This window comes from Falco biarmicus, chromosome 4 (genome assembly GCF_023638135.1).
Source record: "Falco biarmicus isolate bFalBia1 chromosome 4, bFalBia1.pri, whole genome shotgun sequence".
Lineage (NCBI taxonomy): Eukaryota > Metazoa > Chordata > Aves > Falconiformes > Falconidae > Falco > Falco biarmicus.
The window spans coordinates 108,238,133-108,355,043 of NC_079291.1; the positions used below are offsets into that span (position 1 = coordinate 108,238,133).

General features: G+C 47.3%; 4 protein-coding genes and 1 long non-coding RNA gene across 22 annotated transcripts; 2 read left to right on the forward strand and 3 right to left on the reverse strand.

Moving 5' to 3' along the window:
- The first annotated feature begins 17,333 nt into the window (after nucleotides 1-17,333).
- On the forward strand, nucleotides 17,334-41,731 carry PTPDC1 (protein tyrosine phosphatase domain containing 1). Of its 13 annotated transcripts, XM_056337918.1 has the most exons (13): nucleotides 17,535-17,652; nucleotides 19,231-19,359; nucleotides 20,705-20,772; nucleotides 29,743-29,805; nucleotides 30,253-30,345; nucleotides 33,104-33,275; nucleotides 34,014-34,094; nucleotides 34,315-34,433; nucleotides 35,210-35,347; nucleotides 36,028-37,238; nucleotides 37,955-38,140; nucleotides 40,083-40,193; nucleotides 41,002-41,731. In XM_056337918.1, the coding sequence occupies exons 5-13, from the start codon at nucleotides 30,261-30,263 to the stop codon at nucleotides 41,116-41,118; spliced, it is 2,220 nt and encodes a 739-aa protein (XP_056193893.1). In that variant the 5' UTR covers nucleotides 17,535-17,652; nucleotides 19,231-19,359; nucleotides 20,705-20,772; nucleotides 29,743-29,805; nucleotides 30,253-30,260; the 3' UTR covers nucleotides 41,119-41,731. The 13 variants fall into 13 exon arrangements, with proteins under 13 accessions (XP_056193888.1, XP_056193893.1, XP_056193891.1 ...); XM_056337916.1 differs by lacking the exon at nucleotides 29,743-29,805; XM_056337922.1 differs by lacking the exon at nucleotides 19,231-19,359 and having other exon boundaries at nucleotides 17,541-17,652.
- Nucleotides 41,732-41,895: 164 nt separating this feature from the next.
- Nucleotides 41,896-71,291, reverse strand: LOC130148851 (uncharacterized). 5 transcript variants are annotated; one of them, XM_056337939.1, is made up of 5 exons: nucleotides 69,393-71,291; nucleotides 68,783-69,008; nucleotides 67,566-67,628; nucleotides 47,936-48,110; nucleotides 41,896-43,899 (listed from the first exon to the last, which is right to left on the reverse strand). In XM_056337939.1, the coding sequence occupies exons 2-5, from the start codon at nucleotides 68,871-68,873 to the stop codon at nucleotides 43,383-43,385; spliced, it is 846 nt and encodes a 281-aa protein (XP_056193914.1). In that variant the 5' UTR covers nucleotides 68,874-69,008; nucleotides 69,393-71,291; the 3' UTR covers nucleotides 41,896-43,382. The 5 variants fall into 5 exon arrangements, with proteins under 5 accessions (XP_056193914.1, XP_056193910.1, XP_056193912.1 ...); XM_056337935.1 differs by lacking the exons at nucleotides 67,566-67,628; nucleotides 68,783-69,008; nucleotides 69,393-71,291 and adding exons at nucleotides 55,411-55,473; nucleotides 55,926-55,997; nucleotides 56,382-57,639; XM_056337936.1 differs by lacking the exons at nucleotides 41,896-43,899; nucleotides 67,566-67,628; nucleotides 68,783-69,008; nucleotides 69,393-71,291 and adding exons at nucleotides 44,803-47,568; nucleotides 55,411-55,473; nucleotides 55,926-55,997; nucleotides 56,382-57,243.
- LOC130148850 (uncharacterized) lies at nucleotides 52,476-55,084 on the reverse strand. Its single transcript, XM_056337934.1, has 2 exons — nucleotides 54,804-55,084; nucleotides 52,476-54,437 (listed from the first exon to the last, which is right to left on the reverse strand). The coding sequence occupies exons 1-2, from the start codon at nucleotides 55,055-55,057 to the stop codon at nucleotides 53,765-53,767; spliced, it is 927 nt and encodes a 308-aa protein (XP_056193909.1). The 5' UTR covers nucleotides 55,058-55,084; the 3' UTR covers nucleotides 52,476-53,764.
- LOC130148854 (uncharacterized) lies at nucleotides 66,961-82,240 on the forward strand. Its single transcript, XR_008821674.1, has 2 exons — nucleotides 66,961-67,178; nucleotides 78,444-82,240. It is a non-coding gene; the product is annotated as an uncharacterized LOC130148854 (long non-coding RNA).
- LOC130148852 (uncharacterized) lies at nucleotides 75,716-88,224 on the reverse strand. 2 transcript variants are annotated; one of them, XM_056337941.1, is made up of 5 exons: nucleotides 87,719-88,224; nucleotides 79,542-79,613; nucleotides 79,027-79,089; nucleotides 78,420-78,594; nucleotides 75,716-78,053 (listed from the first exon to the last, which is right to left on the reverse strand). In XM_056337941.1, the coding sequence occupies exons 1-5, from the start codon at nucleotides 87,783-87,785 to the stop codon at nucleotides 77,660-77,662; spliced, it is 771 nt and encodes a 256-aa protein (XP_056193916.1). In that variant the 5' UTR covers nucleotides 87,786-88,224; the 3' UTR covers nucleotides 75,716-77,659. The 2 variants fall into 2 exon arrangements, with proteins under 2 accessions (XP_056193916.1, XP_056193917.1); XM_056337942.1 differs by having other exon boundaries at nucleotides 87,894-88,223.
- Between the last annotated feature and the right edge of the window lie 28,687 nt (nucleotides 88,225-116,911).

Below are 116,911 nucleotides of genomic sequence, written 5' to 3' on the forward strand. Positions count from 1 at the left end.
GCCCACCGAGGCGCTGCCCCCGCCCGCCCAACCCCGCACCCTCATGCCCCCCTGGAGTGCTCTGGGCAGCAGCGTCCCTGGGCACACCCGCCAGCGCCCCGGGGAGCCCTAACCGAGGTTAACGGGGCCACAAAAATAAGAGCAACAACCCTCCCAGTTTCCTCACGCGGCCTTTTGTCCGCCCATCTTTTGTCCATCTTCTACGGCGATCACAAGGTATTTTCATGCCAAGGTACGGATTTCCAACGGCCCAGGCAAAAGAGGCCTTTGGAGCCATCGTAAGAAATAACAAGGACAATAAGTATGAGTAAAATGAGAAGAATTTGGGCCAAACTCAAGGGGAAAGACAAATCCACATCGGATTGTTTAAACAACCTCACCTCCGAGACTAGCATACCATAAACAAACAGTACGCACAAAATAAATTACCAACTCCCGCCACACATTGGTAATTTTTTTCCCTTTAAAATAAAACAAGTCTCACGAGTAATTGTAAATATTTACACACACCCCATCCCCGTCTCTGAGCAGGTTAGGTTCAGTGCGGTACAGACCTGCTATCACTTCCCAGCATACGGAATTACCTTTAATAATTTCAGGTTTTATATGCTTTGTGCAGTCTCTGCCCCGAAGCTGGTTATGTGAGCAGCTGTAGCCAGGCAGGCACGGGCGGCCTGAGGATCACACAGCAGAACCCCATCCTGGGAGCAGGCCTACAGCCCCCAAGTTCATTATAAATTAATTAACGTTTACGGAAAATGCTCCTATTGTAGGATTTTGATGTTGCACTGTAAGAAACAAAGGATGAACTTCACCATCTGCCTGCACTCACAGTCAATACTTTAAAATCGTTGCAAAGCTATAGCTATAAGTACATCAGTCAATATTTTTTTAAACTGTGACTGTTACAGTGCCTGAAATTGTTTAATTTTCCGGGCTTTTACAAAGCACATAAACCCACCCCCTCATTTTGCATCAACCTGTCCAGCAGATACAGTCCCAAGCGATTCACATACCCATGTTCTTTTATGAACAGCACAATTACAGAGTGGAAGGTCTGCAAAATACGTGGGGCTTTAGGGAGGAACTGGGTGAACAAGCTGCAGGCCCCAAATTGTATATGCTCCCCACACACACACACACTAGAAGGGAACCACCTTTCTCTGTAAAAGTGGTCCTCATTTACTAAACGGGTTTGGGGTTTTTTGTTTGCACCAGGGACAGATTTTATGTAACTGTTAGAAACATTTCTAGAGTTACATACCTTTAAATATTTTTATACAAATGTATGTAGCTAGTTTCAGAAACTATCAATACATCTATCCCATTCAGAGGCTCATCTAATCTTCAATTCATGTAAAAGTGGAATGCATTTCTAAAGGCTTCTTTTGCTTGCTTTTACACTCCAGATACCTTGAGAGGTGTCTCTCTTTCGGCTGGGCAACTCAAAAAAGGATGACAGTTCAGCTAGCGAACATTTTGCTATGAAGAAGGAAACAAGTTCACCCAGTGATTTACAATTCCTCTCCGGGGTAGGAGTAATTTTGCTTCGCTGATTAATCACCGTTTTGACGGGAAAAAAAGTTTTGCTGACTTTTGCACACCACCGGCCCCTCCGTTAAGTTCTCGTAGTATTCTCCTAACTCGAACAACTGTAACGTGACAAATAATTAAAACTCTGCCTGCTGGATCCCTCAGGGAGGATCCCAACGGGGACCACATTGCTGCGTACGGGGGGCAGCACAGGACCCCCCCGCTGGCGAGCCCGGCTGGTGCGGTCCGAGACGGGGCGCTGCGGGCTGCGGCACTTAGGCAGCGCACAGCTCCTGCTGCCGACGCGGAACCTCCGCAGGGCTCCTCGCAAGCCCAGGGCACGGCTGAGAGCGGTCAAACGAAGGCTCGGCTTGCCCCGGAGCCGGAGGGTCCCGGCTGGCCCGGCTCGGCCCGCTGCACGCCGCGCTGCCCCCGGGAGCCGCGCACGCCGCCCTGCAGCCGCCTTCGGATTAATTAACAACTGGATTTTGCATCAAAGCTCTGCATGCATTTTAAACCCAAACATTTCTCTGTTTTTCCAACATTACTTTTTTAGAAGGTCTAATTAATTGCCCCCCCGCCCCGTGCCTTGCTGCCGAGGCGCAGCCCAGGGCCGTCGCAGGCAGCGGCAGCCGGCGGGGGGGACACTGTCCTCAGAGCCTGCCCCGGCCGGGGGGTACCCGGGCTGCAGGGCTCTGCTCGACGCCGGCCTCCCCCTCCCCAGCTGCAGGGAAGTGGGGGTGACCCTCATGCCATTGCGGGAACATCATCCCCGCAGCCCCTGCCCTTCCCACGGCTGCCGGCTGTCCGAGCAGGGGAATTAGTCACAGCGATCTCCGACTCGCTCACTTCTCATGGCACTTAATGTTCAGGAAATCCACAAAGTGGTACGAAGAGAGTGGAAAACGTGACATCACAGGCTAATTGGGAAGGAGCATTAGGGTTGAGGGAATAGCTCAGTCCTGAGTAATACGTTATGTTTAATGGCTGAGTAAAGCTTCATCAGCATTTAAACACGTATCCCTCTAAAAATGATTTTCTGCAAACACCTGGCCTCATCAGGCAGTTTGACTATTTAATCATCTTTGAAAGTCACGTTTAGAGGATGCAATTAGGTTTGAGCGAGCGCTGCAGGGAACTGCGCCCCAGACCCTTTTATTTCCCTGCCGTACGAGGTACATCACCCGTCCTCCCTGCTACACACGCTCCAGCAGCTCACACAAACTAGGTGTCCCCCATTTCTTCCAGAGCTTTACAAGCAACCACGAGGAAACCATCCCTAAAACTAGCCCGAAAAATCAGAAGCTCCCCTACAAGTGCGATCTCCCTCCCTACCACACGCAGTGGGGACAACACACACCTGAGTGTCACACTCCTCCTCCGTCATGTGCAACCACGCAACTATCCATCCAACTGTAACACTTTTCCCTGGCATCCTTTTATTTTGCAGAACACCAAAAGAGCACAAACAGTAAGACACAGTGTGAAAGTCTCTCTCTCTCCCCCCCCCCCCCATAGGATTTTAAAATCTTAATTATTTATTAGTGTTATTTCCCCCCTAGTTCATAGACAAGGGATTCAACGCTTGGAAAAACAACCCAGTAACTAGAGACAAATGTGATTAGATTTCCAGCTGGGCAGTATTTCTTGTGACAGCCTCTCCTCTGTGAACTGATTTCGAGTTATGACGAGATCTGTAGGTTCAGAGGGTCCTTTACCAGCAGTGCCAAAAGCGCAGTGGCTGCAGCCTCTAAACACAGCGTCCCAGCTAACAGACGAGTACAATTATACTTTTCCTTGTTGACAGCACATATAACCATTTTTCTGCACCCAGAACTACTATAAAAAAGCGGTGTGATGGTGTGCACAGGCCTTGGGCTCCAGTCAGCTGTCAGCGTAAATCCCCTGGTCCAGGGTTTCACATCAGAACTGATCTTGCACAGCACAGCTACAACCAGAGTTGTATGGATGTGGAGCTGTGCATGGGAAACTGCAGGTAACACATGTATTTTCCAAATGACAGGAGATATATAAAAGGGTAGGTTAAATGTGGGTGCATTAGTTCAGTAAATAATTACACTCAATCTGAAACAGCACCTATGGCTGCACTACATTTCTAGATGCAAAACGAGTTTCAGACAAAAACCAATGAATTGTCCTTACCACTCTTGTATTAGTTGAAATTCAAGCAAGCCTTGCATCTGTTGCAAAATTAAGGATGCCCTTCATGATATTACGTTAGCCCCTGTGCTGTAAACACTTCAGTGTATGCTTAGGTTATTTGCTGTGTGAACAGTCGGCTGACTGAAAAAGGACTGTTTATAGTTCATAAAATTAAGTTAATGACTACATCTGTGCAGAGCTGGGGCCTTCAGTATTTGAAAGAGAAGTGAAGAAACAGAATAAAATCCCTACATTCTTTGGTTTTACAGTTAGCTTCCAGTCAATTTTGTTTCCTACTTCTCGAGTACTACATCAGATCTGGATGGTTTGAGGGTTTATAGATCAGCAGGGAGATGTTTAATTCATTTAACACAACAATGCCTAATTGAAACATTTCATTTAAAAAATAACAAGACGTTTTATACATATTAAAATCATACTAAAGCTGACTTCCCAGTCTTTCAGAAGCGCCACGACAGCTAGTTAAAACCTCCTAAGTTAAGAGAGCCAGTCACCTAAAATAGCTTTCATTAAATGCCAAACAATATAAACCAATAAAGTGATGAAGGGATCCTTTCTGTTAATTTATTTCTTAAACACATTTTTGATTTGTATGTGCATCTTATTTTTAAAATACAGGGACAAAACCATTACAGTGCCCCTCCACTAGGGATCAGGAACAGAATCTCTTCTCATTCCTATAGAAATTAATGGCCCTGGCACAGGAGAAGAATGGTCTGCAGCCTGGGCTCACCAAAAAGAAAATCACACCAATCAAAAGTTCTTAGGAAAAATGTTATAAAAATGAACAACCAGGTGTCTGAAATCTCTCCTAAATGGCTTCTATTTTTAGAAGCATCTTGGCAATGCAGACTGCTGCAGATATTCCACCTGAGAGGCCAAATGACCTGGTGTGGCTGAAGCCTGTCACGACGGAACCACCAGCTCCTACGGACTAAGGCAAATCAGGCAACTGCTACCTGCTCTGAGGAGTGTTAATAACAGAAGGTAATTAATGATACATGGGTTCCCAGGCATCAGACACTCAGAAACTGAGTATGACTTAGCACTGCAGGCTAGATTTTTTTCTTTAAATAAAATTGTGCCATGCGGATTAGGAATTCTGTATGCTGCTTATGTTCTTAACAGTCTTTACCTGTTTTAATCTCCATAGCTTGGCTGAGATTCAACAGATCCTTAAAAACCTTTTGTAGGAGTCTTAGTCATAAATCAGTAGGTGAGGTTAAAATGTTTAGCAGAAGTACTTGTGCTCAGTGTGAAGGACGTAGGTGACTAGGCAGGGGCTTGCTCTCCTCACCTTCATTGGAGTGGGGAGCCCTGGCCCATGAAAAAATTCAGATGCCTTATGCTGATGTGCTAAATTTCAGCAACCTGAAAACAAGGTTTGGTCCTGAACCAGCTGATGTTGGTGGCAGCTGTGTCCCCCGTTCAATGGGATTGAGATCTGGGAATTGGGAATCCAATTCTCGTGAGATGGCAGGAAGCCAGCAGCACCAGTTCACAGGAGTATGCATGTGGGCTCATGGTGTGGGTTTTATGCCACTTCCTACTGCAGGGAGCTCCCTAACTTTCAGGGGTACAAGTGTCCCAGCCAAAACCCCCCCGATGCTGTAAGCCAATCTGCGCAAAGATCCTGCGCATCCTCTGCACAACTTCTTAGGCCAGGGCTTTGTTTAGTGTATCCTACTCCGAAACCAACTCAGGTCACAGAGGTCTACACGTGAAATCAAGGCAAGGGGGGCCTCAGACAGGTGGAGGTTACATCCTCACCCCCCCAGCTCTGCCCGCTCCAGCTGAGATCCAGCACCCTGCAGCCACCCCCCCGGCTCACACTGCTGGCTGTCTTTGGACACTAACAAATGCACTACACTGTGATAATTCTATGGAAAATCTGTCCCATGGATTCACTTAGGTTACGATGGAAGAGAGAAAGGGTAAATTCTTCTATGGTTGTCAGCTTCTTCCTCCTGTATTCCACTTCAGCTGGAATAAGCATGGTTTTTCTTACTACCATTCATGGGCAAATTCAATTTAGAATGAAACAGGGAATTGGGAAGGTCATATTTTAAGGAAAGACTTGAAAAGACACAGTATTAATAGAGGTTAGTCTGTATACAGAAAATTACCCTTGAAGGCGTGAGATTTTGGTAGATTAATTCCTTCACCATTCATTCAAAGGGAACTGTCTGTATGATGAAATTAATTGCTCTCAGGGTATACCCTGGGCCCATACACAGGCTTTACTATCATCCTGAAAGTTATAACGAACTTACAACATTGCAGGAACAGATTTCCCCTCCTTTCTAGGGGATGATTAATGAGATTTACAGGGCTTTCTAGAATTAGCCTTAAGACCAATGTTCTTATAACATTAAAGAAAGTGTGATGGCTTCTGATTTCCAGTCTAACCCTACCGGCCTTTCTCAGGCAAAACTTGGACCGTGCTTTAGGTCTTTTATTCTCCTTGCACAAGTGGACTGGGATTCTCAGAAGGGCTTCAGGCCCCTGATGCTGCAGCAGGTATTTTGAATTGTGTCTATGTGGGAAAACCTTGCTTCCGCTGAAGTCACCAGAAAGACATTTGCTATCCACTTCAGGCAAAACAAGAACCGTTTTTTACATTGCCTGCACCGCAATTCTTCCATCTGATACAGCAAATTTCTATTTACTATGTCCAGAATTAATTTTTAAACCCATATATGGCCATGGCTGCTCAAGAAGTTTAAACAATTTTGTTTTCCATTCAAGTATTATGACACTTGCAAATGTTTGGACTCTGATAGGAAATTCCGCGACCCACCGATGGTTATCGGCCTGAGCTACGGCCGGATCGATTTCACCCGGCTCCGCCCCCTCCTGGCTTCATCGCTCTTCCCCGCGGACGGGCCGCGGCCTCTCCCGGCGGGGCGCGACCACCGCGGCACAGCGGCTACCCCCCCGCTCCCGCTGGACGGCCGCGCGGCCCCGTTAACACCCAGGGGACAGTACAGGGGACAGGGGCGGCGGCGGGTAGCACCGGGCAGCGCCGGCACCGGGAAGCACCGGGCAGCACCGGGCGGCACCGGGCTGCACCGGCACCGGGCGGCACCGGGCAGCACCAGGCGGCACAGGCACCGGGCGGCACCGGCACCGGGCTGCACCAGGCGGCACTGGGCAGCACCGGGCAGCACAGGCACCGGACGGCACCGGGCAGCACAGTGCGGCGCCGGCACCAGGGGGCATCGGGCAGCACCGGGCAGCACCGGCACCGGGCGGCACAGGCACCGGGCCGCATCGGGCAGCACCGTGCGGCACCGTCGCATCCCGGGCCGCGGGCGCCCTCTGCCGGCAGCGGCCCCGGCGGCCCCGCCCGGCTCCCCGCCTCGCTGCCGACGGGGACGATCCCGCGGCTCGAAGAGGCTCCGAGAGCGACGTGCTGAAGGCTCGTCCCCGGCGGGTAGGGGGCTCCCCGCGCCCACCGCAGCCTCGGCCCGCGGCCACGGAACCGGCGAGCGCGGAGAGCGGCGGAGGTGGCTGGGCACCCGCGTCGTTTTTTCGTGTTAAACACAAGCTGAGAGCAATTACCCAGCTCGCAATTAAAACGTCCACAAAAGGAAACTGTAGACTTGAGAGAATATTAGTACACAGGACATGAGGAAGGGAAAGGCCCAGCCTTTAATTACTGCATCTTAGCCTGTGTAACGGGGAGATGCACAGAAGAGCAAACTTACAAGCCACTGCATGTTGCCCGTAAGGCGGGCACAGAAATGCCAGCAGGAGATGGCTGGGCCCCAAAGCCACACAGCAGGGCAGTGGTAGGTGAGGACTGACCTTTCTGCCTCCCTTTCTACAGCTGTTTTTTTACAGCTTTAGTACGCTTCTGCTGGAAAGCCACATCAGCCTAAAGCCTCCCCACTGCCTGGCGCCTGTACTTGCACAACAGCACTGAACACCAAAGTCAACAGGAAAAAAAGTGCAAACGCTTTACTGTTAAAGGCAGATTCAGTAGTACAACACTATTAATGCAAATCTTTCCACTAGCCTTAATAAGAGAATTAAGACCTCAGCTTGCTGAAAAAAATCAGCTGCAGATCACGTTTACTCCCTTCACAACCCAAATCAACTTCCAGCAAAATACATGTATTTTAAAATTTTATTAAGTGGTTAATATCACAAGATTTTGGTTCACAAAGGGGAAGTTCTACTTAACATATTGCAACAAATGGCAACATGAGCACACAAAAGTTGAGATTTTAGCAATAACAGTAAATAATAAGAATCATTGTTTTCAAGCACGTCTGGTATGTAACTGGCAATACTGGTACATCTGCACATCCAGCAGCTCAGACACTGGCTCCTGCAGATCATCAACCGCCTTTGCAAAGCAGCGTGTCAGTACCCACCCCCCCGCTCAGCCATGAACCCCTCGCTTGGCTTTACACACCTGGGTGTACTCTGGGGCTGAGAGCTGGGCTTTCAGCTGTGCAGAAAACAGCGTGCCGAGGAGTACAGGGGAGCATCTCCTGAAACCCACGCCAGACCCTGCTTCTGCTCCCTCCTTCTTAAATGAGAAGCACACACCACTTCACTTCTGTGAAGCTCCAGATAGCATTACCACAGCACTCCCTTTCCAGTTCCACCCCTACCCCCCATCAACCATGACAAGTAGTTTTGGTCTTCCTAATGCCTACCAAAATCTTCTGCCTCAGAAGGCTCTGAGATCTCTGTACAAAAGGCATTCCAGGGAGATCGCGTTTTTAACAGAGACAGCAGTTTTCAAAATCTTGTTATTTTGAAGCTCCTTACATGAACCTCTTTCCCCCTAAAAATATTTTTATATTTATATATTCTGACATTTTATTTGATTACAAGGGAGGAAAGTGGTCGGTCACTTCTGGGATTGCGCCCAATGACTTCAAAAGCTCTCCCACCTGATCCCGTGACTGAGCATCCCGTTCCAGCACATACTTAGAGCTGCAGATAAACGACAGAGACCTAGGACAATCCTAAGCCTTTCAGTCATTTCTCATTTGCCCCTCTGCCTGCGGAAGAGCACCTGCTCAGCTGCGACAGAGAAGTTTACTTTTCAACACCTTGCAGCGACAGACCGTTGCGCCAATGACAACTGCACCATACTCAGAGCTGCTTCACATGGAGCTTCTAAGCACAAACCAAACATGAGAGCAACAAAGAGCTACGTGCTGTAGAACAGAATCACCCAATGGCACTTTTCAGATCTTTCAAACTATGTCCAAAGTCTTCTTTCGGTATGTTTGCTGCTGCTGCTCTGCTAAGGGATCACACCAGTAACTCATGAGTGGAAACTCAGGATTAGCTTTTCTCTCTGGAGGACTTCTTGAATGACTGGCTTTTGAGTCTTAAATGATAGCAATCCTCTAACAAGTTATGGAAGAGCCTTTGAGTTTGACATTTTTATAAACACCAACCTTTTTATCCTCAATGTTTGTTGTTTAAGGAAATCCCTTCTAGTTCTTACGTATGTATAACATATAAAACAATTGAATTAATACCATATGAGGGTAGAGGAGCAAAAAATCATGTCTATAGCCAAAATAGTTCAGAAAAACTGTACAGCTGAGGTTTAAGATTGCCTGTGGTGACTTTATATTTTGTTTAGACATTAGTGTTAATACTTCATACAGATTATGTGCAGTACAGATTACAACAGTATGTGCTGTGAGTTGTATAATTTATGAACTATTAAACTTAATTCTTATGTTTCGGGTTTGTGAGTTATAACTAAACAGAATCTAAAACTACCCACAAGTGAAGATTTTTTCCCCTTTTTTTACTGGATTAAACTGTTTTATGGGGCAGGGGGAAGACAGACCCAAAGCCAAATACTTGCACACTCACTCTCAGCAAGCTGAGAGCTCAAGCTTTATAAATTCAAATATCTTTTCTGTTCCACACATGTATAAACTATATTGGTGGAGTTCCATAACAGGGATCATCTGGCTGGTTTTGTGCTGTAGTGAGAGGAAGACCTTGGCAACTGAGGCAGGGAGTGGGGAAACACTTCTGCTTCTTCTGAACTACAGAGATGCCAGAGGAAAGGCTAAAGGTTGTATGACACCGAGTAATGTCAGTCCATAAAATCCACAGGTGGCCCAGCAGTGTTGACTACAAGTCTGAACTGCCCTCAAAAATCGAGTTGCAGCTTCTTGACTGTTTTTTTTATTACCTAGCTCAATTAGGCACCAATATACTTGTGACAGCACGGAGCTCAGGGCAGGCCTAGGCATAACACCCCACTCCCCTCGCAGATTTGCAGCCCACGCTGTTACAGGTAAGTACAGCTACTGCTACTTATCTGAGCAGCGAGTTCAAAGCCCCTTTGCTGGGGCAGCATGTGAGCGAACACTAGCAGAGGCAGCGGAGAACAATACAAGGAAATAGCTGTGCAAGTAATTAGGGAAGGGAAGAAGGGATCTATTAACAAAATTAACCTACTGACACTGGTTTTGCTTGGTTTCCTATGTAGTCAATGGAGATTCTCATTTGCAACCCATAACTCAGATAAACCGTCCCCCTATAACCCAAGTACTGTCTTTTGTGAATACTGGGCTACCTCTCCCCCTTAGTGGCGACAGCCTTTTGTGATAAGCAGTTCCTAGTCAGAGATGCTATGGTACAATTAGGTTTAGAAACAAACTTTTACTTGCAGGCAGCTGCAAACTTTTACTTGCAGGTAAGTATTTACCAAGTGAAAAGGTCTTGTGAGTCCCTCCTCTCAGTTCTCATGTAAATACTACCCGATACTAGACTGCCCCAGACAAAGTTTTGCGGGGAAGCACCTGCAACTATTATAATTTACGGCCAGTATAACCAGAACCTTTTTGTCAGTCACTGCTTTGCAACAAAGAGGGTCAGGAACAGATGGCCAAGGGTCCCCAGTGACGATGTTCAAGTGATACTGGAAAGCTGCATTGTTCTACTTGGGCTCTCAGGAACGAGTGACATTTCTTACTCCGGTGTCTGGAGTTCACACAGCAGCGTTTAAACCAACAGCTTTGTGGGGGAGGAAGGGGAAAACCCAAATAAAGAGTAAACCTGGAAATCCTGAAGAGCTAATAGAAGGTGGAAGCAGTCTCACCTTCTCACTCTCCAGGTACGCTGGCAGTGGTGGTGAACACCCTCCTCCTCCAGCTGCAGGCAGCTGCTGAGGTAGCCAGCCACTACCTTCCTTGCTTATAGCTCACTCATCTATCATCAGGGCTCAGAAAAAAACCCCAAATCTTGGCCAGATTTGTTTCTTATTCCTCCTGGATACTCAGCATCTGGGGCTCTATCCAGCAGCCGAATTGCCATAAGAACTTTTGTAAGTTACATGTTTCAATAAATTCTATTTTACTTTACATGTTTTATTGTTTACAAGGTTTACTTGGGAGATGAAACAAAAGTTAATGACATCAACTGATATGTGAAGAAAATGGATTGATTTGCTGTCCCTTCTGGATGGGCTTCCTTTGCTTGGCAGTACGCATAACACATCTTAAAGTAAGGAGACAGGATACGTTAGGAAGGCACATTTGAGCCATCAGACTGACACTTCTTTATTACAGTGTATTTATTTTTTATCATGTGCTTTGACAGAAGTCTCAAAGTGTTACGCTCCTTCTGTAGGGTCAAAGTCTTGTGACCTTCCATGATTTTAGAGAGAAGGAACATAATTTTAGAGGGCATGTTTATTATTTCTGTAAACAGTCTGTTTTCCATGCCAAGAGAACAGTTTTTCTGTATGTACTTAGATGACAGCTCAACTTTACTGGCTCACTTTCCTGACCAAGTCTTGCCTGCCAAATGTTTTTGATCATAGTCTGGCAAACAAAACAATATTAATAGTAGAGCTGAGCAAATAATCTCCAGAAAACTGCTGATTTTTTTAAACCCCTTTTTATTGCTTCCATAATATCCCTGAATCAAATGCATTTTCCTTGAGTTCAATTACATTTTTTGAAGCAATCTGTATTTTATTAAAAACAGAGTGACTCTGTGGAATCAGAAAAGCCACTTGCAAAACAGTTGTGACAAAGCAGGTCCATCACATTCTGTTGCTTCCATCCCTGAAGAACCAAGAGTCCATGCCATTCTAGCATGGATGCACATGCTTGTCAGTTTAAACTCTGGAGAGACAGCTTCCAAACCTGTTTTTACTGGCACAAATATTCATGGATGGTAGACAAGACCACAGCCAAAACAAATTTGTTCTAAAATCTGAATCGACCACTTTTGCAATATATACTCATTTCTAATAAATACACTGAAGGAACTTTCCCTTCAAATGGTGAAGATTTATTGCAAATACAACCTTCTGAATGTCCTGCATTCATGCATTATCTGATGCTCCACTAGTGAGGTTGCTGTACAACGTATGCTGCAAGTCTTTTTTCTCTGATAGTCCATAAAAACCCTTGCAGCACCCTGCAGATGCTGGGAGCTTCAAACAAACTGCCCACCTTACCTAGAGGTTTTCCATGGTTGTTTTGAGTGGCACAGAGCTCATAAAATCCCTCCACATTGTCCCACTATTACGTCAAGAAAGGCAGAATTATGGTATGTACATCTGACTTATTTGTAGAACAGCCTTCTGGAAACTAGCATAGCTGAATGCAAGACAAGCTTTAAGATATGATGACAGTACTGATGGCACTGAGCTAGAGCATGTCGTATTTTACTCCTGTTCCTGCAGAGTGAACACTGTCAGAGGGATGAAGACTCTGGCTCACTACCCCCTCCACAAACATTCAATTTCCTCTTCTAGGGATGGGTTTATTCAGGGGCTTGGATGTGATTTAATCAAATTCCTAACTAAACATATCATGCAAATTATCAGGCAGCTGTAGCTGGAAAAACCTTGCTTCCTAGAAAATTTGCAATGCAGCTTTCTAGCAATATTTCCATACCTACCGAGAGCTGCCCCCTTCCCTCAGGACACCTAGCTGCAGGCATACCAATAAATTCCTAGGAATACCTGCAACTCTCTTTGACAAAGTCTAACTCATCTGGAGGTCTCTTTGGGGTTTGTTCAGTGCCTTAATGGTCAGAAACCACAAGATTTCACTTCTGCAGCTGTCTTCCTTATGTACGTTTTTCGCCTTCTTTCTACAGCAATCTTGTAGCAGGTTGTTCTGTTTTGGCAAGTAAAAGATTCACACTGCCTGACTCTACTCCTTGGTCATGCCAGATGTTTTGTTAAAAAGTAATTTGTACTTCCTTGTCCTTGTTCATTCTTTCCCAACCAAAAAACCAAAACCCCAATAATCAAACTCACTGCTTCAATCTCTCCTCTTTCAACATCTCCTTCAGGAAGCAGCTATTCCATTCCGCCAACATGTTCTCATCTGATGGAAAGAGAACTATTATTTAGTTAATAATTGTTTCTAATCTGAGATACGGGTAATACCCATTCTGGCAGCATATTAGCTGTTTTAATGCACACAGTGGGCCTTAGAAGCCATTGCATTTAAGAAACTGATCAACTTTTGTACAGAGGATTCTGAATTTTTACTGAGCATCACAGGTGATCTGGCATTTATTACCTATAGGGCAGAAACACCAGTCCAACCTAAGGCAGAAGTCACTGAAAATCCCCTTCAACTGGAAATTTGTAGGGAAAAAAAAAAAAGAAAAAAGAAAAAAGAAAAAGCTATAGACTGATAAGCTTTAACCATTTAAAAAATAATCACTAGAATTGCAAGCAGGATAAACTACTTCTCACTTAAGATATTTCTTACTCATGTTCAAGACAGACTGCTAAGAGTATATGGTTTAAATTAGCCCCCTGCAAACTTACAGCTCCTATGTTATCCTATTAAAATTTACTTTCCTCCATTGTGGCTCATATTAACTTGCAGTTATAGAGTTGCATGTAAATTCAATGATTACAGGGTTTATAAAACGAGAAATATGTAAGCATTTGCTTTAGAAAGTGCAAAATGGTTACATACAGATGAATGATGAAAGCAGATTACTGATATAAATGCAGTAGCTTATACCTTCACCTACTGCAATGCGATTTAACATCTTTCTGGAAGGAGAACACACACCACATGCAGAAGGGACAAGAGATCTCCAAATTCCTGTATTCCCTGATCTGGGAAGGAATTCACCATAATCAAAGCTGTACACTTTGGCTATCAAATTTCTCAGAAATTATTTTGAAGTACAGTCACTCAAAGCCCAAGACATTCAAACTTTTCCCCGTTAGTTAACCTGTGCTGTTGTAAAATGGGGGGTAATTATTAGCTCCCTGCTGAGGCATAGTTATTATTAAAAAACATTCCTTTCATGAATAATGTAGGTAAGGTAAACTACAGAAACTTTGACCCTTTTGTGACAACAAACTTACTTTGAACAACTTCTCACTTGACTTAGGCTATCAGACATATAAAGGCCAAAGCATAGTTTTAAAGTCTTGCAGCTAACAAGTGTGAAGCACTTAAAAACCGAAAAGATGAGCAGAAGGAAATTCAATGGAAAGTCCCATAAAAAAAGGCAATTAAAAAAAAAAGGCAGTGAGAATAAGAAACCTCTACAGAATAGGGAGAAGACCGATAACATGGCAGAGAAACACATCTTTTTAGAAGAAATAGGAACCAAATCCACATGAAACCAAATAGAAGGACATTAAATGGTCATGACAGGAAGCAGAACTGTATCCGCTGCACTTGTCCTGCTTTGTAACTAAACCCAGCTTGCAGTGACAGGTTTCCATCCTCACACTGCTGTATGCCAGAGGACAGGAGGGATGAGCTGGTGCCACCAGCACACTGCCCAGGCAAAATGTCTTGGAAAACCTGTGGCAGTAGGCAACATTTGTCTTTTCCAGGAAAAGGTGAGGTGAATGAGTTCCAGCAAAATACTCAGTATCTAGAAGACCCACCAGCTCCAGTGAATCTGCACACAAACTTACTTGTACTTAGGATCCACTCTTCAAACTCACAACAACGGCATTACCACATTCCACTGAGGACTTTTCTAACCCCAGAAGCAGCCACTCCAGCTATTTTCTCTTGCTGCTGGCATTGTTTCATTACATTTGCTGATTATAGCTTGCAGTCTTTTGCTCCCTTCCCATCACGCTGACGTTCACTGCAAACAAGACAGATATTGTACAATGCCTGATGTGCCTATATAAACAGTGCAAATGAAAGGGTCGTAGTGAAAACCTAAATCATCTTTGTAAAGGCTGTGTTTACCCTGGAAAAGAACACTGCTATGCCCAGTGAGCAAGTGGAGTGTCAGGAAACAAAGAAGAATAATGCATTTAAATCCAGTGCTTGTGCAAGAGAGGTACGGGCCACAAACAATTTGGATACAGAAACAAAGGTAAAAGGTAAACGTTCCAAATTCTTTACAATACCTTACTTCATGCATTATCGCCACACAGTTATTCTTCAGCTAGCTCCTAGCTTTGAATCGGAAAGCGCTCAGAACACCTTGCTGAAAAGCACACTTCATGTTGGCCTAACATCACGGTGCAATATACTACTATGCTGAATAGGTGGGATTTCCAAGGAGCTACTGAGATGAAGCACAGGAGCTTGGGAGACGAAATCCATTTTGACCCCACAGCAATCCAAGGAATATAAAAAGAGAGCAGAAACTTAAAAAAAAAAAAAGTTTTACAAAGTTGGAAAAAGAACAGCTGCATCGTGTTAATTTGCCACAAGGTGGCATGTGCTGATGTAAAATAAGTTCCAGTCAGGTAAGATTTGTGAGACGTGAACAGCAAAGCTCAAAATCTAGGTAGGCAGGCCCAGCTTCACTGGAATTACACTGTTTCCATCAGGTTTGAACTCAGCCCCGTGGTATTACAGAATCTCATTGTGTTCCTAGGATTATCATTGAACTTGAATTCACAGTTCTTCCTAGAAAATAAAAAAAAGCTTCCCTTTCCCCATTTCACCCCTTATATTCTATTGACTTGCCCTGATGAATCAAAAATAACCTTTTCCTGGCCGTATCTGGGAGCCTGTATCTCATGTTCAATCTTAGTAAGCTCTCCACCGGTTCTGGTTCATTCTCTGAAACAAAAACCTCCTAACCAAAATAGGACATTTCTGAGCATTCCTGCAACACAGATTTTTCTACACCACAGTCCTGAGGGAGCCCTTCATGGTTCAGCCTGCTAAGAGGCACGGTGACAGAAGCAGACTTACCCCCTCCACGCCGCTGCACCACAAGCTGGACCATGGACATGGTGTGGTGAACACCTCATCTTTTTCCTTACTTCAGACAGAAAGGAGCAAAGCCAGCATTTATTTTCAAAAAGTGTGGTATGCTTCTGTGGTTGTATCTTTACAATAAAACAAAGAAAACCTTATGCTTTCTTCTACAGATTTTATGAACTTTATAAACTCTTTCTGAAGCACACGGGAAGTTTGTTTATTCATGTAATTATATGATAAACACAAAATTTGGGAACAGATATTACATGGCGTGCTCACAGCCATGCTCAGCATTCCAGCCCTGAGCCAGCAAAACCCTAAACACATGAGAATTCTAATTGATGGCAAAGGCACAAATCACACTCAGCAGGACTGAACACTAAACGTGTGCCCTGTAGTTAATTTTAAAAATGAAGCTTGCAAGCTTTAGCAACAGTTTCTGCCAGGTAGACGCAGGAAGGGAAACTGCATTTGAGTCTTTTAGAGGGAGACAGAGGCAAGAGTCACAGAGCCATGTTTTTGCTTGTTTAGAACTCACAGTTATTGTAGGAAATGTGGTATGCTAATGCTACAAAACCAACCAAGACATGTTTAAGACACTTCAGCACTAATACGACTGAAATGTTTTAAGAAGCAAGCCCTGCATCTCCTATGCTGACAGCTCCTTCAGCTTAGTAGAAAGAAAAGGAGCAACAGACTCTCTTCAGCATTTCCACCGAGTTCCCACATGTGCTTTACCTTTAAAAACTTAGATACATAAACACTGCTAATGTTTATGTAATTTATGAAACGTACTACAGACACTAATTCTATGAGCTAATGTAGTAGTGTGGCTAATGAAACAGACACATAACACTGTCAAAAATCTCCAAATATTTTGAAAACCACAGCTAAACTTCAAAAGTGTGTTACAAGGACACTCACTCCAAAACCATCCTCATTAGCCAGCAGGCAGATGTTTCAGCCTAGCACACTAATGCACCACAAAGGTTTACAGCTCTTACTATTCCTTTAATCAGCAACTGTGTATTCAACTGTAGTATTTAAATAAACCATTATAAACGTATTCTACTCCGTGTCCAAGACCCAAGTAACTTTTTATGCCTGTTAGAAATGCTAAAAACCCCTTCGACCACGCCTCTCAAAACCCTCACCGATGTCCGTTGGGCATCGCTTCGCCGCTGAGCAGCACGATGAGGCACCACCACGGAGCTGCCGGCCGCGGCCCACCGGGGCACAGCGCGACGGCTGCACGCACCGTCCACCTCAAAGCCACGGCCTTTTGAGACATTTCCATCAAAATTCACCAAAATTAACCGCTAAGAGGAATCACCCACGACGACGTTAAAAACATTTCACCGCGTCAACAAATATATTTGCGCACTTCTGGCCGTGCGGCAGCGGCAGGAGGCCCGCGGCCTGGCCCCCGCCCGGGCGGCGCTGCGCGGGAGGCGGCACGGGCCCCTGGCCCAGGCCCACTTCGGACACCGGCTTTGGCAGCGCGGGCAGCCCGAGGCGCTCACCGGGCGGCACCGCCTCCCCTCGGCCAGAGGACGCGCTCGTCGCTCGCCACTCGCCCCCCAGCGCCTCTGGAGCCGCGCCGAGGAAGCACAGAGCGACCCGCAGCTGCGAGCCCCCGGCGGAGGAAACCCCGGCCCAGCCGCCGCCCGGCCCACTCCCTCACGGTGGCGCATGCGCCCACGGCCGGCGCTCTTTTGCCCAGCCGGGCGGCGGAGTGGCGGCCTGACGCAGCGGGAGGCAGGTGGGTCCGGCGCTCTTCCCGCGCCCCTGCCCGCACTGGCGGCCGTCCTCTGCCAGCGTGGCGCCCCGCCCCGCTCAGCCCCTCTCCCCCAGCCCGTGAGGGTCGCCCCGCTCTTGCCGTTCCCCTGGAGCCCGCCTCGGTCGCTATGGCAGCGCGGCACGCCCGGGGGCGGCCTGGGACCACTCTGAGGGGCCGCCGCCATTTTAAGTCCTGGCGCCCCCTGTCCCGGGGAGCCCCGGCTGCTCGGGCGCTCCCTCGGCCGCTGCCCGCCCTTCGGCTCAGGTAAGCGACTGCAGCGTGCTCGGCACGGACAAAGAAGGACCTGAAACGCCCTTCCGTAGCTACTGCCTTTAAGTTCTCTGGCGATGCCACGTTCCCTAGTGATCTGAGCAGAGGCCCTCCGTTAGGAATTGAACACCCCCTCTCTGCGGGAGCTGCCCTGCTCCCTCCGGCCTGGCTGCAAGGCAGTTCGGCTCTTCCTGCCGGCGTTCCCGAGGTGATACCCCGGGATTTAACTTTCGCCAAGGCGTACATCTTGGTTTCCCTCTTCACAACAGTATTTCCATGTTTTGTAGCAGTTGTGCCCTACCTCTAATCATCACTTAATCGCCTTTGAAAAACACCGCTCAGTCAGTCCCCTTTGGAGTTGAAAAAGCACTTGTGCATATGGCATATTCTTCAATCCAGACACTGGATAATAATTTTTAGATGTAGCTGTTTCTGCTTTTGCCAACAGAGTGTAAGTACGCTCATCAGTAGATTAACAAGAAAAGATTACCAGCTATATTAGTAATATATACTTAATTTTTTCCCCTCTGCACCCGCTCCCTTGCTTTTCTTTCAGAAAGAGACATGTTTTCAGGAGGCCTGCACCTCCATTAGTGGAACTTGAGCACTACATCTGTGGAGTAATTAATCCCAAAAGAATATGTACAAAATAAATCAGAGTATTTGCAATTATGTATTACTTCAAAGCATTTTTCCATCTCTTGTTTTCATCGGTAGTTTCATACGTGGAGCCGCATGTGTAAGACAAGAAAGATGAAATATGTTAGGGAGACAGTCTTCAGGGCCAGATGCTGTAAGAATATCACCTTGGAGATATAATTAGCAATGTAATCCTCTCTCATTGTGTGATTGCTTGGGTGGCAGCATAAACTGATCTGAATAGTGTTTTTTCCATGCGTTTGAGTAAATATTTGACTTCATTGTAAATCCAATTATACCACTATAAGTATTTTTTTGGTAATAGTTACGTTACAAATGAGAGAAGTAAAGAGTAGAAATTGTGAAATCTGACATGGATGAAGTTAGTTGCTGGGAAGGAATGTGCTACAAATAATATTTAAAAAATGGACTGCAAGTGTCAGATAAGGTACAAGTTTGCTTATATCTTTCAGTCCCAGAGAGCAAATTTATTCCCGGTTTCTGGCAATATAGTCCCACTTTTCTGAATGGAGAGTATAGTCTGCTGGTTTATTTTAATTTTTCTTCCTGCTAGTATATGATTTAGAATTAAAGACATACCTGTTTAAAGAGTTCAACTAGGCAAGCTGAGTTTCTCATTTACTTCACCAGGTGACTCAGAAGTCCCTGGCTAGGTATTTTTCTGCATGCTGCAGCGACTGCTCAGCTAGTGGCCACCCAGAGCTGGATGGCTGTTACAGACTGCTGGCCTCAAAGTGCTCAACCAGGTCACCTGTACAGGTAATTGATGTCTGTAACATGTAAAACAAGTACATTTCAAAATGAACTTGGTCCTTTCCTGTTATTGTCCTGTACAGTTAAAACCACCTGCCTAGTTTGAAGCAGTTCGTTGCAGGTCTTTTCCCTCCAGCTGAGGAAGGGTCCTGCCCGTAGCAAATCCTGAGCACCTTCTTGCTGCAGCCAGCCACCTGAGGCACCATGCTGGAGGACCGGCATCAACAGTGACACTGACTCCCCACTCCTTTCTTAGATACATTTCCCAGGCATAGATTTTCTGTTTCTTTGTGAAACAAGGTTCAGATTCCAGAATTGCTTAAGCAAGTATACAACAAAACCCAAGTTATTTCTAATCTTGTATTCTGTGGTTATTTTTTCAAGAAAATACAGAAATTTGTAAACATTTCTACTCCTGATCTTGGGTAGCTTGTTATTGTTGAAAATAAGAAAAACATATAAAACCATACTAATTTCCTCAGTTTTCTCTCCACTCTGGAGTTTTTCCTGGCCTTAATCCTATAATGGATACACAAGGGGTATACAGCCACTTGTAACTCTTGATCTCTGGTCACTTCCATTAAATTCCTTTGACCTCTTTGGTTCTTCACTCAGTTTCCTGAGTTACAGAGCCTGACCATTTTGTTCCTTAGCAAAAAGCACAAGATAAATGCCTAGAAGGATTCGGTACCTTGGAGGTACTTAATTTTCCTAACATTTCCTCATTTCCTTCACCTATCCTGCCATTTTTGAACAGTTAATCTACTGTGCATGAACTTGATGAGTGTTCTGCATACTCACAGCAGGTCCGATGTTTCATAGAAATTATGTGTGCATTAAACAGTGCTTTTGCAAACTAGCTTAATATATGGTAGCTCTTCAGAAGTTCTGAAATTTACAGAAGAAAGATTTCTTCCTAATTTCTGTTTTCCAACAACTTGACATTTGCCAGTGATTTCAAAGACAGCTACCAACCCAGAGCAGACCATTACTGGATGAGGGCTTTACAGCTATGTGGGTACCACTCTGCCATGTATGTAGAAAATGAGCTATTTCACAAAGCAGAGCTAGGCGGGATTGCTGTAGCTCTCCTTTCCTTTTTATATATATATATAGTTTAAGCTGTGATTTTTGTTTCGTTTTAAAGCCTGTGGCTAAAAAGAGTTTCTAGACTTTTCTTAGGCTTGTTGTCACCTTTTGCATTGCAGGTCCATTGAATGACCTGTGAGTAATACTTGATAAAATTCTTCAGTTTTAGAACTATTTTTTGATTTTAAATCTTTGTATAACTATGCTGTCTTGACCTAATATTTCACTACGTTTCCGTTTTATCTTTTATTGGCAATTTTAGGTAATGGAACAAACATGAAAAGAGAGACTGTCGGAAGTACAGATGATGAAAGAGGACAGGGATCACAGGTGGGCTGCTGCTCTGGAGTCTCATTAAGAGGCCAAACACACATATATTTATCTCACAGCTTCAACAGTGCCAGTGTAGTTGACATCTACCAAAGAGAAGTTTTGACCTGCTTTTATGATTGATTTGCATACATTTATCTCACAGCTTCAACACTGCCAGTGTAGTTGACGTCTACCAAAGACGTTTGACCTGCTTTTATGATTGATTTGCCATGGTACTGCATTATGCTTAAGGGGCAGTAAAATACATATCTATAAAATCTAAAAGCAAAACTTAGAAAAAGACTTTAATAACATTTCATGCAATTTTAGAGTTACACAAAACTAAAGCATTCACTCCAGTGTTTCAATACAAGCTGAAAGGAAAGCAACATTAATTGATTTTTATTATGCGTAATATGAGAGGAGCAAAAGCAAAAGGTGAAGCTAGAAACATCCATTGCCAGCTAGGAATCTAAATACATAGTTTGTACTATAGTAAATTTAACCTTCAAGTAAATTAGGTTTTAGTAAACTTTTAAGTTTTAGGATAATTTGATGTTTTGATTTGCTCTATGTACCAGTGAAAACAGTGCAGTCTAAGCAGAAGTCAAACATTTTAATTGCATCCGGCTCCTTACAAGACAATTTAGACAGTTTTCTACCAGTCTAATCTGATAAATTAGTATCTAAGGTCACAGAACAGGTGGATTTGCTAAGTCCAATGTAAAGCAGCCATGAGGCAGCCCATGCAGTGCAAGAGAAATAAGCTGCTAGAAATCCAGTGATCCTGTTCTTACCTAAAAAGCTTGTTAGTATCTTCAGATGGCAGTCATAGTTCAATAGAATTTTCCAGAGGATTTGGGATTCTTCATTTTGTTTAAATAGGAAAATGCCAAGTCTAGAGAGATAAAGATGATTAGTCACAAGCATCCCACCTACTCTGTGTATTCTTTCATTGGAAATGGCAAATTATTTCAACCTAATGTTTAACTCCCCCTAAAAGCCATCTTCATTTACCATAAAGCCTTGTCTTGACAAAGATATGACATAGCCTATTTGAACAAATGTGTTTGGCACCAATTATTGGCACTAGCTAAACTTCACAGATTACTAGGAAATACTAGTTCTTCAGCTGAATAAGCTGCCATTAATATGGAAGAGTACAAATGTAGGAACACATATAAAGCGCAACCCAGCAAACATGTAACACAAGTTGATATGACAAAGCAGTGGGCTGTTGCACTGAGAATCCAAAGTATTCAAGAATTATTTTCCCCTCTGGAATCAAATAGGTAAATTGTGTTACTATATTATCCATATGAAAATGAACACAAAGAACGTCAGTGACAGCTTCTCAAATGTGAGCATTTAGAACTTCCCCAAAAGATTATGCTTATATTAAAAAATTAATTAATATTTCTTAATGATCCAAAGTTGCTCTTTAGTCAACTAAAAAAAAGCTGAATTTCTCCATTTCCTCTTACAAAATGTTTTACTAGGTGCTCCATTTGTTTTAACATATATTTTGTGTGCTGACACTTGTAGAATCTGTGTGTCCCTTTACTTGTAATTCTTAGATTCTGAATTCTAGAGCCACTTATATAATGACTATGAACAACACGTGATGAAACCAAGAAACCGTGCTGCTGTTGGGGAGTATTACTTGTGCAGGGATCTTCAGACATGGAATCTTGTCAGTGCTTGATCTAACTTGGGAGTCAGCCCTGCCTTGAGCAGGACATTGGACTACATGACCTCCAGTTCTTTCTGTGCTACATTTTCCATAATGCTAGTACGGGTTCCTACTGTCTTTTAATTCCCAGGAATTAAAGCAGTGATGTGCTTTGCTTACAGCTTGGGTCCACTCTCACAAATACCTAAGCGAATGCGTAATTCTGTGTGCTTGCCGCCTGGTGCTGAGCAGGGCTGCTGGAGGCAGTGGGGCTGTTCATCAGTTCTTCTCACACGGGATTTGCGAGGATCAGTGTTTTGGAGGTTTTGAGCCCTCCAGTTCCACTGATAGGCTGGGGAAGCCGTGGGTGCTTGGAATTGAAACTTCTACCAGCACAGAAAGAAAGATGTGCAACTTAGGATTTTAGGCTCTGCAGTCTGTTCAGGTTTTTTAAGTACCTGAGGTCCCTTACTGTGTTTTCCAAAACTGTGTACAAATCTTTTGAAGCCCGCCCTATTTTTATTTAAGGGTGGGGTTTTTTTTGCAAAATGTCCATACATTTATATAAAATTATGTTTGCTGTTGTCTCAAATGACTGGATGCAGTTTAGTTCATGCATGTGACTTCCCCTCCCCCCCCCCCCCCCCCCCCGCAAGATTAGTAAGAAAATAGATGTGTAATTGTAAGGACTACTTTGTTAATTGGTCTCTGTTCTCGGTAAATCAATTTTTCTATAGGAAAGTAGTTGGATTCTTCTTCTTTCTATTTTTATTAGCAGTATACAGCAAAAACCTGACTACAAAATTTATTTCTGAAAATTAAGAGGACTAAATTGTTTAGTTATATGCTCCATCTGTATTGGCTAAAATTAAGGCAGGTGGTTAACTGAGGTGATGTTTTTGGAATTAATAAGGTTGGCATCAGTCTTGAGTTATCTCAGAAGCTTGCAGGTGTATTTTGTTTCTAACTAATTGGGAGGCATTTTTAATGATGAGCACTGAGTATCACTTAACACTGGGGATTTTTTAATAAGACAGGCAGGGAAGTGATGGAAATAAATGAAAGCCTTTATTTTGTCAGCTAATACTTAGTGGCTGAAATTGATTTAGTAAGAAAGAATAAGATATCCTATTTTATGTAGCTTGTTTTATTGCTTTATATGTACAGTATTTAGTTAAATCACTAAAGTCTTTGGTTTTTAGTAGATTACATCCTTTACGTTCAGATGAAATTATTTTTGTTACAGTTTTGAGATACTACTTTTGATGCAGTTAATTTATACTCTATAAATACTTTCAATAATATGCTATGCTTTATTGGGTGAGGAAAAAAATGTTTTGTTCCAGGTCTAACCAAGGTAACAATGAAACATCTGTCTCTTCTTTTCATGGTGTTTCAAAATTAATGTTATGGGTTTAACTTTGATTAATGTAACCTCACAAAATTATCTCTGTAGCTATCTACATGCTTAGTTGTCTGATGCATATAGGCACACATACATATATTTATTTACTTGTGATTGACAATAGGAAAATAAGGTGAACAGAAAAAAAGAGATGGGTGGTTCAGTTATTAAAATACCAGGTTGGTGTGGCCTATTTGCCTCAGTCCCTTTAAAATCTAGGTAGACACAGAAAGCAGTTTATGGGATGATTATCTGCATGGTCCGTAAGGCACTCCTCATACAGTCTTAAAAGAAAAGATAGTTACCGGCTCCTCCCAGATTACTGTCGTGAATCCAATTAACTACAGGAAATACTGTGGTAACATCATTCAGCTTCTGTTCTGTAAAATGTGAATTACCTACAGTGTATTTCTTGTGGTTGATAGCTGCAACAATGAAGGGATCAGCAATCACTTATTCTTTCTGCAGGGTAACAGGTAAGGTGTTAAATTGAAATTATTGAAACTTGATTAAAACTCATGTAAATTTATTATTTTCATTAGATGAGATTTAAAAATAATTCCTTTAACTTGCAGAGTTCATTTTTAAACTTTCCCACTTCTGAATGCTGTTAAAATGCATTACTGACAATATTTCATTCTTCTGTATGTAGTCAGTCTTACAAGTCTGATAGCCTCTTTGTAAACACGATACTCACAATCAAGAGTATCTGAGTCACCAGTTTCATTTGTAGAACAGTTAATATATTAATTTTATACCACCTCCTTTATAATTCTCATTAGTAATTACTAGCTGCCAGTCTGTTCAAGGTAGTATAAAATAACTTCTGTAAACTATTGGGTTAACAGTACCACAGAAAGCTGATGTGACTTAAATAACATGAACCAAGTCAGTTGGTAGACCTGTCCCTCAGTTTGGCTTGCAGTTTTGTGCCATTTATGTGAAAAAAACTATGAATAGCAAATACTGAATCACCAGACCAACACCTACATAATCTTCTAATGAATTATATTCTTTTGTTCCTTTTTTATGTGAAAGCAGTTACAGTCCTTTGTAAATGTCAGTCTTAATGATTAAATTACATTCACCTTTTACTGAAACAGATGGGGAATATTTTTTTCCCAAAAGAGGAAAAACCTCATACAGAAATAACAAATCAGTTCTGTTTGTGGTCCTGGTGAAACCACTGGAGTCTTAAAACAGTTGTAGTATTATTCTGCTGTGTAAATTAGATATAACTAAACTATATGGAAATTTGTTTGAATTATTACTTGTCTTCTGTCTGTTCTCTGTGTGTTTTATTTTCTTTTTTCCGTTTCTTGATGTTTGCTTATAGGTAGTAAGCATTTCAAATTTCAAGTAAGCCTAGGGAGTTGAGGTTTGTGCCTAATGAAATATGTGCGCTTGATGCTAAAACTGCCTTGAAGACTTCTGTTAATTGTAGTGTAGGTATTTGTGAAATGTCTACTCTCAACAAGTTTTTTTTTCCCGATACATATATTAGAAAAATCACCTTTGCCTTTTGTTTCATTATTCATAACAATCAAGCTTAACAAAAACCTGTTACCTACAATTTTTACAAAACTTCAGAAATAAATGGTTTGTTTTTCCTGGCAATGTTAAAATTGGATAGTCTGTTGGAATTTAAAAGACAGTTTCATTTGCTAGTGCTTCCTGTAGAAGTGACTATGCCTCAGCAAATTTATATTTTTCTGTTAAAAATTTTCATTATCTGCCAATCTTAAAACATCAGATATAAAACCTGAATTTAGAGACCAAGTTATAATTTCATAGCTCTTAACTTCTTGATTAAATATCAACAGTCTTCCCTAAACTATCATGTTTTTGCTTAGTCTGAGTTATCTTTAGTTCTCTGTCTAAAACATCTTAATTAGTGCATTTTGCAGCACTTTGCATTTTGGCAATGAAACTTTATCCCATATGATCTTATATTTAGACAAATACCTTGTTGACTTCTGTGGGACTGCTCACAAAAGCAAAGCTTCTCAGGAAGATAAGTATCTGTAGAATCAGGTCAAATTTTAGAGAAATTTTAGAGGTGTTACCTGAGTGCTTAGGTACTCAGCTAACATGGCCCCTGCCTGCATCTGTAGTTAACTGTGTTCCTTTAAAAATGTGGCTGCTGGGTTGTTACTACATGTGACTGCAACAAGGAGAGAACAGATTCTCTTTAGAAGACAAGAAAATAGTAAAAATAACCTCAAAATGTTATGTGACAGGCATCGGCATTTGCCTGTATTGTAGGAATACATTTGAGGTTTAATACTGATTTTATTATACACTGATTTTTTTTTAAAATGGAAAGCTTATCCAAGATTTTTTCATGTTAATACATAAAAGAAATCTTCTTAAAATGTGTGGTCTGCTGTTGTATTCTTGTTTACCAAATCCACACAAATATGGAGAGATGGCACCTCACTATTAGTAGGCAGTTACACAGAAAAGCAGTGGGGAGTTTTACAATGGGATTACTGTTTGTGCCGGCAGCTGAACTGCCCCAGCTGGAATCATTCCGGTCTGGAACACAAACTCTTCTCTCTGTTTTGAAAATGTGTTCTGAATTAAAAGATAGTAATTGCATCTATTAAATAACCATCTTAGTTGCTAAGGCAAGGTGATACCAGCATCTTCTTGTCTCATCACTTTTCAGCTATATAATTGTTTTCTGGCTGCTAAAACATTAGGCATTACTCCTTTCTCTCATTTCATTCTGGAGCAAAAATTCAGCCCAATGACTGGAAGCCACTGATTTTCACATCCTGAAATGCTAAAAGAAAAGGAATCTTCTTTATTAAAAGGCAGAGCGACACCTAAGCCAGTTGCTAATTTGCTACCTGCATTGCTTGTTTGCTGAGTTTGTACTGCAGCCCGTTGGGTGAACCAGTGATGTATGGTTCCTTTATGCTCTTCCTCTGTGAGTCTGCCCACCAGTTAAGTTGCAGAACCTGCTTGGTTGTGGATCCCTGATCTCCCAGTTGTCCTGCTCGCTGCATGGCACTTTACTACTCAACCTGTGCTTTTATTCCAGAGGAAATGCATGTGGGCAAGAGGCAGCTTTACTCCTTAAAAGAATGTGGAAGGACAGGGCGATTTTGCCTATGATAGCACAGCGTGCTTATACTATTGACTCTGCAAGAAACTTACCTCTCTGCATGTATGAAGCAGTGAGTAGGACTTGATAGCTGTCATGTTACCAAATGCAACAAGAGACTCAACAGTGCAACCAACAGGCCACGACTAATGTTATGTCATTTCTGTTAGGAATTGGTAAGCTCAAAAGCAGACACATACACCGACCCCCCCACCCCCCTCAAAAATACACAGATGTCAAAACAAATACAAAATCCGCATCTGGAGGGTACCTCCTGAAGTATCCCCTTTAATACTTGACATCTAGTGGTGTATCATGATTTCAAGAGATCCTTGTTTCCATAGGTGGTGTGGTACTGCTATTTACTTCAGTCAGCCAACAACACAGACGTTATTTTTGCTATGTTTCGGTTTCATTAGCGGTGTTGTTTATGCATGCTTAATGACATTGCTTCCTGTTATCAAACATAAAGACATGGAACATCACCTGAGAGACTGTTCCATTTCTTTGATCGGGAAACAGGGATTAAAAGACCAACTTCTTTGCTGTCATGGCAATAGAAATGCATGTCAGAGATAACTGAGCAGATTATCTCTGATATCAGATTAAGGTGGTATCTGATTGACATAAGACACGTGACTTAATTCCCTCAGGCAGCTAATGAGGACCATGACCTGGAATAACGCTCCAGGCTTGTTTTTTATCTCCAGCATCTATTAGGTGTTCATGTGATGAACAAAATGCTGAAGAGGACCTTTTAAAAACTAAGAATTATCCGATACGTAGAAGAATCAGGAGAGAGTTGTTTCTTTTATCCAAGTACTATTTTTACTTTTCATACATTCTTGCACAAATAAAAAGTGTAACACCCTTGTCTAGTAACATCAACACTGAAATAGTGCTTCCTGTCCCAAATGACATTTTACATCTGTTCAAGGGAGTGCAATATATCTCTGTAATTTGTCACAATCTTACTTAACTTTTTTTCATAAATAAATATAAAGGAATTGCGCACATTGATCACACTGTGCAATTTAAAACATCTGTCAAGAAGTGAATTTAACAAACTGAAAGACATGCAGACAAAATATTTAAGTCAGTTGGAACTGCTTGTTTATACAAAACTTGAAATATGGATTTGGTATATCTGCTGATATAAAATTGGGGGAGGTCTAATTTGTTACACAGGAAATAAACACATTATTTACCTCTGCCATTTAGAACAGTCTTGCTAGTATTTTGTAATTTTATAGGTATATCGTCTTCTGCATTAATATACATCTCTTCCTGTTTCAGTTAAGAGTCCTTGTCAGCCTGAATTCTGGTTTGTTGTTTGTTTGGTTTTTTTTTAAAAGGAACACAGTTTTAGATGATAGAAATATCTCTGATATTTAATCTCATTTTTGCTAATACTTGAGTACAAGGAAATAGGAAAACTAAACAGTCATACTGGTGTGATTCTGATGCCTGTATGATGAGACATGTCTGTTTCAAATGTTTTTATGTTATCTGGACAAGCTATTAGAATTTTTAGAGACAACTGTCTGAGAAATAGGTATCAACAATTTTTGTTAATTCAACCCTATTAACTCTAAAAAGAATTTCTGGGGATGAAATAATTTGTTTAGCTACAAAATTTTCTTTGATCATGAAAGCCATCCCTTACTGATTTCAAAGTCCACTGGAAAATAATAGAGGTTTTGGAACGTCTCCAAATAGAATGCAATTATGTGCAAATATTACTGCCTATTTATTAAAGGATTTACTTTTAAAAGTGCAGAGTCACGTGGTCAAGTAGCTGAGTAGAAAATGCTCCAGATACTCTTTAGTCTTTGTTAAGATTCATGTTAATTCGTACTCTTAATAATGCAAGTACATTAGAAATGCATTTCTGAGCATCACTGAAGTTTCAGAAGGCCTTTTGGTTTTCACAGACAAATGTAATTCTCATCTTATTGTGACAACTGATACAGCAGTATTAAAGGGTTATTAATGTGTACGTGTATTCTGTTCCCACCTCTAAGCATCTTGGAAAGGACAGAGCTGCACTAGCTGATGTTGTGGAATAAAGTCCATTAACATTGTTGGAATAATAATTTATTCAAGTACATGGTAGGTAATGTAATATCTAAATTAAATTATATTTGAATACATTTAAATATTTACTTTAAAAACAATTATGCAGCGTTACAGATAAAAGATGGACAATGAACAGCAAGCAGTTAACACCACAATTCCAACACAACACAGGACTGTTATACCACCTGATCCACACAATGGTTTTGGTTTTTTTCTTTGGTTTTTTTTTGTTTGTTTTGTTTTGTTTGTTTGTTTTTTAAGCAAATCTGTCTTTTAAAGCATTATTTATACTGCTGAATCCTATTACTGGTTTTGCAGAATTTGAGACTTAAGGTTTGTGCATTTAGTAAAGTTTCTATGTGCTTAGTTTGGTAAAGTTTCAGATGTACTTAGTTTGGTAGTAAAAAAAATGCTCTTCTGTTATACTTGCAACTATTTTCCTATGGAGAGCAGAGAAACAGAACAGTTATACTGGGTAAGAATTTCTACTCAAGATGCATGTAAGCAATTTATTTGAACATCACATTGACTGATTAATAGATTCACATTTACAGCTTTCCTTTAGCTTTCTTTTTGTCAGATAGGTTTTCAGAGCAGGACTTATCTTGTGTTAGAAATTATATTGAAGCATGAGAAAAAACTTTCTGCTTAGACAGACTTGTGTTCAGTTTTCTTGTTAGAAGTGAATTGTCATATATGTGACTTCAAACTTGGCAACAGACTAAAAGCAAGAGCAGAGGGAAGAAAGCAGAGAAGGCCTGTAGCTTGTGGACAATCTGTTTGGCAAGTATCAACTAAAATTGTAAATGGTGTGACCTGGAAATTGTGTTGCTATTTATGATATTACTAGCTTTAATGGAACTGTCTCTTGCAAGATTTCAGTTCAAAAACTGGTTGTATGTTTACTTTTAAGAATTTGAGAAAATCAAGATGGCATTACATTAAATGCTTTTAATTGGGTGATTCCTGTTCATATAAAAAACGCCGTTATAAAGTGCATATTCAGCCAAACTCCAGAGCTTGAAAGACTCAATCAGCTAAACTTTTAATTGGTAGAACACAGTGAAGCTGCTGAATTTAAATGCACACTAGAAGGAAAGTACAGTCCATATCTGACTGGCCAAACCTTAAGTCTTGCACAACTTGATAATCGAGCATCAGGTACTCAGCTTTATTTGCATTTTTGAGCTTGTTGTAGATTTTCAGTGAACATATTTGCTGTTCCAACAGGTACTGCAATGGCTGCAGGAGCTTTGCTGCAAAATGAATTACCGTATTCTTCATTGCTAGAGAGCAGTCTACATCTTGCAAATATGAGTTCAGGTAATAATTTTTCTCTGATACACCATTCATATAAAGTGCTCAGAGAAATTCTGGGGAAAAAAAAAAAAGAAAAAAAAGAAAAATTCCATAGAAAATTAAAAACCCCAGAAATCTTATCCCCCATTTATAAACATGTCTATAACAAAACCAAACTGCATTACTTTGTCATCACCATGATGTGTTAATATGTTGAGCTTTTTGGTAACTTGCATACTGTCAGATCTCTTAATTGAAGAAACTGTGATTTTTGTTTTCAGAAACTGCCTAGCTCTTTGAAAATACAAACATGCCTTCAAATGACTTATTTAAACTCTTATAGGATGTTAATTCTTTCTTACTGTTTTGGGTGAATACTTGCAAATCCTGCTTGATTCAGTAGGAAAATAATGATGTACAGCATTTTATTTGGCTCATTTCTGGATCCACTGTCATTTGATATATACTCAAAAAAAGCTTCTGGGAAGAGAAAGAGAAACAAGAATTAACTATAAGAAAGCAATAGAATTAATTAGAAAATATTTTTCATGTTTCTTGGATATAGGTAGCACTCAATCTCCCTTCATCTCCCTTCTCTTCCAGCCAGCCTCCAAGATAAAAGCATGTATAGTCTTTTCCTCACCTCTTGTTATCTTTATTGCTGAATTAGAATAGTCAGGGTTTTGAGAAAACAGCTAACAGTCAGCTTTAACATTTTCTTTTTCTCATAAAACATCACTACTGATGTTTCAGGCCTGGTATCTACAGCAAACCCTACCATGTCTCTCTTTAAGAGCTGGGGTGCAGTACTCAAAAGTCAGCCACTCAATTTCTGTTCAGTCTTTAGGAGAAATGGTGGATTTTAACCTGATGAATTTTTATTAAAGAGAGCTTTCTCTTATGCAAATTACTGTCTAACAGTTACTGGTTTTGTAATGCAAAAAACCCCACAGACTGAAGATAGTATATATCTTTAGGAAAATGCAATGGGATTAATTTAATTATTGAACAAAGTTATGGTGGGTTTTCTTGATTTCCCCAGTCTTTCTCTCTGACTTGCACAGTCTAATGCAAGTCTAATGCACAGACAATGGGATGACAAAGTATTTTTAGCGTTGCCATAGTCTGTTCTCCACATAGTTGCATGAGAATTTTGTGCTTTTTAGAGTGTTGCAATCTTTTTGGCCAGCTCATTCTCCTTAGCACACTGGAAGCAAAGTGGGAGGCAATTTGCCACCTAATGTCTACCTTCAAAAGCCTAAAGCACTCAACTGATACATCTTCGCCTCCCTATAATCTGCTTTATCTCAGTCTGTAGGGCTAACAGCTTTGCTTAATAAAAAAGCTGTGCCCTGAAAAAAAATAAGCCTTTTGTTTTGAATAACAAATTGTGTTTTGTTAGAAGATACGAATGGTCCACAGTGAACAGTCTACAATTCATCATGTACTGAACCATTTCAGGAGGAACACACTAATCCCAATCATTACAGAGCTAATGATGCATTTTGGAGCAGCTAAGTGGAGGAGTAGAGGTGGTTGTGGAATGTTAAACCAAGAGGTGGGGGAGTATAATGTATTTACTTACAGATTTCTCAGGAATCAGAGCCTCCAGCTACATTTTGATTGTTCTTTTGAATTTAGTATTTTGTGTCTTAGCGAGTTCTGAATGCATGGTATTTACAACTATCTAAATACTCACATTGTTTATGGAAAATTTTTTGGTTGTTCCCAGTCTCCTTTCAAAATTATCTACTTGAAATGCAACTATTTTCATCAAGCAGTGGAACACTCTGTCCCAAACTATTCCTATAGAATGGAGCAGCCCCAAGGATAGCTGGCAGCAGTGCCTTTATTGTTAGTTACTATGGAGACAGCTCAGCCCATGCTGACTAACTGCTGGAGTACATAGAGGATGCACAGCTCTTTGCAACTTCAGTGCTGAGGAACTTGGATTTCCTATCAGTGCATCCTCAGCAGCCTGCCTAGACAGTAGCTGGGGCTGGTCAGTCATGCAGGGTTCACCCCGAAGACGTTCGGCAGTGAGTATATTTAGCAACTTCTTCCAGGGTCGGAGACATTCTTCCTCCGATCCTCTTCTTCGCATAATCCAGAGACGCCGGAGCTCGGTTGTAGAGGTACTCTCGTCATCAACTCACCGGGTTATGGTGGCGATATCGTCTCTGAGCCCTGAGGAGCTGGATGCAACTTTTCCTGAAAAAAAAAGTAAAGTACTTTCATTAAGGCTGTTGGCAGTTCTGGTATTTTTTTGGTATTAAATTAATATACTTTTGTTCTGTTAACTGTATTTTGTATATGTGCATAAAATACTGGGGTTTGAATTTTTTTCCTGTATTTCATATTTTGTTCATTGATTCCTTGTTCAGGGATTAATATGTGTTTTTCACTGTTACAGCTCAGAAAGAACAGATAAAATAGAAGCATATATGCACACATACATACACAAGTATATGGCTAAGTATTTTCAGTTTCAGGTGGAAGAGGACTGTGATGTGTTTTTCTGTTGCAAAGGATATCACATACTTCTAATATCATCAGAAAAAACAAAGATAACTGTGAGAACAAACAAATTCTGCAGTAACACAAGCAGTTTTTTCCCCTCAGAATCCTTACTTCAAGTCTGTGTTGAAAAATGAGCCTTAAATATATATTCCATATATTTATGCTGTTTGTAACTTCATCAACTTAAGATTGAACTGATACTTTTAAGGTGGAGATGAATTTTTAATCTTCCTTACTAAATCTGTTTTTGCCTGTGTTCTAGGAAGTTCGAGGCGTCCAACAGCAAAATACACTAAAGTAGGGGAGCACCTTCGCCATGTCATTCCTGGTCACATGCAGTGCTCAATGGCATGTGGTGGACGTGCTTGCAAGTATGAAAATCCAGCTCGATGGAGTGACCAGGAGCAAGCTATTAAAGGGCTTTACTCTTCCTGGTAATAAGCAGCATTTACTCTCACTAAATGTAACTGCATTGATTGTATTTATTAAAAGAGAGAATTCAAAGGAAAGTTCAAAATCCAGTTTTTAAAATCAGCTATTGCTAAGTTAAGTATAAAACATAATGATAGCTTGATTCAGAATTACAGCTTAACGTAGCCCGTAGTGACCATTGTACATAGCCCAGTAAAGATGATGAAAGTTTTCTACCTGTCAAGAATTATACAAAACCTAGCCTGGGTTATGAACAGTTCTTGCTAAGGTTTACAATGCAAATTAATTAAAACGTATTCATAATAGAATTTAAATGTAAAAATATTTACTGAACGTGAAATAACATGTGTGTTCAAAAGCATACTCATATGCGGTAATAGTTGCATGAAATGTGTCTTTACAGTCTTGCTGATTTTCTTGTAACAGCAGATGTTCTTCAGAAGCATACAAAACTTAAAGCGCCAAACAAAGATCTGAGTCCAGATTATATTCAGAGGGAATTTTTTAATGTCCATTGGCCTGGCATTTAAACAGTTCTAGTAATGGTCTTTGATATATTTTATCTGTATCAACAAGATTTATCACTGTATGATGGTAGAATTTCTTGAAAAAATAATTTCTAGTTAATCAGCAAGGTATTTCTGTCTGTCTTCAATGTAACATAGTATTCTTATTTTGGTAGATTCATACTCAAGAAGTTATTAATAACAACATTATTATCTACTTTACTAATTTCTCAGGATAACAGATAACATACTGGCAATGGCTCGACCCTCAACAGAATTGATTGACAAGTACAACATTATTGAACAGTTTGAAAGGTAACAAATTTAGTTATTATTTATTGTAGATGTTACTAGTGTAATTCCTGATCCATTTTCTCTTTCAACATAGATTTGGCTTGTTGATAAAGATCCTTTCATTTTAACGATATACAGGTAAAGATTTATTCTCCACTAAGAATAAATGTATTTCAGAAAATAAGGGATAATGAGATTTTGGCTGCGTATAATACTTTGACTCATCTATTCCTTCCTTAAGATGTGGCATAAAAACCATAATTAACCTTCAGCGTCCTGGGGAGCATGCAAGCTGTGGGAGTCCACTGGAACAAGAAAGCGGCTTCACCTACATTCCTGAAGCTTTTATGGAGGCTGGAAGTAAGTTCATTCCTGCTGCTGTTCCTCATTAATTACTGATTTTGGCACTTACAGATATTTTTACTTGAATTCTTGTGTGTTAAAAGCAGCTATGTAAGAAATGTTACACAAAATGGGATCTAAACATGAAACTTGGCAAATACAATCAAGAGTAAGTACACATTATTGAAGATCGTATATATGTAGAGTGAGATGGAGGGTTTATGTTCACATCTTTAGAATAAAGAAAGGACAACAGCTAGTTAAATTTTTCTTTTTCTTCTGAGTTCGCAAATACATGAGCATTAATGGTGTTTCAAATCCTGGTACAATTCATGTTTTCTTATCTAGACTGTAAAAGGTTATTTCATTTGAGGGCATTGTTATTGGCAGTATTTTTGTGTTTTTTGTATTATGGTGAGATGAGAAAAAGCATCTCTCTGTAAGAAAAAGCTTTTGACTGAAGAAGTGCTTTTATTTCTAAAAAGAAAAAATTACCCCACCTATATATAGCTCAGTAATTTTGGTATGAATCAGTCAGTTCTGTTACACCTTTTACATTCAAGTTGAACTTCAGTTTGACATATCTTTGCTAGCTTCATGAATTTATCAAATTTCAATAGCAAGCATACATTGAAATGGGAAAACAATCTCTTGCAAACAATATGTAGTCAGATTCTAAGATCCATTATGCAGTTTTAGTACTATCATTTATTATTAGTCATCTCTCTTCTGCATTTATTACTGGAAATTTCACATTTGATACAGCAAAAAATAACTCTTTCTTTTTATTTTAGTTTATTTTTATAATTTTGGATGGAAGGATTATGGAGTGGCATCTCTCACTACTGTACTTGATATGGTAAAAGTCATGGCTTTCGCCTTGCAGGAAGGGAGGGTAGCTGTTCATTGTCACGCAGGACTTGGTCGGACAGGTATGTGCTCTACTGCAAGATCAACGGTTTTTTTTCTAAAAATGCAAAACAGTGTCTGGTTATAAATTATTAATGATTTTTTTAGATTCTATATCATTGCAAGATGTACATCTGTAAAATGGTTAAAAATGCTGAAGAAATTTGTGAAAATTATCTGAATGGCTAGAGATGATCAGTTTTAGTATATGAGAACCAAACCTGTAAGATTAGAAAATGTTCGTGTCTGTATAATAATTCCCCGTTACATTGAAATGGAACAGTTTCTTTCTGATGGGGAAAAATTCACCTAGTACACTTTCATTGTCCAGTATTTATGACATGTTTACAAACCTGCCATTCATTTTAGATCAGGTAGGATTTGGTGGAGCAGCTAAAATGTCATTTACTTCTTTTAAGACCTTTTTGCCTATGTCCTTCCTGTGGAAGCCACCATCCTGTGTTCACAAATGGTGGAACTCCTAGAGATGCTGTGGTGAGAAACTAGCTCTCACTGAAACTATAGTGAGAATGGGTTTACTATCTTATGGTCCAACAAATGCAACTATACTTAGGTAACAGCATCACATAATAGAGGGCATAAAGCTGTATCTTTACCTATATTGATTTTTATCCTGTAGTTCCACTGAGTATTTGTTTTGGTCTGATAGTTCTTCAGCTAATGCTTGTCTTATATTTTCCAGGTGTTCTGATAGCTTGTTACTTAGTTTTTGCAACAAGAATGAGTGCTGATCAAGCAATTCTTTTTGTCAGAGCAAAAAGGCCTAATTCTATTCAGACTAGAGGGCAGTTGTTATGCATCAGAGAATTCACTCAGTTTTTGGTTCCTCTGAGAAACGTGTTTGCGTGCTGTGAGCCCAAGGCACACACAGTGACGCTGTCCCAGTACCTGACCCGTCAGAGACATCTGCTTCATGGTTACGAGAGTAGGCATCTCAAACATGTGCCAAAACTTATTCATCTTGTTTGCAAATTGTTGTTAGACCTGGCTGAAAACAGACAAGTGGTAGAGGCAGAATTGTTAGATATACCGGATCTCTCAGCTGAAATTGAAAAGACTGTTTCTCAGTTGGTATCCACACAGCTAGATAGAGAACTTGCAAGGCAGGACAGTGATATGTCAGACTCCTCCCACACCCACTCATCCACTTTCGAGACCCAGGATTCTCTTTTCTCCCTGGGACATGAATGTGATCCTCTTTGGAAAAGAAGGAATGTTGAATGCCTTCAGCCTCTAACTCATCTAAAAAGGCGTCTAAGCTATAGTGAGTCAGATTTAAGGAGAACTGAGTTTCTTTTAGAGCAAGGAGAAACTGCATGGACAGTACCTGCTCAGATACTACAGTGCAACCAACCCAAGCGGAACAGCGGTGAGGAATGTTCTGCCACAAGTGAACAAAAGCCACAGCTGGATTTAAATAAAGAGGCATTAGTGCGTAATACATGCATGTTCTGGAGTCAAGGTAAATTTAATTTGGATGGACAAAAAGATGGATCCTCCCTTTATCACAGAAGGAACTGTACGAAAGAAGTACAACGCAGTAGAACCTTTTCTTCAGGTCTAGCATCTCTCCACAATACCAGGGAACCCGGAACACCAAGGCATAATTTTACCAATGAGATTGGTCATAGAAAAGACCACAAGACTAATATGTATAGCAGAAGAGTCTATGTCTCTGAGGACTCTTCTTCTTCTTCTTCTTCTTCTAAAGTGAACTTTTCCCTTGGATATGAAAGCCAAGGTAGCAAAGATGTGTCAGAGGCAATTCCACACATTGTTCTGCAGTCAGAATTAAGTTTGGAAGCCCGAAGAGTTTTGGCAGCAAAAGCACTTGCAGATATAAATGAATTTCTGGGAGAGGAGGAAGTGAAGCAGAAGGTAGAAATGTGGCAGGTAATTTTAGACTTAATTCAATGTTGTGGGCTCTGCATATTTCACCTAGGTTAATTCCTAGGATGTCAAAAATCCCACCATATGCTTTGAAATGGCATATTGGGACACCAGTTTATACTGTGGCTCAGTAAATGACGGTACTTGTAAGTTATAGACCAGTTCTTTCAAAAGCAAGCAAAACACACCTACAAATTTGGTCTCTAGCAGGAGGTTGGAATGTTATTTTTGGCTGTGTTCATCATTTTACTGATGAAAATTGTTGCAGTTATCTGTGGTTGTAACTTGGCTGCTGGTAGCATAAAAGTACTACAGATTTTAAGGCAGCCCTGTGTTTTTAATCAGTGCTTTCTCAGAACTAATTAGAGGATTCTGTGCTTAAAAGAATTTAATAGAAAATTTAACTGCTTATCCTTAAAACTCAAGTCCTTCTTGCTTTGAAGTTGGAACCCAAAGCTATATGTATTCTATTAGACAATTGAGAGGTTCTGAGCTGCACTGTTTATGTCATTGTTCTGTTTTAAAGAATCACTTATATTGTTGCTGATTAATGTTGATGTTTTGAAAAACACTAGAATGTTCTTTTTTTTTTTTTTTTGTAACTCCTAAGTCTTCTTTTTTTATTGGAATGTAAGCAGCCAAGTGCTACAATCAAAGAGAATGTTGGCAAAAGTAAATAGATGATGCGTTTTCAGTTTTGCTTTGCTTTGTTTTTTAAGAAAGAACTGAATTCTCGAGATGGAGCTTGGGATAAAATCTGTACCGAGAGAGATCCTTTTATCCTCTGTAGCTTGATGTGGTCCTGGATAGAGCAGCTGAAAGAACCTATTATATCCAAAGATGATATTGACATGCTGGCAAAAAATTGCACAGAATCACAGGATGCACTTTACTTACTGAGAAAGGTAGGTATTCTATATATCATTTCATTCTTTTAACTGCCAAGTACATTTTGCTGATGTGTATTACAACTATTAATTTACGGCCTTTAGGCAAGGGAATTGCACTTTTAAAAGGCAACTTCAATGTCTTTAAAAATCAGAATGAGGATTACTTTGGTATTGATTGTATTATTTCAATTGTAATCAATACTTGATAACAAATATTTTAAGAAACATACCAGATACTGTCTTTGAACACCATTCAGTAGAAGCTCAGTTTCAGTGTATTTCCCTGCAAATTCTGCAGTTTGAGATCCAGAGGCAAAGATGAGAAGTGTTTTCTCTGTGACTCGATGTATGGCTTTTGTTAACATCACACCTGGCAGCTGTGCTTAATGGTTGTCATATTTGCTGTGCAAACATGTTAATCTATCAGCTTTGGAAGAGCTGGGGCAAGGAATAGGAAGAATTTGCCAATTCAAGCAATCAGAAGCCAGGCCAAATTCTACATAAGTCAGAACTGTGGTCATCTGTATTCTGAAATCCTGATGAAAAACAGGTGTTTCTGATCCAAACTGTTTAACTGTGCTTTCCCCAAAGGGCTAGATGATAGGTAATATCATATATAATAGTAATAATAAAAAAATCTCCATTCTTGATCTCTTTAATTACACAAATTAATTTCATAATGCTTTGGGAATTCTTTGTTTCCAAAGTATTTATGAAGATAATAGGGCCTCTTTTATCAGCCTCCAGATACCCAAGAATACGGCTACTAATCAGTAGGTGGTCAGAACTTCGTGTGCAGTCACCATCTTCATGACATGACATTCAGAATTCCTGAGTTCATATAAAACCATCATGTTTCTTCCTGAAGCATTCTTCCACTCTATTAAAGTTTTAACTTTCTGTTTGTATTAAATTAAAAAATAACTGCTTGACACCTGTTATAAATAAATGGAAAAGGAATAATTCATGGGTTTAAAAAAATTAAAAAATACTAATTTTATCTTTATCCTATATTACTTCAGAATAACAGAATAGTTGAGTTGGCAGGGACCTCTGGGTATCTTCTAGTCCAACAGCCCTGCTCAAAACAAGTCAACTAGAGCAGGTTGCTTGTGTGACACATGCTCCAGTCCCTTAATCATCTTTGTGGCCCCTCGCTGAACTTGTTCTAGTATGTTATATGTCCCTTTTGTACCAAGAAGCACAGAACTGGACCCAGCACTCCAGACGTGTCACCTCCATTGACCTGCTGGCAGCTGTCTAATGCATCCCAGGATGCTCTTGAGCTGCCTTTACTGCAAGGGCCCATTGCTGGCTCACATTCAACTTTGTATGCACAGGGACACCCAGGTTCTTTCCTGTTAATCTGCTCTCCAGCCAATCAGCCCCTTATACATACTGGTGCATATTCAGCTGCACTTCCCAGAAATCCCTCAAGTTTTAATTTAAGTTTCACTCTTAAGAGACCTGCCTGTGTGGAGATCTGTCTCCCTTGGAAAAGGGCTAGGGACTAGCAGCCACAAAGACACTTACTCCCCTTTATGCATCCTTGCTAGCTACCCAGGTGTCTTGCTGATGGTGAAAGAGACTTGGTAGACAGAGAGATGCAACTTATCCTATGTTAGCTGCAGAAGAGCCCTAAACATGCATAGCATTTTGGGCTGAAAAGACCAAATCTCGCTTTTTTTCTATGCCAATTCACATGAATGCTACTGTTTATATAGGGGACCTTGAAAAATAAGTCTCCAGATACATGCCTGACCTCCTAGAGTTTCTCCCATCATGACTGAAATAATTATGTAAAGGCTCTTTAGGCTTGTGAAATTCCCTCCCCAACTCCTACACCTGAAGGTTTCAGTATGGGAAGGCACGGTCTGCTATTGAAACAAAACCTGAAAGTTAAATGTTTTTCATGGAATTATTTCTTCTAATAGCTGCTGTTCCTTTTACCCACCAGGAACAGTGTCAGACTATCCTTTGTATTTTCCACTGTGTGGTGAACTTGCAAATGCTACCAGCTGATGTGGAGGAGGCCTTACTTGCTCGTGCTATTAAAGCTTTCACTAAGGCAAGCAACCATTTGTCCATGACATTGTGTTTATTTGCTTTAAATCATGAAGGGTGAATCAACAGAGCAGGCCACTGTGCGAAAAATTACAGTAATTCCTTCACACTTAGTGTACTCATGCTTGTCCATTTCAGAGTTAAATTTTATAATAATCAGCCTTCATGAAGGGTTGAAAATATTCTCAACATAATTAAGTGCTGTATCTACAGCCTTAATCCTTTAGTCTCATTTTCCTGTTTCTGGATCACTGCCAATTCATGAACTTCTTCAAATTAGAGAAAAGATAATTTTTAAGTGGGAATAACTAGTCACTGAGAGTAGCTTACTAAAGGCTTTGGTAGTTTCTGTACTATTTGGAATCTTTCCATCAGATTAAATAATTTTCTGAAGTTACGTTACAATTCAGTTGTGTTTCGGGCCCTTAATATAGGATGTATATAACTAACTTCTGCTTTTGGAATAATTTAGTAACAGTGACAGGTTAAACTTGCTATTGCTCAGCTTGGAGCTGCTTACTTCTTAGATTCAGCAGGTGAAATTTTGTGAACCGAACATTCATCCTACTGCTTCCTAATCCCTTGTAAATCTACAGACATGTCACCTGTTAAAACACTCATGGCATTTGTCTTTCTACTAGTTTGTTTTAAAGTCTAGTCAGCATAAAATTGAAAATGATCAGCATTAAGTACTCAATCATGAAACATGTATTTTCTTTGATAAATCTTAAAAGTTTGAAAAAATGGTTATCTACTTTGCATTTTGCTATATGACATCTGTTAACTGAACTTAAATTTCTCCCTTTTATTAGACAAACTTGGATTCTGAAAATGGACCATATGTTTACAATACCTTGAAAAAAGTATTTAAACAGACACTGGAAGAAAAAAGAAAAAGGCTTAAGGAAGGAACAGAGAATCACTCTTGATTTCTGCACAGCTATGCTGAAGAATTAGATGGGCCTACCAAATCGTTTTGCATTTTCCAGCTACTGTATTTTGTGCTATCTGGCATGATTTACCTAACTTGAGGTAATAGTAGTTATTAACAAAGCATTTTATTTTTTTAGAAGAAGTTTTAGTGACAATTGTTTTATCTACACAGTTCTAAGGAACAGCTCCTGTGTGACCGTACTGTAGCATTTGGATTCAGGTACTGTGCTTTTATATTGTGAACTGTTCTCTTGTTTTCGAATGTCTTCATTGGTTTATAAACCCTTGTCATTGGCAAGCAATGTTATTTTCAAGTTATGTGATTGCCATAAGTTCAGTGCCATGGTACACAAAGGTTTAATGGATTGAGTTAATATTTATGTATTATGTATGTTTACATTAATGTTATGTGATTGTACTGAACTTATTAAATTCCTTTTCCTTTTAGAAAGTTTAAAATAAGACTAAGAGTAATAATTAACAGATCTTGAGGTCTACTATTGACAGCAGATAATTTTTTCCTTTAGATGTCCTAAATAATTGTCACCAGTGTGTTTTTGAAGGGTGTGGCAGTAAAGAAATACATTAAATATATTCATCATGAAGTTATCAAGGCCTTAATTTAGATTTTTGTGGCTAAGAAATCTTTGAAGTGTTTTTAACAGAAAATTGATTGTGGCATTTTAAGTGCTTTGAGTAAGAGTATAGATCTTATTTTAACTTACCAAAACTTAATAAGGATCTAAATCTGTCTGTACTTAATGTTCAGCAAAACCATGCATAAATAAGTGTAACAGTAATACTAAAAATAATTAATTAATATCTTATTATTTTTATCTAATAAGACAGAAACAACTGAGATATCATCATGACTGCAGTTTTTGATTATAGACTTAGGATACAGGCTGGAATGCCAGTTTGCAGGATTAACAGTCTATCCAGTTTGATATATTTAAATAGTTAAGAATCTGTCCTTCTCCAAAATATTTTTATTCAGTACTGTAAATGACTAATATTTAGAATTAAAAACAGACCAGTTTAGAATATGTATAAATTATACATGCTTCAGCTGTACAGATGATTATATATCAATTTCAGATCCAAACAAGTACTTTGGCAGAATTATCCTAAAGTAAACATACTTGAAAGTAAAATTTTGTGTATGAATCACATACACGAACACCGCTTTGCGAAGAGGCAAGGCAACATAACAAGCAGTTTAACATTAGCCAGCATATCTTAGCAGTCAGACCTGGCAATACTAAGATGTACTTGCAGGTGTCTTAGTTTCCCAAGAAATTATTTCAGTTTACTACAGTTAACAGCTCCAAACAGCTTGCACCAATTCCTGGTATTATACACTTCAGGTGTAGAAACCAGCTCAGTATTTCTAAAATGAGTATAATCAACAAGGACTTTCAAATAATATTGGACTCAGGTAGAAAAACCTTTCTGAAGTTAATGTCATGTGTTAGCAACTGAAAAATAACCTATGTGCAGTCCATATAACTGGACATTGTAAAACTGTGTGCTTTTTTATTTAGTACATTTTTTGGTTCACTGACAAATGCAGTTGTAGTTATGGCTGAACTGGCTACCATGTCTAATTGAACCCATCATGGGAAAAAACAAAAATAGCCCATCTAAATGAATAATCAGACCTACCTTAGCAGCAGCCTGTTAATTTGTGATCTGGCTGATATTAATGCCTAAATAGCAAATACTCCTTTTCCCTACCAATTCCTTGTGCAGTAAACCTGACTCAAAGCTTGGTGTAACACATTTCTCTTTATACTCGTTGTGAGTGCTGCCTTGTCATGCTGACACTATCACCGATGCCTGCTGCAGCAAAATGGCCCTCATATCTGCCTGCTGATGCCTGTGGGTGAAGCCCAGGATGGCATGTAGGAGCAAGGCAAGCGTGTGTTTATTACCCTGCGTACTCTCCCGTGCTCTCCAAATTTAATGAGTAGCGGAGGGGCCTGGTGACCTCTTGGCTGGCTCCTTGCAGCTCTCCAAACACTCTTTCTTTCCAGGCTGTGTGCAGGATTCCTCAAGGAACGGGTGAACCAACATAGGGCTCCTGGGGGTTTTCTTACTGGGAGAGCTCTCATGTGAACAGGTGAAGCCCTTGCTAAAGCACTGGAGGGAAAAACCATCATTCATGCTTCTCGGAGAGAAGCGTTAAAACCCCTCTCCCTGTCATCACTTTTAGACCTTGTTGGCAAGAGTAACTGCCTTCTAAGCCAGAGCCTCAGAACTAACCCCTGCAGGGTGGTGGGAGAGATGGCCTTGGAAGCATGGTGGTCTTGGGGGTCTCAGAGGGCTTGGGAGCGGCAGGGGGCTCGAGGGTCTGGAAGGGCTTGGAGGGTGCAAGGGTCACTGCAGCTGGTGGATGCTGTCCTGGTTCCACTGCTGCAGGGGGGTTGGTAATGGGCACAGAGGGTGCTGGAGCTGCTGCAGTTGGTCCTGGGGCTGTCAGATGCTGGAGTGTTTCTGCTGCTGTAGTGTGGCCAGGGATGGGCTCAGAGGGGTGCAGGGGTGGTTGCTGTTCAGTCACGGCCTGGATAGTGCTGGTCTGGTTCCTCTGCTGCAAGGTGACCGGGGATGGGTGCCAGGGCCATGAAGAAGGTGGGTGCACACTTTTTCCAGTTGGCAGTGGTGTCTGCTCGCGTTGGGTCCAGCTCGCAGGAGTGCTGGGGCTGCAGCTTTGGCTGTTTGGGCACAAGCAGGAGCCACCGGTTTCCTGCTGGACTCTAGAAGCTCCAGCGACGGGCCTGTGGAGAGAGGAGGCCGCTGAGGCGCTCAGCTGCAGAGGGGGCGCACGGACTGTCCCCCACAGCACGGCCCAGAGCTGGCAAGGCTCCCCAGCACGGGCAGAGCCGCTGGCACGCCTTGGCCGACGTGGACACCCGCACCTCATGGCAGCCCCGAGCAGGGGGACTCCTCAGGGCAGGTTCGGTGGCCACCAGCCAGCGCTACTGGGCGCCTCCCTGGCTGGGGCAATCTCTTGGCCCCGCTCTTTCTCGTCCTGCCCTTGCTTTGCCAATGCCTGTCGCTGCTGGGGGCCACTTTTTTCTAACACTGGCTCCTCTCAGAGCAGGCTCCCGAGAAGGTGGCCCAGGAAGTAAGAGGCCAATTAAAGAATCTGACAGCAGCAGAAATCTCAGCAGAGAGTTTTGGGCAACCACCAGCTCACCATTTCACAGCAGCCTGACGACAAATGCTTCGTGGCCCTGAGCAGCCATCGAAGGAAGCAGTGTGGGGGGAATCAACAACTCACTCTTCTTTCTTCATCTACTGCCAGATGGCGACACAGCCCAATACTATTGCAACTGGCACGGAAAGCATGGTTGCTGCTGTGCCTATCATACAGTGCCTCTGTGCATCTTGGGGACAGAGAAGACTTGCGGTGCTTGGGGGATCATCAGTCCTTGTGGTTCTCTCGCTGTTCACGTCTGCAGGAGCAATTTGGAACGTTAGCCCGTCCTGCGCACTGCTGGTAAGTGTACATCACGTTTGATCTGGCTCGGTGTTTCCCCCAGTACTGGTTCCTGGAGGCATGCTCCCACCCTTTGGGGCAGGGTGTCCCACCCAACCAAACTCAGAAGGCCAGAAGGGGAGCACAGCAGGGAGCACAGCTGCTTGACCGGTTGCTCCTTCGAGGGACACAGACAAAAACCGTCCCTGCAGCAGGCAGTGCCACCCCAGCTCTCCCTCCCCGTGAGACAGTTCCCACACCCCAGGGGACAGACTCAGGCCTCCTCAAGTGGCACTGAAGCCTTGCCCTCCCCCTAGTGCCTTTTCTCCAGCACAGGCACCGCCTGCAGCACCTCCCAGGTTTCAGGATGTGTCTCCCACTTGGGGACCCCAGCAAGACTGCTCCGTACCTGAGCCCGGTTCATAAGCCCGATTTATCTTGCTCTGGTGGTCTTCTCCAGGCTTTGACAGCACTGCTAAAAGCAGAGGGGGAAGGTTAAGCCTCAGTGTGCCTCATGCACAGAGGACACAGGGGGCGGGGAAGAAGAAGGCTGCACCAGGGTCAGCGCAACCCCCGCTATCAGTACAGCCTGGGGGAGGAAGGCACTGAGAGCCGCCCTGCCAGGAAGGGCTTGGGGGTACTGGAGGATGAACAGCTGGGCATGAACCAGCAATGTGCGCTCGCAGGCCAGAAAGCCAACCGTGTCCTGGGCTGCATCAAAAGAAGCCACCAAAAAGATCGAAGGGATGGAACTCCTCTGCTCTGAAAAAAGGCTGAGCGAGGTGGGGTTGTTCAGCCTGGCGAAGAGAAGGCTCTGGGGAGACCTGATTCTGGTCTTTCAATACTTAATGGGCGCTTATCAGAGAGACTGTAGAGAAATGAAATGGTTTAATTAATATTGATAATATACAGCTCTGGGCTGGCTTCAGGGGTGGTGGGTTGGCTGATGTAGCTAAGGTGCAAGTGTGGCTGGTTTCTGTTAAGTGGTTAAATAGCTCTAAGGGGAATAGCCAGTGAAGAGAGATTGGGAAAGGGAGGAGAGAGACCTGGAGAAGGCAGCAGAGGGACTGTCCTGAAGAGTATGTAGAAACAGCATGAACAGTAGATGGACCATTGAGACCTCGTGGAGGATCGGTGGCTGTGCCGGGGCAAGGCGTGCTAACTACTTATTGAACTTAACTTGGTATATGATGGTAGAAGACCTTGTTGCAGGTGGCTACTTTTGAGAGTACTACGACAAGAGATGGGGGCAGATTTTAGTACTGGGAGGCCTAGGGACAAGGGGCAATATTTTGAAGCTAGAAGAGGGCAGATTAAAACTAGACACAAGGACAGCAGGGTTTTTTATTATGCTGAGGGTGGTGAAACACTGTAACAGGCCCATCACCGACGGACAGGGAAACTACAGACCAACAGGACGCTGCTGGATCCATGGTGGTGACTATCTCTTGCGACTCTGTCCCGACTGCTTGCTAGGTTTCCTCCTCTTCTAGCCTTCCTTCCCTTTACTATCGCTATTTGCTTGTCAACACTTTGATCCTATAAACTTCCTTGATTGGCAGCATTTGACCTCATTTGCTTCTTTATCTCGCTCTGGGCATAACATCAAAACTCCCCGGCTCGGGCTGTCCTGGACTGGAAGACACAGTAACTGCATCACAGCGACCTCTGCGCTAATGTTGATGCTTCCAGCTCTGCAGCTGGTGGAGCAGGAGCAATGGCAGGACAATGTTCAAAACACTGTGGTCAGGCGGTCCATGTAAACGGCAGTCCCCGCCTGGTGAAAGGAGACCTCTCCCTATCTGTCCCCGACACGGGGAGCCAACACCACCTATCCTTCCCAGCTACTGTCACCACTCCTGGCAGGGCTTCTTCGTTGACACAAGGGACTCTACCACTCGGACCGGGAGCAGCCGCAGGGCGCTGTTCAGCGGCGGTGCTCAGGGCTCTGTCATCTACCGCTAGTCACCACTTGCCATGAGGCTTCTCTGCAGGCGACGCAGGAGAACTGTATTGAGAAGGAGACCTGACCACGCTTCCCGCTCTCCCAGCTCTTTAATCACTTCAGGAGCAGCCCGGATGGCATCAGAGGGTGCCTTGCGTTGTAGGAGAAAGGGGCAGGACCTGCCCCTCAGGCTAATGACCTGTTTGCAGCAGGCTGGCAGTCAGGGATGAGCTGTGGAGCAGAGCGCGTAGTGCCGCCATTGGGGCTTTCCCCACGCGCCCGTGCCCAGCTCCTGCCTGCCGACACAGTGGGCATCCACGGCTGCGCCCAGGCGTGGAGCCCAGCCGGTGCTGGTGCCTCGCTTGGTTTGCTGTTGGTACCCCCTGGACACTTGTGTGACAGCCCTGTGTCACACTGTCTTTGGCGGGCAGCGGCTGAGCCCCGAAGCTGTCGGTTGGGGCTCTACTCAGTGCACCCCAGCTCCTACCCTGGTGTGGCTGCCTTCAGCCCCTGCTGTGCGGCTGGAGCAGCGGTCTCGGAGGGCTTGGGGGCCTGTGTGGTTGGTGCTGGGGCCGTTGGACACTGTCCTAGTCTTGCTGCTGCAGGGTGGACGGTAATCTGCTCGGGGGGTGTGAGGGCGACTGCGGTTGGTCCTGGGACTCGAGGCTGCTGGACTGTCTCCTGCGCTCCAGGGCAACTGGGTGAGGGCTTGGTGGGCGTGGGGGCCGTTGCGTTTTGGTCGGGTGCTGGAGAGTCCTGGGCTGTTTCCTCTGCTGCCTGGGGGCCAGAAATGGGCTTGGGAGGCGCAGGGGGTGATGCTCGTCTGTCATGGGCTGAACAGCGCTGCTCTGTCTGCTCTGCTGTAGGCTGGCCGGGGATGGGCTCAGATGGCATGGGGGCCGTGGGGAGGCCTGGTTCTCTGCTCTTCCAGATGGGAGAGGCTCCTGTTGTGTCCAGCTGTCCGGGCGTGAGGGGCAGCTGCCGTTTTCCAGCTGGTCAGCTGAAGCTCCAGCGACGGGCCTGTGGAGAGAGGAGGCCGCTGAGGCGCTCAGCTGCAGAGGGGGCGCACGGACTGTCCCCCACAGCACGGCCCAGAGCTGGCAAGGCTCCCCAGCACGGGCAGAGCCGCTGGCACGCCTTGGCCGACGTGGACACCCGCACCTCATGGCAGCCCCGAGCAGGGGGACTCCTCAGGGCAGGTTCGGTGGCCACCAGCCAGCGCTACTGGGCGCCTCCCTGGCTGGGGCAATCTCTTGGCCCCGCTCTTTCTCGTCCTGCCCTTGCTTTTGGGCAGCCACCAGGCTGCCACTCCGCGGCAGCCTGACTAGAAATGCTTCGTGGCTCTGAGCAGCCATCAGAGGAAGAGGAGGGAGGGAAATGTACTCACGCTTTCTTCTTCCTTCGCCACCAGACCACGACATAGCCCAACACAATTGCAACTTGCAGAGAAAGAACAGCCGCTACTGCACCTATAGTGTACAACTTTCCAGGATCTCTGGGACTGGAAACAGTTGGGGGGCTCGGGGGATTGTAAAGCTCTGTGGTTCTCTCGATGACATCATCTGCAGGAGCAATCAGGAACGTTAGCCCGTCCTGCGCACCACTGGTAAGCGTGCAGCACGATTGATCCGGCCAGGACATTCTCTCTTTCCCCCCAGTACTGGTGCCTGGAGGCACGTTCCCACCCTTTGGGGCAGGGTGTCCCACCCAACCAAACCCAGAAGGCCAGAAGGGGAGCACAGGGGGGGCGCAGCTGCTTGAGCCTTTGAGTGACACGGACAGAAACCGTCCCTGCAGCAGGCAGTGCCACCCCAGCTCTCCCTCCCCGTGAGACAGTTCCCACACCCCAGGGGACAGACTCAGGCCTCCTCAAGTGGCACTGAAGCCTTGCCCTCCCCCTAGTGCCTTTTCTCCAGCACAGGCACCGCCTGCAGCACCTCCCAGGTTTCAGGATGTGTCTCCCACTTGGGGACCCCAGCAAGACTGCTCCGTACCTGAGTCTGGTTCATAAAATTGATATATCTTTCCATCGTGGTCTTCTCCAGGCTTTGACGGCACTGCCAAAAAGCAGAGGGGGAAGGTTAAGCCTCAGCGAGTCTCAGGCACAGAGGACACAGGAGGACGGGGAGGTTCCCCCTAAGCCTCTGCCTAGTCTGGGAGTCAGGGCATCGCTGTGGACCTCGGCTCAGGGAGGGATCCCGCTCTGTGCTGCTCCTGTGCCTCTCGGCAGTCACAGCAAGCTCGGGGATGCAGCTAGAGCGGGAGGGACATTTGGCACATTTCCCATATCTGCGGAACATGGTCCCGATGCCTCGAACCCAAAACACTTTCAGCTTTGGCTGCTGCTGTGACTTGCCAGAGTGGGCACTGGGGGAAGAGCCTGCGCCTGGTTCCGACTCCACGCAACAGCCATGCCTGACCTGCTGGGGGACCAGGAAATTGCAGGCCATCTTTTGGTTTGCGTTGCACTTTTGGCGACGTGTAAAGCGATGCAAAATGCCTTCCTTCAAAGAGGACGGGAAGAAGCTGCAGCCAGTCCGGCCAGGGAAACAGCCCTTTCGAGAAGGGCTCCTCCGCCCTTCCCTGTAAGCACCAGCAACGGTCACGGTTGCCCCATCCCAGCTATCGGTCGGCAGACGGGAGATGCAGCACAGCCCAAGAAGCCTGCCGAACCAGCATCCCCACCGACCTCCAGCATCAGGAAAGGGCAGCCGGCGTCGCCTGGCACCTCGCTCCTGCCTGGAACTGGGCCAGTGGGCAAGCAGTGCTGCCCGTGAGCTGAACACAAGTTCAGCGCTCGCCAGGCCCTCAAATCTGCCTGCCAGCAGACGCCTGCACAAACCAGCTCCGAGCTGTAACGGCAAAACTGGGGCAGCAGCCGCCCCTGGCCCTCCGCTTGAAGCACAACTGGCAGCAGAGGCTCTGCACCATCTCTGTGGCTCAGCTGCCAAATTTCACAGCGAAGGCAGAGTGAAATGTGCCCGTGTCCTCTCTCCTGTTCCTCCAACATTTGCCTTAAGAACTCAGATGACTCGCAGGGGCCAGCAGACAGCTTTGCAAGGCAAAGCTCCACAGGGCGCATCTCTGAGCCCGGCCCATTCCCTCTCTGCTCTCCTCCATGTCTGCGCATGGGCCACGGACGGAGCAACTTGCTCTTCAGGCGGAAAGAAGCCTAGAGGGTAGATGCAGCTTCCTCCCACTGATTTACCCGTGGGATGGCTCTCAGGCTCGAGGTCAGGAACAGGCCACGAATTCGGGATGGTGTAACCCTTGGGAGGCTCTGCAAGAGAATTGCACATGAGTAAGTTCTTGCCACATTGACAGTTTCTTCTTTCAAGGCAAGAGACATTAAGAGCTTACTTCCAGGATGCCCCAAGTCCTCAAAACCATGTTCCCGCCAGGCAGCTGGATAATTGTGGAGAGTCATCTCACCTAGAAGCAAGCACAGAGGGGAAATGTTTCCATTGCCTGTTGGGATCCACTTGTGCCTTAGTGAACCGCAGGCACTGGAAGGGGCTCAGGTAGCAGCGTGGGAGCCAGACCCAGGGGAGATTGCCAGCGCTGCAGAGGGGCCTGGTGACCTCTTGGCCGGCACCTGGCAGCTCTCCAACACGCTCTTCAAGCCATGCCATGAACAAGACCCCTTGCGGAGCACATGGGCCAACATAGGGCCCCTGGGGGCATTCTTACCCGCACAGCTCTCACACACACACAGGGGAAGCCCTCACCAAAGCGCTCGAGGGAAAAGCCACATCCATGCTTCTCGGGGAGAGGAGCCCGCTGGCCCGTGAAAGGTCGCAAATGTGCCGAGTGCTTACCTGCTTCCTGCTCTTGGCCAGGTGCAGCCCAGGCAGCCCTGGCACGTAGGGCCTCCAGGAGGAGGAGGAGGAGGAGGCAGTGCTGAATGAGGGCCATGGCTCCCTTCAGCCACATGATCCTGTGCTGCTGTCACCGCTGCTGCTGCATGTGGTGCAGTTGCGGCTGGGGGCTGAGGCGTGGGTACTTATAGCTGGTGCATCGCCGTGGAGCTCTGTGACCTCACAGCCCCACTGTCACCTCGCAGCCCCACTGTGACCTCAGGGCCGGCCCAGGCCGCATAGCAACGGTGCTCAGGGGGAGAGCCGCTGGAGCACAGCCGGGGCAGCTGCCCTCCCAGGCTGGGGAGCACGCCCCGTCGGGCAGCTCCGTCCAAGGGCTGTCACACAGGTCGATTGCACCCTCAGCAAGTTTGCAGATGACACCAAGCTGAGTGGTGCAGCTATGCACCTGAGCAATGGGCTGCTGTCCAGAGGGACCTGGACAGGCTGGAGAAGCGGCCCATGTGAACCTCATGAGGTTCAAGAAGGCCAGGTGCAAGGTCCTGCACCAGGCTCAGGGCAATGCCCAGTATCAATACAGGCTGGGGGAGGCAGGGACTGAGAGCCGCCCTGCCAGGAAGGGCTTGGGGGTACTGGTGGATGAACAGCTGGGCATGAACCAGCAATGTGCGCTCGCAGGCCAGAAAGCCAACCGTGTCCTGGGCTGCATCAAAAGAAGCCACCAAAAAGATCGAAGGGATGGAACTCCTCTGCTCTGAAAAAAGGCTGAGAGAGGTGGGGTTGTTCAGCCTGGCGAAGAGAAGGCTCTGGGGAGACCTGATTCTGGTCTTCCAATACTTAATGTGCGCTTATCAGAGAGACGGGGACAGAGATCTGAGCAGGGCCAGCAGCCCTAGGGAGAAGGGGCAATGGTTTGAGGCTAGAAGAGGGAAAATTGAGACTAGACACAAGGACAGCAGGTGTTTTTTTATGGTGAGGGTGGCGAAACACTGTAACAGGTTGCCCAGAGAGGTGGTGGATGCCCCATCCCTGGAAACATTCAGGCTCAGCTGAGCAAAGTGATCCCGTTAAAGATGGCCCTGCTCATTGCAGGGGGATTGGACTCAGTGACCTGTAAAGGTCCCTTCCAACCCCAGAGATTCCATGATCCCGTCTTTCACTCTGCCTTAGCCGTGAGACTCAGCAGCCAGAGGCTTTAGATGCACGTCTGGGGATGTTGTAGCCTGCACAGCAGGAAGGGATGGATCTGAGCCGCGCTGCAGCGACGCTGGCTTTCACACCGTTCCTCATGATGTGGGAGATTATATTGTGAGCTGACTGTCTCAAAGCTTGTTGACGTTCCTGCTGAGCTTGGTGACAGGCTACCTGGCAATTTAACCGAACTCGGCAGTTGCAAACGACACAAGAAGCAACAGCCACCCGAAACCAGACATCAGCTGGGGTCAAGGAACAGCCACGTTGTTCTGGGGGACATGTCCAGACGCAAACGACCACCTCAACCTGCCAAGACATGCGCAGTCCATGGCAAAGGACCACGCAGCCGTGATGTGTGCCCCTCAAAACCAGCGTACCGAGACAGGGAGCACGTGTGGAAGTGCCGTTCGTGCCATTGCCTGGGGAAAGAGGCTCCCCAAATACCCTATAAAAGACTGTGCAATCAAACAGTAATGGGCACCATCAAGAGACCATGCCGTGGTTTAACACTGGTTGGAAACAAGTGCCACACTGCCGCTTGCTCACTCCCCCTCACCAAGAGGGATGGGGAGAAGAATCAGGAATGTAAAACTCAGGGGTTGAGATAAGAACAATTTAATAGGTAAAGCAAAAGCTCTGCACGCAAACAAAACAAAGCAAGGAATTCATTCACTACGTCCCATGGGCAGGCAGGTGTTTGACCATTCCCAGGAAATCAGGGCTCCATCACGCATAACAGTTACTTGGGAAGACAAACACCATAATGCCAAATGTCCCCTCCTTCCTTCTTCTTTCCCCAGTTTATATACTCAGCATGATGTCGTATGGTATGGAATACCTCTTTGGCCAGCTTGGGTCAGTTGTCCTGGCTGTGTCCCCTCAGCCCTCTCACTGGCAGGGCCCAAGAAACCAAAAAGTCCTTGACTTAGTATAAACATCACGCAGCAACAACTAAAAACATCAGTGTGCTATCAACATTGTTCTCACATCAGAGCCAAACCACCGCGGTGTACTAACTACTAAGAAGAAAATTAAGTCTATCCCAGCTGAAACCATCACCGACGGACAGGGAAACTACAGACCAACAGGACACTGCTGGATCCATGGTGGTGACTATCTCTTGTGACTCTGTCCCGACTGCTTGCTAGGTTTCCTCCTCTTCTAGCCTTCCTTCCCTTTACTATCGCTATTTGCTTGTCAACACTTTGATCCTATAAACTTCCTTGATTGGCAGCATTTGACCTCATTTGCTTCTTTATCTCGCTCTGGGCATAACATCAAAACTCCCCGGCTCGGGCTGTCCTGGACTGGAAGACACAGTAACTGCATCACAGCGACCTCTGCGCTAATGTGGATGCTTCCAGCTCTGCAGCTGGTGGAGCAGGAGCAATGGCAGGACAATGTTCAAAACACTGTGGTCAGGCGGTCCATGTAAACGGCAGTCCCCGCCTGGTGAAAGGAGACCTCTCCCTATCTGTCCCCGACACGGGGAGCCAACACCACCTATCCTTCCCAGCTACTGTCACCACTCCTGGCAGGGCTTCTTCGTTGACACAAGGGACTCTACCACTCGGACCGGGAGCAGCCGCAGGGCGCTGTTCAGCGGCGGTGCTCAGGGCTCTGTCATCTACCGCTAGTCACCACTTGCCATGAGGCTTCTCTGCAGGCGACGCAGGAGAACTGTATTGAGAAGGAAACCTGACCACGCTTCCCGCTCTCCCAGCTCTTTAATCACTTCAGGAGCAGCCCGGATGGCATCAGAGGGTGCCTTGCGTTGTAGGAGAAAGGGGCAGGACCTGCCCCTCAGGCTAATGACCTGTTTGCAGCAGGCTGGCAGTCAGGGATGAGCTGTGGAGCAGAGCGCGTAGTGCCGCCATTGGGGCTTTCCCCACGCGCCCGTGCCCAGCTCCTGCCTGCCGACACAGTGGGCATCCACGGCTGCGCCCAGGCGTGGAGCCCAGCCGGTGCTGGTGCCTCGCTTGGTTTGCTGTTGGTACCCCCTGGACACTTGTGTGACAGCCCTGTGTCACACTGTCTTTGGCGGGCAGCGGCTGAGCCCCGAAGCTGTCGGTTGGGGCTCTACTCAGTGCACCCCAGCTCCTACCCTGGTGTGGCTGCCTTCAGCCCCTGCTGTGCGGCTGGAGCAGCGGTCTCGGAGGGCTTGGGGGCCTGTGTGGTTGGTGCTGGGGCCGTTGGACACTGTCCTAGTCTTGCTGCTGCAGGGTGGACGGTAATCTGCTCGGGGGGTGTGAGGGCGACTGCGGTTGGTCCTGGGACTCGAGGCTGCTGGACTGTCTCCTGCGCTCCAGGGCAACTGGGTGAGGGCTTGGTGGGCGTCGGGGCCGTTGCTTTTTGGTCGGGTGCTGGAGAGTCCTGGGCTGTTTCCTCTGCTGCCTGGGGGCCAGAAATGGGCTTGGGAGGCGCAGGGGGCGATGCTCGTCTGTCATGGGCTGAACAGCGCTGCTCTGTCTGCTCTGCTGCAAGCTGGCCGGGGATGGGCTCAGATGGCATGGGGGCCGTGGGGAGGCCTGGTTCTCTGCTCTTCCAGATGGGAGAGGCTCCTGTTGTGTCCAGCTGTCCGGGCGTGAGGGGCAGCTGCTCTGGCTGTCCGGGCACGAGGGGCAGCTGCTCTGGCTGTCTGGGCGTGAGGGGCAGCTGCTCTGGCTGTCCAGGTACGAGGGCCAGCTGATCGGGCTGTCGGGGCACGAGGGGCAGCTGCACTGGCTGTCCGAGCACCATGGGCAGCTGCACTGGCTGTCCGGGCGTGAGGGGCAGCTGCACTGGCTGTCCGGGCGCGAGGGGCAGCTGCACTGGCTGTCCGGGCGCGAGGGGCAGCTGCCTTTTTCCAGCTGGTCAGCTGAAGCTCCAGCGACGGGCCTGTGGAGAGAGGAGGCCGCTGAGGCGCTCAGCTGCAGAGGGGGCGCACAGACTGTCCCCCACAGCACGGCCCAGAGCTGGCAAGGCTCCCCAGCACGGGCAGAGCCGCTGGCACGCCTTGGCCGACGTGGACACCCGCACCTCATGGCAGCCCCGAGCAGGGGGACTCCTCAGGGCAGGTTCGGTGGCCACCAGCCAGCGCTACTGGGCGCCTCCCTGGCTGGGGCAATCTCTTGCCCCGCTCTTTCTCGTCCTGCCCTTGCTTTTGGGCAGCCAGCGGGCTGCCACTCCGCGGCAGCCTGACTAGAAATGCTTCGTGGCTCTGAGCAGCCATCAGAGGAAGAGGAGGGAGGGAAATGTACTCACGCTTTCTTCTTCCTTCGCCACCAGACCACGACACAGCCCAACAAAATGGCAACTTGCAGAGAAAGAACAGCCGCTACTGCACCTATAGTGTACAACTTTCCAGGGTCTCTGGGACCGGAAACAGCTGAGGGGCTCAGGGGATTGTAAAGCTCTGTGGTTCTCTCGATGACATCATCTGCAGGAGCAATCAGGAACGTTAGCCCGTCCTGCGCACCACTGGTAAGCGTGCAGCACGATTGATCCGGCCAGGACATTCTCTCTTTCCCCCCCGTACTGGTGCCTGGAGGCACGTTCCCACCCTTTGGGGCAGGGTGTCCCACCCAACCAAACCCAGAAGGCCAGAAGGGGAGCATAGGGGGGGCGCAGCTGCTTGAGCCTTTGAGTGACACGGACAGAAACCGTCCCTGCAGCAGGCAGTGCCACCCCAGCTCTCCCTCCCCGTGAGACAGTTCCCACACCCCAGGGGACAGACTCAGGCCTCCTCAAGTGGCCCTGAAGCCTTGCCCTCCCCCTAGTGCCTTTTCTCCAGCACAGGCACCGCCTGCAGCACCTCCCAGGTTTCAGGATGTGTCTCCCACTTGGGGACCCCAGCAAGACTGCTCCGTACCTGAGCCCAGTTCATAAGCCCGATCTATCTTGCTGTGGTGGTCTTCTCCAGGCTTTGACGGCACTGCCAAAAAGCAGAGGGGGAAGGTTAAGCCTCAGCGAGTCTCAGGCACAGAGGACACAGGAGGACGGGGAGGTTCCCCCTAAGCCTCTGCCTAGTCTGGGAGTCAGGGCATCGCTGTGGACCTCGGCTCAGGGAGGGATCCCGCTCTGTGCTGCTCCTGTGCCTCTCGGCAGTCACAGCAAGCTCGGGGATGCAGCTAGAGCGGGAGGGACATTTGGCACATTTCCCATATCTGCGGAACATGGTCCCGATGCCTCGAACCCAAAACACTTTCAGCTTTGGCTGCTGCTGTGACTTGCCAGAGTGGGCACTGGGGGAAGAGTCTGCGCCTGGTTCCTACTCCAAGCAACAGCCACGCCTGACCTGCTGGGGGACCAGGAAATTGCAGGCCATAAGCTCTTGCCACATTGGCACTGTTTCTTCTTTCAAGGCAAGAGACATTAAGAGCTTACTTCCAGGATGCCCCAAGTCCTCAAAACCATGTTCCCGCCAGGCAGCTGGATAATTGTGGAGAGTCATCTCACCTAGAAGCAAGCACAGAGGGGAAATGTTGCCATTGCCTGTTGGGATCCGCTTGTGCCTTAGTGAACCGCAGGCACTGGAAGGGGCTCAGGTAGCAGCGTGGGAGCCAGACCCCGGGGAGATTGCCAGCGCTGCAGAGGGGCCTGGTGACCTCTTGGCCGGCACCTGGCAGCTCTCCAACACGCTCGTTAAGCCATGCCATGAACAAGACCCCTTGCGGAGCACATGGGCCAACATAGGGCCCCTGGGGGCATTCTTACCCGCACAGCTCTCACACACACAGGGGAAGCCCTCACCAAAGCGCTCGAGGGAAAAGCCACATCCACGCTTCTCGGGGAGAGGAGCCCGCTGGCCCGTGAAAGGTCGCAAATGTGCCGAGTGCTTACCTGCTTCCTGCTCTTGCCAAGGTGCAGCCCAGGCAGCCCTGGCACGTAGGGCCTCCAGGAGGAGGAGGAGGAGGAGGCAGTGCTGAATGAGGGCCATGGCTCCCTTCAGCCACATGATCCTGTGCTGCTGTCACCGCTGCTGCTGCATGTGGTGCAGTTGCGGCTGGGGGCTGAGGCGTGGGTACTTATAGCTGGTGCATCGCCGTGGAGCTCCGTGACCTCACAGCCCCACTGTCACCTCGCAGCCCCACTGTGACCTCAGGGCCGGCCCAGGCCGCATAGCAACGGTGCTCAGGGGGAGAGCCACTGGAGCACAGCCGGGGCAGCTGCCCTCCCAGGCTGGGGAGCACGCCCCGTCGGGCAGCTCCGTCCAAGGGCTGTCACACAGGTCGATTGCACCCTCAGCAAGTTTGCAGATGACACCAAGCTGAGTGGTGCAGCTATGCACCTGAGCAATGGGCTGCTGTCCAGAGGGACCTGGACAGGCTGGAGAAGCGGCCCATGTGAACCTCATGAGGTTCAAGAAGGCCAGGTGCAAGGTCCTGCACCAGGCTCAGGGCAATGCCCAGTATCAATACAGGCTGGGGGAGGCAGGGACTGAGAGCCGCCCTGCCAGGAAGGGCTTGGGGGTACTGGTGGATGAACAGCTGGGCATGAACCAGCAATGTGTGCTCGCAGGCCAGAAAGCCAACCGTGTCCTGGGCTGCATCAAAAGAAGCCACCAAAAAGATCGAAGGGATGGAACTCCTCTGCTCTGAAAAAAGGCTGAGAGAGGTGGGGTTGTTCAGCCTGGCGAAGAGAAGGCTCTGGGGAGACCTGATTCTGGTCTTCCAGTACTTAATGGGCGCTTATCAGAGGGACGGGGACAGAGATCTGAGCAGGGCCAGCAGCCCTAGGGAGAAGGGGCAATGGTTTGAGGCTAGAAGAGGGAAAACTGAGACTAGACACAAGGACAGCAGGTGTTTTTTTATGGTGAGGGTGGCGAAACACTGTAACAGGTTGCCCAGAGAGGTGGTGGATGCCCCATCCCTGGAAACATTCAGGCTCAGCTGAGCAAAGTGATCCCGTTAAAGATGGCCCTGCTCATTGCAGGGGGATTGGACTCAGTGACCTGTAAAGGTCCCTTCCAACCCCAGAGATTCCATGATCCCGTCTTTCACTCTGCCTTAGCCGTGAGACTCAGCAGCCAGAGGCTTTAGATGCACGTCTGGGGATGTTGTAGCCTGCACAGCAGGAAGGGATGGATCTGAGCCGCGCTGCAGCGTCGCTGGCTTTCACACCGTTCCTCATGATGTGGGAGACTATATTGTGAGCTGACTGTCTCAAAGCTTGTTGACGTTCCTGCTGAGCTTGGTGACAGGCTACCTGGCAATTTAACCGAACTCGGCAGTTGCAAACGACACAAGAAGCAACAGCCACCCGAAACCAGACATCAGCTGGGGTCAAGGAACAGCCACGTTGTTCTGGGGGACATGTCCAGACGCAAACGACCACCTCAACCTGCCAAGACATGCGCAGTCCATGGCAAAGGACCACGCAGCCGTAATGTGTGCCCCTCAAAACCAGCGTACCGAGACAGGGAGCACGTGTGGAAGTGCCGTTCGTGCCATTGCCTGGGGAAAGAGGCTCCCCAAATACCCTATAAAAGACTGTGCAATCAAACAGTAATGGGCACCATCAAGAGACCATGCCGTGGTTTAACACTGGTTGGAACAAGTGCCACACCGCCGCTTGCTCACTCCCCCTCACCAAGAGGGATGGGGAGAAGAATCAGAAAGGAATGTAAAACTCAGGGGTTGAGATAAGAACAATTTAATAGGTAAAGCAAAAGCTCTGCACGCAAACAAAACAAAGCAAGGAATTCATTCACTACTTCCCATGGGCAGGCAGGTGTTTGACCATTCCCAGGAAATCAGGGCTCCATCACGCATAACAGTTACTTGGGAAGACAAACACCATAATGCCAAATGTCCCCTCCTTCCTTCTTCTTTCCCCAGTTTATATACTCAGCATGATGTCGTATGGTATGGAATACCTCTTTGGCCAGCTTGGGTCAGTTGTCCTGGCTGTGTCCCCTCAGCCCTCTCACTGGCAGGGCCCAAGAAACCAAAAAGTCCTTGACTTAGTATAAACATCACGCAGCAACAACTAAAAACATCAGTGTGCTATCAACATTGTTCTCACATCAGAGCCAAACCACCGCGGTGTACTAACTACTAAGAAGAAAATTAAGTCTATCCCAGCTGAAACCATCACCGACGGACAGGGAAACTACAGACCAACAGGACGCTGCTGGATCCATGGTGGTGACTATCTCTTGCGACTCTGTCCCGACTGCTTGCTAGGTTTCCTCCTCTTCTAGCCTTCCTTCCCTTTACTATCGCTATTTGCTTGTCAACACTTTGATCCTATAAACTTCCTTGATTGGCAGCATTTGACCTCATTTGCTTCTTTATCTCGCTCTGGGCATAACATCAAAACTCCCCGGCTCGGGCTGTCCTGGACTGGAAGACACAGTAACTGCATCACAGCGACCTCTGCGCTAATGTGGATGCTTCCAGCTCTGCAGCTGGTGGAGCAGGAGCAATGGCAGGACAATGTTCAAAACACTGTGGTCAGGCGGTCCATGTAAACGGCAGTCCCCGCCTGGTGAAAGGAGACCTCTCCCTATCTGTCCCCGACACGGGGAGCCAACACCACCTATCCTTCCCAGCTACTGTCACCACTCCTGGCAGGGCTTCTTCGTTGACACAAGGGACTCTACCACTCGGACCGGGAGCAGCCGCAGGGCGCTGTTCAGCGGCGGTGCTCAGGGCTCTGTCATCTACCGCTAGTCACCACTTGCCATGAGGCTTCTCTGCAGGCGACGCAGGAGAACTGTATTGAGAAGGAGACCTGACCACGCTTCCCGCTCTCCCAGCTCTTTAATCACTTCAGGAGCAGCCCGGATGGCATCAGAGGGTGCCTTGCGTTGTAGGAGAAAGGGGCAGGACCTGCCCCTCAGGCTAATGACCTGTTTGCAGCAGGCTGGCAGTCAGGGATGAGCTGTGGAGCAGAGCGCGTAGTGCCGCCATTGGGGCTTTCCCCACGCGCCCGTGCCCAGCTCCTGCCTGCCGACACAGTGGGCATCCACGGCTGCGCCCAGGCGTGGAGCCCAGCTGGTGCTGGTGCCTCGCTTGGTTTGCTGTTGGTACCCCCTGGACACTTGTGTGACAGCCCTGTGTCACACTGTCTTTGGCGGGCAGCGGCTGAGCCCCGAAGCTGTCGGTTGGGGCTCTACTCAGTGCACCCCAGCTCCTACCCTGGTGTGGCTGCCTTCAGCCCCTGCTGTGCGGCTGGAGCAGCGGTCTCGGAGGGCTTGGGGGCCTGTGTGGTTGGTGCTGGGGCCGTTGGACACTGTCCTAGTCTTGCTGCTGCAGGGTGGACGGTAATCTGCTCGGGGGGTGTGAGGGCGACTGCGGTTGGTCCTGGGGCTGGAGGCTGCTGGACTGTCTCCTGCGCTCCAGGGCAACTGGGTGAGCGCTTGGTGGGCGTCGGGGCCGTTGCTTTTTGGTCGGGTGCTGGAGAGTCCTGGGCTGTTTCCTCTGCTGCCTGGGGGCCAGAAATGGGCTTGGGAGGCGCAAGGGGAAGTGCTCATCCGTCATGGGCTGAACAGCGCTGCTCTGTCTGCTCTGCTGCAGGCTGGCCGGGGATGGGCTCAGATGGCATGGGGGCCGTGGGGAGGCCTGGTTCTCTGCTCTTCCAGATGGGAGAGGCTCCTGTTGTGTCCAGCTGTCCGGGCAGGAGGAGGAGCTACTCTGGCTGTCTGGGCGCGAGGGGCAGCTGCACTGGCTGCCCGGGCGTGAGGGGCAGCTGGTCTGTCTGTCCGGGCATGAGGGGCCGCTGCACTGGCTGTCCGGGCGAGAGGGGCAGCTGCACTGGCTGTCTGGGCGCGAGGGGCAGCTGCACTGGCTGCCCGGGCGCGAGGGGCAGCTGCACTGGCTGTCCGGGTGCGAAGGGCAGCTGCACTGGCTGTCCGGGCGTGAGGGGCAGCTGCACTGGCTGTCCGGGCGCGAGGGGCAGCTGCCTTTTTCCAGCTGGTCAGCTGAAGCTCCAGCGACGGGCCTGTGGAGAGAGGAGGCCGCTGAGGCGCTCAGCTGCAGAGGGGGCGCACGGACTGTCCCCCACAGCACGGCCCAGAGCTGGCAAGGCTCCCCAGCACGGGCAGAGCCGCTGGCACGCCTTGGCCGACGTGGACACCCGCACCTCATGGCAGCCCCGAGCAGGGGGACTCCTCAGGGCAGGTTCGGTGGCCACCAGCCAGCGCTACTGGGCGCCTCCCTGGCTGGGGCAATCTCTTGCCCCGCTCTTTCTCGTCCTGCCCTTGCTTTTGGGCAGCCAGCGGGCTGCCACTCCGCGGCAGCCTGACTAGAAATGCTTCGTGGCTCTGAGCAGCCATCAGAGGAAGAGGAGGGAGGGAAATGTACTCACGCTTTCTTCTTCCTTCGCCACCAGACCACGACACAGCCCAACAAAATGGCAACTTGCAGAGAAAGAACAGCCGCTACTGCACCTATAGTGTACAACTTTCCAGGGTCTCTGGGACCGGAAACAGCTGAGGGGCTCAGGGGATTGTAAAGCTCTGTGGTTCTCTCGATGACATCATCTGCAGGAGCAATCAGGAACGTTAGCCCGTCCTGCGCACCACTGGTAAGCGTGCAGCACGATTGATCCGGCCAGGACATTCTCTCTTTCCCCCCCGTACTGGTGCCTGGAGGCACGTTCCCACCCTTTGGGGCAGGGTGTCCCACCCAACCAAACCCAGAAGGCCAGAAGGGGAGCATAGGGGGGGCGCAGCTGCTTGAGCCTTTGAGTGACACGGACAGAAACCGTCCCTGCAGCAGGCAGTGCCACCCCAGCTCTCCCTCCCCGTGAGACAGTTCCCACACCCCAGGGGACAGACTCAGGCCTCCTCAAGTGGCCCTGAAGCCTTGCCCTCCCCCTAGTGCCTTTTCTCCAGCACAGGCACCGCCTGCAGCACCTCCCAGGTTTCAGGATGTGTCTCCCACTTGGGGACCCCAGCAAGACTGCTCCGTACCTGAGCCCAGTTCATAAGCCCGATCTATCTTGCTGTGGTGGTCTTCTCCAGGCTTTGACGGCACTGCCAAAAAGCAGAGGGGGAAGGTTAAGCCTCAGCGTGTCTCAGGCACAGAGGACACAGGAGGACAGGGAGGTTCCCCCTAAGCCTCTGCCTAGTCTGGGAGTCAGGGCATCGCTGTGGACCTCGGCTCAGGGAGGGATCCCGCTCTGTGCTGCTCCTGTGCCTCTCGGCAGTCACAGCAAGCTCGGGGATGCAGCTAGAGCGGGAGGGACATTTGGCACATTTCCCATATCTGCGGAACATGGTCCCGATGCCTCGAACCCAAAACACTTTCAGCTTTGGCTGCTGCTGTGACTTGCCAGAGTGGGCACTGGGGGAAGAGTCTGCGCCTGGTTCCTACTCCAAGCAACAGCCACGCCTGACCTGCTGGGGGACCAGGAAATTGCAGGCCATAAGCTCTTGCCACATTGGCACTGTTTCTTCTTTCAAGGCAAGAGACATTAAGAGCTTACTTCCAGGATGCCCCAAGTCCTCAAAACCATGTTCCCGCCAGGCAGCTGGATAATTGTGGAGAGTCATCTCACCTAGAAGCAAGCACAGAGGGGAAATGTTGCCATTGCCTGTTGGGATCCGCTTGTGCCTTAGTGAACCGCAGGCACTGGAAGGGGCTCAGGTAGCAGCGTGGGAGCCAGACCCCGGGGAGATTGCCAGCGCTGCAGAGGGGCCTGGTGACCTCTTGGCCGGCACCTGGCAGCTCTCCAACACGCTCGTTAAGCCATGCCATGAACAAGACCCCTTGCGGAGCACATGGGCCAACATAGGGCCCCTGGGGGCATTCTTACCCGCACAGCTCTCACACACACAGGGGAAGCCCTCACCAAAGCGCTCGAGGGAAAAGCCACATCCACGCTTCTCGGGGAGAGGAGCCCGCTGGCCCGTGAAAGGTCGCAAATGTGCCGAGTGCTTACCTGCTTCCTGCTCTTGCCAAGGTGCAGCCCAGGCAGCCCTGGCATGTAGGGCCTCCAGGAGGAGGAGGAGGAGGAGGCAGTGCTGAATGAGGGCCATGGCTCCCTTCAGCCACATGATCCTGTGCTGCTGTCACCGCTGCTGCTGCATGTGGTGCAGTTGCGGCTGGGGGCTGAGGTGTGGGTACTTATAGCTGGTGCATCGCCGTGGAGCTCCGTGACCTCACAGCCCCACTGTCACCTCGCAGCCCCACTGTGACCTCAGGGCCGGCCCAGGCCGCATAGCAACGGTGCTCAGGGGGAGAGCCACTGGAGCACAGCCGGGGCAGCTGCCCTCCCAGGCTGGGGAGCACGCCCCGTCGGGCAGCTCCGTCCAAGGGCTGTCACACAGGTCGATTGCACCCTCAGCAAGTTTGCAGATGACACCAAGCTGAGTGGTGCAGCTATGCACCTGAGCAATGGGCTGCTGTCCAGAGGGACCTGGACAGGCTGGAGAAGCGGCCCATGTGAACCTCATGAGGTTCAAGAAGGCCAGGTGCAAGGTCCTGCACCAGGCTCAGGGCAATGCCCAGTATCAATACAGGCTGGGGGAGGCAGGGACTGAGAGCCGCCCTGCCAGGAAGGGCTTGGGGGTACTGGTGGATGAACAGCTGGGCATGAACCAGCAATGTGTGCTCGCAGGCCAGAAAGCCAACCGTGTCCTGGGCTGCATCAAAAGAAGCCACCAAAAAGATCGAAGGGATGGAACTCCTCTGCTCTGAAAAAAGGCTGAGAGAGGTGGGGTTGTTCAGCCTGGCGAAGAGAAGGCTCTGGGGAGACCTGATTCTGGTCTTCCAGTACTTAATGGGCGCTTATCAGAGGGACGGGGACAGAGATCTGAGCAGGGCCAGCAGCCCTAGGGAGAAGGGGCAATGGTTTGAGGCTAGAAGAGGGAAAACTGAGACTAGACACAAGGACAGCAGGTGTTTTTTTATGGTGAGGGTGGCGAAACACTGTAACAGGTTGCCCAGAGAGGTGGTGGATGCCCCATCCCTGGAAACATTCAGGCTCAGCTGAGCAAAGTGATCCCGTTAAAGATGGCCCTGCTCATTGCAGGGGGATTGGACTCAGTGACCTGTAAAGGTCCCTTCCAACCCCAGAGATTCCATGATCCCGTCTTTCACTCTGCCTTAGCCGTGAGACTCAGCAGCCAGAGGCTTTAGATGCACGTCTGGGGATGTTGTAGCCTGCACAGCAGGAAGGGATGGATCTGAGCCGCGCTGCAGCGACGCTGGCTTTCACACCGTTCCTCATGATGTGGGAGACTATATTGTGAGCTGACTGTCTCAAAGCTTGTTGACGTTCCTGCTGAGCTTGGTGACAGGCTACCTGGCAATTTAACCGAACTCGGCAGTTGCAAACGACACAAGAAGCAACAGCCACCCGAAACCAGACATCAGCTGGGGTCAAGGAACAGCCACGTTGTTCTGGGGGACATGTCCAGACGCAAACGACCACCTCAACCTGCCAAGACATGCGCAGTCCATGGCAAAGGACCACGCAGCCGTAATGTGTGCCCCTCAAAACCAGCGTACCGAGACAGGGAGCACGTGTGGAAGTGCCGTTCGTGCCATTGCCTGGGGAAAGAGGCTCCCCAAATACCCTATAAAAGACTGTGCAATCAAACAGTAATGGGCACCATCAAGAGACCATGCCGTGGTTTAACACTGGTTGGAACAAGTGCCACACCGCCGCTTGCTCACTCCCCCTCACCAAGAGGGATGGGGAGAAGAATCAGAAAGGAATGTAAAACTCAGGGGTTGAGATAAGAACAATTTAATAGGTAAAGCAAAAGCTCTGCACGCAAACAAAACAAAGCAAGGAATTCATTCACTACTTCCCATGGGCAGGCAGGTGTTTGACCATTCCCAGGAAATCAGGGCTCCATCACGCATAACAGTTACTTGGGAAGACAAACACCATAATGCCAAATGTCCCCTCCTTCCTTCTTCTTTCCCCAGTTTATATACTCAGCATGATGTCGTATGGTATGGAATACCTCTTTGGCCAGCTTGGGTCAGTTGTCCTGGCTGTGTCCCCTCAGCCCTCTCACTGGCAGGGCCCAAGAAACCAAAAAGTCCTTGACTTAGTATAAACATCACGCAGCAACAACTAAAAACATCAGTGTGCTATCAACATTGTTCTCACATCAGAGCCAAACCACCGCGGTGTACTAACTACTAAGAAGAAAATTAAGTCTATCCCAGCTGAAACCATCACCGACGGACAGGGAAACTACAGACCAACAGGACGCTGCTGGATCCATGGTGGTGACTATCTCTTGCGACTCTGTCCCGACTGCTTGCTAGGTTTCCTCCTCTTCTAGCCTTCCTTCCCTTTACTATCGCTATTTGCTTGTCAACACTTTGATCCTATAAACTTCCTTGATTGGCAGCATTTGACCTCATTTGCTTCTTTATCTCGCTCTGGGCATAACATCAAAACTCCCCGGCTCGGGCTGTCCTGGACTGGAAGACACAGTAACTGCATCACAGCGACCTCTGCGCTAATGTGGATGCTTCCAGCTCTGCAGCTGGTGGAGCAGGAGCAATGGCAGGACAATGTTCAAAACACTGTGGTCAGGCGGTCCATGTAAACGGCAGTCCCCGCCTGGTGAAAGGAGACCTCTCCCTATCTGTCCCCGACACGGGGAGCCAACACCACCTATCCTTCCCAGCTACTGTCACCACTCCTGGCAGGGCTTCTTCGTTGACACAAGGGACTCTACCACTCGGACCGGGAGCAGCCGCAGGGCGCTGTTCAGCGGCGGTGCTCAGGGCTCTGTCATCTACCGCTAGTCACCACTTGCCATGAGGCTTCTCTGCAGGCGACGCAGGAGAACTGTATTGAGAAGGAGACCTGACCACGCTTCCCGCTCTCCCAGCTCTTTAATCACTTCAGGAGCAGCCCGGATGGCATCAGAGGGTGCCTTGCGTTGTAGGAGAAAGGGGCAGGACCTGCCCCTCAGGCTAATGACCTGTTTGCAGCAGGCTGGCAGTCAGGGATGAGCTGTGGAGCAGAGCGCGTAGTGCCGCCATTGGGGCTTTCCCCACGCGCCCGTGCCCAGCTCCTGCCTGCCGACACAGTGGGCATCCACGGCTGCGCCCAGGCGTGGAGCCCAGCCGGTGCTGGTGCCTCGCTTGGTTTGCTGTTGGTACCCCCTGGACACTTGTGTGACAGCCCTGTGTCACACTGTCTTTGGCGGGCAGCGGCTGAGCCCCGAAGCTGTCGGTTGGGGCTCTACTCAGTGCACCCCAGCTCCTACCCTGGTGTGGCTGCCTTCAGCCCCTGCTGTGCGGCTGGAGCAGCGGTCTCGGAGGGCTTGGGGGCCTGTGTGGTTGGTGCTGGGGCCGTTGGACACTGTCCTAGTCTTGCTGCTGCAGGGTGGACGGTAATCTGCTCGGGGGGTGTGAGGGCGACTGCGGTTGGTCCTGGGGCTGGAGGCTGCTGGACTGTCTCCTGCGCTCCAGGGCAACTGGGTGAGCGCTTGGTGGGCGTCGGGGCCGTTGCTTTTTGGTCGGGTGCTGGAGAGTCCTGGGCTGTTTCCTCTGCTGCCTGGGGGCCAGAAATGGGCTTGGGAGGCGCAAGGGGAAGTGCTCATCCGTCATGGGCTGAACAGCGCTGCTCTGTCTGCTCTGCTGCAGGCTGGCCGGGGATGGGCTCAGATGGCATGGGGGCCGTGGGGAGGCCTGGTTCTCTGCTCTTCCAGATGGGAGAGGCTCCTGTTGTGTCCAGCTGTCCGGGCAGGAGGAGGAGCTACTCTGGCTGTCTGGGCGCGAGGGGCAGCTGCACTGGCTGCCCGGGCGTGAGGGGCAGCTGGTCTGTCTGTCCGGGCATGAGGGGCCGCTGCACTGGCTGTCCGGGCGAGAGGGGCAGCTGCACTGGCTGTCTGGGCGCGAGGGGCAGCTGCACTGGCTGCCCGGGCGCGAGGGGCAGCTGCACTGGCTGTCCGGGTGCGAAGGGCAGCTGCACTGGCTGTCCGGGCGCGAGGGGCAGCTGCACTGGCTGTCTGGGCGTGAGGGGCAGCTGCACTGGCTGTCCGGGCGTGAGGGGCAGCTGCACTGGCTGTCCGGGCGTGAGGGGCAGCTGCCGTTTTCCAGCTGGTCAGCTGAAGCTCCAGCGACGGGCCTGTGGAGAGAGGAGGCCGCTGAGGCGCTCAGCTGCAGAGGGGGCACACGGACTGTCCCCCACAGCACGGCCCAGAGCTGGCAAGGCTCCCCAGCACGGGCAGAGCCGCTGGCACGCCTTGGCCGACGTGGACACCCGCACCTCATGGCAGCCCCGAGCAGGGGGACTCCTCAGGGCAGGTTCGGTGGCCACCAGCCAGCGCTACTGGGCGCCTCCCTGGCTGGGGCAATCTCTTGCCCCGCTCTTTCTCGTCCTGCCCTTGCTTTTGGGCAGCCACCAGGCTGCCACTCCGCGGCAGCCTGACTAGAAATGCTTCGTGGCTCTGAGCAGCCGTCAGAGGAAGAGGAGGGAGGGAAATGTACTCACGCTTTCTTCTTCCTTCGCCACCAGACCACGACACAGCCCAACACAATGGCAACTTGCAGAGAAAGAACAGCCGCTACTGCACCTATAGTGTACAACTTTCCAGGGTCTCTGGGACCGGAAACAGCTGAGGGGCTCGGGGGATTGTAAAGCTCTGTGGTTCTCTTGATGACATCATCTGCAGGAGCAATCAGGAACGTTAGCCCGTCCTGCGCACCACTGGTAAGCGTGCAGCACGATTGATCCGGCCAGGACATTCTCTCTTTCCCCCCCGTACTGGTGCCTGGAGGCACGTTCCCACCCTTTGGGGCAGGGTGTCCCACCCAACCAAACCCAGAAGGCCAGAAGGGGAGCACAGGGGGGGCGCAGCTGCTTGAGCCTTTGAGTGACACGGACAGAAACCGTCCCTGCAGCAGGCAGTGCCACCCCATTCTCCCTCCCCGTGAGACAGTTCCCACACCCCAGGGGACAGACTCAGGCCTCCTCAAGTGGCACTGAAGCCTTGCCCTCCCCCTAGTGCCTTTTCTCCAGCACAGGCACCGCCTGCAGCACCTCCCAGGTTTCAGGATGTGTCTCCCACTTGGGGACCCCAGCAAGACTGCTCCGTACCTGAGCCCGGTTCATAAGCCCGATTTATCTTGCTCTGGTGGTCTTCTCCAGGCTTTGACGGCACTGCCAAAAAGCAGAGGGGGAAGGTTAAGCCTCAGCGAGTCTCAGGCACAGAGGACACAGGAGGACGGGGAGGTTCCCCCTAAGCCTCTGCCTAGTCTGGGAGTCAGGGCATCGCTGTGGACCTCGGCTCAGGGAGGGATCCCGCTCTGTGCTGCTCCTGTGCCTCTCGGCAGTCACAGCAAGCTCGGGGATGCAGCTAGAGCGGGAGGGACATTTGGCACATTTCCCATATCTGCGGAACATGGTCCCGATGCCTCGAACCCAAAACACTTTCAGCTTTGGCTGCTGCTGTGACTTGCCAGAGTGGGCACTGGGGGAAGAGTCTGCGCCTGGTTCCTACTCCACGCAACAGCCACGCCTGACCTGCTGGGGGACCAGGAAATTGCAGGCCATCTTTTGGTTTGCGTTGCACTTTTGGCGACATGTAAAGCGATGCAAAATGCCTTCCTTCAAAGAGGACGGGAAGAAGCTGCAGCCAGTCCGGCCAGGGAAACAGCCCTTTCGAGAAGGGCTCCTCCGCCCTTCCCTGTAAGCACCAGCAACGGTCACGGTTGCCCCATCCCAGCTATCGGTCGGCAGACGGGAGATGCAGCACAGCCCAAGAAGCCTGCCGAACCAGCATCCCCACCGACCTCCAGCATCAGGAAAGGGCAGCCGGCGTCGCCTGGCACCTCGCTCCTGCCTGGAACTGGGCCAGTGGGCAAGCAGTGCTGCCCGTGAGCTGAACACAAGTTCAGCGCTCGCCAGGCCCTCAAATCTGCCTGCCAGCAGACGCCTGCACAAACCAGCTCCGAGCCGTAACGGCAAAACTGGGGCAGCAGCCGCCCCTGGCCCTCCGCTTGAAGCACAACTGGCAGCAGAGGCTCTGCACCATCTCTGTGGCTCAGCTGCCAAATTTCACAGCGAAGGCAGAGTGAAATGTGCCCACTGTGTCCTCTCTCCTGTTCCTCCAACATTTGCCTTAAGAACTCAGATGACTCGCAGGGGCCAGCAGACAGCTTTGCAAGGCAAAGCTCCACAGGGCGCATCTCTGAGCCCGGCCCGTTCCCTCTCTGCTCTCCTCCATGTCTGCGCATGGGCCACGGACGGAGCAACTTGCTCTTCAGGCGGAAAGAAGCCTAGAGGGTAGATGCAGCTTCCTCCCACTGATTTACCCGTGGGATGGCTCTCAGGCTCGAGGTCAGGAACAGGCCACGAATTCGGGATGGTGTAACCCTTGGGAGGCTCTGCAAGAGAATTGCACATGAGTAAGCTCTTGCCACATTGACACTGTTTCTTCTTTCAAGGCAAGAGACATTAAGAGCTTACTTCCAGGATGCCCCAAGTCCTCAAAACCATGTTCCCGCCAGGCAGCTGGATAATTGTGGAGAGTCATCTCACCTAGAAGCAAGCACAGAGGGGAAATGTTGCCATTGCCTGTTGGGATCCGCTTGTGCCTTAGTGAACCGCAGGCACTGGAAGGGGCTCAGGTAGCAGCGTGGGAGCCAGACCCCGGGGAGATTGCCAGCGCTGCAGAGGGGCCTGGTGACCTCTTGGCCGGCACCTGGCAGCTCTCCAACACGCTCTTCAAGCCATGCCATGAACAAGACCCCTTGCGGAGCACATGGGCCAACATAGGGCCCCTGGGGGCATTCTTACCCGCACAGCTCTCACACACACAGGGGAAGCCCTCACCAAAGCGCTCGAGGGAAAAGCCACATCCACGCTTCTCGGGCAGAGGAGCCCACTGGCCCGTGAAAGGTCACAAATGTGCCGAGTGCTTACCTGCTTCCTGCTCTTGCCAAGGTGCAGCCCAGGCAGCCCTGGCACGTAGGGCCTCCAGGAGGAGGAGGAGGAGGAGGCAGTGCTGAATGAGGGCCATGGCTCCCTTCAGCCACATGATCCTGTGCTGCTGTCACCGCTGCTGCTGCATGTGGTGCAGTTGCGGCTGGGGGCTGAGGCGTGGGTACTTATAGCTGGTGCATCGCCGTGGAGCTCCGTGACCTCACAGCCCCACTGTCACCTCGCAGCCCCACTGTGACCTCAGGGCCGGCCCAGGCTGCATGGCAACGGTGCTCAGGGGGAGAGCCGCTGGAGCACAGCCGGGGCAGCTGCCCTCCCAGGCTGGGGAGCACGCCCTGTCGGGCAGCTCCGTCCAAGGGCTGTCACACAGGTCGATTGCACCCTCAGCAAGTTTGCAGATGACACCAAGCTGAGTGGTGCAGCTGATGCGCCTGAGCGATGGGCTGCTGTCCAGAGGGACCTGGACAGGCTGGAGAAGCGGCCCATGTGAACCTCATGAGGCTCAAGAAGGCCAGGTGCAAGGTCCTGCACCAGGGTCAGGGCAACGCCCGGTACCACTGAGAGCCGCCCTGCCAGGAAGGGCTTGGGGGTACTGGTGGATGAACAGCTGGGCATGAACCAGCAATGTGCGCTCGCAGGCCAGAAAGCCAACCGTGTCCTGGGCTGCATCAAAAGAAGCCACCAAAAAGATCGAAGGGATGGAACTCCTCTGCTCTGAAAAAAGGCTGAGAGAGGTGGGGTTGTTCAGCCTGGCGAAGAGAAGGCTCTGGGGAGACCCGATTCTGGTCTTCCAGTACTTAATGGGCGCTTATCAGAGGGACGGGGACAGAGATCTGAGCAGGGCCTGCAGCCCTAGGGAGAAGGGGCAATGGTTTGAGGCTAGAAGAGGGAAAATTGAGACTAGACACAAGGACAGCAGGTGTTTTTTTATGGTGAGGGTGGCGAAACACTGTAACAGGTTGCCCAGAGAGGTGATGGATGCCCCATCCTGTGGATAACTGGCTAGCTGGAAAAGTTCACACAGACGTAGTCCAGCTGGCTGGACAAAAATGCACATCGCTCTCAGCTTAGCTGAAGTAAAGCAAAAATACGCTGTCCTTGGCTGTTCTTGTTACACAGTAACAGGAAGATTGCGGTGGGAAAAGAATGTTGCAGGTGGGAACAGAAAACTACAGAAGCGAAACTAGGGGTGGGCTTGGTATTTAGGCAACTAACCAATAATGAGCTTAACTTTTGTAATATGTATGAACTAATTATAACAAGGCATAAAAGGTGACTGTAAGGCACAATAAATGAAGTCTGCTGATCACTCATATTGAGTGACTGTGTCTTCCCTCCGTCGTGAGAAATGGCGCCCGAACAGGGACCCTAGAGAGGGCTGAACCTGCGAGCCACGGTTCGACGGAGATTCGGGTACCGGTCCTGAAAGCAGCGCAGGAGGTGGAAGGGCACAGTTCCCGCGCCCGGGAGCACCTACAGAGGGTCCCGCCGGCCACGCGTCGCCGAAGTCTCGCAAAGGCTGCAACAGCGCTGACCACGGCATGGAGAGACAAGCAACGTATGATTTGCTCAAATACTTTTTAGAAAAGCGGAGCATTCGGGTCATAGATTGTAAAAAGGAATTACCAGGGTTATTAGCGTATGGGGTAGCGAAGGGTCATTTTGGGAATCCGGATATGGTTTTCGAGCATGCAGAGTGGCGTAATTATGGGGACACGCTGTTTGCCGAAGTAATAGCCAACAATGAAACAGCCAAAAAACTGATGAAACCGTGGCAAGCTGTCACTAATGCCCTTTTGTAACATCGAGCCGAACAGAGAGCGGCTGTTGCTGCCTCTGAGCGACTGGGAGTTGCAAGCGGGACTGCAGTAGCCGCACGGCAGGGGGAATCGGCTTCCCCCCCCTGATTGCCTGTTGCCTCCCTCGGTGCGTACGCTGACGGTTCAGCAGGGGACTGTGGGAAGGTGGGACCAGTCGCCCTTCCCATCACCGCCCTCTTTGAATCCCTCAGCCCCTCCGTCGGGGAATGATGACATAAGCAGGGACATAGACCATAAAAACCCAGTAGAGAGTAGGGAATGTACGAATCCTTTTGCAGAATGTCTTCAGGTTGCCCAAAATAGGCAAAAGGTCTGGAAGCAGATAGCAGAAAGCGCTATGCTTGAGGGTGAACGTGATTTTGCTGCAGGAATCGTGCATGAGGCTTTCCCGGTCACGTATTCACAGCCAGATGCGCAGGGGAATATCACGGTTTCTCTCACTAACTTAGATTGGAAATTATTAACTCAGCTACGGGCTACGGTGAGTGAGTCAGGTTTGAAAGGGGAACCCACCAGGCAAATGTTAGATTATATTTGGGGAACTAATATCTTACTCCCGAGTGACATACGCAGTATAATGAAGTTAATCTTGAGCCAACATCAGCAGCTGCTGTTTAACGCTCATTGGCAGGCTGCTTGTCAGGAATCGGTAGCAGTGGTTAGACAGCCAGGGGACCCGCTGCATGGGGTTACTCTACAGGAGCTGATGGGTTTAGGACCCTATTTTAGAACCGAAGCGCAGGCACTGATGGGACCGGATAAGGCAAAGGAAGCGATGAGGCTAGCTAGACTAGCGCTTGACCGTATAAAGGAGCCCGGGGGAATCCCTTCCTATATGGGAATCAAGCAGGGAAGAGAGGAGCCATTTGGGTTATTTATTGATCGGGTAGCAAACGCCATACAGGCAGCTGGGGTGCAAGACTATCTCAAAGGCTCCATTTTAAAGCAGTGTGCCATACAGAACTGTAACCCAGCCACACGTAACATCCTAGCTACGCTACCAGGGACATGGACCATAGAAGAAGCTTTGGAAAGAATGGCACAAGTGCCAGTCGGGCCCCAGGCTATGTTAGTCGAGGCAATAAAAGAACTAGGGAGTGCTTTAAAAGAGCAGGCGCAGGCTACCCAAAGTCAGGTCTTGGCAGCCCTTGCTCCTTTGCAAGCCTTTGCTGGGCGATCAAATGCCCGCAGCCCATCTCATCTACAGTGCTTCCATTGTGGTGTCACCGGACACGTGAGATGGGACTGCAATGTCAACTCCGTATGGTGTCGAAACTGCCGCTCGGACACTCACAACGAAGCTGCTTGTCGTCGATCGGGAAACGGGCGACCCAGCAGGAAGAGCCGCCCCGTGCTGACACAAAAAGCGGCTGCTTGCCCAGCAGCACAAAATCCTTTCCTCTCCGACCCGCAACCAGCGGAAGCCTCGGCTTGGACCTGGCAACAACAGTAGATTGTACCCTATTGGACTCAAAGCCTACAAAACTTGCTACTGGCATACAAGGCCCAGTTTGTATAGGCGGACAAGCTGTTGGAGCATTACTCATCGGGCGTTCATCAGCCACCATGTTGGGACTCAATGTTTTGGTGGGACTGATTGATAAGGACTTTCACGGAGAAATTCATATTATGGCTCAGACGCTGTTTCCCCCACTCTTTATACCTAAAGGGACCAAGATAGCCCAGCTGATTCCACTACCGCATCTTGCAGGCACCCTCCAACCACTGCAAGAACAACCTCGAGGACAAGGTAACTTTGGGTCTGCGGGACAAACGGCTTTATTGACTATTGGCTTGCGTCAACGACCACGGCGATTGGTCACAGTGCAGTATGGAGACCAGACACTCTCGATTACTGCGCTGTTGGATACTGGCGCTGATGTCTCTATAATCAGTGCACACAAATGGCCGGCGCATTGGCCAACCTGTACGACCAATGCCACAGTTGCAGGAGTAGGAGGATTGACCCTCGCTCGCAAATCCCCCCTTCTACGATGGACTATAGCTGACAAAGTTATAAATTGTTGTGTCTCGATTATTCCACTGCCTGAGGGAATGCTTTGGTAGGCCGTGATATCTTGGCCCAAATGGGGATGGTCCTCACTTCAGACCTCCCTTTCTAGGAGCGGCCATCGCTTGGACTTTCCCGATCCCACTCCGATGGAAGACAGAGGCACCAGTGTGGATAGAGCAGTGGCCGTTAAAAAGGGAAAGTCTAGAACAGGCGCATGAACTGGTTAAAGAGCAGTATCAACAAGGTCATTTGCGTCTGTCAACGAGCCCGAGAAGCCCATTCGATCTTCCATCAAAATGCGAAGGGATTGGCACGAGCCTACAAACTCTCTATGGAAGAGGCTCGGGCCATTGTGAAGGCTTGCCCTATATGTAGTCACCATAACTCAGGCTTAGGGCTCGGTTGCGGGGTCAACCTGCGAGGACTAAAGTCTAATGATGTTTGGCAGATGGATGTTACTCATGTTCCTGCATTTGGTCGATTGAAATATGTGCATGTTACTATAGACACCTATAGCAAAATGTTATGGGCCACACCACAGCCCGGGGAAGAGGTCCGGGACGTGCGCCAGCATTTAACTAGTTGCTTTGCTGTTTTAGGGGTGCCTATTACTATTAAAACTGATAACGGTCCTGCATATGGTAGCGGATTACTTAAACGCTTTATGCAAATGTGGAATATTAAACATGTTACTGCAATCCCTCATTCTCCAACTGGACAAGCAATCGTAGAGCGGGCTAATGGGATGCTAAAACATTATATAGAAAAGTTCAAAGAGATTCAGGATGTAAGAGAAAGGGTAGAGAAGGCTCTTTTTGTGCTTAATCATTTGTGTGTATTTGGGGACAGTAATGAGCCGCCTATAATAAGGCACCACGCTGGCTCAGAACCCCCCAGGCCACCACACATGAAAGTACTGTATAAGGATGCAAAAACAGGACAATGGGTAGGTCCTGTGGAGGTGATTTATGTGGGGCGTGGTTATGTCTGTATTTCTACCAATTCAGGCACTATTTGGGTTCCCAGCCGTTGGGTAAAACCTGCTGTAGAGCACGCTGGAGGAGCTCGACGCGAGAACGCTGCTTCACCTGCACCTTGCGATAGACCCTGTTCTGGAACCTATTCGACATCTGTTCTGATCCCACGTACAGGGGACCACACGTGAAAAACTTGAACTTTTGACAGCAAAGATACAATCTCATTGCAAACGGGATTATTATTTTTGATCATTATTGTAATAGTTTTAATAGTGTTTAGCTGTGTATTTTCCTGTGTTAAAACGCTGTTATTGAAAATAGTCAACCAAGCCTATGTCGCCCAAAAAAAAAACGGGGGAATTGTGGATAACTGGCTAGCTGAAAAAGTTCACATAGACATAGTCCAGCTGGCTTGGACAAAAATGCACATCGCTCTCAGCTTAGCTGAAGTAAAGCAAAAATACACTATCCCTGGCTATTCATGTTACACAATAACAGGAAGACTGCGGCGGGAAAAGCATGTTGCAGGTGGGAACAGAAAACTACAGAAGAGAAACTAGGGGCTGGCTTCGTATTTAGGCAACTAACCAATAATGAGCTTAACTTTTGTAATATGTATGAGCTAATTATAACAAGGCATAAAAGGTGACTGTAAGGCACAATAAATGAAGTCTGCTGATCACTCATATTGAGTGACTGTGTCTTCACTCCGTCGCGACACCATCCCTGGAAACATTCAGGCTCAGCTGAGCAAAGTGATCCCGTTAAAGATGGCTCTGCTCATTGCAGGGGGATTGGACTCAGTGACCTGTAAAGGTCCCTTCCAACCCCAGAGATTCCATGATCCCGTCTTTCACTCTGCCTTAGCCGTGAGACTCAGCAGCCAGAGGCTTTAGATGCACGTCTGGGGATGTTGTAGCCTGCACAGCAGGAAGGGATGGATCTGAGCCGCGCTGCAGCGACGCTGGCTTTCACACCGTTCCTCATGATGTGGGAGACTATATTGTGAGCTGACTGTCTCAAAGCTTGTTGACGTTCCTGCTGAGCTTGGTGACAGGCTACCTGGCAATTTAACCGAACTCGGCAGTTGCAAACGACACAAGAAGCAACAGCCACCCGAAACCAGACATCAGCTGGGGTCAAGGAACAGCCACGTTGTTCTGGGGGACATGTCCAGACGCAAACGACCACCTCAACCTGCCAAGACATGCGCAGTCCATGGCAAAGGACCACGCAGCCGTGATGTGTGCCCCTCAAAACCAGCGTACCGAGACAGGGAGCACGTGTGGAAGTGCCGTTCGTGCCATTGCCTGGGGAAAGAGGCTCCCCAAATACCCTATAAAAGACTGTGCAATCAAACAGTAATGGGCACCATCAAGAGACCATGCCGTGGTTTAACACTGGTTGGAAACAAGTGCCACACTGCCGCTTGCTCACTCCCCCTCACCAAGAGGGATGGGGAGAAGAATCAGAAAGGAATGTAAAACTCAGGGGTTGAGATAAGAACAATTTAATAGGTAAAGCAAAAGCTCTGCACGCAAACAAAACAAAGCAAGGAATTCATTCACTACTTCCCATGGGCAGGCAGGTGTTTGACCATTCCCAGGAAATCAGGGCTCCATCACGCATAACAGTTACTTGGGAAGACAAACACCATAATGCCAAATGTCCCCTCCTTCCTTCTTCTTTCCCCAGTTTATATACTCAGCATGATGTCGTATGGTATGGAATACCTCTTTGGCCAGCTTGGGTCAGTTGTCCTGGCTGTGTCCCCTCAGCCCTCTCACTGGCAGGGCCCAAGAAACCAAAAAGTCCTTGACTTAGTATAAACATCACGCAGCAACAACTAAAAACATCAGTGTGCTATCAACATTGTTCTCACATCAGAGCCAAACCACCGCGGTGTACTAACTACTAAGAAGAAAATTAAGTCTATCCCAGCTGAAACCATCACCGACGGACAGGGAAACTACAGACCAACAGGACGCTGCTGGATCCATGGTGGTGACTATCTCTTGCGACTCTGTCCCGACTGCTTGCTAGGTTTCCTCCTCTTCTAGCCTTCCTTCCCTTTACTATCGCTATTTGCTTGTCAACACTTTGATCCTATAAACTTCCTTGATTGGCAGCATTTGACCTCATTTGCTTCTTTATCTCGCTCTGGGCATAACATCAAAACTCCCCGGCTCGGGCTGTCCTGGACTGGAAGACACAGTAACTGCATCACAGCGACCTCTGCGCTAATGTTGATGCTTCCAACTCTGCAGCTGGTGGAGCAGGAGCAATGGCAGGACAATGTTCAAAACACTGTGGTCAGGCGGTCCATGTAAACGGCAGTCCCCGCCTGGTGAAAGGAGACCTCTCCCTATCTGTCCCCGACACGGGGAGCCAACACCACCTATCCTTCCCAGCTACTGTCACCACTCCTGGCAGGGCTTCTTCGTTGACACAAGGGACTCTACCACTCGGACCGGGAGCAGCCGCAGGGCGCTGTTCAGCGGCGGTGCTCAGGGCTCTGTCATCTACCGCTAGTCACCACTTGCCATGAGGCTTCTCTGCAGGCGACGCAGGAGAACTGTATTGAGAAGGAGACCTGACCACGCTTCCCGCTCTCCCAGCTCTTTAATCACTTCAGGAGCAGCCCGGATGGCATCAGAGGGTGCCTTGCGTTGTAGGAGAAAGGGGCAGGACCTGCCCCTCAGGCTAATGACCTGTTTGCAGCAGGCTGGCAGTCAGGGATGAGCTGTGGAGCAGAGCGCGTAGTGCCGCCATTGGGGCTTTCCCCACGCGCCCGTGCCCAGCTCCTGCCTGCCGACACAGTGGGCATCCACGGCTGCGCCCAGGCGTGGAGCCCAGCCGGTGCTGGTGCCTCGCTTGGTTTGCTGTTGGTACCCCCTGGACACTTGTGTGACAGCCCTGTGTCACACTGTCTTTGGCGGGCAGCGGCTGAGCCCCGAAGCTGTCGGTTGGGGCTCTACTCAGTGCACCCCAGCTCCTACCCTGGTGTGGCTGCCTTCAGCCCCTGCTGTGCGGCTGGAGCAGCGGTCTCGGAGGGCTTGGGGGCCTGTGTGGTTGGTGCTGGGGCCGTTGGACACTGTCCTAGTCTTGCTGCTGCAGGGTGGACGGTAATCTGCTCGGGGGGTGTGAGGGCGACTGTGGTTGGTCCTGGGGCTGGAGGCTGCTGGACTGTCTCCTGCGCTCCAGGGCAACTGGGTGAGGGCTTGGTGGGCGTCGGGGCCGTTGCTTTTTGGTCGGGTGCTGGAGAGTCCTGGGCTGTTTCCTCTGCTGCCTGGGGGCCAGAAATGGGCTTGGGAGGCGCAAGGGGAAGTGCTCGTCCGTCATGGGCTGAACAGCGCTGCTCTGTCTGCTCTGCTGCAAGCTGGCCGGGGATGGGCTCAGATGGCATGGGGGCCGTGGGGAGGCCTGGTTCTCTGCTCTTCAAGATGGGAGAGGCTCCTGTTGTGTCCAGCTGTCCGGGCACGAGGGGCAGCTGCTCTGGCTGTCCGGGCGTGAGGGGCAGCTGCACTGGCTGTCCAGATACGAGTGCCAGCTGATCGTGCTGTCTGGGCGTGAGGGGCAGCTGCGCTGGCTGTCCGAGCACCATGGGCAGCTGCACTGGCTGTCCGGGCGCGAGGGGCCGCTGCACTGGCTGTCCGGGCGTGAGGGGCAGCTGCACTGGCTGTCCGGGCGCGAGGGGCAGCTGCACTGGCTGTCCGGGCGTGAGGGGCAGCTGCACTGGCTGTCCGGGCGCGAGGGGCAGCTGCACTGGCTGTCCGGGCGCGAGGGGCAGCTGCCGTTTTCCAGCTGGTCAGCTGAAGCTCCAGCGACGGGCCTGTGGAGAGAGGAGGCCGCTGAGGCGCTCAGCTGCAGAGGGGGCGCACGGACTGTCCCCCACAGCACGGCCCAGAGCTGGCAAGGCTCCCCAGCACGGGCAGAGCCGCTGGCACGCCTTGGCCGACGTGGACACCCGCACCTCATGGCAGCCCCGAGCAGGGGGACTCCTCAGGGCAGGTTCGGTGGCCACCAGCCAGCGCTACTGGGCGCCTCCCTGGCTGGGGCAATCTCTTGCCCCGCTCTTTCTCGTCCTGCCCTTGCTTTTGGGCAGCCACCAGGCTGCCACTCCGCGGCAGCCTGACTAGAAATGCTTCGTGGCTCTGAGCAGCCATCAGAGGAAGAGGAGGGAGGGAAATGTACTCACGCTTTCTTCTTCCTTCGCCACCAGACCACGACATAGCCCAACACAATGGCAACTTGCAGAGAAACAACAGCCGCTACTGCACCTATAGTGTACAACTTTCCAGGGTCTCTGGGACCGGAAACAGCTGGGGGGCTCGGGGGATTGTAAAGCTCTGTGGTTCTCTCGATGACATCATCTGCAGGAGCAATCAGGAACGTTAGCCCGTCCTGCGCACCACTGGTAAGCGTGCAGCACGATTGATCCGGCCAGGACATTCTCTCTTTCCCCCCCGTACTGGTGCCTGGAGGCACGTTCCCACCCTTTGGGGCAGGGTGTCCCACCCAACCAAACCCAGAAGGCCGGAAGGGGAGCACAGGGGGGGCGCAGCTGCTTGAGCCTTTGAGTGACACGGACAGAAACCGTCCCTGCAGCAGGCAGTGCCACCCCAGCTCTCCCTCCCCGTGAGACAGTTCCCACACCCCAGGGGACAGACTCAGGCCTCCTCAAGTGGCACTGAAGCCTTGCCCTCCCCCTAGTGCCTTTTCTCCAGCACAGGCACCGCCTGCAGCACCTCCCAGGTTTCAGGATGTGTCTCCCACTTGGGGACCCCAGCAAGACTGCTCCGTACCTGAGCCCGGTTCATAAGCCCGATTTATCTTGCTCTGGTGGTCTTCTCCAGGCTTTGACGGCACTGCCAAAAAGCAGAGGGGGAAGGTTAAGCCTCAGCGAGTCTCAGGCACAGAGGACACAGGAGGACGGGGAGGTTCCCCCTAAGCCTCTGCCTAGTCTGGGAGTCAGGGCATCGCTGTGGACCTCGGCTCAGGGAGGGATCCCGCTCTGTGCTGCTCCTGTGCCTCTCGGCAGTCACAGCAAGCTCGGGGATGCAGCTAGAGCGGGAGGGACATTTGGCACATTTCCCATATCTGCGGAACATGGTCCCGATGCCTCGAACCCAAAACACTTTCAGCTTTGGCTGCTGCTGTGACTTGCCAGAGTGGGCACTGGGGGAAGAGTCTGCGCCTGGTTCCTACTCCAAGCAACAGCCACGCCTGACCTGCTGGGGGACCAGGAAATTGCAGGCCATAAGCTCTTGCCACATTGGCACTGTTTCTTCTTTCAAGGCAAGAGACATTAAGAGCTTACTTCCAGGATGCCCCAAGTCCTCAAAACCATGTTCCCGCCAGGCAGCTGGATAATTGTGGAGAGTCATCTCACCTAGAAGCAAGCACAGAGGGGAAATGTTGCTATTGCCTGTTGGCATCCACTTGTGCCTTAGTGAACCGCAGGCACTGGAAGGGGCTCAGGTAGCAGCGTGGGAGCCAGATCCCGGGGAGATTGCCAGCGCTGCAGAGGGGCCTGGTGACCTCTTGGCCGGCACCTGGCAGCTCTCCAACATGCTCGTTAAGCCATGCCATGAACAAGACCCCTCAGGGAGCGTGTGGGCCAACATATGGCCCCTGGGGGCATTCTTACCCGCACAGCTCTCACACACACAGGGGAAGCCCTCACCAAAGCGCTCGAGGGAAAAGCCACATCCACGCTTCTCGGGGAGAGGAGCCCGCTGGCCCGTGAAAGGTCGCAAATGTGCCGAGTGCTTACCTGCTTCCTGCTCTTGCCAAGGTGCAGCCCAGGCAGCCCTGGCACGTAGGGCCTCCAGGAGGAGGAGGAGGAGGAGGCAGTGCTGAATGAGGGCCATGGCTCCCTTCAGCCACATGATCCTGTGCTGCTGTCACCGCTGCTGCTGCATGTGGTGCAGTTGCGGCTGGGGGCTGAGGCGTGGGTACTTATAGCTGGTGCATCGCCGTGGAGCTCCGTGACCTCACAGCCCCACTGTCACCTCGCAGCCCCACTGTGACCTCAGGGCCGGCCCAGGCTGCATAGCAACGGTGCTCAGGGGGAGAGCCGCTGGAGCACAGCCGGGGCAGCTGCCCTCCCAGGCTGGGGAGCACGCCCCGTCGGGCAGCTCCGTCCAAGGGCTGTCACACAGGTCGATTGCACCCTCAGCAAGTTTGCAGATGACACCAAGCTGAGTGGTGCAGCTATGCACCTGAGCAATGGGCTGCTGTCCAGAGGGACCTGGACAGGCTGGAGAAGCGGCCCATGTGAACCTCATGAGGTTCAAGAAGGCCAGGTGCAAGGTCCTGCACCAGGCTCAGGGCAATGCCCAGTATCAATACAGGCTGGGGGAGGCAGGGACTGAGAGCCGCCCTGCCAGGAAGGGCTTGGGGGTACTGGTGGATGAACAGCTGGGCATGAACCAGCAATGTGCGCTCGCAGGCCAGAAAGCCAACCGTGTCCTGGGCTGCATCAAAAGAAGCCACCAAAAAGATCGAAGGGATGGAACTCCTCTGCTCTGAAAAAAGGCTGAGAGAGGTGGGGTTGTTCAGCCTGGCGAAGAGAAGGCTCTGGGGAGATCTGATTCTGGTCTTCCAATACTTAATGTGCGCTTATCAGAGAGACGGGGACAGAGATCTGAGCAGGGCCAGCAGCCCTAGGGAGAAGGGGCAATGGTTTGAGGCTAGAAGAGGGAAAATTGAGACTAGACACAAGGACAGCAGGTGTTTTTTTATGGTGAGGGTGGCGAAACACTGTAACAGGTTGCCCAGAGAGGTGGTGGATGCCCCATCCCTGGAAACATTCAGGCTCAGCTGAGCAAAGTGATCCCGTTAAAGATGGCCCTGCTCATTGCAGGGGGATTGGACTCAGTGACCTGTAAAGGTCCCTTCCAACCCCAGAGATTCCATGATCCCGTCTTTCACTCTGCCTTAGCCGTGAGACTCAGCAGCCAGAGGCTTTAGATGCACGTCTGGGGATGTTGTAGCCTGCACAGCAGGAAGGGATGGATCTGAGCCGCGCTGCAGCGACGCTGGCTTTCACACCGTTCCTCATGATGTGGGAGACTATATTGTGAGCTGACTGTCTCAAAGCTTGTTGACGTTCCTGCTGAGCTTGGTGACAGGCTACCTGGCAATTTAACCGAACTCGGCAGTTGCAAACGACACAAGAAGCAACAGCCACCCGAAACCAGACATCAGCTGGGGTCAAGGAACAGCCACGTTGTTCTGGGGGACATGTCCAGACGCAAACGACCACCTCAACCTGCCAAGACATGCGCAGTCCATGGCAAAGGACCACGCAGCCGTGATGTGTGCCCCTCAAAACCAGCGTACCGAGACAGGGAGCACGTGTGGAAGTGCCGTTCGTGCCATTGCCTGGGGAAAGAGGCTCCCCAAATACCCTATAAAAGACTGTGCAATCAAACAGTAATGGGCACCATCAAGAGACCATGCCGTGGTTTAACACTGGTTGGAAACAAGTGCCACACCGCCGCTTGCTCACTCCCCCTCACCAAGAGGGATGGGGAGAAGAATCAGAAAGGAATGTAAAACTCAGGGGTTGAGATAAGAACAATTTAATAGGTAAAGCAAAAGCTCTGCACGCAAACAAAACAAAGCAAGGAATTCATTCACTACTTCCCATGGGCAGGCAGGTGTTTGACCATTCCCAGGAAATCAGGGCTCCATCACGCATAACAGTTACTTGGGAAGACAAACACCATAATGCCAAATGTCCCCTCCTTCCTTCTTCTTTCCCCAGTTTATATACTCAGCATGATGTCGTATGGTATGGAATACCTCTTTGGCCAGCTTGGGTCAGTTGTCCTGGCTGTGTCCCCTCAGCCCTCTCACTGGCAGGGCCCAAGAAACCAAAAAGTCCTTGACTTAGTATAAACATCACGCAGCAACAACTAAAAACATCAGTGTGCTATCAACATTGTTCTCACATCAGAGCCAAACCACCGCGGTGTACTAACTACTAAGAAGAAAATTAAGTCTATCCCAGCTGAAACCATCACCGACGGACAGGGAAACTACAGACCAACAGGACGCTGCTGGATCCATGGTGGTGACTATCTCTTGCGACTCTGTCCCGACTGCTTGCTAGGTTTCCTCCTCTTCTAGCCTTCCTTCCCTTTACTATCGCTATTTGCTTGTCAACACTTTGATCCTATAAACTTCCTTGATTGGCAGCATTTGACCTCATTTGCTTCTTTATCTCGCTCTGGGCATAACATCAAAACTCCCCGGCTCGGGCTGTCCTGGACTGGAAGACACAGTAACTGCATCACAGCGACCTCTGCGCTAATGTGGATGCTTCCAGCTCTGCAGCTGGTGGAGCAGGAGCAATGGCAGGACAATGTTCAAAACACTGTGGTCAGGCAGTCCATGTAAACGGCAGTCCCCGCCTGGTGAAAGGAGACCTCTCCCTATCTGTCCCCGACACGGGGAGCCAACACCACCTATCCTTCCCAGCTACTGTCACCACTCCTGGCAGGGCTTCTTCGTTGACACAAGGGACTCTACCACTCGGACCGGGAGCAGCCACAGGGCGCTGTTCAGCGGCGGTGCTCAGGGCTCTGTCATCTACCGCTAGTCACCACTTGCCATGAGGCTTCTCTGCAGGCGACGCAGGAGAACTGTATTGAGAAGGAGACCTGACCACGCTTCCCGCTCTCCCAGCTCTTTAATCACTTCAGGAGCAGCCCGGATGGCATCAGAGGGTGCCTTGCGTTGTAGGAGAAAGGGGCAGGACCTGCCCCTCAGGCTAATGACCTGTTTGCAGCAGGCTGGCAGTCAGGGATGAGCTGTGGAGCAGAGCGCGTAGTGCCGCCATTGGGGCTTTCCCCACGCGCCCGTGCCCAGCTCCTGCCTGCCGACACAGTGGGCATCCACGGCTGCGCCCAGGCGTGGAGCCCAGCCGGTGCTGGTGCCTCGCTTGGTTTGCTGTTGGTACCCCCTGGACACTTGTGTGACAGCCCTGTGTCACACTGTCTTTGGCGGGCAGCGGCTGAGCCCCGAAGCTGTCGGTTGGGGCTCTACTCAGTGCACCCCAGCTCCTACCCTGGTGTGGCTGCCTTCAGCCCCTGCTGTGCGGCTGGAGCAGCGGTCTTGGACGGCTTGGGGGCCTGTGGGGCTGGTGGACGCTCTGCTAAGCAGGTGTGTTTGGTCCTGGGGCTTAAGGCTGCTGGACTGTCTCCTGCGCTGCAGGGCAGCTGGGCAAGGACTTGGGGTGGTGTGAGGGCCGTTGCTTTTTGGTCGGGTGCTGGAGAGTCCTGGGCTGTTTCCTCTGCTGCCTGGGGGCCAGAAATGGGCTTGGGAGGTGCAGGGAGTTTTGCTGTTAAGTCTCGGGCTGGAGCGTGCTGGTCTGGCTATTCTGCTGTAGGGCAGCTGGAGTCCGGCTCTGGGAACGTGGGTTTCATTCCTTTTTGGCAGGGTCCTGGAGGGTGCTGGTCTGGCTCCTTTGCTGCAGGGCAGCCAGAGACAGGCTCAGAGAGCGCGTGGGCCATTTCCTTTCAATGAGGGGCTGAAATGCGCTGATCTGGCTTCTCTGCTGAAGACCAGCAGGGGCCATGCTCAGGGAACATGGCAGCTGTTCCTATTCGGTGCATGGCTGGTGGGTGCTGGTGGGCTTCTCTCCTGCAGGGCAGCGTGGGCCAAGTTTGGCAGCTTTGTGGAACTTCAGCAGGGGGGTGAAGGGTGCTGATCTGGCTCCTCTGCTGAATGGCAGTGCAGGCCATGTTCGGGGGTGGGGTGGGGGGGTGCAGGAGCCATTACCGTTTGGGGAGTACTAGAAGTTTCTGGTCTGGCTCCTCTACAGCAGGGCGGCTGGGGATGGGCTCAGGGAGCATGAGAGCCATTCCCATTCAGCGGGTACTGGAGGGCACTGGTCTGGCTCCTCTGCTGAAGGGCAGCACAGGCCGTGTTCAGGGGGTGCAGGGGCTGTTTCTGTTCGGCAGGGTCCTGGAGGGTGCTGGTATGGCTCCTCTGCTGCAGGGCAGCGCAGGCCAAGTTCAGGGGGCCCAAGGGTCATTCCTGTTCAGCAGGGTCCTGGAGGGGCCACCATCAAATCTGTTCTCAACTTGTCTTGCTGCACATGCTTAATGCAATAAACGGGAGACAGTGCTCATACCAAACTCCATTTGATCCTTTTAGCCTGGTTACAAAGGTATGTGTGTATGTGTCCATCCTTCTTCCCCTCATTCCTTTTGAGCCCACTGACCACCTTCAAGTCATCTTAACTGAAATAAGTGCAAGAAGCTTAAGTTCCCCATAGACTTCATGATGATTTTCTATTAGAAGTCTCTGTGAAAAGAGGGTACAACATAAGTTCTTTTTTTTTTTTTGCATTACAGGATTCACATTGAAATGGCGGAGGAATATGAATGCCCTAATTGTGAGAAAAGCTTCATTTGTACATTATGTTATTTGTACATTACTAGAGAATGGAAAATGCAGAAGCAAACAGAAAACAGGAATTTCTGTTTTACCAGTCCCAGCGCTATGTGACCATGAGCTTCCATATTCACCAGGCTGAGACACTTCCTCCAGTCCCAATGTTGCCAAGTCTTCTCACACTTTTTTCATCTTTAACTGTTTTGACTATCTTCTAATTTTGTATAATTTTTAAAGGCACAAGTACTGGTATTTTCACTGTTAGGCCAAATGAACAGAACTGGGACCAACCACAAATTTTATCACCTTTACCTCTTGCTTATCACTTAGATCTTGCCAAGGTGCTGCCTTAAGATACTGTTCAGCTGCTGTTTGTAATGAACGTTGTGTTATGACACATGGCTTGTAACATTACAGCTTATAATCACTTGCTGCTGTAGTCAAGCAATGCTCAGCAAGTCAAATGCTCAGAATAACTTCACGGTCATTTCTGATCTTTTACACTTGGTGCAACCAAAGCTCAAGTATGGGTATGAGGAAATCCACAGCAGCCAGTGTACTGCCTATTTACCACATACACCAGTTCAGGTCAGAACTCATGCTTTCTACATTACCCCTTTTTCAAAGAACTTAAGTTGATAGATTTATCATAATAAGTGGTTTATACATCTGAACTATTTTCTTCTGCACTGATACCAACTGCATTTGCCCACCCTGTTTCTTTTCAACATTTTTTTTTTATACTGTGATCTGCTCTCAGATGAGGAAGAAGATTCAGAATCTCCAATTCCCATCTGCCCTAAAGAAATATGAGAGCAAGGTGAGCTATTTGGAACTATTTTGCAAGACTCTTCCGGATACTATTTCAGGACATACGGTTTCAGTGTACCATGATCTCCTTTTAAAATAATCAGTGCTACTGAAAATGGCCTGCTAATCTACAACTACATGTGTTCCAGTAAAATAGATGGGCTGACATTTCTTGTTAGAATACAAGACTTAAGATCAGCAAAAACTGATACAACAATTCACTTTCTGAAGAAAAATTTGTCACGTCAACAACTATCTGGTGCCTGACTGGATACCCTGTGCAACCGTTTACTTCTCTAAGTGAAAACCAATGTCACTTCCCAATTACGGGTATAATAAGCAAAGGCCATCAATGAATCAGCATGCATCAGGCAAAGTGCAAGCCCAAAAGAACACCATCATTCAGTATTTCCTGCTTTGAAAATAAATGTGTCCTTCATTTCTGAAAAATGCTTCTGTATGCCTCCTCACTTACCTGATAGCTGGGACTTATTACAGCAGTACGCTCCTCTGGCAAATCCGGCCCTCCAGAAATATCCACTATAGCAAGCACAACCAGTAAATTACTAATAATGCATACTTGAATTTACATATGCCTCTTACAACCTTTCCTAATACAAGTCCTGAAAAATAACACTTAATAACCACTACTTAATATTTATTATTACTACCGCTATCCCGTAGTAGAAGTAGACAGACAGTACTGTCTTTGTGCTAGCAAGAAGTATTACAGTGCCTAAGCAACAAAAACAACAGTAAGATGGTATTTCACTGCTAGATGTACTTGGACAGTCATCCTTCTGGGTATTCCTACCCCATCTTGTGACCTACAGAGGAAGCGCAGGAGCTACCAAAGCATGTGGTAGTTGTACTGCTGGACACCCGAAAAAAAGTTTCTCACGCTAACACAGGCTGTAACTTCTGTATTCATAGAAGCGATCAGATTGGAAGGGACATTTAACATCGTCGAGTCCAACCGATTTGTCAGAAAATGAGTCAAATTTTAATCTTGACTTTCAAGTGTAAACTAATTTAGCAGCTGGCCAAATGTATTTGACAAAGTTTCACCTTCACAAGAATGAAAATTGCATTTGGTTTCACCTTTTAGCTGTTGAGGCATCATGATTTAATTTGTTTGACCTGCAAAACATCTGCATTATCCAAACAGCTATCAGGTCACTGTTTTAATCTGTTCATTGCTCTGATCACCAAAAACAAAGCTCCATATTCCCTTCTTGCATTTGTGACAAAAAGCATCATTTGTGAAGACAGCACCACATAAGAGCTGAATCATTCACACTCCAATTTTTACAAAATCATTACGAAGTCACAAAAGTTGCCTTACTTCTAAAATTCCTCAGAACACAAAAAAGCTTACTTAAAAAGAAACCTCTGTGCATTCACACATTTTAAGGTATCTCTATCCCAACGATCTTGTGGGAACTGAGACCGAAAACAGATCTGTTTGAAGTTTGTTTTTAAACACACGTTTCCCTCCCTGAGCTTGTAGTAGTCCTGATGACTCTAATATTGCAGATACCCTAAAAACCTGAAGGACACCCCTCCTCTGAAATACCTTGATGTGCCTTATAGCCACTGTGTGTCCCCAAAACATGAAAAAAAAAAAATCAATCAGATATATAAGCAGAAAAGGTATTTTGATCAAGTAACAACACACTAACACAACAATTCCAAGTCAGATTGCTTCTGAAGTAGAACAGGGTAAAATCCAAATGCAGAGGCAGAGACACAAGCTTTGCCAAAACACAGAATTCACAATAGGACGTAACAGCAAGCTGGAGACTTCTTTCACCCAACTGCAAAAGCCGGTACCTTCCAAACAGGAAAGGGTGACTAGTAGAAAAGAGACTTCTGTCCAGCAACGAACAGTACAAACTCAACTTCCAAGAGCCACTGGTATTGCACATAAAGATGAAGGAAGAGAAGGCGCCTCAGTGGTTACTGCCCAATTACACAAGACTATCACTTATCAGAGAATGCCATCAGCAAAGTCATTAAAACTCATCATGTTGCTCGTTCAACCATCTCCTTAAGTAGATTACAGAAGTATGTGAGAACAAAAGCTGTCAGTGCCAAGAAAACCCACTCTTGCAATGCAGAGAAGCGAACAAGAACACTGCACAGAAACTTCACGTACATAACACTGCATTTGCCTGAAAAGTTCACTCCTCATCCCCTCACGAAAGCTTGCTAAAGACGCTGCAGTCGCCCACGCTGGTTAACCTATTCTGGCTGCAACTGGTGTTCGTGATTTACCTGGTGGGGTACTACTTGGCACCGTGCGAGTCTGGATGGTCACTGTGTGGAAAGATGTAGTCATCATCGCCAATCTCAAACCTCTGAACTGATTTCCAACCTAAGCAGCTTATGAAGAAACAACATGGCAATAGCCAAAGGGGATCCAAAGTCCAAGCCCGGTAAGGGTGCTCACCAGAACCAGGGCTAGCGGCTGTCCTGGAAACCCAAGCCACCGCTGGCTCTAAGAGTGCTAACACCAGAGTGACCGCAGGCTGGAGAACACACACGTCGAGCTAGCAACACGAGGCCACCCGGCGCGAGCAGTCTCCTTCCTGAGGGGAAGGAACGAGGCCGCGGGCCTTCTGACAGCTGCTATGCCGGCGCTGAAAGGCGCCCCCAAGGCAGAGTACAGCGGGGGACGGGAGGGCCCGCGCCCTGCTCAACTCCATCAGCTACACCAGCAGCAAGGCCGCTGCCACCGGGGGCGCCATTTTAGGGCTGCCTACGCAAACGCCTGAAATAAATGGCGGAGGGGGGCGAGGCTCGCTTGCCCACTATCCAGTGAGAAGAGAGAGGGCCAGACGGGGGCGGTGCCGCACGGCCCAAAGCCAATGGGCGTAAGAGGCAGGGAATGATGGACGACTTGCCCCTCCGCCCGGAGGCTCCAGGGGGCGGGGCTTGGCGCCCATCTGCCAATGGAGCGGGCGGCGCGGGGCGCGTTGCGCTTTCCCGTGGTGCCGCGCGGCGATAGGCGGCAGGAGCGGCCGCGACTCCATCCGGGTCTCGGCGCGGCTCCGGGTCACCCTGCGGCAGGTAACAGGGCGGCGGTGGCGGGCACGGACCCCGCGGAGCGCCGCCATCGCCCACCTGGCGAGCGGCAAGCCTAGGGTAGCGTGTGGGGAACCGCTGGTGGGGCCCGGACGCAGGGCTTGGGGCACGGGTAGGGCGGCGCGGCGGGTGGGACGGATGGGTCCGGCCCTCCCCTCGCCGCGGGCGGGCGTGGGGCCTAAGTCCGGCCCCTCCGCTCGCCGCCGCCGCCCCGTGGGCTGGGGGCTATCCTCGGCGCGGGTAGCCGCCCGGGCGGCGGCGGCGGCCGCCTGCCCTGGTGGGAGGCAGGGCCGCAGTCGCCGCTGGCGCATGTGGCCTCCTTGCCGCCCGGCGCTGCTGGGGTCTCCATTTATTGTTATTTTTCTCATTGAGGCCTTACCTCCCCTCCCCCCGCCCCCCCCCGCTTTTTCCTCCCCCTCTCTCCTCCAGACTAACTTGAAGGCCTGGAAGTGCCGCCTCCGGGCGCTCGTGAGTGGTGGGTTGGCCCCGCCGCCCGCCGGGGATAGGCCGCGGATGCCGTCAGCGCCTGGGTACGTCACTTCCGCTATCAAGTGTGTGGGCAGGGGAGACCTTGGCCGCAGGGGGGAGCCCCCCGGCCCTGCCCGCGGCCCGGGCACGGCGCAGCTCTGGCCTGCGGAGGGGAGCGGCGGCCCGAGGGGCTTGTGGCGGGGCGGGCAGGGCTGTGAGCAGCAGCGGGAAGGTGGGAGGGCCTGGGAACGAGATGGGCTGGCGGCGCACGGTCCGGCGTGAGAGGGTTTAAATGCACACCCGAGGAGGGGCAGGAGCCGAAGATGATGCCTTATGAAACTTGCTTCCTTTGGCAAATAAACAGCAGGCCAAGGGACAGGATGGCACAAAACTAAACTTCAGCGCTTGTCAGCGTAGGCTGTACTGATTGTAACTAAACGCTTGCATTACGTTTCAGTGTTGCCGTTAGCACGGTGCAGCAGCAGTCCCTGATCGGCGCTAACATGCTGACAGTGACTTTCATCTGGTGAGCACAGTTAGTTTTAGAGAAAGACATCGCTCAATCATTCTATTTCTATGAGTTATTTCTTGTAGGAGTGGAAACTCAACCTGATGTTCAAGGTTATGATAATCCTCATTTATAGATTTGTCATCTCTGCATAGTCTGTGCTCTTCTTTAGTTATACAACTTTCCACAGCCAGTTTTCTGACTAAGGCAAGCCATAACTGGCATGGAAAAATTACTTCCATTAAAAATGTACATAGAAATCTTACAGAACGATGCCTAATCATAACAACGGGTCACATTAATCCGTGACAGCATTTTTGAGAAAATGAATCTGTCCCTTCAAAAGCAATAATAATTCTTTAACTTAATTAAGCAATATTCAAGAAACAGGGTATCCTCTTCCTAATTCTCCAAGGGGGTAAGCATCCCTACTTGCCAGGGGGCTTCACCAGAGTAGTGATTTACTGGTGTGGCTCCTGCTGTCAGATTGGACATGTTCTGTTCACAGCACCACTCAGGTGTTAAACAGCCTGAATTTACCCAAGGAGTTATTTACCGTGGTTGTTCAAACTTGCTGTAGTCTTTCCAGTGTAGTCAATGTGCAATAACAGATTTAATAGCAGTTTTGCCCTATAATAGCTAGCCTCATGAAGAGGGGCTTAATAAATAGCTGTATTATGATATTTTTGATGTGAAACAGTTGATTGTATTTTTTTCACTGAGCTTGTCACCAAGTTGTACATTTTATATCTTCAATGGAACCTCAGTTCATGCAGGTCATGCTAGGAAGTTGCTTTGCACAAAAAGACTGGAGACTTAGAAAAAGGAAACTTAGATAAAACATCAAATCACTTGCTTTGTTTTTCTACTACTACTAACAAAGCGTATCCTTATTTCACTTTCCGTTTGATAAATTTCTGTATTTTCATCTGTTGTTAGTAGCGGGAAAAAAAGTAGTGAAAGGTTCCCAGGACTTACAAAGGGCGGTAGATGTTTAATTATATTGCCAGTTAATAATGTAACATGGCATTGTTGAAAATGTTCTTGTGCACTAATTTAATTATTTGCTGAATTTGTGTAGTTATTATATTAACATGCGAACTTCATGCAGAAAAAGTTAGCCTGCTTACTACTTGCATGTCCTAAGAGACACAAATCTAGTGAATACACATTCATATATTTATAAGTAAACCTACATTCCTGTTTGAAGAAGGAACAAATAACCAAAATGATTTGCTTTTAAGAAGTGCACCGAGGCCTTCATATCATTTGAAGTTGTAGCTAAACTGAAGTGTGCTCCTACATATGTTTCTTCTGCCAGTGTACTGCCAGATGTTTATTCAAAAAGAATTTGTGCCAATCTGGTACGTTTTAGTACAGTCATTTTCCTTAGTACGACACATTATCTAAATTCACTGAGGTTTTTGCCAGCATTGTACAGTATTGCAACACATGCACCACTGCGATGCAGATAGTTTAATACTAACGTTGTAAATTTGAGTATGTCTACAGGAAGATGCTATGATTTGTATTACTTTGATACTTTGTTCATACTAGAAATTATTAATTACGATCACATACTTTTCCACAGTTGATGTGCTTTATTCAGTGTGTGAGTGGGCAGTAGTGACTTCTAATTTCTTTCAGGCTGTGGTTTCTGGATATTTATATTCCATCTGTAACTACATAGTTAGCAAAGTAAGTTAAAATCAAATACACTAATTGAAAATGTGGCAAAACAGTAACATTCCATGTTATAATTACTTTAAACCAGAATTCTTTGTATTAAAGCAATTAAATGTAAACGGAATATAGATTTTGTTAAAAAAAAAAAAGGCATTCCCTAATTGAGACATTAGATAAATACATTATTGGTGACAGTCAGTGACATTAGTCTTACACTATTGTGTGAAAAATTCCAAGAAATACTGTAGTGGACACATAGCCCTGTCTAGGTGTGTGTACATTGTACTGCTTCTTGCGCTTAGAGTTAAAGCACTTCTATGCGTTTGTATAGTGTGCGCTGAAACTGCTTGTACTCCTTTTCTCTTTGTAAAATTTGCCAGTTCAAACAAGTGTTCTGGTGTGATTTACATTTAACTGTGGTATACTGCTGCTAAATGGACAAGCATTTCCGAGTAGAAGTACTAAATTTTAAGTTTTGGGGCATAAGCAGGGGACTCATAAAAGTCATCTGGACTTCAGCTGGCAAGCATTGCATTCTGATGAAAGAATTTTTGCTTTCTCAAGCAACACCTGTTTTCAGTGCAGGTGAATTTGCTTGGCACAAAGTAAAAAAACCAAACCCAAACAAACAAGAACTAAAACCATAGAAGCTCTCTAATCTGTTTAGTCTTCGTCTTCACAAAGTGTTTTAACTTGCAGCTTTGACCTGTTACACTTAATTTTATCTGCTGAATGTTTAAAGCTGAATGCATAACCACTGGAGTAAAAGAGCCTTTTCAGATAACAAGCTGCTTACAAATTTACAGTTGCCAAGTGATTTTACACAGAAGGATGCTACAGCATTGTATACCTCAAGTTAATATATCTGTATGTCTCCACACTGCATATAGTATGTGTCAGTAAAGCACAGTTTGTGTAGGAACTATTCATTCTGGAAACTCAGTTCAGCTTTACGTGGTTTCTTCTGTGCTGCAAAGTGGACAAGATAACTGGGAGGATAAAGCATTTTCTTTTAGGACCACACTGAGAGGAAATGGAACTTTTGTTATATCCGCAAATAGATGTTCCTTCAGAGGAGTAATGACTAAAAATCATAACTGTAATTTGAGTTATTTTTTTCTTTTTCACAGGTTGGAGAATAGCTTAAGAGTATTTATGTGCTGCTAAATGAGAACATGGAAATTATTGAGACTTTTTTTTCCTATGCAGTTTAGGATAATTTCAGAGGTTTTAAAGTTACAGGTAGGTAGCTCAAGAAAGCCATGGAAAGTATACTTCAGGGTGCTAGAGCCTGTTTAAATTGTACTACTGTCGCTTCTCCTGGGCACAAATGAGGAGCAAGGCTCCAGCGAGATAGGCACTTGGTTAATACAAAGGAAGGTACAAGCCAAAACTGAATATAGAAGAGGAAAAAATTTTAATTTATACTGAAACTTACATGTCAGTAACTGTAATTTTACTGAGCCTCTTTAGGAAGGAGGTGATGAGGTATGCCTGTAGCATGTGATGACTGACAGCGCAGGGCTAGTTGGGTGAAGTGAGGGGAAGCAATACAAAGGATAATTAAGTTTACATCAATCATGCTGCTCCCTTCCCCCTGCCCTCCAATCCCCACCAGTCAAAAAAGAAAAAAAAACCCTGACAGACTTGAGTTTGTAAGTCTGCCTGTAGTCATGTGGGGTGCTTGAGTGCAGGTACGGCAGGTGTGACTGGAGAAGGTGGCAGGAATTCGCTCACTGAAGGAGCCCGTGGGAGTCTGGACGCCGGTGCCGGGGGTGGGACTGCGGTGTCGGTGTAAATCTGCGCGGAACTGGTCGGTGGTGGCGTTTGAAACCCTGGAGCGCCATCGTGTGGTGAAAGCTGTTTGCAGGGGGGAGCCTCGGCCCTTGGCTGTGGGAGGCAGCTTCGGTGGAGTCCTGCTTTGCCGGTGGTATGGGAAAGTTCCACGGTTCCACAATTACAGTGTCATTTTCTTTACTTTCACTGCTTTAGTGATTTTAAAATACAAGCACGTGGTAACTGAAAAAAAATAGCACTTTGAACTCGGTTTTTTAAAAAAGCAAATTAACCGTGTATTTGTTAACAGCTTAAAACCTCATCATCGTCTTAAGTGTTTATTGTTGAAGGAGTGAATACGCAGGTAGATAACCCTGGAACCCTTGTGCTGTACTAAGGCATGATATCATCCAGTATGGTGACTTCAGGAGCAGGGATGTATGCAATAGCAGATTCACTTGAAGATGAGAACGTACCAAATCAGTAGAGGTTGTGCCAGGATCATAATTCGTCAAGTGTGCTGTACATCAGGCTTCTCTGCTTCTGGGTGTGCCAGAAAACCTTAATGCATGATGCCAGAGAAGCAGCGTATAGCAGGCCTCCAAGGTCACCTGGAAGATCTCATTCTGTAAAAGGACATTGCAACTTAGGTGATACAGTGTTTTTAAAACTTAAAAATAACCCACAAGTTAGAAACTACTAAAACTGCAGGATTAATTTAAAGCAGAATGTGAATTAGCTAGCCTTTGCATGATTACACAGTAAAACAACAATAAGAAAAAAAGTGGAATGTAACCTGAATTTCCAATAGAAGATTTTTTACTAGAATTTTAATTCTATAGCCCTCTGGTATTAAACCAAATAAAAAATGATGCCTGAGTGGTGTAGTATCAATAAAAATGCTTTTCTGTAATAGAAGACAATACCTGATGATACTTCATAAGGTATATTTCTTACACAATGAGGTTTTCCTGATATCCTATGTGCACTTCAGGATCTCAAGCTAGTCTACTGCATATAACCACAGGATAACAATTAGGAGAAATACTTTTTCAAGGACGTTTTTAACCTTAAGGAGCAAACAGCCCATCCAGACCTGTATTAGATAAAAAGTTTCTTGTTTCAAGAAGGCGAAAGGAGATTCTTACGGCTTGAGGAGCTGCAGGTACTGAACAGGAAGAGCTGGTGGCAGTAGAAAGTGATTTAGAATTTCCAATAACTGAACTTAATTGGGAAGTCCAACTGTCAATGGAAATAATAAAAAAAAAAAGCTGTTTGATATGTCTCAAGTTAGTTAGGTTTATAACTGTTGCCTAAAGGTGGTGAAATACAAGAGATTACAATCCTTCTGTGCTGGCTTAATTTTGAGAAGGAAAATTCAGAAGTGTTTCCCAACATGTTAAGTTTATACATTTTACATTTTTGACATAAGCTTTTTGTGTAGTTACACATACTAAGTTTTTCAAAGCGCTTAAAGCATTGTCAGTACATCACAGAATCATCAGGATTATCTTGAATTTCCTTCTGAACTTAAATGTGTGGGAGATCATTGTCTTCATAGACTCGCTAAGTAACAAACTGAAGAGTGCGTGGGCTGTTGTTGCAGCTAGACTTGCTGGACAGGCCTTAGCAGGCTGCCTCTCTGGGTGAGAAATGGGTGCTTTACGTGAATTCTGCTCAGCTGTTGGAAGCTGTGGGTGCAGGAACAGGGAACTGAAGGGACTGTCGGCTTCCCTACCGAACATCGGCTTGGCAGCAGGACCTCTGCCTGAGCTGATTCAAAAGGATGTGGTGTGTGCCAGTGCTTCATAGTGGTTTGACTTTGTCCCAGTGCTACTGTTCTAATTTATTTCTAATTTATTTTCTATCTAGTTTATGGGCATTAGGACCAACTGCTTGTGTCCATCTGTGCATGCTAAAGTATGTGTGCTGGTAAGCGTGTAAGTTAGAAAAAGCAAATATTGGGATTTATACCAATTACAAGCAAGATTTTTAAGAGTTATTCACCAAAATTTGTCATCAATATTTGTATAAAGGATTCTGGAGTAAAGCTTTGAGGGGGTTGGAAAGTAGTTTTATTTTTTCACTGTTCCAAGGAATAATGTCATCCCTTTGTGTATTAATGCATTGGATCACACGTGTTTTTTGGCAAGGACATTAGCATGCATTAGGGCGCTCTTGTTCTATCAAGGCTTTGTTTGAAGAGTGGTCTGAAAACATCAGTTTAGAATTGGGATGAAGTACTAGTAAAACATGTATTTAATGTTTTAAGAACTGCATTTCTGTAAACATTTTCAACTATCTTATAAAGTACATTGACAAAACAATCAGTTTTCCTCTCCAGATCTGTTCTCAAGATGTCCTTTCTAAGAAGGGGATTGTAAGTCACACATCTGTCTGGCAAGTATTTTGATTTCAGTATTCTAAGACTTTTTTACTTCAAGACCATGTTGAGCTGTGTTAATGTGGAAATTGGCTTTAAGGTTATATCGGGAGCAGTTAAGAGCAACCCACTTGTTTCTGATCTGAAAACAATGTGTATTTTAAGTGGCCTTTTGGTAAGGCAGTTTAACAGCTAAATGTTAGGGTATAGGCCATGATCTTATTTGAATTTTGTTTATAGTAAAAGGATCCCTGTGCATGGGGCTTTATGTAATTTAAGACTAACAGAAGCACAAAATATTAATTTTGACGGAATGTGGTTTTCTTTGAGCTATTAACTGTTAGGATAGCTGAAAAATGTTACTAGATGTAATATTATTTAATGAGAATTATAAATGTGAAGGCCTTGTACTGATCCATGTAAATCAGCTGCATAGCTGCTGTTATAGATTTTATTATTTTGAAGTTCCAAAGAGGAAGAGTTTTATGTCTGCATACGATGTTTCTGATAGACTTTTCTTCTAATTTCAGATCAGAGGTTACATCTGTGGAACACAAATAGTACTTTCACAGAAGTTTAATGACTGTAGTTGCTATGACTACTACAACTTGCTGTCTAAAGATGAAATATATTAAGACCCAAGCAATTGGTAAAATTTTGAAATTGAGGAATCTTTTCTTTAAAATAGCTTTATTGCATTACTGGGGGGAGTAAGCGGATGCTTTTTCTATGATCAGTATTTTACACTGTAAATGCTGTCTGCAGCTAGCCTAACTTGTCTTTACTAAAGCAACACTCTACATCAACTCTGAAGATGCCTGCACTGTGGGATGAGGTAGTAGGTTGTATAGTTTTAGGGTCATACCCACAACTGGGAGATAACTATACAATCTACTGTCTTTCCCAAAGCAGCAGAAAATCAGCAATGGAAACTTTTAGATTTTAAGCTGAATGTCATATTCTACTGAACTTCCGTACTTGTAATGTTTATTGTAGGAAAAAATATTTCTGTAACACCTGCAGTTAATTTTGTTTAGATTTTTCTAGTTCTTGGAAAAGCTTCATTAATTTTTCTCCTCTAACAAGCAAAAAATTAAGAATAGATTGATTCCTATATGTGTATGGTGGGGTAATCAAATACCAGTTACTGATGTTCCAGTTGTGTTGTTTAACATTGCTAACTGAAGTATCAAATGTTGTTTAGAATGAAATTATGGTCAGCTACTTAAGCTTTTTGCTGAAGTATATGCTTCTCTGTCAGAGTGAGGTAGTAGATTGTATAGTTGTAGGGTAGTTATTTTACCCTGTTCAGGAGATAACTATACAATCTATTGCCTTCCCTGAGGAGTAAAACAAACCACGGTCCTTTGCAGTCAGTCATGTCTGCATTGAGTAAAAATAGATGTCAGATAAACAAAGGGTTGTAAAGTATCAGATTAATCAGTGACAGAATTTGCAGGCTTAACAATCAGTGTGAATGGTACAACCCCCAAATTATGTATTTGACTAATACGACTTTTCTTCCAAGGTGAGTGGCACAATGCTGGCTGGATATTGAAAATGCTTATGTTCCTAGATACAGAGTGGAATACTCCAGAGAGTGGGAATTACTCTAAAACAATTTTGTTTTCAATGTAAAACTACAGGTAGTGCAGACTTGTACATTGTGACTTAAACTGTTTTGAGACCCCAGTTTCTAGAATGCATTAAAATTCCTTGACTCCAACTGCATAGTAGAAGTTGGAGAGGAACCTTACAATTATACTTTATGAATAAGCCTGCTTGTTTTTCTCCAGCTCTTCTAGCATGTGAGACTTGATACAGAATTGAAGTGTTGAATGGCCAAAATTGACCCCTCACCTTTTTTGGGGAGCGTAAAGCTATGAAGTTTGAGCATCCAAGATTCAGAACTGTAATTTTTCTCTGAAGTGGTTACTAATTTTGTAAAAAGGCATTTTAAGCTTACTGCATTCTTTTTCTTTCTGAAGTCCTAGGTGTACCCAGTTTTAACTGCTTCGGTGCTAGCATCTTGCTGTAGCAACAAAGAAAAGCATGAAAATGGTTTGTGGGACTGAAAGTTTAGCATAGTAGGTCAGAGTGAAAATGGAGCCATTCATGAGCATTTAAGCCTGGAGCGTTAAAACTGGTTAACCACTTACCAAGCGGTGATAGCAGTGCAAGGTTGCAGTGCGTGCCCAGGCCTAAAAGGCAGAAGACCAAAAGCAGCTGGTAAGCTAAAGTGACTTCACAGAGCAGCTGCTAAGTAAGAAGAACTGCAAAAAGGAAGCATTGGGCTCCTAGGAAGAGGTAGTAGGTTGCATAGTTTTAGGGCAGGGATTTTGCTCACAAGGAGGTAACTATACAACCTGCTGCCTTTCTTAGGGCTTTATTATGACACCTGGACCATTTTGGCTCCATCCTAACCTCTGCAGCTTTGGTACGCGAAGAGAAATGAGAAGCTGTTTGTAAGCATGTTGAGGCTTAATGAAACTGGTATATCAGCTATCTTGGTACCAAACTCAAGTGTAGTACTGCTGGCTGGAATTCAGTGTGGTGAAATGCTGCACTTGAGGGTGTCCTTGCCCTTTTGGTGACACTGGGTTGTGATAAGTAAGAGGCTGCGTTTGGAAGGCAACTCCTTCAGGAGTGAGATCCAGTTCCCTGTGATTAGGATGGAAGTGGCATGCAGTTCTTAACGTTCAGTTGAGGTACTAATACTATGTACTTACCTGTACTAAACAGGTACCTAAAATACATCTTTGGCTTTGTGCATTCCAAGTGGAAAAAACTAGGTTTTCCTTCCCCAGAAGGATTAGCTTACAACTCACCTGAAAGCTGGTGGTTTCTCAGCAGATACGGGCACTCCTAATAAAACAAGCTCTCAATCATAAGTTGTTTGCAGGCTTGCAGGAGGGAAGTTTTTAGCCAGGTAAAATGAAAGGTTGCATGGTTTGTCTCTCATGGAATTGTGTGTTAAAAAGTAGTCGTAATTTTTTTATGTACTTAGACTGCGCTACAGCAATAGTTCTGGTAGGGCTTCAGCTGTTCGCCGTGCTGCTATGGGATAAAGTATTTTAACTGCTGAGCATCTTGTAGCATTAACATGTCTACACCAGCCACTGTTTAAACTTTTGACAAGACATAATCCTAGATTATAAACATTAAGTGTGCTTCTATTGACTATCTTGTATGAATGTAATTGTACATATTTGATTTAGTTAATAAAATACAGTATTTTGTGCCACTTCTACAGTGAATCGCCTTTACTTTGTACAAAAGAAATTAATTTTACAGGAAAACAGTGCCCACATTATTGAAATAAAGGCCAGACCATGTTATAGTGTTAACAAGAATTGGTGTTAACTAATTATTTTAGTGTTAACTAAAAATTATTCTAGCATTAACTGGCTTTTGTTAAAGAGCTTTGGTACAAGGCTTCACAGGGGGCTGTGTGTGTGATCCTTATTTACAACACTGCAGAGGAATGTGCAGGAGCTCTGCTTTCTCTAGAGCTGGTTTCTGAGCATAAGTTTAAATTGCTGCACAAAAATCTAGACTTCAAAAGGGTGGGCTCTGCTTGTCTTAGAACTACACCTTGGTTTTTGTATAAATGCAGCTGGTAAGTTATCGACAGGTAAGATTCAGGCAGAGAAACATACCAAGAAACTTGATTTTAGCAGTACATAACGCTTTAAAAGTTTTAATATACTTAACATTTTATAAGGAGTATGGTTATAAAAGACTTAAATACCTATGCTAGCCATGCCAGCTGCGATACGCCCATTGTACCTGACACATTTGTAAAGCCCCTTCTGTGAGAGAAGTAAATAGATCTTGGGTCCTGGATGAAAATGAGTAGCTGTTTGATGTTGTTTGGAGTAATACGCAAGCTTTAGGCTTGATGTGCCTATTTCTGCCCCTCTTAATATAACATTTGATACTGTCGGTGCTCTTAACAGTATGCTTCAGAAAACAAGCAGATGAAACACTTAATTTCTTAGTGTCTGATTGAAGTTATATACATCTCAACCTTATTATTAGCCAGATTTCTTTTTTAAGTGTTAAAAACACAGCCCCTCTTCACAGAGTCCTAAGTGTTTCTTAGGCAGAAGTACCTGAATTTTGGGGTTAATGTCTGTATGCTTTGTGTGTTGTGATAAGTGGATACTGCAGAGAGCTACCGCAGTATTGTTTCTGGCATGTCAGATCCCCCCTCTCATGAGTGGCCTTGATCATGTCTTCGTAGAGGAAGGCAGTACCACTCAGTTAATTTTTTAAAATGGTTAATGAGCTCTTCCCTTTATCTAAGGATGCTAACCCTTGACCCCCATCTTTCTACTGCTGATTCTGTCTTACCTATAAGAGGTAGAGGCATGTATTTCTTTGTAATTGGAAGCAGTTGATGAACTGATACTCAGACTAGAAAGGAATTAGTTTAGCAGTCTCATCAGATTATTTCTCACCTTGACTACTTATCTGTGGGTTCCGCCTAGCAAATGGTATCTGCTCAGCAAAGCACAGAATTCGTTTGCTTTTTCCCACATGTATATTCAGAGAGGGGTCCAAGGATGAGGTGACAACACAGCAAGAATCCTTCCAATAAAGAAACTGTGCTTAAAGAATGCACAGCAAACAGTACAGAAAAGTTTGCAGGAACAGTAGAGACATGTTTACCACCCATATTGAAGCAATTGTGTCATGGTGGTCTTGGAAACATTCCAGTAGAGCTCCAAAAATAGAATACAGCTTCAGTGCAGATCCACATCCCAGGAGAATTACTGCTGTTCTGTGCCCTTCCATGCAGGAAGGTGTGCCCCGAAATCTTCCTGGTAGGGTGAAACCCAAGACTCGTTGCGCTTTTTCCATAAGAGAAAACACTACTAATAAACATTCTTATGCTTCTGAAGGGGACTTTGGGCACTTGTGCCATGTCCAAAGTATATGAACTTTATGCATTAAAAATTATCTCCCCTATACGGCGTTGTGTTGAGAGCTAGGATTGTGGCAGACAAGAAGTGTTGCTGTTATTTTCTGTACTTGGTGCTATGCAGAAGATAACAGAGCTCCTAGAGGACAGCTGCCACCGTAGGTACATAGAGCAGTTTTACCCTACCTCAAAAGGGTGTTCTCTGCTGGGGTGTCCCAGGTTCATTAGGCATCCTTAACTATTAGTTTTACTTTGTGCTTTTGTACCCAGCCTCCTTCCAACCTGTGAGAACAGATGCAAGGGAATTAATCTTTAGCTATCAGATGTATATGTAGAGATGTTAGCAACACACACCTAGAATTTTCATGTTATGTTTAGATTCCTTGATTGCTAGATTCAATACTGTGGTCATGTGAAATGCCATGTCATCCTTATGCTAAAACCTCTCTCTCGGTAACCAGCAGGCTGGTAGTAGGTGCATACAGGTGGTTCATCTTCTTTTGTCTTTACCAAGCCAACTACGAAACACCTGATACATGCAAAGGGAAAGAAAAAAAAAAATAGAAGGAAAGTCTCAGATATACTGGTCGAAACAAGTAAGTGTAGCTGAGAGTGGTTTCAGCTGAGACTCCCAAAAGACAATTGAAGTCCCTCTGTCCTAGAGGCATCAGCGCATGCTGTGGCCTTCAGACCAGCAGATGAGATAGTTGGATTTAGTCAAGAAAACAGATTTCACCTAACAAGCTTAGTTGTGTATTTAATGACATAGTTCTGTAAAGATGAGTCACAACAAGAGATGCTGGAAGCATCAGATGCCAGCATTCTGTTTTGTTGCAACACAAGAAGTCAGATTGGTTCTTACTGCATAGGTGGTCTTACTGGAATATGATTTTTATGCTAGCTTGTTTCAGACACTTAAAACCCCTACAGTGAAGAGGGCTTATATGCATTGGAAACTAAGACACTGTTCTGTTCCAGCCTGTATATTAAAGCGATCTTCAAAATAAAGTTACTACAAGTCATGTAGAGCTACTAAGGACTGTATTTTTGGTGGCTGAAAAGGTCCTTTCTGAAATAGAAGAATGTTACCAGCAAAAATACTTCCTTTGACACTAAAACTCTCCTATATCAATGATGTTGAGCTGATTAGTTAAACCCAGAATGCCATAATACCAGAGTGAATGATCAAATCATGCCATTTCAAGTCCCAGTTCTGTGAGGGTGTTTACTACTCCCTGTATACATTATTTTTTACATCCTTTAATACATTACCTTTGGAGATGCCTGTGGTCTCAGTACTCCCAACAGCTATGCGTAAATTGCTAGGTGAAAGTAACGAGGAGTAGTAAATCAATCCTAGTATCACAAAATGCCGTTACACAGGAAACCTGATTCACATCTGGAATCTTCAGTGCGTAAGTGGCTACTACTGCAGTAGCTCCCTAAAATGAAGAGGGATAAGGAAGAAAAAGAAGTGTAGTTTGAACTTCGCAGTTCCTACAAAAATAAATCTTTACAATGTCAAAGAGCTAATACTTGTTACTAATATTCTCCCCAATTAAGCCGTGACTGATGCTATCAGGACCTGGTACATAAAACATAAATCTTATGCCAAAACAAGCACAAAGACTCTGCTCAATACTTATTTCACAAAAAAAAAATTAGTATGACTGGAGCTGTTTTTAGAGGCTGATGTAATGCCGTCCCAATCATTTTTTCAGCTGGCATATACTGCCCCAGATGCCTTATAGTGCATGCTGTAATGAAAGAGGCGATGCACGGGACAGACAGGACAAAGCAAGTTTTCCTCGGTTTTGAACAAATGCAGTACATTTCCTGTTACTGTTTCAAGTTAAGTGCAGCTACTGTGGAGAGTCCAGGAGAGCCAGCAGTGAGCGCTACCACTGCAGCGCAAATAAGCAAAGTCAACACATCTGGCTAATCTCTCTCTGTCCCGGCGGTGGCAGAGGGAAACAGAACAGTATTTCTACTGTTCCCTGCTCACACCATCCTGCTTTTGTCCTTACTGCAAGTAACACCGGCGATGCCATTCTGATACTACAGTCTACCACCCATTCATATATGGTATTTCTGGTGCTTTAACAGGTGAAAGAGGTAGGTCAAACCTATTCAAACCAATGGAAAAAAAACAAAAGGTGGGTAGAAATGTTGGAGCATTAGGCATGAGAATAACGAATAAATAAATAGTGTGAAAGAACTATAGAGTATGGGTATTTGAAGGATGCAAATGCAGGAAATAAGATTCTTGTTAGAAAGTAATGATTCTTGCTGTTAAAAAGTTTCAGCTAGCTCACAAAAATTTGCAACAAACTGTGTAAAACTATTGTGAAGATACTTGAAATGGCTGGATTGCCAACGAGCAGCTCTGGAAAGCTGTCCTTTGACAGGAACAGGCATGTTTAAACCGTTTAAACCCTGTTTCAGCTGAAGTCAATGGAAATCCTTCCCTTAATGTCAGGGCAGGATTTCACTTTGATCCCAAGTACATTTTTTACACAAATGATTGAAATAAAGTGAACAGCTAACACATTATTGTGTGAATCAACATATTGAGATAATTATTAGATAAGAGATTAATGGTTAGTAAATTTTTTGGTTTTTTCACACCTGCTACAGCTAGGGAAGGCTTGTTGTTCCCTGAGTGGGTAGCCCAGGCTGCATGAAGGTGGTGATGTGAAAAATGGAAGCTGTTCTGCAGAGCGACCCTCCAGGCTGCATCATGCTCGCCCGTGCTGCGAGGATGATGAGGGGACGGGAGCATCTCCTTCCGAGGGAAGGCCGAGAGAGCTGGGCCTGTTTAGCCCGAAGAAGAGAAGGCTGAGAAGGGACCTGACCCATGCCCACAGATAACTTAAGGGCAAGCACTGGGGAGGACGGGGCCAGGCTCTTCAGTGGTGACCAGTGACAGGACAAGGGACAACAGGCGCCAACTGAAGCACAGGCAGTTCCAGCTGAATGTGAGGAAAAACATCTTTACTCAGGGTGACAGAGCCCTGGCACAGGCTGCCCAGCGAGGCTGTGGGGTGTCCTGCTCTGGACCCACCTGGACATGACCCTGTGCAACCTGCTCTGGGTGAACCAGCTTTAGCAGGGGTTGGACTGGGTGCGCTCCAGGAGTCCCTTCCAGCCCTGACCAGTCTGGGATGCTGTGACTTTCAAATGTAGCATTTCCTCTGGGGAGCCTGACCATATCTGCTCACCCTAACCAAGAATAGTACATTGCCAGTTACTAAGCATCTAATAGAGGGTTAATTATTACAATATAGTTTTATTCATATTGAAGTCAATTAGACCATATGAAATTCTCAAAGACATGTGAAAAATAATTCTTGGGTGTCTGATGAAGTTTTTACTGTGAATAAAATACCTGTTTTCTGTTTCGCATGTCAGCCCTGGTTGGACCCGTGTCCCCACTGGATTGCCGTGACTCAGCACACTCCTTTGTGTTTCAGAAATCCTGAAATGCAGCCAAGAAGTTCCTTCTAAAGATTACCTTGTTAAAGAAAGAATGTCCACTTTATTGCTTGCCCTTCAGATCACATTCAGTGACCGCAAATTGTTGTATTTCAAGTAGGGGTTTTTCTGTCAACTTCTCTTTAAACACAGAAACTAAAATTCCCTCCCCCGTCCCCCTCTAATCCCTTTCCTTTGGCTTCTGGAGCAGCACCATGGTCCTGTGAAATTCAGAGTCCATTTCTGGATCCACATGTAGCACAGCTGTGCACACAGCTTTCTACTTTCTCTGCCAATTCATCTCACTGTTAACTCACAGACAGATATCCCAGGTATTTTAAGACTGCATTTACATGCAGCTGTGATGGTAGCCAAATCTAAGCTGCTCTTGAATAGTGTTTATTACATTTAAGGTGACTAGTGTGAATGCCAGTGTTCATGAACTGATTTCCAAAAATAAAAAAAATTAAAAATCAGTAAATTTGATACTGAACACAGTGTTTCACTTGGTGGATAGCAGGATTGGGTTGATCACTGTGTATTCTCATCTCTCTCCAGTCCAAAGAGTTTCCTCCATCAAAATCAGCAACAATAAATGGTGCTTTTAGAGTCGGTTCAAATTCTGTGACTAGATGACTACTAGACCTCTCCTGTGCGAAGCCTTCAACAGCAGAAGAAAAAGGTGATTTGCCATACAAACTGCTCTATCTCTCTGTTCCTTTCTGTCTTTATTTTGAGACAGATCAAGAAACAGTGAAATAGTTGTACATCCTTGAGGCACCATCTTTTTCTACAGTGTTTTAGATTAGGCTGGGGGGGGTGGGGAAGGTGATTTGCAACCCAAATATCTACAGATTTCTGTGTAAGAGAGAATATTTCATTATATGTAGACTTCAGAGAAACTGGGTGACTGGTACCTTTACATGCTTTCATACAACTATCCCATGCCATCTGGGTTTATAGCAGAGTTCATTATATCTGAATTGGGAAGAGTTTAGCATGTGAAATACTATCAGCTGAAAGCTAATGTTCTCAGATCACAATAGTTGTTTCCCAAGTGGAGTAGAATTCTGTAAGAAACAAAGCAGAAGGCATAAATATTGAAGGTCTAAGTATTGCAGGAGAGATTTGGCCCACAAATATAATTTTTAAGGGAAGAGAAAAATGGGTGAACTCATGTATTTTCTCACCTCTTGCCCATTCCAGGCTGTAACTGTACCATCAGTAGCTGCAGTTCAGGTAACAGACATTAACTTTCCAGCACCAAACATGTTCATTGTCGGGCAGATAAACCATGACAATTGTTTTACCTACAATAAAATAAGAGTTAGAAAACAAAATCTAATTAAATAGAACTGAAAGGTTTGATTCTGTACAAGCTCTGTACAGCAAACTGTTTAAAGATGTGGAGCTCACTACACCCAGAAAAATACCATGCCCTTTAGACAGCATATTACTAAGTATTATCAAATGACAGCATGTGTGAAAGTTTCCCTCTTAGAGCGTTATGTTATGGATGATTAACAATTGAGATCTTACTGTAGGTTCAAGAAACAGATTTGCAATATTAATAGATAACAGGTTGGTGTGCAGATAGGCACCTAAATATTTTCTCAAATCAGTTCATGGTCAGGCAAGATGGGAAAAAGACTTTAAAAATTACGCCATTCCTTCACCACCGTAGATGACCTAATGAGATAAGGTTCTGCGTCACCATCTTTTATGTAAATTCTTTTTTAGGGTTGGTAAGGGAGTGTTACAGTTAGCCACTTCATGAAGAAAAACAAACAGAGCTCTATTTTTAGCCTTCTGAGGATATAATGCACAAATGCTATTTTTTCCAGAGGTGATTTGTTGAGTTTCCACATTTCTGCTTATGGTCAGCAAAGCTTTTACAAGAAACCTGACATGGATTTGCATTGTTACTTCATGTGACAGCTGTATACAAATCTTTCAAAATGTTGTATCTGATTCCTAACATGAGATTAATAGGCAGCTTCTTTTAATATGCATCTTTGAGAACTTAAAACTCAATTACTTCCAACTAGACATTTTGAAAACTGTTACCCACCATGAGACAAGTAACCAAACAAAACTGTTTTCTCTAGTACCTAAGCCTAAAGCGTGGTGAATATACCCATCCCTTCCCTCAGATTTTAGATGCTTTCCTGGACACAACCTTTACTGGATCTGTTACTGCTTGGGTATCTTGTGTGCCTGTCCAGTCACCAGCCTGCTAGCGGGGACACTACTTGGGTGTTTTCGTAGTACAGTAGTAAAAACCTAAGCAAACCCATACAAGACGTACCTGTACAACATGTTGTCATTTTAGCATTGTAAAACCAACCCAACCCAATTGTGATACTTTGGGCATCAAAAGCAGCCTTACTCGCCCAGGGAACTGTTCTCTGAAGTGTTGCTCCAGAGCTCTTGGGCCAAAAAAAAAAAAAAAAAAAAAAAAGGGGATTTTAGAAATGCTGAAGCCAATTCAAAGCATCTGACATCTTTTGCTGTCAAGGAAGCAGTAACAGATTGGATCTCTGTTCTGCCACTAGAGCCTCAGCTCTTTGAACCATTGGTGTTACACATTCAAAGAAACTGTAAATGTAAGTGTAGGTTTGTGAGTTTTCAAAACAAATCATTGTGGTCACTGTTTATGTTAACTTTTTAATGGAAACATGAGAATAAAACCCACTATACCACTTTTTTTTTTTTTTTAAAATGAAAGGTATCGTAACTATATACTGTGCAATGAAGGGTAGTAAGACTACCATCATCTATAAAATTGATTTGGTGTCGAAAGTAGTAACATCAGTCACAAAAAAACACTTCTGTCCCATAAAGATCCTGTTAACTGACCACTGGTCATTAGGTACAGCACCTCACACAACAGTTTGGGGTTTTTTGTACCTCCCACGATTTACTTGCTGGTAGTGGCTGCAGGACAGCTCCTCAGACCCCCTGAGGGACAAGTTCCCAATTTGTTTTGGCTGGTACATGTGCAAGTTTTCACTTTGTGTGTGTAACACTGAGTGTGCTGGTTGTCATTTCTTAATACCGAAAGTTACACACCCGTGTTTGGAGACAGGTATTGTGCTCCACCTGGATGTGAAAGGTTCACAGGAAGAGCATTCTGCTGTGTGCTATACTGATACAGTGACAATAAAATACACTGCCAAATCACTGGGTGAATTTGGTAAAATACAATACAATTCACTGGATGAATTTGGCTAAAGGAGACGGAACAGGCACATGCTGAAGGCAACCGGTGTGGGCACAGCTTTGTGCTACCAGAGACACCCCAGCAGCAAGCATCCCAGCCCCAGGAGTGTGATGACTTTGCAGGTGCTCAGAGTCTGTAAGGAGCTCTCTGGCGCGAGCAAAGGGCCAGCTCAGCTGGCCAGGCCACTAGAGCAGAAGCAGCAGGTTTAGTAACACCCCAGTTCCTCACTGTACTAGCAAGCATGTTGCTGTATTGTGAACTGGCTACAGCTAACTCACACCCCTTGAAAGGGTAGCAGGACCAGTTGTAACTGTTGTCACCTTCATCTTACACACGCAGTGAACAAAGAAATGAAGTCTGAAGCTTATGTTTTTCTCCCCTATTTCCTCTGTCCCTAGAGGGGCTTTACCAAAGACTGATTTCCTCCAAAGCACCTAAATATAATTGAGTAAACCTGGTTCGAAGCAGGTTGCCTCAAAATTGTCATCAGGTTCTGCTGGTCTTGGCTAAAAGCAGCATTACTTAAAATGACCCTAATATGTGCTAATATGCATTTCCCATCCCACCTGGAAGGTAGGATGTGAAGCTGCCTTACTGATCTCACCAGTTAGGGTGCAATGCCTCTGAGATGAGAGATGTGGTAGCTGCATTTTACAGTGATCTTGCAGCCAGCAGGATGGTGGAGCCGTGGGGTGGCTGTTTCAGCACGGCGAGGGGAGGCGGCAAAGCTGGGGGCACCCTGAGTTCAGTCCTGCACTGGAAGGTGTTGTGGTACTTCCCAGCTCAGCAGCAAGGGCAGGTGCTGGCTCTGGTCTGCTGGGAAATGGCTGGTGCCAGGGGCCTCACAAAGGAAAGCATGGTGGAACCTCCTGGTAAGGGGTTTGCCGTCTCCCTCTGATGGTACTCCCACCCCCTTCTGCTGTGGCACACCATCAAGGAGCGTCACCCAGCAAGCTGATGAGCTGTGAGCCCATCTCTCTAGCACAAACACCAAGGTTAAAGGAAGGAAAAAAACCTCCCAAACAAACCCAAAGCAGGCTTCTGATCTGCCTTTTTGGTGGCATCACTGGGTTTCATCCAGCTTCTGTATCCTGAGAAGGAACCTGAGATTAGACAGCTACAGCTGTTGGGCAACATCTGCCCGCTACAAGATGTGGTGGTTTGCACCCAAACTGGGGAGCACAGGATGTACGAACAGACCCTGACAAGCAGGTTGGCAGGAGAAGCAGAGCCCAGGTCTCCTGAGTGGTAATCCTGCCTGTTGGGCATACTCCCTTCCCTGCAGCCTCTGGGCCGTGCGGAACTCATGTTAAAGCCTGCACAGGTTGTATTTTTCATGTTCAGTAAAATTTGACTCAATTTGTGCCAAAAACTTTCAGGATTCTCCCTCCCCTGAACCCCATGAGTTATGTTTCCTTGAAAAACCACAACCCTCTCTAAGTACCTTAGAAATGCACCATAAGCATGAAGCCAACACTAGACAATAATAAATGAGGCAAAATTACATGCCAGGATGTGCTGGTGATAATGTTTTCCACTGAAGACAGGAGCAGTGAAATTTTCCAGCATAACAACAGAGGCACTGTTCCCCCGCCCCACAGAAAACGCGAGTGAACTCTACTTTGCCACCCCTGCAAACCCTGCCCCGTCTGATCATGTCCCGTAGGGGACACACCAAGCTGCCTGTGTAGCACGCCGAGGCTGGCCTGCTCAGCAGTGACTGACCTTTAAATCCATCTTGTCTTGTCTGCGTGCCCAAGAGGAAATCACATGTGTGGCACGAGCCTGACCCAGAAATATTGCAGGGAGTAGGATATTTTGTGTGAATAAGGAAGGGCAGGGTCTGCAAGATGAATCACTGAAACAATAATTATCCTGAGGAAAAACCTTGGAGGGTGGATTAACCGTGATAACTGCCCTTTCAAGGTAACAACAATGCGAGCCGTCAGCTCTTCTCAACTGCGAGGGACAGAAAATGCTTTAGCACAAAACATAAAAATAAAAATTATGGAAGTTCGTAAGAAGAGATTGGCCAAGGAGGCATCCTTCACTTCCCAACTACGCTGACTTCAGACTGCGATTGTTATATAATCTGCCACAAGAATGGCTCCAAAAATTATTTTTAGCACACCAGTAGCTTTCAGTGAAAATAAATAAAGGGACAGACAGTTGCTATAAAGACAGGAAATAAACTTTAGCAGCTATTTAGCTTTTGGCTAAGCAGGGCAACTGAATTACACAGTTCCTGAGCGTGCATGATAGTCTCAGATAAGACGAAGTCCAAATGATAGTTTTCTTTTCTTTCCTCCGATCAGCCCAGTTGTAACAGTCGGAGCTTTGCAACTGCTCCACACCTGCAGCAGACACCAAACCCAGGAGCCTCAGGGTGCTGCAGCCTCTGCCTGCACCTCTGGCGTGCATGCATGTCCCATGGCTGTGTCAAATACAACTGCAATGTGCAGGCATAGGGTTTGCAGCCAGCAACGCCCATTAACTGCGGTGCTCTGCCCATTCCCTGTCTCTGGAGGCAACCCCCCCAGCCTCCCCAGAGCAGTGTCCCCCTTCCTCCCTAGCCCAGCCCGGCTGGTGTGCCCACCCTGCTGCTTGGCTTCTGGAGCATTAGCGCCTCCTGAAGAAGTCGGGATAGCTCTGCTTGTGGGGCACTTAAACTGCACAGAGAAGCTTCAAGCATCCCAAAGACAGGCAGAGTCACGGTGGCAGTGAGGGAGACAGGACACGACCTCCTGCCAGAGGTGGGAAGAGACAGCAGCACCTCCAGCTCATGCAGAGCGGGGGGCAGGGGCAGGCAGATATCCTGTCCAGAGAAATCATTAGTAAAAATGGTCTGTTGCTAATCAAGCACTCACTGCACCGAAGGAGGAAAAAGTAAAGGCCTGGTTCTGTCTCCCAGTTGAAACAATATTCAATTTTTTGTTAGTGAGCCAACCTTGTGTTCAGCCTTGGCTAAACTTGCCTAGCAGCTCAGCTAAATGCTCGTAGCTGCTATGTCATCAATCAGAGCTGATCTCCGAGAGGAGACAATATTTTGCTGCCTTTCAGTTTTCCAAGCAGTTATCTCCCTCAGGTCTGCTTTGAACATCAGAGCTGCCACAGCCTTGCCTGTGCTTTGCCCCCATCCACCTCCTGGGCTGGCAAAAGCAGTGGTGTTACTTCTGCAAACGCCACCTGGCAGACGCCTGGCAGGCACTTCTCGGGCAAGAGCTGGAGCAAAATACCCATCGGGGGTCACTCCAGGTCTGTACCGCACGTGAACAGAAAAGCTCACTGCGGTGACACCATTTGGGGTAAACAAACCAGAATTTGGAAGACGAAACTGCAGGCAATCCGTACCCTGCTTCGGTGGCCACGGTTGCTGTGTGCACGTTCCTCACGAGACACGGAAGAGGTTCTACCTCGCACAGAACCGGCGCTTACGAGGAATGTGCTGTCAGACCCACGGTGGCTGAGGAAAGGCTCTTCCTGCTCTTCCCTGAGCCCAGCTGAACAGCTGCCAGCAGCGAAGGCAGAGATAGCCAAGGGGAGAGAGAAAACCTGGAGAAGGTGCTTCTCAGGTGCTGCTCTTTCAGTCAGATCTTGAGGGCTCGAGCTTACAGTTATCACAGAACTCTTGCACTCTTTGCAATTTGTGAATTAACTGTAATAATCATAACAACAATAATAGTATTTCCCTGTTCTACTGTTACGTGTATGCCTTTCTAGCTCACTGCTCCTGACTTATGAGAAAGAGTAAATAAGATGGTTGCAACTTACCCTTACTAAAACTGTCAAGAGTTTTGTATACCTCTGCCACCCCTCTTCCTGCTGAACTAGACAGCCGTCATCCTCTCATTCCTAACCCCACAAGCCTTCCCTGAATGTCTTGGACGTCTGTTGTTTGGAGATGGGTCCATCAGCACTTGAAGGGTGGTCTGGGGGTAAGGTGAGGTCAAATTACTTAAACATCCTACTATTTTATTTGTTTGTTTAGCTGTACATGGGGTTCCCTTCTGACCACAGTAACATCCCTCTCCTCTGTTTTTAATTTAAGGTTTATCAAAACTATTTTCATATTTTTATGTCCCCAAAACATAAAAAAACCCCACCTTCAGCCACAGCCCCTCTGTTTGGACTCAGTTATGCCTCTCTCAGTGGCAGAATGAGAGTAAAACACGTTATCAATTTGAACAGATCAGTTTCCTTTGTGGTGGAGTTGTTTTCAGTGTGCTGTGATGTGTATTACAAAAGCCAAAGATATAAATGATCAACTGGAAGCTTGAATTAATTTTTCCTCATGTCTAAATTAGGAGAGTGAGTAATTGCTGCAGTAATCGCAAGCAGAGCCTGTTTATCAATGCCAGTGAATAATTGGCTATTAAACAATAGTGCACTTTGCCTTTGAAAATTCACAACACTCTAACAGGAAGCACACTGCCAGCTTTATATTAGCTTGATGACTGATGAGAGGAGTGGCAGGATTACAAACGTGGTTTGGGGAAAAGCTTTCTGACATCTCTCCCCCAAAGCATCCCTATGCCTAAAGAGTCATCCTTGCTGCAAGGATAAGCACACAGTGGGCTTAGATTACAGCATCTGAAGTCACAGGGCCAAAATAGCACAAGCCTAATTCTGTAATCAATCACTTTTGATTGCAGGCAGCCAAACGCCATACCTAGAAACCACAGGCAGGAGCTGCCTCTTGTTTTCTGTTTTTGTACATGCATCTGTGCCACTCGGCCATTGCTCTGACCTCACCCTTTGTTCATAGCAGCATCTGGCCCTGTTATCTTCCTTATGCCCTCCCATTTTCCATGCCAAGCCTATCCTCTTCCCACCATGCTCCTCATCCCTTCCTTTGACAACTCTGGATGGAGTCCCTGCTCTCCTGGTGTATCACCCTCTCCACCCAGCTACACTCACCCCTCACCTCCAGCTGTTTTTCAGTGCCCTCCCAGCTGTTCCTGGGCTCTGCGTGCACAGCCTAGGCACCCACAGCTCCTCCAACTATTGGGACCCCTCACCTGGGCTCTCTCCCTCTTCTAGGCATCTTCCTTTCTCTGAGCTTCCTGGATCAGGAGCAGACACAGTGCAAATGCTTGAGGATCCCTCCTGTTCTTGCTGCTTCCAAGCCCTTTCTCTTGCCCAGCCTCTCCCCATCCTCCTCCTTCTCCATGCTTGATCCAAAGCTCTTTCTCCTGTTCCCAGATTCCCACATCTGCTCTTGGTGGTGTCAGGTTGTGACAGGACAATCCAACCAATTCCTTGCATTGTCATCTCGATATCCTTGTGCCTTCAGTTGATGTGCAGCTCTTATTTGACTCTCTCAGTCACTCTGAAATGGTTAATCTGCTATGGTTTTCACCTAGTACTGCTCTTCCTCACCTCTCCACTGTGCAGATTTCCCCTCTAGTCACTGCTCATCCGGATAATTCAATTAGTTTTTCTTTCCTCCTCTGTTTGCAGACCTCTCCTCTCTGTCCTTTTCTCAATTTGAAAATTGCTCATTTGCTTTCAAGCTTCATTTCAGTCCGGTCTAGACTGCCTTCCCAGAGTCTGGCCTACTGACTTAATTTCACTTTTTGGTTTTTTTCCCCCCTGAAGCTATTAACATAGCAGCAAATTCATTCTACCTCTCTGTACCGTCACCTTCCCAGCTAAGTAGCTGTAAGATACAGCTGAATCTAAAGAAGTATATCTGCAACTCTGGCTCAACTTCTCACTCCTCAGCTACTGTCATCTCCTGGTTCCTCTGTTCTCCCTGGAAATATGAGCTGGCTGGTTTTCCTCATCTCTCTGGTAGGGCACTGGCCTGTTCTCCCTTCCAATGGCATCTCCATCTCAGTTTCTTTCATCCCTTTTAATTCTAACTGCACTTAACTCTCCTCATTTAACCTTGAGTTCTTCAGTTTCCCCTTCGCTAACATACTTCAGCATCTCCTTTCTTAAAGGTGTTGCCCAAACACCCTTGCTTTCCCTCTTGTCCTTCCAGACACTGTTGCATTCCATAGCTCCTTGCTGTTTGTAGTATCCTGGTGTTCCTCCCAACAGTTTCTGTTCCCCACATCCTACTGAAACTTCTCCGGTCGAGGTCTCTCATATCTTCTTCTTACCAAGATTTCAGTCACACACTTCATCTTTATCTTTCTTCTTTACTTTTAGCACTGTTGACCACACTCTTCTTGAGATCTTGTTCTCTGGATTCAGCAACCCTCATCCTCTGCCTCCTGTCACTCACTCAGCACATTTGCTAAGTAGACTTCTTTACTAGCCTTGGAAAGGTCTTGGTGTCTTTTCTCCTACCATCTCATTTCCAGGAGAAAACCAACCACCAAACAAGACAAAAAACCCAAACTCATCTCTGCACAAACTCAGTGGCTGCCTCTGCAGAGGTAGCTCCTGTTTCACTGCTCAGCTCAAGACCTGTCCCTTCTATCCAAATAAAAAGTAAATAATAAAAAAGAAAGATCTTTCTGTAAGGTCATCTCTTATTTAGCTCTACTTTTAACTGGGGTTCTCCCAGGCTAAAGCAAAGCTCCTGCCCACACCTCCATATAACCCCACTTTCCTTTGTTACTGACCGGGTGACGTGTGTCAGTCACCCCGCAGCCCACCAGAACCTCCAGTCTCTCTCCTAACACCCAGTTTATGAATCCTCTCCTTCAAATGAGGTTTAATACTTGAAGTTTTTCTGCTTTGGGTCCTGAGAACTGACAGCCTTTCCCAGTGACCCCCTCAGTTGAATCCCACCATCTGACAGATCTTAACAGACCGCCAGTTTTCCTCTTGCTCTGCTCACAGCAGGCCAGCACTGCCCGAGTCAGTTTGTCACCAGCATTTTGACATACGCTCCCTCCTTTTGTGTCCCTCTTCTGACGCCTCCTCTTTAGCATCAAGTGTAAGTCACCAGACTTTGCTTTCAAGGCCCTTCATGACATATTTACCAATAAGAAACTGCTCTATGGCTAGTCTGCTACAATGGCCTTTATCCCCTCTCTCTTATTTCCAGGGAAGTGTTCTTCTTCTTCTTCCTGGGTGCTGAATTCCCATGTGGAGCTCCCTATGACTACTTGCAAAAGCATTCTTCTCCTACAGCCACAGCAGCTGCTCACCATGCTGATAGCCATGGCTCCCTCTTTACTCTTGTGTCTTGCACCCTTATCATCAACTTACAGAATAATGTTTTTTTAGGGATGGGACCCTTTTTCTTCTGCATTTGTAGATGATACGGCAGAAAGGCAACCTGCTGAATAGGCAGGTATCTATATCTATATATATCTATATCACTATCAAGAAGCCCTGGCTTGCAAAACACAGTGATCTGTGAAAGATGGAATTACCAGTTTTCTCTCACCACACATCCATTATCAAACATAGAAATCCCCCCAGGAATCTTTTCAGTCTGTGCCCTCTGCTCAGTTCAGGTACAGTGCTGACGCCTTCCAAACAGCCCTTACTTTCTCATACACAAGAAAATAATTTCACTAGAGTAGACACTTCTGAGATATCGAAAGGGTTTGTGTGTGCACTTACAGACCCCCTGGCCAAGGCTCCCACAGGCTTCCCAGGAACACTCCAGTAAAGGCTGAATTTCTTGGTGTCTTTTCAGGCTTTCCCTTCTGATGAGCAGCACAGCAAACTCCCTTACTGACAAGAGCACTCACCTGAACCAGCCCAGCGAGAACATAGCTGGAAAGCCATTTTAACCTGAACCACAAGTTAAGGGTTACGTCTGGAAGTCCCACCTAGCTTGGAGAACAGGCACCAAATATTCTGCTTATCCCCTGTGACTACATGGCAGTCTTGGACCAACACATGAAGCTTATTAGAAAAATTAATTTTGGCAGATGGACACTAGACCTGATAATTCAGCTGCTGAGTGTCCTCACCGTCAGAGTGATGACCCCATCTCTAGCTCCAGCCTCGGTGACATCTGAGTGGCCGCACAGGAGCTGCAGCAGGAGGGCAGGGGCAGTGCTGCTAATGCAGCACAAAGAAACTTCTAGTTTCCTAATGCCGGGTCTGTTCATCTGGCTTAAGGCAGCAAGCTCTGCTGAAGTCCACGAGGCCAGAATGACCACCAAAACCCTGGCCCAGACCCCTGCCAGACAACCCCTAGCCCTCATGGCCTGGTGCTGGTTTGCATCCATGTCACACCTTCTCAACTGTACAGAGTACATGCTAAGACCCGATCATCATGTCTTCTATGTTGTTAGACCCCCAACAGTTTACAATTATATGCTTGATACTTTTAATTTATTTATTCCACAATTAGTGCTTGGAAATGTGTAACTGGAGGGCTGCGTGGCTCACTGAAGACATTGCCAGGCCCACAGTAAATGTATGTTTTAAGTGTCTGTGCAAGCAATCTCCCCAAAAACGCAAATTAGCTTAGTCAAATGTTTTCAATGAACGCATTTTTGACAGATCAGTTAATGTTGTTTACATAACTTTAAACTAAATATTGAATGCAAGCCTATTTTGCTTTACATCTTGACATAAAATATGTCTCTGGTTAGGTAGATAGGGAAAAGTTCCTGGCTTTGAAGGAGATAGGAAATTATTGATAAGAGCCCTGATATCTGCAATACAATACCCTTTCCTAGAGTTCACAGAATTCCCCCAAAGCTCTCCTATTAGCAAAGGCTGTTTGATCAAACTTGGCTGGAAAACAAAATCTAGTTCAGTACTTTTCCTTTTGGTTTATGTTTGTTTTTTTTTTCACCTGCAGTGCTATTTTAAGATCAGTTTTATGGTTGCAGTTTAGGCAATGGCTAAAAAGGGAGGGAAAATAATTACAATATTTCATAAAGTTTATGTGCCTTGCCCATAACTCTCTCTCACACCATGATATCACTGTGGCCTTGTGCATTTCTAGTGACACCTTGACATCAGCCTTGTAAAAGTGCATCTCAAATCTGTGAATAGAGGGAAAAAAGGGGAAGCTTCTGTTTTGAAAAAGGCAGGTTTTGAGTCCTATCATTTTAACTATAGCTATAATTATAGCTATATTAATATTAACAATAGTAGTAACAGCCTCAACATGCCTTCTGCTGATTGTCAGGTTTGTAAATATGCATTAGTCCAAGGTCAGCCTTCGTCAGAACAAAAAGTAGACCTGCGTCTTTCTGTGCCTTCCTCCCCATCATTCCACTTTCTCCACCCTTTCTCTCCTTCCTGCCATGAACACAAGTTTGCTTCCCCTGATCTCCACATGATTTCCTCATGCTATTTGTTACCCCTTCCCATACACAATTTTGTGACTCCGCCCTGCACACATTCAGGGAATAGACAACACCCTTGCTGTCCATGCTGCTGTTCTCCACCCAGCCACACATGCTATCTGCGCTGCCCATCACCATGCTCGCAGTCCATGTGTCCAACAAAGAGCTCACGGTACTTTTGCAGCGACCACTGCCAAGCACAGCTCTGCTTCATCCTTCTCCTCACTCGCTGCCCCGGTGCTGTGAGTGGCTCAGAGTTCAGCCTGTTCTGTGACAAATCATTGGTACCCAGCAGGTTTGGTCACCAAAAGATACACCGTCAGCGGGACTTCTCTATGCAACACCAGCTGGCCATGGCTAGCAAAAATGCGTGTTTCACACCCAGTTTTGCAACCCAGCTGCCTTCCCTCAGTGTGTGCTGTCTCTAGTCCATCTCTCTATAGACTTGGGGAAAACCCAATGGCTTTGGAAATACATTCTTTTAACAGCATCTGTAGCTCTCTAGTCCTTACGCTGCCTGGAAGACGGTGTCATATTTGCTGGATCAGATCCATGGTGTTTAAGACCTTTCTTTGGCAACAAATAATCTGCTTTGACAGTTCATCTTTTCACCTCTGTGTCCATTAATAAACGTGTAAAGGAAATGTCAGGGCTTTTTTTTTTTTAAAAAAATATTTTCTTAAGCGCATGTTGTGATAACTGAGGACTACTATTTTTTGC

What these genes read in the sequence shown, in the direction of transcription:
- PTPDC1 (XM_056337912.1), top strand. Translation starts at nt 32,331, where the DNA reads ATGCAGGGTTCACCCCGAAGACGTTCGGCAGTGAGTATATTTAGCAAC. An exon ending in ATTATTGAACAGTTTGAAAG is followed by an intron (nt 34,095 to 34,314) that starts GTAACAAATTTA and finishes TCCTTCCTTAAG; the next exon opens with ATGTGGCATAAAAACCATAA. An exon ending in CGCAGGACTTGGTCGGACAG is followed by an intron (nt 35,348 to 36,027) that starts GTATGTGCTCTA and finishes TATATTTTCCAG; the next exon opens with GTGTTCTGATAGCTTGTTAC.
- LOC130148850 (XM_056337934.1), bottom strand. Translation starts at nt 55,057, where the DNA reads ATGTCCTGGCCGGATCAATCGTGCTGCACGCTTACCAGTGGTGCGCAG. An exon ending in TGGCGAAGGAAGAAGAAAGC is followed by an intron (nt 54,438 to 54,803) that starts GTGAGTACATTT and finishes CTCTCTCCACAG; the next exon opens with GCCCGTCGCTGGAGCTTCAG.
- LOC130148851 (XM_056337935.1), bottom strand. Translation starts at nt 56,496, where the DNA reads ATGTGGCTGAAGGGAGCCATGGCCCTCATTCAGCACTGCCTCCTCCTC. An exon ending in TTGGCAAGAGCAGGAAGCAG is followed by an intron (nt 55,998 to 56,381) that starts GTAAGCACTCGG and finishes GCTTGCTTCTAG; the next exon opens with GTGAGATGACTCTCCACAAT. An exon ending in TGGCGAAGGAAGAAGAAAGC is followed by an intron (nt 43,900 to 47,935) that starts GTGAGTACATTT and finishes CTCTCTCCACAG; the next exon opens with GCCCGTCGCTGGAGCTTCTA.
- LOC130148852 (XM_056337941.1), bottom strand. Translation starts at nt 87,785, where the DNA reads ATGATGACTACATCTTTCCACACAGTGACCATCCAGACTCGCACGGTG. An exon ending in GGCTTATGAACCGGGCTCAG is followed by an intron (nt 78,595 to 79,026) that starts GTACGGAGCAGT and finishes TTGCTCCTGCAG; the next exon opens with ATGATGTCATCGAGAGAACC. An exon ending in TGGCGAAGGAAGAAGAAAGC is followed by an intron (nt 78,054 to 78,419) that starts GTGAGTACATTT and finishes CTCTCTCCACAG; the next exon opens with GCCCGTCGCTGGAGCTTCAG.